This window comes from Pempheris klunzingeri, chromosome 15, assembly GCF_042242105.1.
Source record: "Pempheris klunzingeri isolate RE-2024b chromosome 15, fPemKlu1.hap1, whole genome shotgun sequence".
Classification (NCBI taxonomy): domain Eukaryota; kingdom Metazoa; phylum Chordata; class Actinopteri; order Acropomatiformes; family Pempheridae; genus Pempheris; species Pempheris klunzingeri.
This window is the reverse complement of record NC_092026.1, coordinates 14,164,142-14,308,320: the sequence shown is the minus strand read 5'-3', so window position 1 is coordinate 14,308,320 and position 144,179 is coordinate 14,164,142. Positions and strand designations below refer to the sequence as shown.

General features: G+C 41.8%; 3 protein-coding genes across 3 annotated transcripts; 1 reads left to right on the top strand and 2 right to left on the bottom strand.

The window, feature by feature from the left end:
• Positions 1–3,784: 3,784 nt before the first annotated feature.
• On the bottom strand, positions 3,785–14,432 carry klhl20 (kelch-like family member 20). Its single transcript, XM_070844466.1, has 14 exons — positions 14,353–14,432; positions 12,705–12,768; positions 10,143–10,400; positions 9,927–10,035; positions 8,952–9,158; positions 6,466–6,624; positions 6,226–6,320; positions 5,908–6,023; positions 5,575–5,758; positions 5,320–5,463; positions 5,066–5,199; positions 4,674–4,882; positions 4,410–4,516; positions 3,785–3,985 (listed from the first exon to the last, which is right to left on the bottom strand). The coding sequence occupies exons 2-14, from the start codon at positions 12,725–12,727 to the stop codon at positions 3,901–3,903; spliced, it is 1,830 nt and encodes a 609-aa protein (XP_070700567.1). The 5' UTR covers positions 12,728–12,768; positions 14,353–14,432; the 3' UTR covers positions 3,785–3,900.
• A 2,948-nt stretch (positions 14,433–17,380) lies between these two features.
• LOC139213814 (LIM/homeobox protein Lhx8-like) lies at positions 17,381–22,345 on the bottom strand. Its single transcript, XM_070844467.1, has 8 exons — positions 22,274–22,345; positions 21,857–22,018; positions 21,201–21,322; positions 19,805–20,025; positions 18,714–18,817; positions 18,169–18,264; positions 17,631–17,811; positions 17,381–17,457 (listed from the first exon to the last, which is right to left on the bottom strand). Exons 1-8 carry the CDS (start codon positions 22,343–22,345, stop codon positions 17,381–17,383), a joined length of 1,035 nt encoding a protein of 344 aa, XP_070700568.1.
• Positions 22,346–72,147: 49,802 nt separating this feature from the next.
• On the top strand, positions 72,148–141,537 carry LOC139214723 (microtubule-associated protein 4-like). Its single transcript, XM_070845637.1, has 18 exons — positions 72,148–72,361; positions 87,876–87,962; positions 88,726–88,803; positions 89,764–89,766; positions 90,153–90,383; positions 95,236–95,649; positions 95,710–96,591; positions 121,022–121,389; positions 122,087–122,284; positions 125,772–125,886; positions 127,212–127,268; positions 127,642–127,898; positions 132,203–132,262; positions 137,582–137,674; positions 139,581–139,662; positions 139,761–139,870; positions 140,071–140,263; positions 141,449–141,537. Exons 1-18 carry the CDS (start codon positions 72,148–72,150, stop codon positions 141,451–141,453), a joined length of 3,447 nt encoding a protein of 1,148 aa, XP_070701738.1. The 3' UTR covers positions 141,454–141,537.
• The last annotated feature ends 2,642 nt before the right edge of the window (positions 141,538–144,179 follow it).

Below are 144,179 nucleotides of genomic sequence, written 5' to 3'. Positions count from 1 at the left end.
TTTGATTTTTCGGTTGTTTTAAAAGGCGTTTTGCAGCAGTATTTTACATTTATTTACATTTTCCCAAATTCACACTCAAAGAATCACACGTTTGCTTTTTTTTTTTTTTCCCCAGGGAAAAAGTTTAATCGTTGTCATAGTGAATATGGTGAGTCTGGAGCTGCTGCGGTGACTGCAGCCGACAGACGGCTGCATGATACATGAAAACAACCAGAGTTCACAACCATGTTTGGGTCACATGTTGGACACACAGCACAGAGGCTACTCACTCAAAACAACATGTGTGAATATTAGGCTACTGACTGAAGGTGGACGTCCGTTCGTCACTATCACAATGCATCGTTTGCAGCTTACATGATTAAAAGGGAAATTCCACTTAGTTTGGGAAACCATATACAGTATTACTGGTCTAGGATATACCCAATCTATAGGTTAACTCAAATATCACCTGTGTCAGTGTACAGATAATTATCATAATATATAATTCTCAGGCCAGGTGAAGTGGGCTTTTAAGAAAAAGCAGTTCTCACAGGACAGTAAAAGGGTTGTCCTGTACCGATGCAATGACATGTATGGATTCTTAAACTGGGTGGAAGTTCCATGTAATTTCGTGGCAGTGAAAAATAGCGATATCCTTGGGAGTTTTCAAGAAGCAGGCACACACAGTTGGCATCACTGCATCGTGTTTTGTTCAAAAGGGTAAAAATGTTCCTGTTCGATGAAAACTGAGCATTTACGAGTCGAGCGCGGAAGGTGCGGGCGGCCTTTCTTCCGCTGGCAACATTTCAGTAAAACTGCATGAAATGGTCACATTCAAGCGTTTCAAGTGAGCATCGGTATGTGTGACCGCAAAACATCCCAAAACAGAAACATTCATTTTCAACGTACAAAAACTACGTGATCTGACAGAAAGTGACTTGAAATCCCCCGCTAGCATAGAAAATTAAACCCAACTAAAGTCTTGAATTGCCATGTTACTGAACATGAACGCCGACGTTTAGGTTCGGAGCTGCTCGCTCATGAGGGTGTGACTAAAATAATGCATAATGGCCTCGCATCGTCTTGCTGCTGCCGCCGTTCGCCTTCATTACAGCAGAGCGTTTGTTCCGCTCACAGTTTAAAGTGCAGAACTGTGACAAACGGTGTGTGACACGAAGCAGGGAAATGAAAATCCCTCATTGCGAGGCCTGAAATGTCTGATTTGCAAGTAGACCTATTATGATTTTACATTTTTTCCCCCCATGTCTGGAAAGTCAAACGCCCATTTAAAATATAATTAAGAAAAAAAAAAAAAAAAAAAGAAAAAAATCTAAAATACATTTCCAATCACAGTGCAATAAATTCTGAGAGGATTCATCCGAACCAGTTTCACCTTGTAGCCCACTCTGTGTCCGTCTCCACTTGGAGCTGGGATCAGTTAAACATGAGGGACCACTTAGACAAATGCAGAGTATCCCATCATCCTGATCAGTGCTGCAGTGCAGCCGTCCTCCAGCAGGCGGTGCTACCGTGCTGCACACTCTGACACACCTAAACCAAAATGTGGGAGCTGTAAGTACAGAACTAAAAAGGAACGGCGCCTCGAAAACTCCACGACTGTGGGAGCAAAAACAACCACCGTCCGCTCGGGAGGGAGCCGTTGCTTCGTCATTGCATGTACGGTTGAGAGTTATACTAATTTGGTCCGTTCTTCTTGTAACAAACTGGGACACGTATCCTTTAGTCCACTGCCATGAAAACTAGTTGAAGTTTGTTGCAGGAAAAGAGGTCAGACTTTGATACTAGAAGTTTAAATAATGTCACAGAAATCCAGTTAAAGGAAGCAGGTTCAGTTCTCCTCCATTTAAATGACATAAAACAGCTCCCCGATGTTGTCAGGGATGATATGGAACTTAATAAAAAACAGAAATCTTTTATAAACTTCCAAAATTGTGAAACATCCTTTGGCTATAGGACAGAATGCCGTCCTATCCAACGTATTAATAAATTACTGTCCAACAGTTTCTATTTACATTTGTGACGTGAACGAGGGGCCTGTGTGAATCCATCATCCAGTGGTGATCTGCACTTAGAATGGGCGGCTGATCATTTTCTCCAGTTCTGACATGAAATATGTACAATGTCCGTGGGGTTTGAGCCCCACTGCAGCCCCTCCTTTCCCACAGCAGGCCGGGCCTCTGAACAGCTAAGCTCGACTTTGGTAAAGGACGTTCGTTTGCTCTTCTGTAATTACACGCACACACTAAAACGATCCAGTGTCCACAGTGGATCACTGGCTCCAGTGTTCAGAGCCCACAGAGAGGATTTTAGGAGGCCATCGACACACTATTTCCCACGTTTTATGGAAATCAATCTAGTATTTTAAAGCAGCGTGTTTGCATTATGTTTCTCTTTCCGAATTCCAGAACAATGCTGACAGTATTTCTATTTACTTTACAATAACCACATGAAGCTTTAATAGTTGAGATAATCTATTTTTTTCTATTCTATTTACAAGCCTATGTGCAAACCCAAACCGTCAATGAATGTATATACTAATCAAAGCCTGATTTTTCTTATTCCAAATGCTGTGCCAAAGAGCCTCCGTGTTTTTTTAAATGATCATTCTGACTCAGTCCCTCATACACCGCCCTGCTTTCTGAAATACTCACTGCAGCATCACATGTGAATTAACCCACAGCTGAAAATAGTCCCCACCAAATGCATCATCAGCTCCTATTTAAAGAACTTTTTTTTTTTTTTTTTTTTAACCATTTTCAGCTGCAGATTGGACGCGATAGAGTTGGCCGAGATACAGTCCAAAAGCAAGAAAACGTAATCAGTGTTATTGTTCCCATGATGGAATTTTAGCCGCTGATTACGTCAGTTAGTTTGAAGCGTGCTGACGCCTCGAGGATTCAACACTGGAGCCAACAATAAATCAGTGACACGGCGAGATGATTTTGGTGTCCAAGTTCTTTCCGCTGAGGAGTCAAGCCGACGTACAGGACATTTAGTATATACCTTTAACCACACCGGCCGCATCTGACCTCAAATCTTTATCAAACAGCCCAGGTAACAGGAGCCTCCAGTAAAGTGCAGCCCCATTCAACGACAGAACGTCTGGGAGAAAAGGCTGAGCAACACCGACTTCCTCATACACATCCTTCCACTGCCGCTGCCCGTTAGGGAAAACAAATGGTGCGTGTCCTCTCTGGGTATCTAGCACAAATGTATGAAGCTGTACGCTCTGGTGCTTTAAGCAAAGTAGAGAAAGACTGAGTTTACTTCTGACAGCCTGTTTTGTTTGCAGGGAATAATCAATCTTACACAATGAACAGAAGGATTGCTGGTCAGCTGGTGGGGTTTGTTTTTTGACTCATTGAGGGCGGTGGTCAGTAGCCAGAATTTGGGGTCTGGCAAGAAAAGAGAAAATGATGAAAGCTTTGACAGTTGGAAAGACAGAAAAGAAAAAAAAAAACCCTCTTCCAGCGACCTGATGCCTTTTGAAATCTCCCGAGCAGCGTTCTTGGTCAAGTTGAGCTCCTGCCGTTACACACGCCAAATCAAACGTCCCAGATGGAGGCTTGCAGAATGAAAACTTGGAGGGGTCACAGGAGGAGGACTGTCCTCTCCAAACTGGAAGCTTAATGGTTCTTGGTATACTTCTGCTCTCAGTGCACTTCATGGTGACCGTAGTCGACGACCAGGGCATTCCAAAGTTAATGACCTCAGAGTGGGGCTGGGGATGAACCGGAGCTCAAAGTTTTTTGCGCCCCCCCACTCCCACCCCCCGGCCCCCCTTTTTCCTCATCCTTGCATGAATCACAGCGTCTCTTTTGGAGGCACGAGAGTCGGTGAAAAGAGGCATCCATTGCAACGTGATGAGAAGTGTGAGAGTGTGTGTGGGGGGGGCTGGTGTTACCATATGTGGGATTCACAGTGAGTCATTTTAATGACGCCAACCCCTCCACCTAGCCGGCGGTAGTTCATCCCTCCGTACAACCTGGAAAGAGGTCAGAGTCAAATTATTATTATGGCCGTTTGGTAATGATGGGTGACATGCCAAGTGTTCCACAACAGCCTTTTCTCTATTGCCGCTGTTGGGAACATTTCACAGGAACGGTAAAAGCAGTATTAGATGAAGTGGATGTTGCTTTTTGAAAGCTGATATCACCGTAATATTTAGACAAAACTTTGCTGATTTCCCGTTGCATCTCTGGATATGATAACAACGGAAAATGTAGGCAGCTACAGCAACCAGTCCAAAATGATTCAATGTGAAGCTAATAACCTCGCTGATCATAAACCGTTCATGCGTATATACTTAATAAGTACTATTACTGCTGTATTGTTTTGGTTTCTTTGTTTCACAACTGTACTTAGTAACTGTATTTTGTAATCTTGTCTTTTTCCAGAGTGGCATTTACCTCCACGTGTTGGCATCAGGGTCGTAGACCTCTATAGTTTTGAGATACGTCGTCCCATCAAAGCCCCCCACTGCCATCAGCTGACCATTCACCACAGCCAGGCCCACCTACGGACATGTGCAATCACACTTCAGTCAGGTCCACAGATTATGATAAAAAAAAACACAAATAAATGCAGTCTGTGTACGTATAACATGACCGTGAAGCTGTATCTAAAACGATACAGAAATGAACCTCATATTTCAACCACACAGACACACACACCCCACTCCGTCTGGAAGTCATGGCCACGACAGGAGACCACTGGTTGGTCCTGGGGTTGTATCGCTCTGCGCTGCTCAGCTCTGTGGTGTCATCTCTGCCTCCAACCGAGTAAATCATGTCCTGGTAGACCGCACAGCCAAGGTGCTTCCTCCTGGTTCCCATGGGAGACACCGTGTGCCAGCGGTTCTCTTGGGGGTTGTAACGTTCCACTGAGAAGAAAAGCAGAAAAGAAAAAAAGAGGAGGAAAATGATTATGATGATTACAATGAACCGTCTGAAAACAGACTAACCACATAGTGGACAGTCAGCTAAGACAGGCCTATGATTACTTACATCCTGTAAAAAAAAACAAAAAAAAAACAGTGTATCTAGTAGTGACCTTATACCAATACCTGTATTTAATGGCGACGTCCCATCAGACCCTCCTACAGCATACAGGAACCCCCCCAACACGGCGACAGCTACACCCAGCCGCCTGGTGCTCATGGAGGCGACACGAGTCCATTTGTTCTCCTTTGGATCATACCTGAGCCAGAAGAAGGATGCCATTCAGTCAGATACAGCTATAACGTAACCAATGACAGGATCAATGCAGTCAGTTATACATCATGAAGTCATCTGTGTGTACAGGACACACATCTGATACCTTTCTACGATGTTGAGACAGGAAACCCCATCCTGTCCGCCTACAGCATACAGATAACCCCCAAGGACAGCCACTCCCACGCTGGTACGACAAGTGCTAGTGGGGGCGACATCACTGCTCCACTGATTGGTCTTAGGATCGTATCTGGACAGGGAAGATGGAACAAAGATAGATTCACAGTATGAATTTACTGACTTTTTCCTTGTTGTAAACTGGAAGGGAGCTTGAAAAGGGAGAGAAGGATGAGTGCCACACCTCTCCACGGAGTTGAGGTACGATGAACCGTCGTGGCCTCCAACCGCATACAGCAAGTCATCCAGGACGCTGACGCCGACTCCGCATCGCCGTTTGCTCATCGACGCCACCATCCGCCACTCGTTGGTCTGGGGGTCATAGCGCTCCACGCTGGAGATGGCGTCGCCGCTGCACCAACCACCAACTGTGAGAAGAGACGACGAGTGGGGGGGGGAGGCAGGTGATTCAGCGAGATACATTTCATACAAATCTCCACGCTGACAGTGGTGTCGACATACTGCTGCATACTTGATAAAAGTTTGAATTCACTGCCTGAAAAAAAAAAGTACTGACCTGCGAAGAGCACCTCTCCGCAGCGGATTGGTTTCCTTGGCCGGGTTCTGGGGCCCTGCATCAGCGGCCTCTCCTGCGGCAGCAGCAGGTAATTCTTGGCCTCATCGACCAGGTCTCTGAAACAGAAAAACAAGTAAATGTTGCATAAAATGTCAGTCAAAGAAGGTCACATAGTCATATAAAATGAAGCTAGATGTTTCACCAGTCTGTATTTTTTAACCTTGACTATTTTGCTGAGTTTAAAATTCAGAAAATAATTAAAATGTTCATAAATTTTAAGACTTCCACCAAGTTTCCAGCCAAAGGAGCAGCCCTCACCTGCACTCCTCATCACTCTTAATGAGAGGATCTGACCCAACTGTGCCCACCAGGAACTTGGGGCTGAGCAACGGCAGGCGGACATGCTGCAGGACCTACAGAACGCAGGAAACCCACATCAGTCCCAAAGTGTTCTTCAGCTACAACAGAAGTCTGAAGTAATGATGAGTGATGTGATTGTAACCACGCAGGCATTAGAACCAGTAACTGCTGCGGTAGGGCGTTTCTTTAGCCACAAACCTGGGGGAGCTGCGGCCTGCGCTCCTGGATGCTGTACTTCACCCAGGCCATCACGGCGTTGAAAACCTGCTCCTCGCTCCGCACATTGAGCTCGTCGCTGGAAATGATGTCGATCAACTGGTTGGCAGGCAGCAGCATGAACTCTTCACTTTCCATTACCTAAGACATAACAGAGCGGGGGGCAGTCAGTCAGCAACGACAGAACGGTACATTCAAATGTGAATCCACCCATCACACTCCAGCGACAGCATTAGCACTACAGTGTTATCAGTGTAATGCTAGCTGCCTTCCTCTTAGTTTGGAAAAGTCTAGTCGCGACACTGCATACAAAAAAAACCTGTACAAATCCTGTCTGTTGTTAAGTGAAAGACAGACATCCTTACACGTGTCAGTGAGACAGGCACAAGCGTAATTAACGGCATTAGCCATACTGACTGCATCCTATTTACTTTCCCTACTGCAGACCTCTGGTATTATGCTGGATGGCTCACTTGTCGGACTGACTGATACACTTGAGTAGAACATAGACACTGGTAGTGTTGATTACTGTGATATTCTGGCACTGACAAGTCAGAGCATCTGCCTGGACAAAATAATCATTATCATATTTAATCTCTGTTATTTACACTGTGCTCCTCTCTTTCAGAAGCGCATGTTAACATGAAATGCGTAGCGTCGTAACCTGTTGAGATTCTCTGTAAGCAGGTGGCATCAGACTAACCCTAACGCTTCTCTGATTCGACAGGCATCATGGGGTGTTTAGGGTTGCAACTACAGATTATCTATATCAATGACTCTGCAATTGTTTCTAGATGACTTATTTTGTAAAAACATGCAACAAAAAAAAAGTGAGACTTGTCCATTTTAGTTTCTCACAGCATCAGAGCGTGATTTCCATTTGTGTTTTAAAAATGACAAACAATTCTTCAATTATGAAAAGCCTGTAACAAATTATCATCAATTAATCAACAGCCCTGGACCCATTTTCATATTATTATTATTATAATTATTATTATTATTATTATTATTATTATCATCATCATCATCATCCGGCCGGTAGCGCAGTGGATAATTGCGCATGCCATCGGCATGGGGAACCCGGGTTCGACTCCCTCCCAGTCCCGGCTACCAAAAATGGGCGAGGGTTGCATCAGGAAGGGCATCCGGTGTAAAAAACTAACGCCAAAATCTACAAGCGGATCATCCACTGTGGCGACCCCGGAAGGGAGCAGCCAGAAAAAGGACAACAACATTATCATCATCATTCTTTACAATTACAATAGCTACAATTCAATTAAAACTACCTGCCTATGTTGTATATTACCTAAGGTGATGTATTTTTAAATATTTTAAGTGCTGTATAGATGTCACAACAGACTCAACACTTATTTAATATGACGTGTTTGTGAATACTCCGATTCTGCAAATACCAAGAAACCCTCACTTTCCAGCAAATATCCAAAAAATGACAGGAAGAGTTATTCCGCGCGTCTGTCTCTTTGTCCATCAGTCAGTGAACTTGATTGTCATATAAACTGTGGTTTGTCAGAAATGTCAAGAACTTTCTCAGTTGTCACCGAAAGGCAGGAAGAACGGGAGTGAGACACGGGACAAGAAGACAGCCTGTGTGTCAGCTGCTGTGCAGCCCACACAGCAGAGCAGCCCGAAGCCTGTTTCCCTCTCTATTGTCTCACAAGCTGCAAACCAGCATTCTGCCTGCCTAAATGAATGCCACTGGATGGGGGACGAGTTTATCTTCATGCTTATTATTTTTACTAACTAATAGAATGGGGCTGTGTGATCACTTTATATTTTTTCAAAATCTGCTTTAGTCTTTGACTGCAAACATTTGTTCTGAAAAGCGATGTGCTGTGAAGCTACAAAACTTTTCCAAATGTGATCCTGTGACAGCTTCCCTCCTCCTCTGTGCTGCGTTAGCACAGCACTCTCACATCACATGTCTCCAACTGATCAAATCATCATGAGTCAATAGACTGCCGTGGCTTTTTCCATGTTTACAATCCACGAGAGGCTCAATCACACCAACTCTATAAATTAGTGAGTGCACAAAAAAAAAAAAAAAAGGGAAAGAGAAGGTAAACAGGAGAAGAACGCATACAACAGACCGACTGAATGATGAGCGTGTGACATGATTTCCTGCTGATGACGTTACACAGACACATGCTCGACTCCAAATGCTTACATTCTGTAGGAGGCACTTATTTGTTTACATGATAAGGCTGCATGCTATTGCTGGTGTTCCTGCACTATATTCCACAGTTTTTAACTCACACACACACACACACAGACGGGAAGTGCAGCTGTCTTTATACCCAAAATAACAAAGTCTGACTAAAAGTAAATATGCAAGTCTAAAGGAATTTGCTTGCACAGCTTAAAAAGGAAATCAAGTGTAAAATACAGACACGTGAGTGGTAAGAAAAAAGGGGCCATGGACAGTTGCTGTTATGGATCCATATCTGTACCTCCTGGAAATTGTGCTGGGTGAACTTGTCTGCAATGCGGAGCAGCTCGCGGCAGGAGTGTGTGTCTGCAAAAGCCCTGATGCCCAGACAGTTGGAGGGATCCAGCTGCCTCTTGAGGAACTCACAGCAGGCCTCCTGGATCTCCGCCAGCTGGAGAAGGCAGGCTGCAGGGAGCAGCGTCTGAACGTTTCCCTCCTCTACAGTCACCTAGGAGCGGGGAGGGCAGGACATCAGAGACTTCACATATAGTTCTGTCACGACGCCGTGACAGGGGAGGCATTTGAGCAAAAGTCATTGTCTGCAGAGATAGATCTCAGATGTGATTCTCTGCAGAGCTTTCTTAAGTCTCCTGATTGGAACGTTTGCTGTGGATTTGTGGATTTGATCACTCAAAGCCTGTGATTACACACAGACAATCTCAGTTTAAAATATGCATCTTAAAGGAACACTCCCCGGTGGAGTCAATCAGATCATTTTGTACAGATTTGTTTTCACATTCTTTCTGTCGGTCCCTGTTAAGCATTCCTAATTGCATCCACTGTAGTTCAACTTTGTAACACCGATTCAAGTCAAAAACGAGGTGATTTTTGGGGGGGAAATCCATTAACCCCGCCTGAAGCCCTGGGTCAGAAATGCAGATTTGATTGAACAGATTTTAAACTTGATTCTGTTGACCACAGATGATTTGAAAAGCTCCTTCTTTTGTAGATACTTGAGCCGATCAACATTGTTCAGCGGGTTCTGTAGGAGCGCTGGTTTCACGTCCACTCATCTGGTTGCTAGTGCCGCTCGTTTTGTTCTGCCTTCCACATTTTAGCTCTGATGGCTATGTGCACGCTTATGGCCACCAGGTTCCACATTCTCTTTAAGAGTGACAGGTGGTATTTTTAGACCATACATGTTACTACAAGCAGCATATCACCAGCCCTTAACGCCAAATGTCAATAAAACACTTTTCACTGCTGCTGCCGTTACCTGTGAGGTGTAGGCGAAGTCGATGAGCAGCTCCATGGCTCTCTCATCAATGTCGCGGATGACCACTTCAGTCTGCCTGCTCTCTGCCAGCTCTCCAGTGAACATCGCCCTGAAGAGAACATGGATATCAAGAGATATTGTTGTTACAGGCAGCAGTTAAAGCACGTCTGATGTTACTTCACTGGCCTGTGGATTCATTCGTTTGTCTCGCCGTACCTGAAGTAGGGGCTGCAGGCGGACAGGATAACGCGATGGGCGTAGATCTTCTTGGCACCCACCACCAGCACCACATCACAGAGCTCACGGTGCTTTCTCAGCAGGTTGATCACCTCCAGGGTCTGCCGTGGGTGTTTGTCTGAGACATAGGGCATGCGTGCAGGCTGGGGGACCCCTTCAGGGAGCTTGTTGGGGTCCCCCAGTGTACAGCGGCTGGTGATGTCCATTCCAGTGGCGTCTTGGCGTGCGCTGGTGGCCCTAAAAAAATTTTAAAAAAATCAACCAGATGGGCAAGAATTAAGTGAGTCAATATATAACCCCCCCATCATCATCACCTGATCTACTGTCTCAGTGTGTGGGTATCAGCTGAACCAAATATAGTTTGGTCACTGGCCACTAGATAGCCGCTGTAATCTGATGCTCCCCAGTCAGTCAGGTCACTGAGTGTACCCCCACCCTACATGTTGAGAGCCGTAGGCACAGGATCATTTTGGTTTTGGCCTCATGGGTTCACTTCAGATCATGTTCCCAGTACCAGCCAAGAATCACAGCCATCAGGACACATGTGGCCAAATAGTTATGGACGGGACAAATTTAATGTTCACTCTGAAACCAGGGTACCCATGATGCTGAAAGTTCAACCAACTCAGTCCCACAAAGTATTACATGCTGTTTTTATTTTTTGTGCATTTTTACTACTTATCATTGCATGTTGGAGATAGTTCAGTTTTCATAGTTCTGAGTAGTTTTAAGCTTTAAGCACTTAAATCTAGTGATTAAATATTTATTCAATGAGTAAATAATTAGAAACCACTACACAATGTAACACAATCCAATACAACAGACCTTTAACTACTTCAAACCTGCAACTCTGGGATGATATCAAAGGGGCACTCAACGCATTTTAACATGAAGAGCAGCTGCAACAGCACGGCAGGCTGTAAACTTTACAAACAAAGTCCAGTTACAAAATGACCTCACCACAAAACTAACTGTAATGGAAGTAGAAAGGAGTAATGGAAACGGGGAGCAGCATGACGCCAGACAGTGTAACTCCGGTCTGTTGGCTGCTCAGAAGCTCTCAGCCCCAACGCTGACGGTCAGTGAATTTAAATGACTTCTGAAGCAGACGCTGGTACGACCTCCTCCTCTGCCGTCTGGTGTGGCTGAGTGCTGGACTGTGAGCAGCCCAGCGGGAGAGACGCTCCGCGGTGCACTGGGTTTTTATGACTAACCTTTACATACGCCGACTGAGTGGAAATGTGATATTTTGACATCACAGATAGTGAACAAAGACATCAGAACGTGGGTCTTAAAGGTGAACCGTGTACATCACTAATGTAACCTGATGATGAGGACTTTAATATGGGCGGCTGCTCTGCAGAAGTGCTGCATTAACAATAACCAATAATACATTTCTAGATTTGTATGTAAGGTGTATTGAAGAAAGGACATCAGTGATAATAAAATAGTATATATAGATAAAGAAAAAGCATGAAGCAGTGAACCACAAGCATATAACAAGTTAATACATTAAAGGCAAAGAGTTGGAGGTCGTCCTACTTTAGATAATGTTACTGTCCCGTAATGTTATTTTGCATATGCAGCAGTGCTGTCTGTATTCTCACTTCAGTCTTCAACCATGGACAAAGTGTCCTGATGATATCACATCATAGTTAACTTCTGACACCTTATTATACGCTACTTTGCAGCCTTTTTCATTTTGTGTTGTTTCTAAGCACAAAGCCAGAATTTTACATATTCATTTCACGGCAAGGAGTCGGACTATTTCCTGCCAACATCAAGTAAAGGCTACGCTGCGTTAATTTATACAAGATAGACTGAGTCTCATCTCCTGGGGTTACTTTATATAATACTGTGACAGGAAGTACTGCGAGTTATACTAACTGAGCACAATATTTCCCCAACAAATCACAGTGTGCATCTCTTTCCCCTGGTATCCTGCCTGTGTAGCTTTGAGGACATCAAAGCCTGTGTGTGCAAGTTAATCCACTAAGTGCAATTTTTAGTTTTGAGTTGAGTTGTAGGCCTGGATTTGGTGGTTTCCCTTATTGTGAAGGTGCTAGCTTATTTTTAGTGTGTGTGTGTTTCTCTGACAAAGAAAAGAACAATTTAGAACTCCTGCTCAACATCATCCCTCCACCTAACACCTAACCGGGCCATTAACCTGTCAAAGGACAGATGCCAGCCACAGGCTTAAATTAAGGGTTGGGGTCAGACCCACCCGGTCCTGTGGGGGAATTCTGGGTAGAGCCCCCAATGACTAGGCTTTGATCAAGGGCAAACCGTGTAGCAGGGATTTGTCTGCTTTGTGGTGTCATTACAGGGAGGGTGCCAAAGAGTCATGGGGGTATGCACAAGATCTCTAAATAAGACTCATTCTGAAGCATTTGAGCCTACACTGACATTCAACCCGCCATGGCGGTGACATAAAATCTAAGCTGAACCCTTGTTTGACAGTCTAGGACCAACAGCCACGGACACATTCATCCTGCACACGGATCACACGCGCATTCCTTCAAACTTTAATAACACACCTACCTGCGCATTGGCTTCGCGTCCATGCACTGAAGAACTACGTCTGATCCCACACTTTGAGTTTAACCTACAAAGACAACAAAACACATCAGACTCTCCTGTCCTGTAGAATAGTTTTAGGAACTGCATGTGAATGTAGCATCGTTTGCCGGAGAGCCCGTTCTCCACGTCCCTGTCACGCATTTATAGCTTCTGGTATCTACTTTTACGTTTCCTTTAGGAAAGCATGCTCGCTTTGCTGACAAAAACAGTTACGACGTTGTCATTTGGAGGCACACAAATTGCTTTCTTCGGGGGAGTTTTTTTTTGCCAAACCCCTGTCCACAATTGGATCCGTAGCCTTTTCTCTAAAGCAAGAAAAGAAATCAGATTGATGCATTTGTGTTCAATCATCAGTTTATTAGACACACCTGCACCGTTTAATGGAATGAATACAGCCATCCTGAATCAACCCTAACATTTATGATGCACCGCTTCGTTTTGACACCGTGTCAAACAAGTGTTTAGTTTCATTAACTCTGAATTAATCATGCGGTGGTGTTTCTACTTTTCTGTAAAGCAAACACACAAGGAAACGCTGTTGGATCTATTGGCAGACAGGTAATTATTATTATTATTATGCATTACAATAGGCCACATTTTACAGATGTGAATACTGCACCGGTGACTTAGCATGTTTGTTAGTTACACTCAGCTACATATTTGAACGCAGTATTCCTATTCAACCTTCACAGCTGAGGTTATCAGTGGAATACATAGTTTAGCTGCTTGGGATAATCAGTGTCCTCCTTTCCTGTTGCATTCATTAGTTGTTGCCATCATTTGGGATCTAACAGTGGATTTGGAGATGAGCTGCCACAGAATGGAGCAGCTGGGTGGAGCACAGTGTGCACATAACACCACAATAACGTTATTAACCTCATCACAGATCAGGGAAGGCCAAACGGATACTGTTGCTCGGCTCAGATGTTCACTTAGTTTTTAAACATCAGCTCCGTCAGAACCTCCCTCGTGTCAGTCCCATCAACTCATGCTACGGTAACACACGGTCACCCTCTGGGACCCGACCGTTTCTTCGCATGACTGACAAATAGTTAAGGCAAGGCTAACTGTGTGTTTCGGCAGATAGACAGATCCGGGTGGGGGGGAAATCAGCTAGCTGGTTAGCTAATTGCAACTTCCGATGGTGTGGTAAGAATGAGGTTCCTGAGAGGTTTATCGATAGCTGGGGCTGAACCGAGTGACTTCGATGGAGCGCGTGCCTCCTGATCACATTTTGGTGAGCGCAGAGATCAATGAGCAAGCTAACGAGTTGGATCATTTCCCGTGGATGTGTGGGAACGCTATGTGCTACCGCTAGCTGCTGTGGAGGGGAAGCCACAGGCGACTCTTAACTCAGGACTCAGACGCAGGACGGTAGAGTGGTCGATATAACCAGACAACGGAACTTAACAAGAACACAAAGACTAGTTTAACGACTAGTCATGTTTAAGGTGGTTATCTGTGGCTGTCTGAGCACCAAGTCACAAACCACGGACTGGGTGTTATGAACTGTAATGCTAATGTTAACTAAGTTCACGGCAACGCTTCCGAAAGGTCATGTGCGGACGGTGTTGACGAGTGAGTAGAGGAGCTTACGGCGGGTTTTTACCTTATATTTCCATCCCAACGCCGCGGAGAAGTCGCCCAGGTTGCTAATGTTTACAATGTAACGCCGTCGGTTAAACACTGGTGCCTTTCTTCCTCGGTAGAATTATGCGCATGCCAAATGCCAGGCCACTTCCGGAGAGTGCCTTATCTATTTTTTCAAAATAAAAGTATGAGATGATGTCATTGCGTTACATTTCGAGTCGACACCGTTCAAGTTTAGTTTATGAAATGATCAGGGAAGGAAACTGGAAGGTTCATAACAAATCTGACCCTTGACTCGTTGACGTTCATTTAATCAAATGAATGAAATTTTTATAGTTTAAGCACGAAAAAAGGAATTTCAGTATAAGAGTAGATACATTCTTGTGACCTGATTAAGGGTGTCATCTAAATGTGCTCACCTTGGCCCTTTGGTTTTCTTTAATGCTCAGTTTGCACAATTTGTGAAATAATTATGGGAGGAAATTTGCACCGTACATAGTGAGATCAAGGATGCACTCCAGTGTGCTTCAAGTGTCCCTGCTCTTTGAGATCCCAGTTAAATTCCTTAAGTTACACTTGAAATCCACCAGAGAGCGCTGCAAGCCTTCAGTTGTTAAAACGATGCCACAGATCAGGGGTCAGTGACTGAAGGGGCCATCTGAAGAAATAAAAATGTATTCGCAGGTAAGCAAGAACCAGAACTTACCTGCCTGCACATCTATTCTGGCATTAATCTGCAACAAGCTGTTTTGTAGGTAGAGTAAACACACCGTGTCTGTGGGCATGTTCTCCCCAAAATGTCGTTTTTGAAAATAACCATTTAATTGTTCATGTCTAGGTGTTTAACAGGAGTCAGAGGTGTAGTCAGTCAGGTGGGTGGGGAGGAGCTGAGGGGAAGTCAGACCAGTTTGATGGAACAATCTTAAACCAATCGAGTCCCCTTACAGACACTTTTGCATCTGAGAAAAAGACCAATAGTGACCGTTGCCGTGTTGCAGACGCATGCCTCATCTTTAAGGTCTCACATGGACTTCCCCCACTGAGTCAGTTCATAAAGCCCAACTATAGCAGCAGTCGTGAGACATGGGCACCTACCAGAGTGGACTGTGTTTTACCAGACAGACTAAACAGTCTTCTCAGTCAGGGGTCACCCACTACTGGAACTGTCATGCAGTCATGAGTTATCATAGCACCATAACTCTGCCTTCACATGTCCTCAGTTTTTGTATGTATGAAACACAATGCTTGCAGAAGCAGATGGAAATTAACTCATTAGCTTTCTGACACATTTACATTGATGCGTCATGTGTGCATTTCCTGTTGAATCTACCACCTTCCTGTTATTTAATACTTCTACGTAGTACAGAAATATTGAAACGGTTCATAACCACGTTGACATTTTAGGTCTTGCTGCAGCATTTTGAATTAAGAGTAACAGCAAATTACGGTTAAGCACGAAACAAAAAGCTAAAAAGGTAGCTCTTAGAAGAGAAAGTAGTGTTTCCACACTCGTACCACCACATCTTTTGATAAGTGGAAACCTGGTGCTGTTTAATAGGCTCATACAGACACAATAACACTTAAACTGTCCAGCCACAACCACTGAAGCAGCTCCAGAGTCTCCACTGTCACATTTATTAGCTCATAGCAGGTAGCCTATGAAGACAGCCTCTTTTCTATGATAGTAACAGAGAATATTCAATATTCTTTTTATGAGACGCTGCAGCACAGTGGTGCAGAGGTTAAGCCTCGTTGCCTCACAGCAAAAAGGTTCCAGTTTCAACCCTGCTGGCCAGCTTTGCGTGGAGTTTGCACGTTCTCCTCGTGCTGGTGTGGGTTTTCTCCGTGTACTCCAGCTTCCTCCTCCACAGTCCAAAGACACGCAGGCTAACTGGTGACTCAAAAATCGGCCAAAAAGGTGTTTGTGACCCCGAATGGTTTTCTGTGTGTCATCTGTGTTACTGGCCGACGACCAGCCCAAGGTGTTACCCTGTCTCTTGCCCGTTGTCGGGTGGGATTGGCTCCGGTCCCTACACAGCCCTCAAGGATAAACAATACTTGCATATTAAGCTTATTTATGCAAAAAGTGTATCTGCATCTGGAGCTTGTAAAATACACCAATTTTAACAACTTACACTGTTGGGCAGTTTATGCTGTAACAATGAATCATAATTTATTGACTGATCATAAGTCAAAAGTTCCACTTAAGTATATACTGGAGTACAAATACTAGTAACATTTCACCACGCACACCATTTCTAAAGAACAATTCCAGGAAACAAAGTAAATTCTATCAAAAAAAAAAAAAAGCTTTGAGGTGCAGCCATGAACTTTAATTTCCAGTATCTCAAACATGTGAAAGTCCATTTATTCCCAGTGTGCACTTCATATAGCGTCTTTAGTGGCATCTAGTACTCACAATCTAAGAAAACATTTACACATTGTGTTACTTTGTGCTGTGCTGAAAAGCATCTTAGGAAACGTTTATCCAAAATTAGACATGTGGATGTTTTGAGAATGACAGACTTGGGCACTGCAAATGGAGAACGGTCCCAATCGACTGTTAGGCACGTTAGTTTCTCAGAAACCATTCACATCTCTACTGTAAGTGCCCAAACTGACACTTTTATTGTTCTCGAAAGACAACCTTAAATAAGCTTCTCACTGAGGACCAAATTCATATTCAGTTGTATGTCGTTTTCCAACAAAGTGCCTTATCTCATCACATCCTCCAAATAAATTAAATACAAATAAAAATGAACAACACATACATATCAAAAGGCTTCATCTTACATATACCCATATGCTACTTAACATTCTCACCTGTGAATCCCTGTATGACTGGACAAAATAAATTATTGCTTTAATAAGTTGATTTAAAGGGCTGCTAATATATTAGGCAGTGAAAATTAAATTGCTGGTATTGTTGCTGGTATTTTCTCAACATTTTATGAGTTAATGTCACTTAATACTCAGGATCTTTTTATCCCCCCCCCCCCCCCAATCAGCCCGACGTCGTCTTCAGTTTTCAGGAGGCAGGCTGTAGCTCAGGCATGGCTGACTGACAGTTGTGTCAATGAATGGGATATGAGTGGCTGAAGCAAAAGGGGGTCTGGAGTTTGGACTATAGAAGTTAAGAAAGACAAATCATGAAGAAGCCATTAATTTAGTTCAGAAAGTTCTGCATCACTGCAACAGTAACTACACATTTACTTTAATAATGTTAGCTGTGTATGGCGTATTGTCTGTGTGGTAAAAATCTTGGTCAGCATAGAGACGTGTACACATGTTTCTTACCATCCATGTAAGTCAGTGTAGTAAGGAGGGGGGTGTCTGGGGAAATATAGGTTGTGTATTGCAGATCCTCCATCAAAGGTGGTGTCAGCTGACCAGGAGCAAGTGATGTCATCATGGTTGAGGAGGCAGAATGTGGGGCGATGTATTTCTTCTGACGAGCTCGACAGTTCTGAAACCAAACCTGAATGGAGGGAGAACAGATTGATAACCGGTCAGAAAAATGCATTTCTCCACTTTTTAGGTGCTGAGATGGAACCTGCTAGTTCCACGGCGCTCCACTTCCCTTTGTCAGACACACAAATGTAAAACTAAGCGTTATTGTGCACGTAGCATTGCCAAAATACTCTACCAACAAAACAACATGAGGGGAATGTTATTCTAAAGCTATAGATTACAGACTCAGGACAGTGAAGCGTTTACTCCTCTGAAAGGATCCAAAGGCACAGCTCAGTTGGCTGAGCTTTAGTGCTCTGAAAAAAAAGATGAGCCAAACTTTACTTTCGTATTGTGAGAATTTAACCCAACCCAGTTGCTTTACCTGAATGACCCTGCGGCTGAGACCAGTCCTCTCTGCCAGTTTCTGTAGAGTCTGTGCATCTGGGTTGTTATCTTTAGCAAACTGAGTCTGCATTACCTACACATGTAGAGATGACAGAGGGGGGGGGATGTTTATATGGTTGAAATTGTAGTGGAGTTTGAAATTATAACCGATTGCAAGTGTGTGTTCAAACCAGTGTATTAACCACCACTGCCACTAGAGGGCAGAAAACACCAAGACAAGCAACCAGACAGCAGCTTTGATCACGCTAAGGCCACCACTGCCTGTTCACACATTCAGCAGACAGACATTAGCATTAAGAAGAAATCACAGTAACCTTTTAGTTGTGCTGAGATTTTACTCAGGGAAGAGTTTTCATTTGCCATTAGAAATGTCAACAGGACGTCTTATCCCGTTGTTTAATTCCAACTCTCCAACGTCGCACTTCTGAGGAAGCCAATCACGCTGATTACAGTCAAAGATGGGCCCAGTGATCACAGCAGCAGTAAAACAGACATGCCAACACTCAGGGTGGGTAACAGTACCTGTAACTGGTCAACGGTGAAGCTGGTCCTGGCCCTCTTCGCAGGTCTGGTCATGGTACTTGAGTCGTCTTTGTCTGCCACCTCTTCCTCTACTTTTGGTTGCTCTTTAAAAGAGCAGACACACGGCTAGTTACAATGATTTGACATTTTGAAATAAAGGCCTTGTGGCATCCTCTCCAGGCATCCTCCAAGTGACAACTTTACTGGCATTAATGATGCATACCTACAGGCACTTTTTGTTTTGCATAAGATCAGGTTGTATTGTTGTCCAATACATGTGTACTGGCCTTTTTAAGGGAGACTTCTCACTACTGAACGGGACTGCTGCCATTCAGAGAACACGGGCTGACTACAGTTCATTTCTGTCGCCACCATTAACTCGACATGTACTGTAGTTGCATTAGTACAGCTGCTACTTGCATGGGCAGGCTAACACTTGTGTATAATTCTAATTCATTTCACAAACAAATATTTTGTCACACCCACTGATTGAAGTAGTAGGTGTGCATGTCTTTATTATCCTGATTAGTTTATTCAAAGGCAGCACTGCTAATCCACTTCAGTTAAATGACTCGTACCTTGGTACGTGCTGTAAGTATTTGGTGTTTAGCAGAAATCCAAACTGCCAGTATCGTACAGAGGGCTAATAACAGGCCTGAATTATTCTGATTAATTGGGGCATAGTTTCTGAAAAGACTGGCTGCACCCCCCCAGTAGTGAAGTGGCAGCAGAAACCAGGCAAATATCTATAAAATCAGATAAAACCTGTTTTATCTTCATAGTACATTAAACAATGCATTTCAGCTGACTTATTCTTTAGTACCAACTCCATGACCTCTTGTACTGAGCATGGCTCACCACTGCAGTCTTCAACTGGACCAGACTTCCATTACAAAGCAACAAAACAAACCTCCTGTGTAGATGAAGATTACTCCGTTTAAACAGGAAAGTGGTTCTCTAAATGAATTGGGTGACCTGATCCTTTATTTCTACACCAGAAACGCCCAAGAATGCTGAGACTTCATGTTATTATTTTCAAAATGACTGATTTTCTACCATGTAGAAATTCCATCCATGTTCAATCTACTCACCGTTTTCCTTTGCACGTTTCATATTCTCCATCATGATGTCATAATGTGGCCGGCAGAAGACCCTGTTCTCCAGCAGGCCACATTCCTCCCCCGTGGACAGCTGGCGCTTACAGGAGGTGCAGGAGAAACAGGCCAGGTGGAAGGTGCTGCCTCGGGCCCGACGCACCCAGTCGCTAGAATGGATGTTACGGCCACAGCGAGCGCAGCGGGTCCCGTACCTCCTGAAGACGGGTGGAAAACAGGAGCAGAGCCGGAATAGTCACATACGTTTAAGCGGAGGTGATTCATCGGTAATAGTTAAGTGATGGGCCAGATCCTTTGCATTCATAATGGTGCGACGTTAATGATGATAAACAAAATTATTAAGCAAAATCCAATCATGTCAGAGTTTACTCTCCATATCAAACATTTATTCTATATCCAATTGTACAAACAAGAAAGCTGTTAAAACGTATAACCATTTTAAGTTTTACAAGACTTTGTGTTTTCTGTCTTAGTCCCACGGCTGTGTCTATAAGTATAGGCTTAAGTTGCCCATTACCATTTATAGTATTTCCAGCCCTTGCAGTCTTTCCCAGTTGGCTGTGAAGGTTTGGGGCCAATGCCTCACAGAGGAGTTTGGGATTGGGCCTATTAAGAGATGCTCTGACCAAGTCACACTCGACGGGTCACTTCATTTTGCCGCCGATTACTGACCTCCAGTCCGTGCTGGTGTGTTATCCGTTCAAACCCGCTCTTCTTCATGCCTACATGCGTCATTGTATGCTATGTTGCATTAGAATTATCCCCTACTCAGACGGGCTTTTCTACATCACCCCAAAAGCTGTTCAACCCTCACTTTCCCATGCATTTAGGGTTAGGGTGAGTGAGACTGATCATGCTGACAATGATATTTTCCTCTTCTGACATGGCGTGCTGTCATTGAATTCCCAGGCCCTGACTTTTTTTCCTTCTTCTTTGAATGGGACAGGTTCATTGTACATTAAATGACGTTTGAAACCTGCCGCGCAGTGATCGTGCACCTCAGACTGGAAGCACACATGCAAGCAGGACGTAGACCTCATGTTCAGCTTAAAACACAAAACACGTGTAGTACATTTTCCTTTTTGTGATTTGAGTTTCTCATGCCAAGAAATTTCACTTCCCCCCCCCCCTTTTTCAAACACAAAGCATATGAAATGCTTGAACCACATAAAAATTGTTCACCATTATTCTCCTCGAGCACACGATCAGACGTTTAAAAGAAGCAACATAAATAAAAATTGATGCGCAACAAGAAACCCTGCATCTTCCTTTCATTCTATAATCCAAACGGTTGATTTTATGTATAAAAAAAAAAAAAAAAAAAAAGAAAAAAGGGGTCTCTGAAGATAAAGTTGCTTTAGTTGTGATGTACCTGAAGTAGTCCAGTTTACAGAACACCTGTTTATCCTTGATGTAGCAGCTCACGTGTCGCCCCAGAGAGGTCATACACACACTGCACGAGAGGCAGCGCACGTGCCAGCACATGTTGTTCACCTGAGGGGAGGAAAAAGACGACATTTTAACTCAACACGACCGATAAGTATCATCTTACGCATCTTTAATAACAAATCTAATTTCTTAAATGAAGGCAGCAGAGGTTGCTCAAAGTCTTGACACTGCATTTATTTGACTGAAATGACTTAGTAGTTTGAAGTTAAGATTATCCCACAGCACACACTCCCACTAGAGCCGACACAGACACAGGTGGTTATGTTTGTCCCAAATGTTACTGGATTTGCAGCCAGAGATAAAAACACATTTACAAATAAAAAAAAAAAAAGGAAATTAAGTTCTATCCAGCAATAAGCAAAACTTATTTGCCTGCAGGTTTTGGGCTCTGGAGCATTAATGTGCAGAGTGAAATTCAGGATCTCCACATCTCTCAATTAGAGACTTTAACTTAATCATTTAAAGACATAACTGAAATTCAAATTTATTAAAAATTAATTTGAAAACTTAATTTATCATCAATTGTTCACCAGCATTCATCTGCATCACTTTGGTTTAAAGAGCTCCTGGAGGGATTACCTTGAGGAGGTACCGGTCCACTATCTCCAGGCCGCAGGAGGAGCACAGGATCTTCTCCTGGGGTGAGGCCGAGGTGGGGACGGAGGAGGAGGGTGAGGGGGAGGAGGAGGAGGAGGGAGAGTAGCAGTCGTCCTCGAAAATGTCTTCAGGCCCGGAGGAACCCTGCCGGGAGCACCAGTGTCACGACAGCTTACATGACTTTTACGGCCATTAACTCTCGTGTCATGAAATAAAAGCACAACAAGGGTCTGTATTTTCAAAATGTCGGAAAACTATGTTGTTAGACTGGTGAGACACCTGTTCGTTTTCCCACGAGAGCAAGAAGGATAAAAGTTTTCATTAGAAGGTTTATTTTAAGTTGCGTGAGTTCACACACACTTCCCCACGCTCCTGTGGGCTGGCAGTGAGAACACCTACTGTGTCTCCAAACATGTCTCCATGTAGCTGAGTGAACTCGGCCTCCGTCTGTCGCCCTTCTCCCTCCGACATGGTGCCGGCGACACGTCCGCTGTGACGCAGGAGCCACAATGACGACCTGACGGGCTCATGTCCCCTTCATATTTCCATGGCAACCACCGTCATTACGCCGCGCGCTAATGAAGATCACCCCGAAACGAAAATGCCATTTTGTGCCTTATTTTATTGACAGGCGGGCGCGGGCCCAGTCCTGGACCGTCTGCAGATGTTCACCTTGGAGCGGGGGCATGTGGCTGGGACAGGGGCTATTAGCACTGAAGGATAAAAAAAAAAAAAAAAAGCCCCCCATGTGTAGTGTGTACAGCCATCATAGGCTCTTGGAGGGGGGGGCAGAGGAGGACCGACCTCACACCTGAACCTCATTCCGACTAATTACGGTCAGCTGCGCACGTGCACATAATTAGGAGCCGCAGGTGACTTCTTCTGGTGACGTCAGCGGAGTAAAGATGGCAGACATGTGCACGTGTCTGTCTACAGTACCAGTACCAACACGGAGGTGTTCAAAGAAACAGTCCTGTCAGTACAGCCAACTGAAATGAAATCATCATCGACGTTTAGGCCTGAAAGAACAGAACTTCCTCCTTCGCTCCCACCGATCTTGTTATATTATGGGCTGCAGAGACTGATTATTACAATGTTCAGAGACAGACATGCATGAACATATTGAATGCGGGTACAGTGAGTGAGGTCATGACGGAGGCCCACACTGTTGCACTACTCTTCCTGAACTCGTGCAGACAGAATGGAAGCTTAGACCAAATGATATATAGGATAACACATCTGGTAGTATTGACCCTATTTTCCTGGTATGTATTTTGTTCTGGCCCCTATAATATGACTTCTAAATAAATGTCAGATGCTGCCTGCTGAATACAATAATAGCCTGTAGCCTGTCACATTGTTAATATTTCTTTCATGGCTCAGGCCTTAACGTGGGAATGGAAACAGTTTAAACCACTTAGATTTAAATCTCTTTACCAGCACAAAATAAAAATAACGGGCTCAAACTGCCGCTTATAGGCCACATTTTACAAACAACTCTCCTGAATGTATATATTAAAAAAATGCTTTTCTAAGAGTAAATGTTTTGTTTTGTTTGGTGGATCTAAACCTTATCATAATGATGTGAAAGTTAATGGTGCAGCACATCATCCGTGACGTGACAAACAGCCTTCCAATCTGCCCAAACTGTGACAGGAATCACGTTAGGTAAAGCATGCTGGGAGCCATGTTGATTCACCAGATTCTGGTCAAAATGGTTTTAAGTTGCGCCTTATTAAAGTATAGCTATGTATCTGCTAGTTTGTCGTTACTCACCACGCTGTTGGAGAGAGTTTTAAACATCTTCACAGAGCATCTCCGGTACATCCCAGATGTGTGGGTTCAGTAGTCCTCTGTGCTCCAGCGTGTCCCCCCCGCTGCTGTCCTGCCGCTCAGAGCCTTAATTCAGCCACCACAGAGCCACAACCCTGCTCTGTGAATTTAAGCAGCCCAGTGCACCTCCCACTCCGAGGGCCCGGGCCCGCCTGCTGCAGCATCTCTGAACAGTTAGGATCAGATGAGCCTCTTCTTTCTTTCTTTTGTATTTGTAAAGCGTGTAGAAAACATTCTGATGACTTAAAGCAGTGAACTATTTTCATTGCCATCAAGGTGAAAACTTCAATTCAGGCTCATAAATTACAGAACCAGTCAGCAAATAAGAAACTACTCAACAGTATATAGTTATCATTATTATTATTATTATTATATCCTCCAAAGCTCCCTAAAAATGCAGTGCTTTAGAAAACAAGTAAACCTTTCCTTTGCAAAGCATTTAGAGTCAGTTAGGCTGACATTATCAGTACTCCTCATCTTTTCCTTTCTTGCCATCAGCGACAGCTCAGGTTGAGTTTGGGGACTGAATTCTATTTATTTAGACATCCACACCCTCACCAGCACGGCAGAACCTGGCTGATTTCATTCCTCGGCCCAGCTCTCAGTGAATTTCTTCAACATGTCTCGTGGATTAAATTACCTGCGGTTGAAATTCTGTTTTTAAGTACCACTAAATCTATACCTTAAATTATTGTAAATAAACAGGATCATTCATTCATTTGTACATTTATTTGCTTTTTTTTTTTTTTTTTTATCCCTCTCAGCTCTAAGGAGGTGTTTCACAGTCACTAGCAGCGGCATGCAGGCTGGGTTTGGCAGTGGTCAGGAAAGAGAGAGTGCTCTTGATTCTACAGGGCACATCATCGTGTCAGACTAAGTGATGATGATGGCTAACCAAAGACTGGGGTCAGACAGCCACGAATGAAAACACTCCCAGAGGGCACTTTATGAATAAAGAGGCAGGAGACTGGGTCAAGAACCCCTTTGGGTCGCGCCCGTGCTGCAATCTGATACCTGAGTCCCGCAGCCTTCTAGACTGGATGAAACTTTATGATGAAATTTAGCGGCGTGGATGTGAGGCAAGGAGAGTGTTTAACCTCTAACGGAAATTTGTAAACGCGGGTTTTTAAAACTGGAAGAATCAGGACCACAAAAGTATTCTAATTTATCAACTGATCCCAGAAATAAATCCTGATTAGAATACTTGTAATATAAACTTATCGCATAGAACATCAGATTTCTAAATTGTCAACATTTCTAGCCAGGTTTTGTTAAGCTGTTTCTATTGGATGCATTAAAGAAGAGAAACCAGACATTCTTCGGTCTGCCGTGACTGACATCCAGGATCAAGTAAAACTTTTTCTTCCTGCGCTTGAGATGCAAATCTGGAATTTAGACAATATTGATTTTACGTTTTTGCGCCATTAAATGATTACAACAAATTATTATTTTTTTCCATCAAACGGTAAAAACCAACAAGTTTTTTATTAATTCAGCAAACTCTCTAGTGTGAGCCGTAACTTTGATGAAACTAAACAGTGTTAGAATAGAACCCTGTAAATGAAATTGACATTGTCGAGCTGGTACCTTACATTTATTTATATCTTGGTGAAAAGTCACATGTTAAATATTGAAAAGAAAGAGAAAGTTGTTTCCTTGCTCCAAAAAGAAAACCAGCTGTTTTAATTTAGACTTGAAATTAAATCCTTCCCCATTGTGGCAGACTCCAGTGCTCTTCACAGGGTTGGAGGATTTAGGACAACACTCCTGCAGACAGCATCTGCTGATTTATGAAAAGAGAGGGGGGGTGGTTGTTTAGGGTGGGGGCTTTAGCTCTCTGGGTGTTTAACATCATGCCACTAAGATGACAGTTGAGAGGATTACTGGCCTTTTGTTTGGACTACTTCGTTGTCCCTCAGGTAATTGCCACAATATGCCACAGATGCCACAAACCTGTGGTTTATAAACGTGTCAGTGGCTCTATAGAGACTTTGACAGGTTACCAACCACCAATCAAAAATAAAAACAGCTCAAATTATGAGTCTTTCTGCCTGTCTGATCAGTAAATAAGAAGGCTTCACTTTAACTGGCACAATTACACAAGATTAAGGATATTACATGGCCGCTTTAATCACCGTTTGCTCAAAAAAAACGCCTGTGAGTTAAGAATGTCTGAGAGACTGCAGACACCTGCTCCTTCATGAGAGGTGGGGGAGGGGGTGTGTGGAGGAGGGGTGTGTGTGCGTACTACATCTGCACAGGGTTAAGACATTTTTCTAATGATGGCTGTCTTGATGCATCCATTGATCTTAAGAGCAGATCCATTGTAAAATCAAATGACATCTAATAACAAAAGGTCAGTGCCCTGCTCTAGCCATGATTTCTCATCATGACGTCAGCGTTCGTGCAGCAGCAGCGGTGTTTGTCAGTGGGCTTGGTTTCCCTCCTCAGCCAAAAACATCCCAGCATCCCACAAACACGCACTTGTTTTTGGTTTAAAGCAGCAGTTGCTTTTGGTTTGGCCATGACATGCCAAGCTTATCTTGCTGCTTGGAAGCGTCACGATATGGGTGTGTCACCATACATGAATCTGTGTGTGTGTGTGTGTGTGTGTGTGTGTGTGTGTGTGTGTCTGTGTGCGAGTGCATCTGAGATTGCTTAGCTTAATGTCAAGGAGAGTCACTGGTGAAAGACTGGATGTGATGTGTGTGTACAGTGTCTGTGCAGAGTGTGTGTGTGTGTGTGGATGGGTGAGAGAGAGAGAGAGAGAGAGAGAGAGAGAGAGAGAGAGAGAGAGACAGTAGAAAAGTTTTGTCAGAACTGGGCCCTAGCAAGCAATATGAGAAAGCTAATGTGATATATATATATTTTTTAATTGAATTGAATTGAATTGAACTGAACTGAGGGGGGGGGCATTTTCTTCCTTGCCAGTTGCCATGTCTCCACTGGTTACCTGACCCTGACAGGAAGTGTTTAATTGTGACAGGTATAGATGGAAGGACTTGACTAGGAGATGGTGGTCCTTTCAGTCAGTCCACTGCAAACTGTACAGACGGTTACAATTAGCAAGGTCAGTGTGTGTGTGTGTATGTGTGTGTGTGTGTATGTGTGTGTGTCCAGCTGTGAAGCACGGCTGAGAAAAAGGGACCTAAAAGACTAATATTATGCATGTAGATATAGTATGCCTCTAAAATAAATTACCATAATCTCTGTGGCACTAGGTACTACAACTACTCTGCATATTATAAAATAGATAAATACACAGTATTACATCGATAAAGAATACTTTTTCTTTCCACACCTGCCCTGTATCAGCCTCACTCGCCCTGCCTTGTTCCCAGTGCTTCCCATTCCCTCATTAGTCAGGTTACGTTTTTTAAGTTCAGCTTCATTGGATCCTTTGTTCAGTTTTGTTCTGCTTTCTCTGCAAAGGTCTTTGAGTTCGATGGAACTGTGGCTAAAGTAATTCTGAATCAGCAAGAGGCTGCTGTAAATAAAGGACACATACACATGGACAAACCTCTTCAGCTAAGTCTTAGTTAGACTGCTCATGCCGTCTATATCCAAGCCAGGCTGGCTCGACCATTATTACACAGCAAAGTATCAGAAGGTGACCTCCTATAAAACTGTTACTGCTGCTGAAAATTACGTTTTATATTGATTCCATGAATTTTAAAAATGTTATGTACATATATTACACATTGTATTTATTTCTGTCATTATTACTTTTAATATGGGACACTTGGGGCTCCATAGGATACAGTATAAATGAATGAAAATCTATTTAGGGACACTTTGAACAACAGGCAAGACCAACAACGGTAATCTCACAAACCAGTGCTGGCGATTGAAGCATCCATGAAGCATACACACACACACACACACACACACACACACACACACACTCATAAAAGAATACTAAAGAACATATCAAATATCATGTTGGCACTATTGTTGCCAACTAATTGCCAGATTGTCTCCTTAATGAGTATACTAGCAGGATATCTTTTCACAACCATAGATTTTCACACAGATATCTGTTGAGTCACTATATTGCCCAATGACACAATGGTACTACAAATACTTTTGTAGTATTCTTTGGTTTTACAAAATGGATGTCAGTGGAAGCATTCCCAGGAACATTCACAAGCGGCATCCATCACCCAGCAGTGGTTGGTCCACCACAGAGAGGAGGCGCAAATGGCATATAGTTTTCTCCGGTCTCTGCTACCATTGTAGGGTGAACGGTCACTATGGCCAAACAAACATTGATGACTCACAGTTGATGAAACTTCAGAAACATATAGATATAAGATCAATTCAATGTTGAGATGAAGACAAAAAGTGTGTCATCAAGAGATCTATATGGATGTCTGTAAGGGTGAGGTCCAGTTATCGCCATGACTGCTGCCAAAGAGAGTGAAACACAGCTCTTGGAGATTGTTACTATAAGTTTATACAGCATTGCACGCTACTGTCTGTACCCTTTATCCTTGCCATTCCATGCACCCCCACCCCATTTGCTGATTATTTCACAATGCGCTGAAAGAAACAAGGATATAAACAATTGCTTCCTGAATGAGAGGCCAACCCCACCTCCGTCTCAAAGAATATTCAAACAAGATGCAAAGTGAACGTGCCTCAACCCCCTCTTCAATGAAACGGATGGAAAGTGACCATAAGTCCCATTTCACACGAATAACAAATCAGAACAAGTTACTTTTAATCACACAGACTTGATATGCAGTCACACTTGGCTGTGACTGATCGCCACCAACCAGCCAATAAGGTCATTTGTGTGTTCATGTCCACGAACAAGTGAGTTTGTCCATCTCATTTGTCCGAATCATCCCCAGTTCCTCTTTCATCTCAGCTACGGTACCCGATCACCGGAACAACTTAAATAAACAGTGGAATGCTGGGTACTGTGTTGCCGTGACAACAAAAGGATAAGCGTGGTGGAACCAGAGGAGCGCCACATCTGGGCTTCATTAGCATCACCAGGCCAGTGACAGATGACTTGTATTCTGCATGGCGACACAGCGTTAGGCTGGATGGTGGTCTACTCTGGCAGAGAGGGAAATGACATCATTGGGGGGGGGGGGCTGGGCCTCAGGGAGCCATCTCCGGACATAGAGGGATTTCATTTAGCTGACTTTTAATAGGATTGCCAATAACTGATACAGTAGTGACAGTAGATGGGGGCGTGGTTTGATGTTGGGGCGGCCATTTTGTTGAAACTTGTAAATAAATATGATGACACGTCAACATTCAAAATGGTTCTGCCGCCTCAAAACGAGCCAAGGAGGCAGCCATCTCTACACCAGCAGCCGCCCCAACATCAAAACAAGCCCCAGGAAGTGCTCAAGGATTTGGTGCCAATTGTACATAGTAGCCAGAGATGTCTGTAAATCAGTCTATAAATGTTTTTGAGCGTCGCAAACCTACTCCGCAGCTCTGTGCTCTCTTTTTTCTCTCGTGCTGGCAGTCCTTTACATCTTTTTGCTCCGCTCATATTTTTTTATTTGTTCTCTGGCTTCATGAATCACTGCTGCGGATCGTCGTCATCATCATGAATTGGCGCTATATAAATAAAGATTGATTGATTGATTGATTGATTGATGTTTTCTGTTTCTCAGGTGTCGCTCATCTTAATTACGAGGCTCTGGCTAAAGCAAAATCAACTATACAACGCATGCACAAAACTAAATACGTGCATAGGCAAAAGAAAACAATCATAATCGCATACGGAGAAAACAAAGACGCAGCACAAAGAGGCCACAGCCTCACACATGGAAAGAGTGGTGACGGGAGAGGAGGGTGCGGGAGGCAGTTGATCTTTGACCCTGCTTTGTGGAGTCATCAGGACGTAGTTAAGTGCTCCAACAGTAGGTTGAGGAAGATGATGAGGGGGCACGATGTCTAAAGTTTAAAGGCCAAAGCAAGGGTAGCTAAGTTAAGCTAGGCAACCAGTGTCCTCTGCTCTGTTGCGTATCTGTATGTTTGTGATCATCTCCCACGCATGAAAATCTATATAGCTGAGATGTTATCACGCTCTGTTGAGGTTTTTTTTTTAAAAAAAAACCTTACTTCATTTTTTTACCAGAACTCTCTAGATCTCTATTTCAGTCAGTGGATTTTCCGAACCCCCCTCACTGCTCCAAAGGATACAGTGTTTTCTCCTCAGAGGCTAGCTAGCGTGCTAGCACTCTACTGAGATTACTTTGGTCAGTTGAAGCCTGTGGCTTTTAGTGGTTTTATTGCAGCACAAATGGCCTCTACAGACTCTTTGATGTAGGCACTCAAATACCCACATCATGAATTATGGATCGAGCTGTCATTTGTCTGGTTAAAAGACTGAAATTTCATTGTTTTTACAATATCTATATAAGACATCGGATCTGCAAGCTGAAGGTTTTGCACTTAGAACATCCTCAGGGTAATATACATTTCACACTGAAAACGAGACAGAGGCAACACAGTCACATGAACTGAGGAAATGCTTCTAAACGGCAACTCACACTAGCAGATGATGTGTGTCAAAGCACCCAGCACCCAGTGTTTTTGACTACTGATACACTATGACTACTTTTCCTATCTGTACAGGCCACCAAGCAGCCAGGATCCAGAACTTAAGAGTGTTTGTAGCTGAAAACAACCTGCTTTTACACATCACTCCATTATTCATATATCCTGTGTTGAAACAGTTTTACCTCAGGTTTTGTGTTTTCCATGTTAATCACTAATTCACATCAATACAGGTGCTGATAACACAATGTCCCAAGACATTGTATTAAAGAAACAGTCTTTTGTTCAAGGAAAACTCCAAGTAAGGAGTTTTTCCTCAAATCTCTTTCCAAAGAAAAACTGAGACCTTGCTGAGGTGCTGAGTGCTAAAGCCACAGCTTCAAAGCTCTGTCTGTCATTCTGTTGGCTAACACAGCTAAAAAAAAACTCACTGAAAGCCTGTTGTTGGTGTTGACAGACCACTTTCATCCCATTTCTGTATTCCTCTTCTGGCGTATGCAGATATGTTACAATAAATCTGAAAGCTAAGGGCAAAAAAATTCCACTAAATGTCTGTTTGTATTGGCCAACATGTTTGATATCCATCAAGATACTTCCTACCTCTGTCACCCCTGTTTTACAAAGCATGGAGTGCACTTCAAACGAGCCATAGAATATACTGGACCTTCATGAAATGCTGGGTGTCTGGAGACATATCATTTGCCAAATACACCTTAAAGGCCCTGTTATAGTAACTGAAGAACATTCCCTTTTACCTTTAGGTTACTTTGGTGGTCACATTCTCTTGTATGCTACTTCCTTCTGTGAGTCTGAAATGTCTGTGTGCCCTGTAAAACGCATTTGTATTTGCACGCCCTGCAGATAGAGCCGCCTACCTAGAAAATATGGAAAAACTCTCTGAAAATGTTGTTTTTTTTCTCTCTTCTCTTTTATTATATTTAATATATTTATCTATTTATACATGGGCTTTCAGATCAGTGGTTCCCAACCTGTTAAAACACAATGTCTACCTGCAACACCGTATCACAGGTTACACTTCTATGAATGACCACCACCATATCAACTTTTCATTATCACCTTAAAAACTGAAAAAGTGACCATGTTTTAGTCATCCAGCAAGCACAGTCTAATATTTACTCTCTTTTAGCTCTTTTTTGGTCTCTACTAACTCCTGAGATATCTGAAATATCTGGCTCTTGCTGTTAAATGCTCCACTTGTTCACCAGCTAGTCAGCTACTGTCTGCTTGCTATTTGGTGCTAAGTAGGCATTTAGAACTTTTTCATGGACAGCTGACGACAAGGTTAATGGGACTGAACCAAAACAGTAAAGCTGTGGACCATAAAAACCAAACGAATTAGCCGAAAGACACTAAAACTCCTTGTAAGGCTGAGGGGGACAATTTTAAGACACATCTCATAAATTACATGTAGTCTTTTTATTCCATTGATAGTATAAAACTACAGATTAATGTAGCTTTAATTATCTCTCTGATTTATCCTGCAACCGTTTTTGGGGAGTCCAGACCTCTTGGTATGGAACTACAGCAATATATTACCATAAAATACAGTGTCACGTATTCTGAAATATCACATCCATGATGTAGATGTTGGCTATGAATTGTTGAATTGGCAGCTATAAAGCAGTTTTTCATTCTGGTCAGTTTATGGATTATTATTTCTTACCTCTAACTTATCTTGATATACACATCTGTACTTTATATAACTTCTTGTTCTTTATTTTGATACTTTAAAACTACAATTATGTGGGTTACATGATTATTGACTTCCATTTTTTCTTCTCAAATAATGAGATGAATGCTATATACTTCAGTTTATCCTCAGAATCAAAGTTAGGGATCAAAGCTGCGTCTGTCAGTCTGCTGCCTAACGCTGTTAAAAACCCAAAGCTTTGTCTCACTTCTGTTATTAGAAAACTTTCATCACTTTGCCTGCCATAGCACTCACAGCAAGCCACCGCTGCTTATCAAATTATATCATTCTCACAACAAACATCTAAAAGATCTAAAAGTGGACTTCAAAGCTAAAGTGGGAATATTGTTGGCTGTTCATTTTCTTTCTTTCTTCAATACACCATCTGTACTTTCTTCCTTTGTTAATCTTAGTCTGTCCTTCCAGTTTCCTTCCTACTTTCTTTCTTTGTCTGTTTCATTCACTTCTCTCTTTAAGCCCATTTACCACTTCACTTTACTTACCCTCCCGCCATCTCTCCACCCTCTATCTCTACCTCCATCTCTCCCTCCTGTTCTCTTTGACATGTCTCTGTGTTTCCTGCCCTTTGTGAAACCCTCCTCTCTGTCACATCTTGTTTTCCTCATTCTATCCTGTTTTATCCAGTTCCCGCCTCCTCGTACAGCGGAGTCACGCTATTGGAGGAAATGGGTGAATGGTGACTGCTGAGTGACAGGTTATTCTGGGCCGACTGTGAAGGTAAACATAGCGAGGTAATGGAGGTAAACGTCCGGTCAGTTGGCTGGGTGGTACACAAACAATAGACCAGCAGGTTCTGGCTGGGCAGCGACACAGTCAGGATGAATTTGGTGCTGCCTTCCATTTGCCTTTTTGTGCATTATGCTGTTCTGATGATTTAAGTATTTACACATTAAATATCTATGTTTTTTTGCCTGGTGGAGTATTTGGCACCCATTTCCTTGTCACCCTACCCTGTCTTGTAGTTCTTGTGTTTTAATGGACACATAATGCTGAACACAATATGTTTTTTAGTAACATAATGGAGAATGCTGTTGATTGACATATCTGACAAGTCACAAAATGATGATACTAAACAAAACTTTTACATCTTGGTGTGCCACGAATGCACCCAAAAATACAGTGGTGTCGCTATGCGCACTCACTTTTAACTTTGGGTTTGCTTGTTGTGTATGTCAATTGAAAATAATTAATTTGTGTCCAATATTGATAATGACATGATATTAAATTCAGTAACTATCAGTCTGCCACCCTTGTTGAGAACATTGTCAACATTAGAGGCCTGAACAATGTTTTTTCCATTAAAAACATACCTTTTTCTTGCCCGTATACAAATTAAGACATGATTGATCAAGCCACTGTGTGATTCTTTCCATAGAAGTTGTCTACTTGCTTACTGGTGTATGTACAACATTGTCATCAGGATATATTTGCAAGTCTATCCTGTCAAACTGATCATTAATACTGTATAGACCAAATAATAGAGGACCCATTAACAACCCTTGAGTTACACCTATTGAACACTTCAAGTTGGCAGTTGTCAGTTGTTCAATCACAGATCTGAAATGTTTATACTTCTATGGCATTCAATGTAATCTGAATGTAATGTCATGTTCAAAAATAGGGAAACTATAAAATAATTGAGTTAACTTAACTTGAGTAGTCAAGTTAAGTTAAAAGGTTAAGGTTACTGAAAGATCATTCCTTGTAAAAAAAAAAAGCCACCATTAAAGCTGGGGTGCAATTCTAGTGGTCTAGGCTTTAGAAAATCTAGCCCGTGATGGGAGACTTTGACCAGTCACAGGTTCTCTCAGTCAGAGAGAAAGCGTTCCTTTTGGCTGTTCTACAAATGTGGAGACGCATGCACGCCTCCTCAGATGCCGGTTAAAACCTTATTCACTTGCAAAGAGTCCTGCAGAAAAAGATACAGCACTGAAACAACTGCACTGCAAAGCAACTTTAAAACAGGAGGACTGACTTTAAAAGAGAGGCTGGCAATAAATGCAATGAAACACAAGTCAATATTGGCTAAGTGTGCCACAGATGAAGAGAACTTCAAAACAAAGCTGCTAAACTTTATTTTGCTGCACGTATGAAGCACATACAAATGCAGTATTTTTCCAGCTTTAATTGTCTAATTAATGAACTGTTATCAGAGTGTGTATTTGCACCTTGGTGTACATAGTAAGACAGCTGCTATTCAACTATTTACACCTGGTCCAGTGATGTAATATCACAAGTGACAAAGTCTATGAAGGGAGAGGGACATGTTGGCTGAATGGGTCAAATGCAGGACAGGACTCAAATGCAAGTACTGTGAGACCAAATGTCAGTGTAGCTTTAACTTCTTTTAACTGAGAATTGTTTTCTTCTTTATTTATCATTATTATTTTCAGTGTACAGTCGCAGTTTGGTTAGTTTTAGGCACCAAAAATACTTGTTTAGGTTCAGGAAAAAATCATGTTTTGAGTTCAGATAAAAAGTCAAATACAAAGTGTTCACGGTAAGGTACCTAGAACACAAAATAAACTCTTTCCAACATACACCTGGGTGTAAATAGCCACAGTGGCTGTTCCACTGCAGGTCTAAATGTAATGTAATAGCAAGGGAGTCTGGGTGCCTGTGGAGGTTTCCAAGGTATGTCTAGCTTTTCATGGACTGGCAACGGCACTCACTGCACTGAAAAAGCACCGAAACAGAGTTTTGTTGAATGGAAGAAAGGCAGTAACATTATGACAATGAGTTATACTGTACATATCTGTTCACTTAAACCTGTTTTTTTGACATGTTTAATCTTGGAGCTTTTGCTACGTTTGCTGACTTACTTTGACAAAAAAATTAATGTAGAATCTGCTAATGTCATTTTAAAGTTCATTTTGAGTTATTGTCTGCAATGTATCCACAATTCCAGAAGGAATGCTCGCATTGTCTTAGTTGGTTAATTGAGTGAAGTCAACTTTTACTTTCCACAGTTCATTATAAACTGTCACAACATAGACACAGATTCAATAATGTGAATCAATCTGTTTTGAAAAATTGACAACAATATCCTGTCTCTGTCTGGAGATGTTAGACCAAGTGGGACACACACACACACACACACGGAGGAAGCTTGTGAGGCCCTGTTCGTCTGGAGGAGTGGAAGACAATTCTCTGGAAGGAACGGTACCTTTCAGTAATGGCCAACTCCTAAAATTGCACAGACCAGATCCAGACATGCAACACAAACACACTTTTTTTTTTTTTAAAGATATTCAAAGCGCTGATGATTCAGGATTTGAATTGTGCTGGGATCTGTAAAGAGTATGTTGCATTCACTGCCAAGATTACATTCCTACCACCAAAAAACAACTGTGAATGAAACAATATGGATTCCGGATTGATTTGTTCCAAATTCTCCACCCTAAGACAAAACACAGCATCCCTTCAATCAGATGGTGCAGAGTTACACCAAAGAGCAACTAGGCAGCAGCAGCAGGCTCAAAAGCAGTGCTTCCTCAACCCTTTTTTTTTTTTTTTATCTTTACCACTGAGTTAAAAAGCACTTTAATGTAAAATTCACCAACCCGCCTGGTTGTGTTCCCTCGAGGGCCGGTTGTTCTGGTGCATCCACTGTGCACTGAGATGGACAAACCTCCGTTGGCGTAGATGCTCAGGGGGGTGCATTCCCCCCCACTGTGTCCTGGACTACACCTGTGCGTCACTGGAGCAACGTGAGAAATGAAACCACTGGAGGTCAGCAAAGTCCAGGGGCATGTTGGAGGTGCAGTGTGCAGGATTTAGGCAGATGTATTTGCAGAAATGTAATAAATCATTCATTATTATATTTTCAGTAGTGTGTAATCACCTGAAACTAAAAATCATTGTTTTTCGATGGCTTATAATGAGTCATTTCTATCTATGTAGGGAGCAGATCCTCATGTCATCAGCACCTCAGCGTAGCACCCTCCATTTCTTTAACGCAGTGATGTTATGGTGAATGAAGCAATACTTTGAAGAAAAATCTCTTCCCTTATCTAATAAATATTTCAACAGTAAGCGAGACAGTGCGAGGGAGGACTGTCACCTTGGCTGCTTTCTGGTATTTCATGTGTCAAAGCTGCTTTGCCATGTCATCACACGGTTCTTCAGCACACTTCTACACTCATTCAAGGTCAGAGAGGCAACATGTCCAGGTTTGATGAAAAAGAACCTGCAGGGTTGTCGGACAAATAAATGACAGCCGCCGATGCTGTCGTGTTTTAAACCGCCAACCTGGACTCCAGAGGGTGGAGCGGACGAGGGGAGACTGAATGGAGGAGAAATGGGGATATGGGGAAGGAAGTAAGGAGAGACCTGTGGGCCCTCTCTGAGTGTTTATGTAGTGGTGGTAGGATATCCTGCTACATGATGAAATCATTAGAGACCTGTGTTGTCTTGGTTTCTCTGTGTGTGTGTGTGTGTGTGTGTGTGTGTGTGTGTGTGTGTGTGTGTGTGTGTGTGTGTGTGCTGAGTGATCATGCCAAGGGTCAGAGCCCTTTCTTGAAGTTTCAAACTGAAGTGAATGAGCTAAGTTGCAGTCTGCGCTGTGCAGATCCAGTTTTTTTTTTGGCCACAAACACTGAACCAACATTTCAGATGTTAGCAACACGCACACATTTGTGTTACAAATGTTCATACCTCCTTCAGGGTCGTTTTTATTCAGCCTTAACTCACCTAGAGGTCCTACAAATAGCTTTATCATTGCAGTACTAAGTTAAACGCCTGCCTAACTAGCTACCTCAGAAACTAAACAGGGGCAGATAGTGAAGTTTTCATTGTTACTTGATACCTGAGGAAAAGTCTGTTTGGTTAAGAATAGTTCAACTGGATGAGGAAAATAGAAATAGAGTGAAAAAATGAGCTAACAACAGCTAAATATGATACAGGCATTATTGTCACTACATAGTGACAGCTTATTAGGACATGACAGTTTTTCCATCATTTTTCAGTGTGAACACTGACTTTGTTTCTGGAACAATCTTAGAAAATTGAAATTACAAAGTGTATACAGATTAGACGATCAGCCCTGTTACTCTCCTCAGCAGCAGGATACATTACATTAAGAGTTTCCATCATCTACTGCTGACACATGGAGGAAATTAGTGTGTCTCACCACTTTCAACAAAGCTGACCAGCAGGAAAATCTCCAAATCCTTGATGTGTTCCTTTAATCTTCCCCGTTGAACCATTCCCATTGTAATAAATAAATACAGTCAGATGGAAAACACAGGAAATAGCATAAGTTCCTGTGGCTGCACTATACTAATAGATTTTAAACGTGCATACACACACGCACACAATGTGGTGATCCAGCTCAGATCACCTTTCTGCAGCACCGAGCTAGCGTGTGTGTGTGTGTGTGTGTGTGTGTACCATGTGTCTCTATCCGGGGGTTAGGGTCAGAATACTAACCTATCCTGACCTGAACCCCGATCTTACTCATCACCAAACAAATAATTTGACACTTCTTGTTTCATCAGTATTAACAACATAGTTCAGGAAAGTGCCGCTCTCCCAATGGGGCCCAGCAAAATGTCCCCAAAGCTGTAAGTGAGCTCTCATTCTTCTGGGCACCACCTTGTACACAATACAAGAACACACACACGGCTCAGTTTCACCACACACACACATGCCCACATACATAAATACATATAGATGAAGCAATACACACCCTCCACACATAGAGATAGCCACGCACATACCTACACACACACACACACAGTGGTCTTGTCCTGCTCCCCGCTTCAGTCCTTTCCAATTAAGTGTTTTGTGTGTGTGCACACGTGCTTATTCACATATTAAAATCAGAGTGCTGCAGAATCTTTTGGGAAGAGAGATGAGGTGTATACACAAACAGAGGGGAAAGGGAGAACAATGGGGGATTAGATGGCGAGAGAGAGGACCACCATGAGGATAAGTCAAAGACAGAGGAACATCAGGGCATGTATAGATGAGTGAAGAGTGACCAGCCACTCCTGATTACCGACTGATGACGAGACTGGGCTAGCTTCCAAGTCTAGTATTAACGCTAAGCTAAGATAACCAGCTGCTATGGGTAGCTTTAAATGTACTTTACAGACATGACAGTGCTATCAATTCTCTCATCTGACTCTTGACAAAAAAGTAGATTTCTCAAAATGTACAACTATTACTGAAATCTTATGAGCCTGTTAGCTAATAACATTGTTGTACTTGTGAAATATTGATCTTAAAAATTTTGTGTTTCATGTGTCCCATGCTCATGTGTCTATGTGTGATCTGACTCCGGTGCAGGCTTGTAAAAAGTGAATGTTTTTTCTGATTGAAAGTGAAAATTTAGGAGATTGTTGCTTCTGCCTCTCTGAGTACATTCTAGAATATGTATAAAGATTATTTTTGATCAAGACATTAACTTGTACAAATGTTCTATAAGGGGAAATTAGAAATAGAAGTCCTGTTCATGTATTATTTTCTACAGTACAGACTGTTAATAAAAGCTTATATGAACAGATTATTTATATTGAGAGTGTAATGAGGAACAGTGGTGTATTACATAGCAGCCTGTGCTTTGTACTATGTATGTTTATTTAATAAATAGTGTAACAGCCCACAGCTACGGGCAATTTAGAGTCACTAGTTAACATTAACCCTAACCTGCATGCCTTTAGTACCCGGAGAGAACCCACAGAAGCACAGAGAGAGGCCACAGTGCACCACCGTTCTGCCTGTGGAATAGCCAGCACAACTATGTTAGACGTACATGGATCTATATTTTTGTCTAAAGATGCTTGTCAAGTGACTTTTTTTCATAGCATGTCTCATGAACGTAGTGTTTGCCTCACACACACACACACACACACACACACACACACACGTACAAACACAATTCAAAACAGTTGTATTCAGCGACTGAACTTTGGAGCTAACAGTAATGTTTTCCTTCCTCTGAAGTGTGAATGTAGCGTACTGCTGCTCAGACAATGACAGCCACACTCATACTCATTTCCCCCCATCCAGGAGGAAATTTTACATTTGTAACACTTGGGTGTGTGTGTGTGTGTCTTTTGGCTACCATTTGCTCTCCCTTTCCATAAAGTAATGCAGAGGAGGAAGGTGCTGAAAAGCAGAGAGCTACAACTATTTCAATGAAGCATGCATCACTCAGAAGCTTAGTCATACAGACACGGAGGCGAAAGAGGAAACCAGAATGAATGGAATGATGAAAGAAAGAAAGAGAGAGCGAGGGAAGGAACGTGCGAGGTAGAGAGAGACTTACTGAGCCCAGTGTGTTCGCAGGACGGCTAACAGCCTCTGAAGGCTCATTTTAGAGCCCAGCCGATGTCTGAATGGGCAGCCATATATGAATTATTAAGAGTAACCTTTTGACCCCAGGCAGCGGTGGAGAGTAACTAAGTACATTTACTCAAGTTTGTTCTTCTGAGATATATCATTTTCTCCTGTCTGCTACTTTATAGCTTTACTTTACTGTCATTCAGGAGAAAATATTGAAGTTTTTAACCCACTACACTGTTAAATCCTCATCTATTTTACCTAAAACAACATGTGGTGAGCATGTTATGTTATATATTATTATTAGTAGTAGTGGTATTATTTGTATTATTATTATTATTATATAATACAGCTCCTCACTCTGAGTGTACATGTTGTTATATATTATTATTAGTAGTAGTGGTATTATTTGTATCATTATTATTATTATATAATACAGCTCCTCACTCTGAGTGTACATATTGTTATATATTATTATTAGTAGTAGTGGTATTATTTGTATCATTCTCATTATTATTATTATATTCTTATTCTTTTGGAGCTGTGTGTAACAAAGGCAATTTCCCCCTGGGGATTATTAAAGGAATTCTGATTCTGATTCTGATGTAAAGACAATACATTGCCCCCACATTTTTGGCTTATAACCCCTGACAAAAAAGCAGTGCATATTTTGGGCCTTTGCCCACTTTCAGATGTCTATGAGCAATGAGCAGTTCCACTCTGCCACAATAAGGAGAGAGGTACACTGATCCAGTGCTTCACAAATAACAGCAGGCTGAATTTAGTTTTTTCTTCTTTCCTATCGCTTTAATTATCTAACATAATATTATTGCATTATAATCACTTGTAGATTGCTGTTTATATCACTTACATGTTGTAGCTGGTAAAGGTGGGGCCAGTTTTTATTACCATACTGCTGGTCAGCTTCATCTTTAATGACATCACGTTTTATTTGTATTTTGCACCTGCAGACTGTAAGAACTACGCTTGTCAAATAAATATAGTGCAGTAAAAAGTACAGCTGTAGCGGACTGAAGTACTTAAAGTACAGTACGCGAGTAAATGTAGTATTTTGATTCTTTCGTTGGAAAAGGAGTTTTTAAAGGAGTGCAATTGTTTTTGTACGCTCCATGTAATCACACAGCTACACACGGTGCTCACACTAACATTTTGTGCTGTACCCTGTAAAAGTGGAGAGGACAAATACATCCTCTGTTCCACCTTTGTGCCAGGAAAAGCCCAAAAGTAATCACATTACATTAGGCAACGTTATTATGGGACATGCTAAATGCCCGCTGCAGTGACATACAGCTTTATTCTCATTAGTCCACTGGGTGGTGCTGTATGTCCATGCTATATTTGCCCTTTAATGATCCACGCTGCACTCATATTGGTTTTCAACAGTGAAAAAAATAAAATCCACTTTTTCTACAAAATGGAGAAATGAGATTTGAAATCGATAAAATAAATCTCTTCCTTAGGAGCAGAAATACTTATCTCAAAGCTCTTATGTTCCAAGCAGTGATTTGTATCAACTTGTATTGAAGATATGCAGAAAAAATAGCAACTTGGATTGGGCTTGTAAAAAGTGAATGTTTTTTCTGATTGAAAGTGAAAATTTAGAAGATTGTTGCTTCTGCCTCTCTGAGTACATTCTAGAATATGTATAAAGATTATTTTTGATCAGAAATAGAAGTCCTGTTCATGTATTATTTTTTACAGTACAGACTGTTAATAAAAGCTTATATGAACAGATTATTTATATTGAGAGTGTAATGAGGAACAGTGGTGTATTACATAGCAGCCTGTGCTTTGTACTATGTATGTTTATTTAACCCTTGTGATGTCTTAACATTCTGTATATTCCCCTCCCCTGTTGCCCTAAGGGTCAAAAAGGACCCCCTTCACTAAACCCCTAAAATAAAGCAGCTTAATTGAACTTTAAATCCCAAATCTAGTTTGCATGATGAAACAACCTGTTATTCATCAATTCAAGTCAATTCAATTCAATTCAATGTTATTTGTATAGCGCTGCTCACAACACAAGTCACCTCGGAGCGTTTAGGGGGTTTTCTCTGCTGCCACACAGTGGCGGGTCATTTTTGACCCTTAGGACAACAGGAGGGTTAATAAATAGTGTAACAGCCCACAGCTACGGGCAATTTAGAGTCACTAGTTAACATTAACCCTAACCTGCATGCCTTTAGTACCCGGAGAGAACCCACAGAAGCACAGAGAGAGGCCACAGTGCACCACCGTTCTGCCTGTGGAATAGCCAGCACAACTATGTTAGACGTACATGGATCTATATTTTTGTCTAAAGATGCTTGTCAAGTGACTTTTTTTTATAGCATGTCTCATGAACGTAGTGCAGAAAAAATAGCAACTTGGATAATTCAAAATATGTTAAACCAGCTACTGCGTTACTGGTTACCTGCACTGGAAAATACAGCTAAACAGGTCTGAGTGGACACTGCTGCTACTGGTAAAACTACAGTATAGGAGTCAGATATAGTCCTCCTCTCATTCCTCTGTTATTCTTCTTTTCTCCCTGCTCCCTCGTCACACTCTCAGCTCCTCTCCTCTCCTTTCCTCCTCTCTCATATCTTCATCTACTCCTGTAAAAAAAACCCAACTAAATTGCCACACAGTTGTGATTGTGATGAATGGTGGTTTCAAAATAACTGGCAGAAAACATCCACGGTCATGAAAAGCAGCACGAACCCCGCGAAATGATCTCAAGTCACTGAGGATTAGTTCTAGTGAATCACACAATATCAATTATATTAGCTGGTGAGGAAATATTCTAGTCTTTTTCTAGGGAGGAATTGTAAAAAGACCAGCAGCCTTCAGGGCATCCAGAGCTGACATGGCCTTTTCTTTTTCTACCAGATAAACAAACTCAGAGGCTCCATGCATGTATCGGATGCTGCCCCGAACGGTTCCAGACACCAGAATGTCAGACAGCAGCGACACTAATGTCAGGGGTCAGAGGCAGAGCAAAGTGTCTCTGTACGAGAGGCACCGTTTGGTTTTAACACCACCTCCCCGCTGCCTGCCTCACCCATTCCTCACCCACGCCGTATATATCTTCATTTCCCCTCTCGCCCACTTCCTACCCCTCTAACCCAGACACCCCCCGTGCAGCCTCGCCCCAAATCCCCCAGCAACCTTAAAACTCTCTCGTCCAAATCTCCTCACTCTCAGCCCTCTCCCTCCCCACCCCCAAACTCTTCCAGGCTGGCAATCATTAAAAAAAAACAAAAAAAAAAACAACTCTCTCCACCGTTACTAGACATTTGAATTTGATGAAAGCTGCAGAGAGCGTTCATAGTATTCTCATATGCTCAATGGAGACATGTTATTGTGTGTGGTTGCTGCTGCTTGCTTACATATACCCTTAGTGAGTGAGTGTCAGCGCATGTGTCATAGTGTTTTAATGTGTGTGTGTGTGTGTGTGTGTGTGTGTGTGTGTGTGTGTGTGTGTGTGTGTGTGTACATTGTGAACCAGTGTTAACATGGTATATCCAGTGTATCAGTGTGTCAATCCCCCAGCTTAGGCTGTGCTCTGCAGGGGTTCACTCCTTATTTAGGTCATCAGATGGTTAAAGAGTTAAACTCCTCTGGATTGGTGCAGACTAAAAAAGAACTCCAATGACTGGTCTGCGTGGCCTAAATCCTGCACGACACTCACTTACTGTCCAGAGCTGGTGCCCAGCACAGCCCAACACAACTCTTTGTAAGGGGGGGGGCGTCTGCAAACGTTGACAGCACCATATCGATAAAGAATTATTAATCATAATGACTTTATAATAACTACTATACATTGCTAATGTGGCTAAAGATGGGGCAATAGCACAGCGAGACTCAGTATTGCATCAGTATTATCATGATATCCTGCATTATAGATACAGACAATTAAACCAGCAAGGGCCGGCCCAAGCCTTTATGGGGCCCAAAGTCAGAATTTGATTATGGTTTTTTATTGCTCTCGGTGTACGTTACACAGAACAGACACACAGATGAAATGAAGAACATGAACATTCAACCACTGTGTGCGGATATATCTATATACATCATACATACATCCATCTATCCATCCATTATCTATACTGCTTATCCAGCTGGGTCGCGGGGGAGCTGGAGCCAATCCGGCGGGGTACACCCTGAACTGGTCGCCAGCCAATCACAGGGCCACATACAGAGACAGACAAACACTCACACTCACACTCACACCTACGGACAATCTAGAGTCACCTAGTTTGCATGTCTTTTGGATTGTGGGAGGAAGCCGGAGTACCCGGAGAGAACCCACGCTAGCATGGGGAGAACATGCAAACTCCACACAGAAAGACCCCGGGTTCAAACCGGGATTCGAACCTGGAACCAACTGTATATATATCAATGGTTTTTCTCTATTTTTATTATTTTCTTCATAGTAGATTAATATTGAAGACATCAGAGCTACGAAGGAACACATATGGAATCATGTAGGAAACAAAAAAAGTGAATATACCATATATAACAAACCAGAATGTGTTTTATATGATTCTTCAAAGTAGCCACCTTTTGCTTTGATGACAGCTTTGCACACTCTTGGCATCCTCTGATAAAAGTGGCCCTCACAAAGACCACCCAAGGAAAGAAAACCCAAGAGTCACCTCTGCTGCAGAAGATACGTTCATTAAAGTTACCAGCCACAGAGAACAACAGAGAACAACTATTTGACCAAGAAGGAGAGTGATGGAGTGGATGGCCTGGCCTCCACAATCACCCGACCCAAACCCAGCTTAGATGGTTTGGGAAGCGATGGACCGCAGAGTGAAGATAAAGCAGCCAACAAGCCCTCAACACCTCTGGGAACTCCTTCAAGACTGTTGGAATTCCACTCCAAGTGACAGCCTCATGAAGCTGACTGAGAGGATGCCAAGAGTGTGCAAAGCTGTCATCAAAGCAAAAGGTGGCTACTTTGAAGAATCTAAAATATAAAACACATTCTGGTTTGTTTAACACTTGTTTTCTTACTACATCATTCCTTATGTGTTTCTTCATAGGTTTGTCTTCAGTGTTCGTCTACAATGTAGGAAATAAAGAAAAACCATTGAATGAGAATGTGTGTAACAACTACAAGTATATATATGTATATACTGCTCAAACAAATTAAGGGAATACTTAATCATCGCAGTATAATACCAAGTCAAATAAACTTCAGGCAGGGATATCAGTCTGTCCAGTTAGGAAGCATAAGCGATTGTGAATCAATTTCACCTGTAATGGTGCAAATGAAAGTGACAACAGGTCCACTGGAGAGGCAACAGCAAGACGACCCCCCAAAAGGGAATGGTTTAGCAGTTGTTAGCCACAGACACTTGCTCTCTCCTCATCCTTCCTGAGTGATTCTGCTGTAGTTTTGTGTTTTGCTGGTGTCCTTGTCACTACTGGTAGCATGAGGCGGTACCTGCAGCCCATTCAGGTTGCACAGGTAGTCCAGCTCCTCCAGGATGGTACATCAAGCTGTCGCAAGAAGGTTTGCTGTGTCTCCCAGCACAGTCTCAAGAGCATGCAGGAGATACCAGGAGACGGGCTGTTACACGAGGAAAGCTGGACGGGGTTGCAGAAGAGCATCAACCCAGCATCAGGACCAGTATCTGCTCCTTTGCGCGAGGAGGAACAGGAGGAACACTAGCAGAGACCTACAGAATGACCTCCTGCAGGCTACTGATGTGGATGTTTCTAACCAAATTGTCACCCTCCATCTCTAGTGGGACCTGTGCTCACAGACCAGGACCGTGCAGCTCGATTGGCATTCTCCAGAGAACACCAGAACTGGCAGGTCCACCATTTGTTGCCCCGTTCTTTTCACAGATGAAAGCAGGTTCACACTGAGCACATGTGACAGACATGAAAGAGTCTGGAGACACTGTGGTGAACGTTATGCTGCCTGAACCATCATCCAGCATGACTGGTTCAGTGGAGGGTCAGAGATGGGTCACACAGACCTCCACGTGCCTGCCAACGGTACCCTGACTGCTGTTTGGTACTAGGGTGAAATCCTCAGTGCCGTGTCAGACCTTATGCTGGTGCAGTGGGCCCCGGGTTTCCATTGACCAATGTTATGTCATTTTGTTCTCAACGAATCACACAATGTACAGTAAAGACTTTGAACTTGAATATTTAGTTTTTGGATGGTATTGAAGAGAGGGAAGATGAAAAGAGGGAAGATGAACTACCAGAAGGCAGCATTCCAAATGTTCGGGACAGCTAAAAATACCATAAGATTCCGCAGGCCAATGGGAACCATGAGGAGTTCAAAGATGTTGGAGTGGAAATACTGAAGTATTAATGTAACAGATTACTATATATATATATATATATATATATACACACATATATATATATATATATATATATATATGTATATATGTATGTGTGTGTGTGTGTGTGTGTGTGTGTGTGTGTATATATATAAGGAAGATGGGTTACATTATCTAATAGTTAAAGCATGTATACAATATACAAGGCTAACAATACAATGCAATTGTCAATGCTTGATCATTTGCCCACCTACTGTAAAACCCAGTTGTATCTGTGTTAACTTGCTCACATCACACTAGTGTCAGTCTTGCATGTTTTTACCCTTCTATGGTTTAAGAGTGGCCTGGTGTTAATGTGCGCCTAAATATTCAAAGGGATACAGAGGGCTACTAAGTGGCGCGTTAAGTATAGTGAACCAAATAACAAGATGATAAAAATATGATTTTAGATTAAAGTTAACCAGCTTAAAAACAAACAGTAAAAAAGCAAACAAACAGTGAAAAAGCAAAGGTGCATTTACTCAAAGAATAACATGGATTACAATAATCATTTGAACTTCAACAACATGATGTGAACAGAATGACTGATAGAGAATAGCTCTGGTTGTAAAGTCTTGTAAAATCATTTATTATTGAGGTATTATTGAGCAAAGTGCATGTAGCCAGACTGTCTGCAGCTGCCATTCTTCTTCCTCTAACTGTGATGACATTGTGATTTCTGGTCTTCTGAGTAACCATGACCTTCAAATATCTCTGCAACAATTGCATTATATACTATATATATATTATATAACTCTACACTTTATAACTGCAGCATTGCACGTCTATTAAATTGCCAGACTCAGGTTCGACAGTCGTGAAAAGCAAATGAAATCAATGCAGCAGATATCATCTTTTTCATTTGATTAGATCAAGAGATTTACAAACAATAAAATAGACAAATAAAAGATAATAAAAGTCAGGGAGACAGTAGCATCAGTCAGCGAGCTGAAGTACTATGCATGCTATGCAATCACTATGCAATATGGACTCCTCTTCTTAGTAAAACCCTACGTTAGCCTACGTTACCAACAATACAACTGTTTTCACAAATGCAGTAGAACTCACCAGCACCTGTAAACTTTTGATGTGTAAAACAAGGGGATTTTCATTAACCTGCTGTACAGCGTGTCTGATTTATGAGCAACTAATGACAGCCCCATCAGCTCCAGCTCTAGTTCATGTTTAGTGCTGATTTGCAAATGTTAACATGTGAACATGTTAATCTAAATTGGCGAATATGGTGGAGATTACACCTTATGGATGCTGATTAGCATAGCATCAGCATGTTAGGGTTGTAACTCCGAGCATCGTAGCCCGCTGGTGTTAGTGTTTAGCCCAAAGCACTTACAGTACAGTGTGTCAGTGTAAATGGGTTTTGGTGTAAAACCCTGCACGCAACATGTTTATATGTGTTTGTCAAGGTGGATCAATGTAGTGACAGGCAATATGTACATAGCAAGGTTAGTTTAATGATGATTAAGGCATTAGGAATACAGCATATGTGGGAAATGTATGTGCTTTGTATATGCTATATTACCTTTATTATTATCATAAAGGTTATTACCTTGTTGTATTATAGTATTGGTAAAATATAACCAGTGTGCGTAGAAACCAAAAGTATCTAATAGTGTCTGTCACCTGCAGGGACATCTGCAGAAAAATAATTTTTTCTACTTTCTACCTTGAATATATTTGAATTAGTTATCACGGTGTTAATTAATAAGATAATTACTGGCTGCACAGTGTCATACACAGTGTAAAAGATCTAGAAGTGGGAAGGATACAGCACAAGGGAAGAGAGGGTAGATGGTGCAACAGACTGAGTCTGGGTAAGGCAGGAACAAAGATGCTGATGATAGAAGGGGGTGGGGGGGGTGGGTGCAGGCAGGATATTGCATAACAGTATGTCAGACCAAGAGAGAGGAGGGGGGGGTTGATGGCAGGATAAATGGTGGAGAGGACTGGCAGTGACGCAGTCTATGAATGAAGAGAAAGCACAGCTGACTCCTCCTCTGCATGAACCTGATGAAGATGACAGACTTGCAGCCACGCCCTCTGGTTTAAGTCATGGAGAGCTGCTGCTGCTGAAACCTCATAAAGACCTTCATCTTTAAATCTTATTGATCTTTAATCAATATATTAACTCTCTGTCTCTGTCTCTGTCTTTTGCTTCTTAATTCAGCACTTGTAGCAGTTTTGATGCATGATGAGCGTATTTGATGAATTTGATGTGCCAGATGGGTGATGATTCACCAGACCTATAAACCAGCTGATCAGTCCAAATAGGGAAAATTATTGCATTGCAATATTAAAGTTGCATTAATCAATATCTATATTTGACAATATCTTAATGTGGTTAGCACAGTTGCCTCACAGCAAGGAGATTTTGGTTCAAATCCGCTGGCCGGCAGCTTTGTGGTTTGAGGCTTGAACCTTTCTGTGTGGAGTTTGAATCTTCTCCCCGTGCCTGAGTAGGTTCTCTGCGGGTACTCCAGCTTCCTCCCACCGTCCAAAGACATGCAGGTTAGGTTAATAGGTTACTCTAAGTGTGAATGTAAGTCTGTGTCTGTGTGTCAGCCCTGCGATTGACTGGCGACTCACCCAATGTCAGCTGGGATTGTCTCTAGACCCCCGTGACCCTTAAGGATAAGCGGTATAGACAATGGATGGATGGAATATCTCAACGTAATTAATCTACACCCACGTCCATTATTCACATTCATCATGTGCAATCTATTTATCTTCTCTGTATATCTTTATATATGGAGCTTGTATATAGTGTATTCAGGCCCTTTATATTTTCCAGTCTGTTGTGTTTCATCAAGTTTGTTACGTTTAGTTCTTGTATTTTATTCTGTTACTTCCTGTTTTATTGTGCCGTGGTATATTGCCTCTCTTTTCAGGTCCCTTGACTTCCTGCGTTGTGTGTTCTCCTCTCCTGTGATTACCTGCGTCACCCTGTTTGTTCCCACCTGTGCTCCCTTTCCTGGTGTATAAATTATCTGCCTTGTCCCCTACACTGAGCCAGATTGTCTTGTACCCTCGTACTGAGTGCTCCAGCATCTATAGTCAGTGACAGTGAGAGTTTCTTGTAGCATTTTTGACTCTAGATTAGTATCTATTGGAAGTATTTCTGATGCCTTGTCCTGGTTGTACCAACATTAAAATGCACCTTTTTCAATCTGTTTTGCCCCTTTTGAGTCCCTCCTCCTGTGTGTGCTTCCAGTCGTAACAACAAAGTCTCTTTTCTTGTACTCTTTGCCTGCTGTGAGACGCGAATGTCCTCAATGCAGGATTAAATACGTTTATTTTATATTTTTAACGATTAAATGACCTAACAACTTACTGCCTGAATTTATTTACAATTGTATAAAAAAATTAATTATTTGTGTTTTTGCATTCAACCAGATGCTAGATGAAGTGGAGATTGTTAATTTGAATATAGCATAGCATAGACCAGTACAATATAATAATAGTATAATAAAATATTTATGTATATACGCATAGAATATATATATATTTATTTATGTATGTATGCATCTATGTATATATAATGTATATATAGAATATGCATCAACCAGCATTAGTGGGATACAGAGGCCACCTCAGCTGCATCAAGACCAGAAGAGGTTTGAGGCGAATTCGCGACAACAGGCAACTTAAGGGTTCACTCCAAATAACTGAAGCACAGAGAATATCACCAACTCCAGATCACCTCAGCTCTACGAAGCATATTAGCCTGTTTCAGTTCATCATTCTAAGGCTCACAGCTTTACTGTTTTGCTTCGCTCTCATCAACCTGGTCTTCAGCAGCAGCACGCGGCTGTTTACAGCAACAGAAGTTCTCATAAATCCACCGCACACCACCTGCTCGGCAACAAATGACAAAATTAGTGACTAGGTGGTGAACATAACAGAGTCATGGACATGAGGAGGTGTGACGCCACCCATTGGGGTGTAGGTGACCCCTATATCCACCTTCAACCAACCTCAGTGAAAGAACCAGTGGATAACTAGTATCCACTGGTTGAGGTGGGTGGCAGCTGTTAAACAATGAATGTATACTAGTTAGCAAACTAGCTAACAGGACAATAAGTTCACTACAGTTCTTATCTGTACACCTAACCCGTGTCCATGGAGGCAACTGCACGGAAATTAGTTTATTTTTCCCACAAAATGTCAACATTTATATTCTGCTGCGACCTCGTCTTAATGCTTTAAATGAAATAAAGGTTCTATATTTCCATCTTTTTGCAAGTTTTCTGTGTCACGTTGCTCATTGAAGATTAAATGAATCATGCACTCCACCTGCAGCACGCCTGCCCCTCTGTCTATCAGCTGCCTCAGCAGATTATCTGTTACACTTGTGCCATCATTCAGCCATCTTTGTTCATCTTGTCTGCCTCCCTGTTGCAACCATTTGCCTGACTTTTGTGTTTCTGTTGCTCGTCTGCCTGACACTCTTGCTTTGCAAACTTTATTTTGCCCTTTGAACACTTTAAACTTTGTTTAAACTCAACCCTGTCCTGCCGTGGAACAGAATTTGAACAGGAATAAGCATTGTGGACAGGTCAGTTGAAGCTGAAATTTGATAAAAGTCATTTTCAAATCATCCTTAGGGAAAATGGGGGAAGACTGCAGATCCGATAGAGATGAGACATGTCAGGGCAAGGTGGCGCCACTGTGATGGATAGATTCATGAGACATCTGGGAGACAGTGCTGACAAATCCAAACAACTGATGTAAGAATGGGGTTAGTGATTACTGTAGGGATTGATTGACTGAAATGCTATCAGCTATTGCATGGAGGAGATAAGAAAAAATGGCGATTTTGATGTGTGGTTTTGCGCCTGTGCACTGCAGACAGTATGTGATGTTTGAAAGATTACAAACAAACCCACTAAATCAAATGGGAGCCATAATCCCAGATAATCCTATAGAAACCTCTGCCTCTCCAACAGCCAGTCAGTCATCTGGCTAGCTAGCTTCATCGGCCTGCACCTCAGACAACCATACAGTCAGTCAGCTGACCGGCAACCATCACTTTGTCCGTTTGAACTATGAATCAATTAACGGAAACACCTAAACCTTCTATAACTATATCTTTTAATATCTGAGAAAATACATCTACATCATTTCCAGTATTAAGCTACTTTCTCCTGTCAAACGCTATTATTCTAAAAGCAGACAAGGCAGGCGAGTTGAAAGGGACTTAATGGCACAAAAAAGTCATTAAGGGCTCTTCAGGGCAGAATTTATAGTGCCTTTATTGTATCATTGTGCCTTGTGCTATTGTGTACGTGTTGATTAGTTGAGCTTTGTGTTTCTGTGTATTTTATTGTTCAGTTTTATGTATTTTAAAGGCCCGTTCAGGGACGGGCATTGCAAATGATTTTGGCTTTAAATGGTGGCATGTGCCGTTGGTTCATTCTATATACTCCAAATAAACATTACATAAGAAAAAAGTATTCAGTGGGCATCATATATTAATGTACCACCATTAAGAGGATTTTAGTGGTGTGTTTTTTCTTTAAATCCTTACTGGCTTTTGATTATTTTTGTGTTCTCTGTAACCCAAAGACACAGGGTTTTAAACAGCAGTCAAGCTTTGCCATACACGTGCATTCATTATATGAAGGCCATTGCATGCAGACTCATTTTTGGTCTTCATCCCATGTAGCATATGGTGAACTTGAATATTGTTTCACTCTTCATTTTGAGCCTGTTGTTCAGTCTGTACATTCATCCATCCCTTACTGTACCTACTGTATATGCATCTTGCTACTGTTTGCACAGTAGAGTCAGATGCTCCACTGCATTTCATCGCACTGATTCTTGCTGTGTGCAATGGTAATAAAAGTAATTGAATCTAATCTATTCATATTAGCCCACTGAGAACACATTAGTTTCATTACTAAACATTGTAAACTACACTATAACCATGCTGTCAATACTTATATACATATGCTCACAGACAACCATTGTTCATACTCAGCCTGGTCAATACACTGTAGCCAAACTGCATTCAAATACTGCTCCTCCAGCAAAAAAAATTTAGCTCCCTCTCTCTTTTACACTGGTACCTTATCATGAAACATTAAACATTAAGATGCCAAAGGACTGTTGCCCAGGTACTGACTTACCTATAGTGACAGGTGGCAGATTACTTTAATATCAATGACATTTTCATCACACTGTGTCATACATTTGTCTTAGTATTTGAACCCTTGGATCCTAGCTGGAAATCCAAAAACAAGTCAAACTTCCACATTTCCGACAGCACGTGAAGGCAGCAGCAGCAGCTCTGCAGATTCAGGAGAAAAAGGCTTTTTTTTTTTCTCTCTCTCTCTCTCCTCCCCTCTCCTGGCTCCTGATTGGCTGAACCGCCTGGAGAGGGGCGGGGCCTGAGCCTGAGTCCTGGCACCAGTCTGCTCTGCCAGCAGTGAAAGGTGGAGAGATTTTCACCATCACACACGTTTACTGTCTCTCACACACACACACATATATATATATATATATATAAACACACACACACACACACACACACACACACACACACTCAGCGAGAGAAACGGGAAGCATCTATCCGGTGAGTGGAGTGTTTTACACTTTCTGTCTGATTTCTCCTGTGTCACCGTTCATCATCACCGTTGTTTACTGTATCCCTGCGCTGCGCCATCCTCCTCCCGTGCCTCCCCTTGAATGAATGATGAAATTCATGTTATATTCATAGCGTTATTGAGGTCTGCAGCGGATACACAGATATGGGGGCCTGTATTCAGCTCGTTCTATGGCTGTGACTGGCAATCTGAGTGTGTGGAGCGCGTAGAGTCTCCCCATCACAATGGCAGAGAGGAGAGTGGGCGTGTGAGGGTGGGTGGGGGGGATCTCTGCCTCTCATGCAGAGGTCCGTGGATTCGTGTCTCTTTGTTATGGTGGTGCCGCAGTCGGGATGGTGCACCCCTTCCTGCTGGAAAAACCACTAGGCTGTAGTACTCCCAACAGATCCCTGTAAAAAAAAAAAAAAAAAGAGCACCCAGAGCTCCTCGGTGATCATCAGTGACAGAGGACTGGCCTCAGTGCAAATTCTGTTTCACACTTTCTCTCTTTTCACCTTAATTAATATCCCTGTGTGGGACTACAGTCACCTACAGGCTGTGATGTTGCCTCTGTGTCTCTTCTACAGGAGGGTTATTTTTCTCCGAGGCGTTCAGGTGCAGCTCCAGAGCTGCCAAGGCCTTGTTATATAAAGGGTTTTTTTTTTTTTCCCCCTCATGTTACAGAGCGTATACACCAGTTTTAGGAAGAGTCTGTGATGTTCTATAGGGACTAAGCCTCTCATTATACAATAATACTCCCCACCCCCCTTACTCACTCACTCACTCACACACACACACACACAGCTACAGACACACACTGCATCCTCTGTATCTGTGTGGATTAGTACACATTGTTCTATCTATGCTTACATCTCTCTCTCTCTGACTCTTTCTGTTCTCAGCCTTCAGTCTGTTTCACCGGCGAAATTGAATGTGGGCTGTTTTCGGGGTAACAAACACATTGTGGGCTCGTTAGTGAATGGGAGGCCGCGGCGCAGGGACGCCGTCGTAGTAGGGACGTCTTCATTCTCCCCCTCAAACTTGAGTAAACACCACAGCCTGTGTCTGTATCTGCCTGTTGCAACGCTTTACCAGCTATTGCATGAAATATTCAGGGGCCTCGTGCAGTAATTCGGCCTTCGAAGAGTTCAGGATCTAGATGAGGATTTGAAAATCGTTTTCTGTGGGGGGTTCGGACGGCGCTCAGCGTGGACGGAGCTGCCAGCTGCTGGCGGCTCCTGCAGGTTGAGGCGGCCAGGCAGTTCCCTGACACTCTTTGTGTGTTTATTTGGGGTTGTTGGACACTTTGCGCCTCTCCAGCTCTGCCTCCACCAGTCGCCTTGTTCCAGTCCGTCTCTGCCTCTGTCACTCACATGCCACACTGTATTTCATCAAAAAGACCCTTTTGAGTTTTGATTCTTTATTTTTTTTTGCTATAAGTACCAGGCACAGACCAGGCACGATCAGTAACAGACAGTTTGAAATCAAGCTTTCTTATAACGCGTTACATATCTGCTGTGTAAGTATTATTATTAAGTAGAATAATTGGGTCAGGTTTTTGGTTCCAATCCCCAGCCACTCCAAGCTACGTCCAAGTTTCCTCGAGCAAAACACTGAACTCACCACTTTCTCTCCCAGTGTGTGTGTATGGGAAAGAATGCAAGTCACATTGGACAGAAGCAGGACTACGACCAGCTCGATGATTGGTCTCAAATCTTCAACTATGTCCTGATTTTTTCAAATAATCATGTCGTCTATAAAACGTCAAGAAATTGGGAAAATAGACAATTGCCTAGACATTTCTTATTATCACCGATAGTTATTTGATCAAATAAAGTATATTATGTGTTTTGATCTTTTTTGAGGCCCAGTCATCTCTACCTGTTAATCTATCTGTCTAATCTGTCTAAATCGGTGTTTGGGGCCCAGCCGTCAGACATGACAGGCGTGGACCACGTACAGTCTGATGGTTGGGCCAGAAAAAGCCTGTTAGACCATTTGCAAACTCAGCTTTAAGTTTAAGTTAATATCATATACTCACGGGTTTTCTTAGCATCTTAATTCTTAATTCCATGGGCCAAGCTAAGGCCTGAATAATTTAGCATAGTTACTTTTAAAAATCTAGCATTTAAGAAACCATGTACTTCATGCAGCAAAAGTCCAAGTAGATCAGACCTAATACACATCAGAGCAGAGAGTTTGCCAGTGTTGGGATGTGAGATGTGTCCGTAGACTCCAGCTACAGCGGAAATTTGAGTTTTTCTTTCACTTTATTCAGTTCATTTGGCCTCGGATAAAACGTTTCATGGGATTCAGGGGACGGTGACATGACAGAAATGTTAAAGACACAGATTTAGACGGTCGTCATGACTCAGGACCTTTTGGTTGAATAAAGAATGTGTGACTGTGCTGGCAGACAGGAGGCCCATTCTTGTTGCTGGACATTTCACTTTCAATCAAATGATTGTGTGGATCACAGGCCAGCGAACAAAGCATTTTTTTGTAAGAATAAGCGTGGCAAACACTTAGTTGATGATCTTTGGTATTGAAATGCCAGATTGTTTTTTTTAATGTGTAATAATCACTGTATAATGAACAGATTAGGGGTGGACCTCCCTTCCTTGTCGAGGCTTTGAAAGCAGTCCTTCTTAATAAGCGTACATTTTATGGGTGATGTCCGACAGATCAGTGATGGGCAATCAGAAAATAATACATAGAGACAAGAAAGAAAGAAAATGGAGAGGAAGATGGAGCCACATCAGCTAGAGGCTGATGAATGAATAAATGGATGGAGAAGAACTTGGAAATAAAAAATGTACATAAATATGCCAAAGGACTGTATGCAAAATTAGAAAGCTTCATTTCCTTTATTACCAACACAATGTTAAGACCAGGCAAGACGGGAAAAAAAGAAATGCTAGTTAGATTGTAGTAAACAGACTAAGTTCAGCTTTATTTATTTATTTGCGTGCTATGCTTTCTATTCTTTGCTCTGTCAGACTTCTGCAGGTATAGATTTCGTGCGGGCCTGGACTGATGCTGCTCCTCTTGTAATGTCAGCAGTGAAGTACTGGGAGGGAGACTGTAGATAGAATGGGTGAAGACCTCATGCCTGGATGCCTCAGATCTTGAGTGTATTGCTCACAGCCTGCACGGTTTTTGCGGTGCAGCTCCTCTGGCATTCTTGAGTGTTCAAACCATAGATAGCACGATGGAATATAGAAAAAAAAAGACTGGCTGATGATGCCTTAGAACACACGCAGGAAGCTCAATGGATTATTGGAGATGTTCTAATGCATGGCTGTTGTGATGCTGATGCCATAATTTCTGCTCTAGGGATTGGTGGGATTACATGCAATCCCTCCTAGCTTTACAGCCAAGCAAACAAGAAGTCAGCCTAGCAGTCATCCAGCCAGGTATACTCAACATTTTCAGTCCATTTGCAAGGCAGTCAGCCAGCCAGCCATCCAGCTGGCCAGCCATTCATTTTTTTAGGCAATTTCACATTCTAACAATGTTGTAATCAGATACTTTTACAGGAAATGTGTAAGTTAGTCAACAACAAGTCAGTAGATATATGATATGATGTAAAACACAAGATTGTGAAACGATATCCTGTAATGGTGAAAAAACTTTTATTACAGCTCACAGTGTAGACCAGGGGTGCCCAATACGTCAATCGCAATCTACCGGTCGATCGCGGAGGTAGTGCGGGTAGATCGCGTGACATCAAAAAAAAAAAAAAAAGTCGAGTTTGCGACTTGATTGACGCCAGTCTGAGATCTCCTCTCTGCTACGGGTTGCAGGCAGGGACCTGCACGCTGTCAAACGCGCTAGCTACCGCAAAACTCTGTGATCAGAGTAAGGTAGTGACCATAAATGTATTGAATGTTCCAATTACTCTTGTTACTTGTGTGCAATACTGATGGTTCCATCACTGTTTGGCACCCATGTGCATTACTGCTGTGTAATACCACCAAGGGTTACATTAGTTGCAGTGTATGCCAACATATATTGTATATTTAAAGTATACTCAGTATATATAGAAATGAATTTAGCATTTTTAATGTAGGTAGATCATTTTGACCTGGTCATTTTAAAAGTAGCTCACGAGCGGGAAAAGTGTGGGCACCCCTGGTGTAGACAATGAAAAAGACAATGATCTGTAACCAAGGACCGAAGGATGTAAATCTTAACTGCAAAGGCTGTAAGTGAGTCTGAGTGCATTAGTATGATTGGCACAGTTTGAACTAAGGCAGTGAATCAAGCTGTCATAACTAATAGCGGGCAGCTATTTTCACCGAAAGCGCTCTAATAAACCCACTGAACACAACAGACAGACACAGTTAGCAACTAACTACTACAGTGGAGCACGTAGCAGCTAAAGAGTCAGATATTCTGTTATATGTATACACGTTTGATATCTTACACAACAGGTGTCTGTGTAACGTTACTCACAAATGGACCTCAGGTGCCCTTTAACTTGGACAGCACTTAATTGTTCGGCTACTTAGTCGATTATCTTGAACCTTTTTATGTAAATGAATAATTTAAAGCCTAGATTCAGGTGACACTTGAGTGTTTGAGAGTAAAACTGTTGCTGTTACCGAACAGAGAAGACAACAAGTGGCATATTGCTGATAGCATCGGTGCCAAAGTCTCACCCTTGCCTGGTGACACAATAGTCTGTCTGTCTTCGAACACTGAGCCGTTGGCCTCACGCTGCGCCGTTGACAATATGGGCTCAATCTGTTGCACCAGTTATCCTTAAGAGGAGGAAAAAAGACTTTTAGTGCACCAAATATACAAAAGTAATTTACATTCATCTCTATCTGAGGCTATTTTTACTGGCACAGTGGGCTTTGCATGTCCGACATCCTTGCAAACATGTATGATGTGTGATAGGAGCATTCTAACGCTGCCAATATCATGTTATCAGCTTGAGTCTGTCCATAGTGTCTTCATTGCCTTCCTCCATTTATATGTAGACAGAGTGTGTGTGTTGAATAGCGGCTACGCTTGGTTGAGGGAGCTGGTTGGTGAGGAGGCGGGCGGGCATGTTATTTATACGGCTTGAACTTGAACCTGCTCCCGCTTCAGTTGTGGTTACTATGGTGATCTTTCCTGGTTAACACTGAGTCACCTTTGTGAAAATGAAAGGCCTGTGTTACACTCAAAGTTCACTCGCTGACACACCAACGTTGCTTTGTGAGGCAGAGCCTGGCATCAACAGGAGCCTCCCCACCGAGGGGGAATCCAAACGACGAGGCTGTTTGTGGGGCAGCAGGGTTTCAGCGAGGGCTTTCAGGCTTTAACTGTCGGACTGCAGGGAAACAGCAATTAATATGTGGCACCACAACTGGCTAAAAATAGGTTAGAAGATGATTTGAACCTTTTGTGACAATTTACTTCACCTCGAGGACAGAATGAGTTGGCTCAAAGATACACGCACTTCAGTTTTCAGTTCTTTTAACAACACCACGCGATCTTCATCGGCAAATCATCAAATCATCAGCTTACTTAGTTTATAAAAAGCAGTGAACAGGCTTGTAAGTTAACCTTTGAGTTACCACCGTTGGGTCAAAAACCTACAGCTGCAATAATATCCTTGTCCGTAATATCCACCAACGTTAGCTGATGTCATATTTCCACATTTTTAGCTGTGACCTTTTCTGTCTAAGAAGTATTTTACTGCCCTAATCCGGCCTTTGTTGAAGCCACGTCTGGACCAGCCACGGCCACCCTTCCCTTTCTGTCCAGCTGGTGACATTCAGGGGTGGCTGTGGTCGATCCCCGGCTCCTCTGTCCAAGTGTCCTTGAACAAGACAGACTGAACCTCGACTTGCTCCTGAAGCACAGCTTCGATGTGTGTGTGTAAGAGAATGGTCTCCTCCAATTTAGATTCCTGATGTGTGAATGGGTGAATGAGGTTGAAATGTAAAAGCACTTAAGTAATCGAAATGACTAGAATGGCGCTTTACAAAAACCATTTAACCTACAAAGGTCTGGGGCCACTAAACCAGGAACATCACAGAGTAGATAGAATGAAATAATGGCAGGACTATTTTGTTTTTTGAAATATACAGTGAATGTCTAGTGAACTGTGTGATGTCCGGCTTGTAGCAGGTGATACTAGGTTTTTTAGGCCAATGCCAATATAGATATTTGGCAGTGTAACAAGTCCCATAATAATGCACACAGACGTAAAACCAAGTTCTTTGATTTGTATTTGTTTTTGATTGTGATGAAAATGGATACTAAGAGGGACATTTCATCGGCTTGACAGCGCTCTGTGGTGGATAATCTATGTAGATCTAATCTGGACACCGTTTCTAAATTACTGTTTCTAGATCATTTGGATTGAAACTAATGTAAATATGAATGAATGAGGAATGAATTTGCATTCTTACTAATATAGAGGTTTTCTTAGTCTGGAGCAGCAGGCTTTCTATACCCCTTGCATGATTGGGAAGAGAAATATGTAACATTTCTTACATTTACTGATATACTTATATCATATGCTCATTGTATGCCTGTTGTTTTCAGAAGCAGTCAGAAGTCAGAAGCTACAAATGCCAAGCAAATGCAGTGCATTACCATAATGGCTTTGAAAGTAGCCCTCTGACCTGAATGTATGTTAGAGATGGACTGAATGGATCAAACGGAGAGTTCAGAGGAAACAACAAAGGTCATCCTGCTGAGGAAAGAGCACAGATTCAGATCAGACCTGACATCATACGGCACAGCAGAGCCAGGGAGGATGGGACGGCCGCGTGTCTTTCTCATTTTTGTCATCCTCCTCCACTGAGCGTCCATCAGCGTGTGTTTTGGGATGTGAAACAAGCAAAGGTCTTTCTGTCCTGCTGATCACACAGGCTGACATTCAGATGAGACCTGACATCAGGCAGCAGAATGAGGGACAAAATGTCTCCATCGACTGTCTTTAACGGATTAAAACAGGGCGGGAGACAACAAGCGCAAGAGTGCATAATTTGAGCTCGCACTAGAAATAACATCAGTTCACCCTGCTAATATTCTTCCAAAAGTCAATGTGAATGATGAATGCTATTTCCAGTGTTACAATATTTATATACATTTGGAAAGTAGCAACCGAAAAATAATGGAATTTCTCACAACATGGTTTTCAAATGATAGATCTCTCATATTGATACTCAGTTATTAGTACAGTAACCTTACTTAAAATCACATTTGGTTTTTGTTGATGAGAGAATCATAGATGAAAAAGTTCTCTTTTATGTGAAAAATGAACGGAGGAATTTGCATTACTTTTTCAGCAGTAATGTTTGCAGTCCTCCTCTAAAAGGAGGTGGGGAGTAGACCGAAAGGCAAAAGCTGGAAGCTTTTAGCCGTACATCAAAACTGTTTTTTTTTTTCTCTCATCTAGATCTTTACACCAGGACATTGATATTGTCATGAAAGATTTTAGTGACCAATCTAACTTACTCTTGGAGTTGTCAGTGCATGCAGTTCACCTTCCAGTACACCTTTCACATGTAGGAACTGTTGAAAAACTGGGTACATTACAAATAAACCCAGTCCGTGAGATTTTATTAAAACCAGTATGCCAGTCCGAAGGACGTTTGCGAAACAGTCATGAAATTTTTATCTATGAATTCGTGTCTGAGGACATAAAGCAGAGCAAAGCTGAGCACAAATTTCAAAATCATGTATTTCTATGAGATTGTCTATTTTCCTGGACCTGGGAGCACAGAAGCTGTTGCTGTTAATTCTCATTTTATAGTCATTTTTAAAATAGAACCGCTACATTACACAACATTTATTTTACCCTTGTTTTCCTCTTTTTATTTCATCAGTCCACATCAGTCTGACGGTCCGCTGCCGGTCAAAACGTGTTTGATGAGTCAACAATTCGAGCGGTTAATGCTACTGTATGACCATCCAGTTTAGTTCATTTCTCCTTCCATCTTGAATAATCATGTTTTTTTGTCAGTTTTTAATATGTTTCCTATTTCTCAACATAAAAAAATGACAGTGTCCTTGACAGTTTAACAATATGGCAGAACATCAATAAGGCCATCAGTTTGAATTATTTCCTCCTTGATTCAAAAACCATTCAGCTTTTCAGCTACATCTGCTTTGCATTACGTTACAAAACTTTTTTTTATTACTATTGTTACAACCCTGGCTCACAGGTTGCAACAAGTGAGAGAGTTCACACAAAAGTTCCAAAAAGATATTTATTGCCACCAAGTAATTTAACAGAAATAGGACCGTTCTAAACAACAAAGGGTTCTGGCCATGTGGCCAACCAGCAACTCAGCTCCAGACAGAGAGAGAGAGAGAGAGAACAGACGGCCTTTTATATGCCTGGACCACACCTACAGGTGAGTTGATGCCCACTTCTCCAGAGTCCGGCTGGAGAACAGGCAAGGAGACACATCACAAGGCTGTCACACTATACTATTATATTGCTTACATTGCTGAATTAAATCATAGATCATTGAGATGCAGTGTTATTACTAATTCAGCTGTACTAGATATTTGATGTGTTTGATAGATATATCTTTTTACAACCCTACTTTGTAAACTGGAAGAACCGCCATCCCAAATCCTCATTTTCTAGAATAGTAGCTTAAATATCTGACATGAACCAACATATTTAATTTTTTTTTAACATTGACCATCTAGATGCAGTGTAGTTACTAGTTTGGGTATACTACATATGTGATATATTCAGTATATATATCTTTTTATGACCTTATCTGCAACCCTAAACTGACAACTACCACTGTGATGCTGATTTGTGTCAAATTGCATGGTGCAGCTCTAGGGAATTGAAGTTTTTGATGAGAACTCTCTATAACAGTTGGTCCCATGTGTGTAATCCCTCATGATGTTGAATTATAAGCCTTCAAACATGCACTAAGGTCCAGGTTCTTTGCTTAGTATTACACAGCAGGAGCTACAGTATATAGAATCTTCATACTGATCTATGTTACTCTCCAGGCCAACACTTTTCTAATGATGTATTTGGTTTAGCTCCATGACAAAGTAAAACTCAAGGTCCTCCAGATCTAGTTTCAAAGAGCACTTTGAAGGCACACTTTATGGACTGAAATAAATAAAGCAGTGAAATGTGAAAAAGAGAGTGAAATGAAAAGGTAAGCAAATGTATTTGCAGAGTGGAATAACAATAGTTATGAAATGAAAACATTGAAATAAAATGTAGACCATACGAACGAAATATGGACTGCACTATGGATAAACGAATGAGGTGTAGGTCTATGAAATATATGAAGGTGACGTGGATAAATAATTAAATTATGAAACTGTGCATTTTCGATGCAGTTCATTTAAAGTCCAATTTGATGAAATCTATGAAAGGGAAAAGTGCATGGATTAAATGAGGGTTATGAAGTGTAAAATCCAATTTGATAACCCCATCTTCATCCCGTTTATATGGCAACACAGAAACATACACACACACACCGGCAGCAATTCTAAATGGAATGAAGCCGACTGACGGTGAAGAGGCCAAAACAATAGTTAAACAACTATCAACATATACTATCGAATATATCAAATATCTGGTACAGCCGAATTAGTAATAACACTGCATCTAGATGATCTACGTTAAGAACAACTAAATATGTTGGTTCCTGTCAGATATTTAAGATAGTAGTCTAGAAAATGAGGTTTTCTTACAGTTTACAAAGTAGGGTTGTAAAATGATAAATGTATCTAATATATCAAATATCTAGTAAAGAGTATTACTGAATTATTAATAACACTGCATATAGATGATCTATGAGTTAATTCAGTATGTAAACCATTTAATAGTACCACAGTACCGGTGACAGTGAGGAATAGCGGTAAGTCCTCACATCCATAGAAACAGTCAAACCACTTTCAATATTAAAAACTAATTATAACTAATAACTAAAATGGATGGTCATAGCATTAACTGCTGGTATTGTTGACTTATAAAACATAAGTTTTTGATCGGCAGTGGACCCTATGGACCGTCACGGACTGTTGTGGACTGATAAAATAAAGAGAGGAAAACAAGGATAAAATCTAACAGCACAGCTTCTGCGCTCCCAGGTCCTACAGAAGTCCTCCTGACAGGATAAAAGACGTGATGTAGACAAGAAAAAAATTATCTTATAGAAAAACATTGATTTGAAAGTCATGGACACACAAAAATAATGAGAAAATCATAGATTGAAATATAATGACTATACTATTGTGTTGAAGTACTTGGCAGAGCAAAGGGAAACCCCCAGTGAGCTCTGGCCCCATCTGTGTGTTGCCGTCAGGCCCTCATGGTGTACATTTCTGTCTACTAGTTTTTTAAAATAAATTGTCAGTTGGGGTCGACACTAAATATTTTACTGCTTGTTGATATAGAAAAGTAATTTTGAAAGAGTGGTTTGAAATATTTCTATAGTCAGTCAATAATGTCATGCCATGCCATTTGCCAGTTATAAATGGGGATACGTTATTGGAAGGTTTGGTGAAAATTGCAAAGGAATGACAAAAACAAATATTTAAAGAAGTCCAGTATGACAGGTTCAGTTGAAGAAACAGTGCCACACATTACAAACACAGACATTATAGAACGCTACTGTATGTATGGCAGAATGTGATGTGACGTTGTAAGGTATGTTATATAGATAAATGCACTGAGGACAGGGCTGTAGTATATTTATAGTATACAGTTGTATAGTAAGTTCATAGCATAAGTAAACTTGATGGCATTACATTGCAAATGTGTGATGTGAGTCACCGTCAGCTTCCTCCAAAAGAATAAATATATGAGAAATCTGTGGCCCCGCTGAGTCACTTCATTCAGCGTGTCTTAAGCTACAGTAAGTTACAGTAAGACACCTGTTTTTAGATTGTCGTTGTTGCTCTATGAACCGCTGAGCAAAGGATGCTGACTTATCTCCAAAAGACACATATAACCTTCAGCTGCTTCCATCTGCTTCTTTTTGCCTTGTTTTTTTTTTTGCCTTTCTTCATATTGTCTGTCCTGAACTCAGAAATAAACAAGTGCATTTTCTTTTAGACTGCTGCTGTGTGGATGACAGAGAGGATGGTCTTTGTTTTTTTGGAGGGGGGGTGAATATATATCATACATGTGGATATACTGTATATGTACAGTTTATGGAAAAAGTACTCAGATCGGTTTAAGTACCATACAAGAAGGGAAGTGATGGCAAAAGTGGCTCAATTAGTTATTTCATCTATAAAATGTCAGAATATTACAAATAAATGTCCATCATGGTTTCCCAGGAGTCCAAAGTGACATCTTTAAATGCCAGTAATCAAAAATACTCAATTCATAATTATAGACACAGAGAAAAGAGGGAAACTCTCAGAGGCTGTAAGCAGCAAATGTTTGAGTAACAATTATTTGGGTTGATTATTTTAGCTTTATTTCAGAGCTTTTTTGAATGAATAGATTTGTGAACTTGTTGTCTCTCCTCCGGCTGATTGAGTCATTCCTAATCGTTTGCAGTGAAAATGGAAACGCATTTCTGACAACAAAAAGATACAGGGATTCTGACCGGATAGTTTGGGATGCACTTATCCCATTTATTACAATAGCTCATTTTTCTAGACGCTAACTCGATATTCATCCATCCATCCATTCATCGTCTATGACGCTTATCCTTAAGGGGGCTGGAGCCAATCCCAGCTCACTTTGGGGCGAGAGGCGGGGCACACTCGACCACAGGGCCGACACATGACCATTCACACTCACACTCACACCTACGGGCAATTTAGCTAACTGTATTTTTCCTAAAAGGATGCTTGGTTCTTGAAACACTGCGCAGAGGAAATAGATGTTATTACGAGCTTGTGGAAGGCGAGCTACTCAGTGAACAGACGGTCTGACCAGAGGGTATGGCATTGGGCATTTGTAGTTTACAGCTGTTGGGGTCTCCATGTGGCATGCCCATCGCAGATTATTATATTTCCGAGGAGGAGCATGCCAGCTGCAGTCACAGCTACAGCGTAACCTCCGAGCATATGCACCTACCCAGGTCACTGTAGGTCCGGTGTAACCCCTAAACAGAAGTGGAAGTCCGGTTTAAGGGAGGCGTAGAGAGTTTACATTTGTCACATATGGATTGATGCTCAAATCTCTAAATACCTTGAGTTTCGGTGCTGCAATCGCCATGGGGACAAAGTCCGATCGCTGGTGCGCCCCTGGTTTGGACTACGGTCACATGACTACATACTGAGTGTGTATCAGATGCTGCCGTGCAAACACAGTCAGAGGAAGAGAGATGAAAAGATACAGCACAGATTTTACAGCAAATCCTGCACTCCTCTCATTTCACCTCCCTCGCTTGGGCTCATTCCCTGGTTTTTCCATCTCGTGTCCCCTGTGCAGTCTGGATTTTTTTGATCATCACTCACTTTGAAAACACACAAAAAACAGCACAAAACCACATTAGACAGATTTGCACTGTTTGTCATCGGGCCAGTTGAATAAGCTGACTGTCTGCACCTCTCTCTGATGCACTGACACTATTTCTAAGTGTGTGTGTGTGTGTGTGTGTGTGTGTGCGTGTGTGTGCATGCGTGTGTGTGAGTGTGTGCGTGTGTGTGCATGTGTGTGTGTGGATAGGTTGACACAGTGTGTTGTCAGCAGTAATCTAAACTGCTGCTCATCAGAGACATGCTGTGTGTGTGTGTGTGTGTGTGTGTGTGTCGGAGCTTGTGCCCATCAAGAAGGAGACAGCGAGGAGCTGCTGAGTCACCATGGCGACTGCCTGGGCAGCCATGACAGGATTTTGTTAACATGTTCGACGCCATGAGTCTGAAAAATGGGAAAGATGTCAAAGTCGATGATGCATTTCTTTTTATTCCCCCTTTGTGCATCGTGTTTGAACACACTCACATCACCATCCATGTCAACTCTTTACATCCTCTAATCATGCAGCATCCCTGCCATCACCATCATATCTCTGTTGTGGCAGGTTTTATTTACAACACTAAAAAAAGACAAGAGATGGAAGAGCAGCAACTCCCCAAGCCTGCAGCCATTATTAAAACAGATACCATGACGTGACCATAACTTTCGGAGTGGACGTTTCTGAGCCGGCTAATGGACTCCCAGACACATTTCAGCTGTCTAGATTGTAAGCTCCTCACCGAATTAGACTACTCATTCATCCTCGGCGTCTGCTGGCTTTGTCATCTTAGACGTCGAGTACACATTGAGAGGAGCGGTCCATCATTTCGTGGAAGTGCTCTTGTTTCCCATCCAACCAGATAAAATTAACCAATATTCACACAGAGTATGGACAAGTTTGCACATAGGCAGGAATTATAAGGACTTTAGCAATTATAATAAATGATGCCAATAAATAAAACGTTGCTCTTAATGTAAATTGTCTCCATAAGGAACAAATTATTAGTCTTAGCAACATCTTAGCAATCGCTCATTTAGTCCCTGGCCCCCTGACAAAAGGACGGGGCAGTTCGTGCTTGTTCAAAACTAGTTTGTCACACATGTTGCCCCTTGCGTTTATTGCTATTTGCCCACGGCCGAGCTCGAAGGTGGAGCGAAAAAGTCGACACAGAAGGAATAGACTTGATATTGTTTAACAGTGCACATTTTCAGCCTGTCTCTCTTGTGTGCGGTTGCATGAGCAGCGATAAAGAAAAGCTGCTTTCTGGCCATTGCAGAGCTGACCAACTGGTTCCTTGAATCAAATTGTTACCCAGATTTAGAAGAACTTGGGACGTAATGAGCCATAGCCTGACCAAGGTCCATGTGTGTTGTCTGGACCCTCTTCACAAATCGATATGGCAGCTCAGTAATCCTCCGGATCAAGTCATCGCACCACTTTGCAGATGCTCTTGTATTTGTAACCTTATTACAGTGTGCACACATTCTGCGCTTCATCTGCTGATGATTTCCAGCATCAGCAGTTTTACACAGAATAACTCAGCACATATTCTTTAAAGTTACAGCTGCTTTTAGAGGTGAATGGGTATTTTCTTTATACAGTAGTTTTACAGCCAAACTAGGACCATACTGCATAGTTCTACCCACCAAGGTAAGTTTTTGCTCTCATCTACATCAGAAATTAAAGGTAAATTACAAATCAAATGTGACACAGCTGAAATGTTTCTCAGGAATGGGAAGCTCCAGTGTTACTGCTCAGTAATGCATTTCCTCCTGCCTGAATTAATGCGATTCATCTGGCTATTCGGTGACCACTTCGCTTGAAATCGAACATTAACAGTGTTTTTAGACAAGACACGCCGACGTCAGCTCACTCTGAAACAAGCTTTTCATTGGACGAACAGAGCTCCTCTGGTATCTCTGGTTCTTCTTGATGACATGTATTTTTGGACAACAACAGCGCAAACGTACCCTGGCTTTCTCTCCCACCCGCCCACCCGCTGTCTCCCTCTGTTCTGCTGTCTCTCTATCTCTTCACCTGCGTGCGAACTCTCCAGTTTGCTGGGGGGGGAGGAAAGCTGCGGGGAATTCAGAGCTGCCGAGAACCTGAAAGTGCTCCTAAGGCAGTGATGTGCCTCGATTTCTGTCAGGCCACCAGCCTGCTTGCACATTAATTTATCATGATTATACTGAGCTGAAAAAAGTCTCAACCACTTTACGTAATCCAATCCTCATAAAATCTAGCAATAAACAAAGATTCCACGTTGGCTGGAACAGAATGTAAGAGATTGTGAATATGAACGATGAATGGACAGAGTCATCAGATATCTCACTCTATGTTGTGTTTATGGTTTTGAATGAGCTGAGATGATTCTTTATTGCTCTTTCAGCGACCAACAAGCCCGTGAATGCAGGAAAGCGCAGCTCCTCAGGGCCGCTAACCTCTCCATTCACTGTTATTACATCATTAGATATTGCACTGTGACTCATTACTAAGCTGGAGTAACCTGCAGCTCAGCTGGAGAGCTCCCTTGTTTCATACAGCTGTGCAGAAACAGCTGTTTTGTGTTTTGCGGCGGTATGATGATGATGATTTGGCAATTCAGTAATATCAGTCCGTCTTTAGACAGGGCGGTTGGTTGAGGTCCGTCTTGCTCAACAGCACCTTGACAGTAATTGACGGTGGTGTGGGTGACCCTCTGGCCGTGAGCCCTCTTCTCCAGACTGTCAGCATCCACTTCTTCTATTATTCACAAGTGTGTGGTGAGCAGACAGTAATCACAGCATCACATTTGGACTCATGCAAGAACCATTTGTTCTATTTGTTCTTAAGTGGCACACGTGCAGTAAGTGATTTAGGAAGGTTGTAGCGTCGACAGATACATATATAATAATAATATGTACAATAATATTCTGTTGACCATATCATCATCATGGCTTGGCAATTAATTGAGTGATATTTCTGATATTTATTGGCTCATTTTGCAGGGCTCCACTCCAGGACCGTCCAGTATGATGAGTTACATAAAGTTTTAGCAGTTAAGAGAGTTTGTAAATCTAAATCTAAATCATAGACTGTATAGAAGTGGGGGCGTGGCTTCTAGGTCTAAAAAGTGAAGCCGGTACAGCAGAGCCAGCAGGGGGGCGACTCCACTGGCCCAAGTAACACAGTGCAAACTTAACACCCATTTGTTCTGAGCATTTGTTTTCATCCCCTCACTCAAGCACACATGGGGAGAAGAGTCTTTTTTTTCCAAATATATTCTTTACTCCCCCTTTTTCTTTGCAATGGCCAGTTATGTCTGGCCCTCTTTAGCAGCTCTGCTGTTGGCTGCTGACTGGGGAGGAAATGAGGCAGTGAGACGCTCAAGTTGCTTGTATTTTTTTTTTTTTTTTGTGTGTGAAAACTAGCTCTTTGTCATTGTGCAGAGAATAGAAGTGAGAGGACTATCTCGCTTGATGTGAATGTGCAAGAGAAATGATTACATAGTGATGGGAAAAAGTCTATTTAGTTTGACATCAGTGCACATTGAGTGACAATGCCGGTGAAGTACTTCGTCTACACATGAGAGATATGAGTCTGAGTCTGTGCTGGTCTAAACATTTGGTTTATGAAGCTTAAGTGAAAATAAACCTGTCGGACCTGATTCAGGGCAAAACACGCTACAGGTGTTACTTTTAGTGCTCAGGATATTAAGCCATCTAATGAAGACTATAGTTGTGCTTCAGATGTTTACTGTTAAGTTGAAAATCCTGCATTTTGACAAAATAATCACAAAAAAATGAAGCTCCATTACGCTCCTGCATGTTGACATTGATCGCCGAACACACATCCACAAAAAAATATCGTCCACCAAAACTATCCTGTACTTTGATAGTACAGTAATGTGTTTCATTTCCTGCCAATCCCTGGCCTTTGTGTGTGTGTGTGTGTGTGTGCTTATGTGAGAACTGCCAGTGTTCTGGAGGATGAGATGATTATGTAGCAGACGGTCGGGTTCACAGAAGGAGAGGTGGTGGATGCTGGGAGCAAGGGATTGTGGGTACTGAGATAGTTTTTAATCCCTCAGAGTGCAACAGCTGTCTCGCCCAACAACCCCTCATCATCATCATTATCATCATATCTTTCTCTCTCTCTCTCTCACACACACACACACACACACAGACATACACACGCAGCTTTTTACTTGCCACCAGTTACATCATAATCATGTGTCTTTATCACAGTGATATTATACACTTCATGCCAAAGTTGACCAAAGTCCTGTGTGAAGCACTGCACTGATTTAGAAACCCTCTGATGGCAGTGGCTCCTTTGAAATGAATTGATTTCTAAACCTAAGCTGTTATATGTTTGGTTTGACATTAGTGTTGACACGTTATATAAAGCTGAAGTCTTAGTCGTACTGTACCAGCGATAAGTAGTAAAATATGATCATTCATTTCAGGGCTGCAGCTTATCTTCATTATTAGTTCAGTTTTTCTACATTAATCGATGAGACAGATGAAAAATGTGTAGCTTCTGTCACGGCTGGCTCCTCGGCCACAACAAAGCAGGAGGTGCAAGAGAAGCTTTACTGTCAGTAAAGACCATTTTATTGGAACACAACAAGCACGGGTGGCTGGATGCGAAGAGGGTTCCACAGGCCGGCCGATATATCCTGGTGCACTGGCCAGGTGTGCCAGGTTAGGTAATTACAGGCTCCGCCCAGCCGGGGACCTGCAACAGAAAAGAAAGAGAGACGACCAAGGCTCTAGGGCCGTGACACTTCCACATGCTCCACTGTGTTCACCAGCTAATCACCCACTGTGTGTGTCTGCTGTTTGCTGCTCAGCAGGTAGTTAAACTAGAGGATGGGAATGATCCTTGGTAATGGTCAGTCCTGAAGTCTTCCTGCTCCTTTCTTGTGGTTTTATCGTGTGGTGAGGACTTTGCAGGGGTGCATTCATTTCTTCATTTCTTTTCTGCGGGAGGAGGAGGTTATCAAACTGACTGTAAGAATCATCAAAAGTATCTCTAAATACAAGGTCATACAACGTGTCGGCATCAGTAAAAACAGCATGTTGTTGTCTCTTATACTGAACTTGCCCAGAATTTAGTCAAAATATGGAGTAATTATTGCTGCCATTGTAAGTAATGAGAGGCAGAATGGATGAGAGAAAACAAAGAACTCCAGCTTCAGGCCACTGAATATTCTGGCTTATGAAACCTCTCCAATGGAGCGATAAATATGGCCGAATAATACTCTAAGAGGGTAATAGAGGTTAGAAAGCCTCTATCTTGGATTGGTTTGTTTTTGTATCGGAGTGATGGAATTATTAAGGTCAGTGTGTGTGTGTGTGTGTGTGTGTGTGAATGAGAGAGAGAGAGAGAGAGTGTGTGTTATTATAAGCCAAAATGTTTATGGTAAAATATTTCAGAAACTGTGTGTATGAGAGAAACATAAGACTCAGGGGCAATAACAGGAAAATACACACAGTCATTCACACGTGCAACAGACTCCTAGAGAGAAATGCTGAAACTGTTAAAGAGGTAGACGCTCAGGGTGAAAGTGTGTGTGTGTGTGTGTGTGTGTGTGTGTGTGTGTGTGTGTGTCCACAGCGCTGTGTCCTTCCCCTCAAACAATGGTCTACAGTTCCACTCAAGGCCTGCTAACACTCTACTACTGTATGTTCCCATATTGGCTACTGTCCACAGTGTGTGTGTGTGTTTGTGTGTGTGTGTTTGGGGGGGGGGGGGTACAGTTGCAAGACAATGACAACAAGGACAGTTTGTTTGCTGGGAGGCTGGATGAAGGGATACACAGAGCAGAGGACAGAGAGAAAGAAGAGTTTGTTCAGGGGTCATGTCATGTCACCATTTATGTTTCATTATTTTTCATTATTTTGTTTGTGGCATTCATGAGAGTCCAAAGGCAGACTCGGTCTGGAAGGCTTGAGTTTTATTTAATTTTGAAATGTTCCGACACTACTGGAATAAGTTTAGGAGAGATGTTTGGACAGGTTTTCTAAGATAAGATAAGATGAACCTTTATTCGTCCCACGCTGGGGAAATTTGCAAATTTGCAGCAGCAAAGAACAACAGTGCAAAGATAGGTTAAACAACAGGTGCCTACATAAGTAGAATATAATATAAGATAGAATAAAAAAAGCAATGCAGTATATACAAATATAACAAATGCTTCAGTCTTTGCTTTGGATTTCTGTAGGTGAAACAAAAATGCACATAGTGGGTGTTCACAACAGAAAATATAATACATCCCATAACCAACTGCAGGTTTGTTCTCTATTGCAATGCAGAAGTAATACAGATAAAAAATATATTTCACTTTTAAATAGTTTACAGTGTGTTTCTTGTATCACAGTTAGATTAGTGGGTTAGTCAGCTATCTTTGAGCTTAACTGGGGAAAATCACCATGGTAACCTAAACTGCACAGCTAATTTATTTGAATATATTGGATCCAACCAGTCAAAATTTCAATTCAATTTCAATTTCGTTGTGCTTCTTTGCACAATGACAATAAAAGAATTCAGATTCTGAAAAAAACTCAAAAAACTCAACTACTGACCAATCAGGTTGCCGGAAAAACTAAGTCATCATCTAACGAGATCATGCCATTGACAAAAACACTGAATTTACAATGAAGTGAGGAGTAAGACACTAATTCAGTGTCTGAGACAGAAGAAACATTGTGAGCAATGGTGCAAACCTACTCCTGAGTGCTGATTATAACTGTGTACGCGCCATATGAGATCTATTTAATTACAGACACAATGCCTGGTTGGGTTTACTGAAGTATAGATAGGTCAGTTACCGTACTGTTTCCACAAGTTCACGCTCTAGAAAAGCAGCAGTTTTATCACATTCTCTCTGTAGCTTCTAGATAGATGGTGAACCCTCACCGCTAATGCACACTGTGTTTAACATTCATGAAATGACACTGTCATGGTCTATTAATTGTTTGATTATTTGGGAATAAGAAGTCATTTATTTCTCAGAAAATGGGTATTATCATAGAGAGAAAAGAGACGTATATAGAAATATAATAATATATAGAAATATATAGGTATAAACGTGTAGATCGCTCTCCTCCTCACATGTTCTTAAACACTTTGAGTTTTTCTTGGGTTTAAATTCAGTTTTAGTTGTGTTATTGGTTTTGTGCCGGGTCATAACAGTTTGAATTAATTAATCATATTATTCCACAGGAAAGCATGTCTCACTAATATGTATTCAGAAAGACGATAGAGAGTGAAACAGTGAAAACAGCGCAACATGTGCCAGTGTCTTTATCTGCTCTTGTACGGACGGCAGGCTTGTAAAAGGTGTGAAGTGCTCAGTCACATACAAATAATAAGTGTGATGGTCAACGGGAGGAAGAAATGACACTTTTAGGACACAGTGGCGATATGACTGTCAGACGAGCTGTGAAGAGGAGTGGAAAAAGGAGAAGACGTAGCAACAACCACAGAATAATGAAAGTAATCACACCCGCCTCTGCTTTCTCTCACCAGTAACAAGACTATGGACCTGAGCCTGCGAGACGCTCTGGGTGGAGGCGGAGGTGGGGTCCCAGGTGGGGTCCCAGGTGGGGTCCCGGGCGGGGCGCCTGCTGAGGCCTTGCTGAAAAGAGACTTTGTGGCCACGCTGGAGAAAGAGAGTTATGATGACAAGGTGGGAGAGACGGTGTCCAAGAGCGACTACCGACCCTTGCTGGATGGGAAGGACACCAAGAGTGGTAAGTCACCACGAGCGATGTGAAGAGGTAGAGAGGCTGTTCCCTAATGTGATGTTGTTCCCCTGTGAGGAATTCTCTCTCCAAGAGGAAAAATCTGCCGTGTGGATATTTTGACATCACTGGTCAGTCAGGTGAAACTGACCTCTGGTTTCAGGATGATAAAGTGGCTGAGAGAGATCATTTCTCTGCAGAGTTTGTTCACTGCACTCTTAAAGGACCAAACCGGGTGCTTTGTACATTTTAGCCAAATAACTACTCTTTGTCATTTCTCCAAGCATGAGCCCATCTTTTAGCTTAAAAATTCTAAATTCTAATTCACCTAAAATTCAGCGCTTCACCCACCAAAATCCCACATTCGCATTTACAACTCACGATAATTGTGATTTTATCTTTGTGGCAGAGATATACTGTCCCTGTTTGTAGTTCCATGGAGGATCAGCTAGCAGGATAGGTCATACACACACAAGTGGTTCTGCTTGGACAGACTGTGAAGCAAGAGAAAAAACAGGTGAAAAACAATTTTCACTTGTTTGAAATAAAAGATCTGACACACAAACGGCTTGTTTTTCCCAAATTTCATGCACAGGTGTGTTAAAATCCGTGTTAGTGAGCAGGTGTCCTTGGCTTAGATGATCCATCCACCTGACAGCTGTGGTAAACCAAGGTGCTGATCAGTCAGGGTGATTATTACACAGGGGCAGCCTGCCTGGTCACAATAAAAGAGCCCTCTAAAATGTGCACTTTCTCCTTGAAAACTGACATGTATTGGGCATCGAACTATGGATTTCACATGACTCGGGCTAAATTTCACCAAGAAAGATTTGTATCAGCAGCTGTAGGTACATATTTGTTTGTCTCGAGGTTGATGGATCTCACTGATGAACTGAGTTTGACTTAGCACAAAATGTCATTGGTCTTTGAGCTCAGAGTATTTTCTGTAATTCCTTCCTTGATACGATGAAGACAATTCCAGGACTTCCTGCCTTAAAGTGTGATCATTTTAAGTAGTTCATAGTAGTTTTAGAGAAACGTAGATGTAAACCTTTCGCACGGTGACATTGCAGAGATGTTTAAACATGCTTGCCTTGCAGGAATTACGATGGATGGATGACAGAAAGAAGGAAAAGAGAGAGTTGGGAGATTAAGAGGGAAGTAATATGAGGTTAGATAAGAGCAAACTAGAGGGTTTGAGGAAGAGGAGAGTGAAGGATGGAAAATAAGGGAGTCGTCCAGGCTGGAGAGTTAAATAGAGCAGACATAAAAGCCCTGTAGACACACAGGGACGTGGATTATTACATAGAAGGGGGTTTGTTCGAACTTCAAGGGGAGGGGGGGGGTCATTTGTGCAAGGCAGGGACTGCAATAGTTTCTGTCCCACTGATAGAACATCCACACGTAGCTGCTGTAGTTCCTCTGTACCGCTGAGCAAAGTCTTCTATGTTCATGGTATAGCCGACTTCAGGGGCCACGCATTCATTCATGCTAGTTCGAACGTTTGAAAAGACAAGAATTATTCTTCTCTACTACAAGAGAGAATTCCAATTCTCACTGTTGATCTTCTGTCAACAATAATTAAAACGCAGTGATAATTTATTGATGTCAACTGAACACATACTGTACTGTTCTAACGAGGCCTTTCCACTGGTTGTCACAGTCACGATGTGTTGAGAATGAATGTCGTCGTCAGCAGTGCAGGGTATGGGCATGATGTGTGGCCTTTGGATATAAATGGATGAAATTAAGAGATTTCGGGGATTATTTTAATTGAAAAAGAGTATAAACAATTATACAGACATTGACAAACGATGTAAAAGTAGCACTGCACGATCAAAAACTCAAACAAGCTTTTCAAGGAATATAGATAAGCAGTTACAGTTATGTGTAAGCATACAAATAACATATACAATGTGTGCAATATTGGGAAAATTGGGTTCTTATAGTAGTATAGTATATCTCTTATAGAAGTATCTTATAGTAAATATAGTAATGTGCAAAACTAACATTACAGAGTTGTCATTGTTCTGGACTTCTGCTTCGTGTTAGTGTCACTACCCTAAATACAGACATTTCCAGCTTCTCAGATTCTACTCTGTGTACCGGGGGCCATCAGGGATCCTCCTCCGAGTGACTCTCTGTGTGCTTTGAAGATTGAGTGTAATTGCTGCGACACTTGGGCCAGCCCTGTCTAGACTCATATTAGCTGCAGGACCGTCTTTGTTTGTCTTTATCTCAGGCTTGTTCTCTGTATTTTTCTGCCTCTTTTCTCGTCGTTTGGGCCTCATCGTCATTGTCTTTTATGCTTTTCTTTAAGTCTCCGTTCTACCCATCCGTCTTTCTCTCTCTTCCTGTCATTGTTACGCTGTGTCAGCCTGGAGACAGTGCTGTATTAGCATCATTTGCATTACCACGCACGCACGCACACACACACGCACACACACACACAATTAGAAACCAGCCAGTGGCACAGTCTGGCCCGATGAGTTGAATGTTAACCCGTCTAGCTGTCAGTGTTTGACATGCAACAGTCAGACCTACAGGCAAGAGTGGTCGCAATCAAAGCAGCAGAGGCCAAGACAGCCTGACTTCCAGCCGCTAGTATTGATACAGAACAAGAAACGCTAGCGATTCATATGTATATTTTGTTTGTAACTATGAGTAATTACATTTATGGACCAGGTTATTTCACGTGGCCACCTCACATAACCATCCAAATGTAGAATGTCCTCAGCTAATCATCGAACATTTGATGTACTGTGTTTATTTATACCGGTTCCGGAGTCATCGCGCCTATGAGATGTTACGGATGTTATGGATGGACAACAGATAGCGACGTAGATCCAGAGGTGGATTAGATTGTGTTGATTGGTTTTATATGAGTGATGCTTAACACATATGGCACATCAAGCAGTATTGCGTGCATTGTGTGTGTGTGTGTTTTTTTTTTTAATCCTTTATGATGAACCGTCAGCCTGTGATGATATCTCACATAGTCTCTGACATGCCCATGCACAGCTGGTGTGATAATAACCAAAAGCATGCACACATCCTCCGGCCTTGTGTGTGTGATTGTGTGTGTGTGTGAGAGACTATTTAAAACACTGGTGAGCCTGTAGGCTATATTCTGTGTGTTCCATATGACAGCAGATCACACATCCTCAATCAAACACAAATTACACCACAGGCTCACGTCTGATTGAACTACACTAAACACTTAACGACACAATGAGAAACATATAGAATGCCTGTGGTTGTGCTGCTCCTCTCTTTATCCTTTTCCCCCGTATCCACGGTGAGTCCTATATGATGTTAAAAGCAGAGTGATGCTAAATCTGCTCGTGTATTTCTTGTGACTGATGGTTCTGAGTGTTTCCTACCAAATGAAGGATACATTTCTTATTACTGTATATATCAGAGGAGAGTTTTAGCTGGGAAAACCAGTTCAAAGATGCACAGAGCTGCCTCACATAGATTATATTTATATCTATACATAGATCTTCATCCATCTTCAAATCGGTAAACTGAAGAATTCGTTACCCAAAGCCTAACTGGAGTAACTTAAATAAATAATAAATGCATGTGTTAAAAACTAGACTCTGATGTCTGTTGGCTGTGTCAGTTAAACAATGACGATTACTGTAATATGATGTGAAGAAATGTTGTGCATAAACGTGAAATATTTCTGACATAAAAGCTTGCCAGACTGACATATTGGCATATCTGGTTGGATGGTCGGCGTGCATGTCAGCATCACTTCCAGCCAATGGGATCAATTGTCCAAGACAAGGGACCGTCCCCCATCTCTCAGCCATAGCTCCGCTTTTCCTTTGCTTCTGTCCCTGACGTTCTTTTATTTTCCTCATTGTCTGTCTCCCTCTGTCGTTTTATTTGTTCTGTTCATCCCTGCCTAGTTTTTAAACCTTGTGTATTTTTTTTTTTTATGATGAAATGGGAAGCGTTGTGTTTTTCCTGCTAATAATGTGGAAGCTGTGAAGTAACTCGAGGCCTCAGCCTCGATGAAGGGCTGTAATAAAGCCGACTCCTGCTACGTGAACTGGATGGGAAACCAAAAGCTCATGTGTCCTCAATGTCACAAAGGGCAAACCTTTAGCTCTGCCTCACTGGGCCACTTTAAGTGTTGCTCTTTAAGAACTTTGCTTTTCTGTGTTTCTGAGTTTAAACTAATTCAGTAGAATTTGGAGCTAAAATGTAAGGATCTGTCAGTCTAAGGGATTTGTTAAGTACAAAAGTTCTTCCTCTGGTGTTCCTGACAGTTCCCATACAGCCTCAGGTTAATTACCACCCCTCCCTAGATTGGCTTTACATGTACAAATACACAAAGTGTACCTCAAATGCTTCACCACAAATACCAGCTGTTATCACACTGTGGTTGTATTAACACTTAATCACACAGACAAATGTGATGTGTTCTAGTGATGCCACAGATTTCCTTTCCGATCCGACACCAAGTAAAGTTCAGGCTGGTATCGACGATACTGATCCGATACTTTGTACAAAAACGTAATGTGTTTGGAAAATCAAAGTATAAAGTCATGTATTTCAAATTATAGCTTCATAACGAATGAAAGACATCACAGTACTCTGACATTTTAACACAAACATTCACTCATTTTCAACCTTTCCTCAAATGTTCCCCTCATTCAAAGGTTTTTGTTTAGGAACATCAGCACATTTGCAGTTTTCCCTTTAAATCTGCTCTCTTTTTCACTCACAACCTCTCCTGCCTTTGAAACGCAGCCGTATTTCGCATATGACTGTGACAGGCGGACGAAAAAGTAGTTCCTCCCAACTGGGCATCATTTAGACGAGATCCAACCACACGTTTACTACAAATTACTAAACTATCGATATTTTAATATGAGAATCGATTCTAGAACCTAAATATCTGGCATCGGAGGTATCGATATTTCAGTATCGATCCGCACACCACTAATGTGTTCCTATTGTTTTTCACCCAGTGATTTATTGATGTTGTTCACGCTTCATCATTTTTAAACCTCCACATACTTTGAGTTTAAGATCATCTAGGTTTAGATCAGGAGAGAGTCAAATTTAGTTGAAAGTGGTCAGCACAGTAAAGGTAAAGTTAGACTGTAGTCTGCCTTGCTGCCACGCCGGGAAGATCTCTGTTTGCTGAGGCATGATAACACATCCCTGCAGTGTGTGTACAATATGTGTGTACTGTGTGTTACAGTACAAGGCACTGCAGTCACATGTGACTGCAGTACAGTGGAACATCAATACCAGCAGTTTCACACACATGCAGCTCTAGTGAGGTCATCTAACACACACACACACACACACACACACACACACACACACACGCACACCTTGGCTGTCACTGCCAATAATAAGAACGTGTGTGAGAGTGTGCTGAGTCCAGCAGATATGCTGAAGTGAATATGATGTAAGTGAAGCTTCAACAGCACTTCTGGAGCACAGCGCTGACTGACTGACAGGCTGACTAACAGACAGATGAGGCCAGCTGACGTCCAGAACCAGTGGCATAGACGCACAGAGATCTTAGGTGTGTACAGTTTGAAATTCCGGCCATCGTTTTTTATCAGTTATGATAACACTGTACTCAAGTACCAAGTATAGGTACCAATGTAGTTGGTGACATCTGGCCACATGGCAACGTCACTTAACCCTAGAACACCAACGTCGGGTACGCCATCGTGGTCATGTGATTTTCATTGTATCTTTTTTTGTTTTTTCGATAGCGATTCCCTAATTTTTCACTAATTTTCGAGCCTTTTTATAGCCCCCCCCCATGATACCTTTCTTTGTTTTAGGAGGCGTACCTATACGTACGTTAGTGATGGTGTTACTAACTGTTAGGTTAGTGTTCTTGGGTGGTTAATGTAGGTGGGCTAATAATGCCTCTTGAGTACTTGAGTACAAGCTTACAGGAAGTCGTCCATGAACTGTGATGGTTTTGATAGCAAAGTGAATCATTTTTGCTTTTTTTTTTTCCAGTTCCAAATAAGTTTAACCTGTTTTTTTTTTTTACAAATCTGTTTGATTGACTGACTGCTTGTGTTGTGACTTCTTTTAGGTGATGTTGCCAAATTCTCATATTTTAGCAATTAACTTGTTGAGTAGAATGTCATGGTTGCTAATCACCATTTCCTTTATATGTTAACTATTATACCTCAAGTCATTTAGCCTTTAGTAAGGGGGGTGAATTGTTGAAAGGTAACTCCACATGATTATATTTTTATTTTTGCGCTGAACATATAATCAACTTGATTCTTGGCGACATACGATGACAGTACAGGTGATTTTTCCCATCAGAGTTCATATTCTGCATAAACTGCCTTCCCAGCAGAAATGAGCTTGTATCTGTCTGCTCTGATTTGAAAGTTTGGTTTCTGGGTCCTCGCTAACTGTGAGGAAGTAGGCAGCAGATGTTGTTAAACATGATGTGGAGAATTTGAGGGTGTGGTTACCCAGCACGGTACAGTCCTCCTGGAAAATAAGATCCAGGAAACACAGGCTGGAAGATTTCCTTAAAGGGATAGTTTGGGTTTTTTGGCATTAGTCTAATTGACTATGAGATTTCCAGTCACCAATGTTGCATGTAGTATATAATAGTTATATGTAATAAGACTCTGTATGCGTTCATTGCTGTATAAAAGCACTTTTTCTCCGCTGCCCATCTTCAGTCTCCCATCAGCCCTCACTGTATCTTTGAACTCAGGCCCAGAGGTTGGCTGATTGAAGATCATAGTAGTAAATATAAAGAGCGAGTGTGTGACAGTTTAGAGGGGAAGCAATACTCCCAGTGGCACTGCAGCCTGGCAGTCACAGTAACGGGTTTGGCATCATGTGTTTAATGGCCATGGGATTGCACCATTATTGCAGAGCATCTGGAGAGTGTTGCTATGCTGTTAATGTTTGTCAGGACCACAGCACCATCTACACCCAGGGGGAAAGGATACTTTACCTGAACATCTCAGTTGCATCATGAGTTTCTTTCCCCCAATTTACTCTTGCTCTGACGTCATACATCTCTGTTTCTCCCTGTTTTTTTTTTCTCTGTCATTTTATTTATAGCTACCCATGCTCACTTTCTGTGTATCCCATCATCCATCATCTAAACGTCATCTTACCTTCCACCCTCCTCTGCATCCCTCCCGTTTCTCTCCGTCTTGTCCCTTACATCCTTGTGTCTTATAAAAGCCACATTTATTTTCACCATCAAAGTAATATTAGCATGATACAGGTGGTGAAACATTGTAATGCAACAAGTAGGCATCCAAACGTATCTTTAAAACAGTTTGTCTCACCTGTCTCACGTCACTTCTGGCTTTGATGAAGTAGTAGTAGTACAGTAGGCTTCACTCACATGGTTAGATAGTAAACCACAGTAGCTGGTGAGATTTCAGCTAGCGCACAAGCTAGATGAGAATGCTGGGAAACATCAGTAAACATCATGGTCACAATAGCACTAACTGTCTTGCAAAAAGTAGATTTTTCTGTGAAATGCAGCCATTTCAAATGATGGCCTGACCAAGCTGTAAGATGCAATGCTATACATTTTTTCGTATGTTAACCAAGCCCATGAAAAGACCAAAACCAACAGTGAATTGACGCTCGGTAGAAAAAATAAGTTCATATTTGTATATGTATACTGTGTGTGTATGTATATATACGCTGTTGCCCATAAAGTTGGAATAATTGTTCAATACCCCCAATTTTGTTAAAGCCTGAATACACAGTTTGCAAAGGTTCATTGTGGTTTAAGTTTCACTGTGATATGTTTGGAAGAGTTTGATCAATAAAGTTGAGAAGATATAAACTTTATTTATCAAGAATAAATCACATTGTCACAATCATTTCATGAGAAGAGGTGAAAAACATTTTATTCCAACTTTATGGGCAACAGTGAATAAATATATATATATATATATATATATATATATATATACTGAAAAGGTAAAGCAAGCGATATTGTACATCTTTCCTCTCAACACACGTCTCAAGTGTCTTATTTTTCCATTGTTATCCAAAAACACCTGAATAAGCCTCACTGCTGCACAGGGTGACATGTACCTTTAATACCATGCACACACACACACACACACACTGTAGTCTATTCGGACTCAGTCCCACATACACCATCCTGCTGCCCCAGTTACTCACTTGAGCACCAAATATGGATTAATCTGCCACTGAAAGTTATCCTTAACTAATGCACTGTACTCCGGTTTGTTTAATGCTCTAAGACCACAGCGCCATACTGTTCAAGAAAGAGACTGAGCCTGTTTGAAACGTGAAACTGTTTATTTGTGGCCCATATAGAAAGCATTTAACGACAGATTAACGCATTGTTGTTTTTGTTCATGGCACAAGAAAAATATAGACTATAACTTTATAATCTTATCCTCTAAAGAACAAATGGGAGCATTGCCTTTGCAGCAGGAAATACTGAGGTTTTATTAACATTGCCACAGTATTGAGGCTACCAGTCACCTCCACTATGACTGTTTATTTACATACGTTACACCGTCATGAAACAAATAATGTGACTTAAGTTGTAAAAGAGTTCTCTTCAGTTCTTCATGCCCACAAATAGCTCAATATCTCTATTGCCTGCCCCCTTCTCTGTCTGTCCCTCTTCGGTCCTCTCCTCTTTTTCCTCCCTCTTTTCCATCCCTTTGCTATCCACTGCCTTCCTCATCTCTGCTTCACTTTTCACCCCTCCCCTCTATCCCTTTCTCTAAGTGCTTCCACTACCAGAGATAGTGACAGCCGTGACTGAGGATGGGATGCTATAGTTTGACACTAACCTCCCCCGTCCTTGTCTCGGAGAGAAAGAGAGAGAGAGTTCAGCAACAAATGCATTCCAGTATTAGCTGCATGCAACTAGCAGCAGGGTGCAGGGACAGGCCAAGGACAACGTGGTAGCATCAGGAGGTTATGATGGTGAAAGATGAGATTCAACCATGGTTTTACATGTTTGCTAACATTTTGGGACAAAATGTCTAAACAAAGAGAGAAAATGTAAGAAATGTAAGGTTTTGAAGTTACTTAAAATGACCTGTAACCACAACCCCTCTACTTACAGCTTACAGGGAGCAGTGAATAGATATATTGTTGATACTTAAAGGAGAGAGAGAGAATTGTTTCATTAGAATTAGTTTCAGCTGTGAAATTACACATTTTAGCCAAACGGCTGCTCGGAAATGACACGTAAAGGTCAATTCATGGGGAAAAAATAGTTTAACGTCACCTTGCACTAACTGGCAGAACTGTAACAGATAAAACAGAAAAAAACAAAAAGAATGATAGAGGTGAGGACCGAGATCCAAAAACAGAAAGCATGCACCTACCTAATATTTAAGGTAGTATTTAAAGTAAATAGAAGTGTTTCGTATTAACCTTGTACTGTACTGTACAGTAACTGACCCATAAGATGGTTATCTAAATATAGACGGAGCAGGTTTGCCCACAGGCTGACTGCCATCATCTGGAAGCTGCGCTCTTGCTGTGAGCTAAAGTGCAACAAGGTCCACTCTTGGTACCCTCCAGTATGTAGTCCATCATCGAAAAAATGCACTTCAGCAGGCCCCAAACCGCTCCAGAGGCACTGCACGACAGACAGCCCTGCACTCTGACCTCTAAGAAGAAATGTATGAGTTGAACTCTACATCAGCAGAAAAAAAACAATCTAGCCCATTTCCATGAAGTTAGAGGACGTGCAAGAGACAGAGTTGAAAAAAAAAAAAAACAGTGGTTAGAATTGATGAAGCACATGTGCATATATCCTGATGTTTAGCCTGCGGTGTGGTTGAAGCTCCAAGAACCCCAGAGCCTACATTTCCCATAATGCTAGAGGGTATGTTTTCATTACAACCACTCAGCCTGGTGATAGTCCCAAATAGCTGCCATAAAATGAAAACCCAAGAATATTTTATATTCCTGTTGTCGTCAGTGAAGCCCATTACAAGACCAAAACCAACAATGTCTTGTTTGTCTCTCTCTCTGTCTCTCAATACTTTGTGACTTCCTGGGCCTGTATGTGACGCTCTGCCCCGAGCTCCGTCGTTTCTCCTGAAGATGTTAAGTCTCTAAGAGAGGGCTCACAAATAAATAGTTTCATCTTTAAAGGTTCAGTCATTGTTCAGACAGAAGGAAGTGGGAGGTAGGAGGAAACATTCTATATGGGGACTATTTTCAGCAGTGGATGAATCCACATTTGGTGCTCTAGTGAGTATTTGGGGCAGCATGTGGAGTTAAGTCAAGATAATGGTAATGAAAGAACATGCCATCTAGTGCAACAGTGTGGCTCACTGATGTGTTTTTGATATTTTCTTCATCTATTGAATACTTGTTAGTACGATCAGTTAATTGTTGCTTTTGGTCTTTTCTGACACTAGGAAAGACGTCACACCAAAATACATCACAAACACACTGAATCAGTATCTACTGAGACACTAATCTGAGAGGCTTCAGCGAAGAGGTTTCTCTCAGATAGTGGCTTTACTGACAAATATGGTGTTAAGTGGGAAATGGCATCTATTCTAAAATGTTAGCATGTGAACTGCAACAGTACAGTAAGTGACACACCGACCGATGAGGACAAACCTCTCATTTGCGTTTGAGTGTTCCGTCACCCTTGAAAAGCACTCAGACAACTCACGTCTGAAGGGTCACAGTCCTCTTCATCCATCTTCATCCAAATGATTTAACAAAGCTCTTGAAAACATATGGTCATCTTTGCATCTTACCAAACACTGCAGTGTCACGAGTAATGATGTGAAAGTGCAACCGGTCCATTTCTGGCACAGCGGCAAGCCCATCAAACTGTATCTCTTCAAACTACGCAATGAAAGCTATTTTTGTGGTGGTTTCCCCACTTGTATAAATTGAGTTGTTTCTCCTGGCAGTGTGTTTTCAAAGAGCTTCCAGTCCAGTGATGCAGAAATGCCATAAAAATCATGTTTGAAAAAAAAGAAGGTGTTTGACCTTGAGGCTTGATACTGGCTGCTGTCCTCAGAGGACTGTCTGGGTTCAGACTGCTGCAGCGTGCACATAGGCTACTGTATGTCTGTGTGTGTGTGCGTGCGTGTGTGTGCTGTTTTTGTGGATGTCTGAGGGAGAGAAAGAGAAGAGCGAAAAGTAAGCAAGCAAAAAAAGGGAAACTTTTTACATGCAAAGCACCTCATACGTCTGAGAGTCTCTCTCATTCATTTACAGTGTGACTTTAGTGCTGATTGCTGGGAGTTATACTCAAGGCCTTTATTGGCTGTTGCAAAGTATTCAATAATAGACATTTGTACCAGGCATCATCAAACTCAGCTCAAATGACATATTTTACTTGTATTTGAGATATTACATAGTGTCCATGCTTCTTCTGGTCAATTAAATCAGAATCAGAATCAGAATTCCTTTAATAATCCCCAGGGGGAAATTGCTTTTTGTTACACACAGCTCCAAAAAGAATAAGAATAAGAATACACTTCAAACACAAAAGTAATAATAATGTGCAATAAATTTAACAATTAAAGTGTTGATAACATCACCTAGTGATTGAGTTGGCGGCTCGACACCACGGCTGCTTTAGATTAGATTAGATTAGATTAGTCTTTATTTATCCCACAGTGGGGAAATTCACGTCGGCAGCAGTTCACACACACACACATACTAGCTAACATCTAGCTACAGAGAAGGAGCCTGCTTGTATATGTCTATAAGTTCACCTAGAGAGTTTGAACGCTGTTCGCTATCTGCTGCCTGACAGTCACTCACCTGGATGATTAAGCGCTAAGCTGTGACTAAACAGTAAAAAGATTTACGATACTGACGGTTATGATACAGAGAGGTATTTTTTGTTGTGAGTGCTGATCACACAGAGGACATCACCCACACCCGAGCTAAGAGTTCTCATTTTAACTGGGTTGTGTATGTGAAATTCAATATAATAGAGTTTAGAGGCCTCTGATGTGCATTGTAAAGCTAATGAATCACACTTAATGATAGCGATGATGACCTAACGACATATCACAGCAGTATAGAGTGTTAAAACGGAGCACAGAGCACATTGGAACACGTGTGGTCAGACTGAAATCTTCTCTTAGTCTCTCTGAGACGCTTTAACGTCTCGCCCGCAGTAGAGGAAGCAAAACAACGAATCCAAAGAGAATACGAGGTGTGACAATGATGAGGGAAAACAGACATGACACAGGAGGGAGGCAGCTGAAGAGTGATCGACGACGAGGGAAGCTAGACAGAGAAAGAAAACAATCCTGTGGCGCTGTGTCTAGGATGACTCTGCAGTTTTGAGTGTGTGTGTGCATCTGTGCGTGTGTGTGTGTGTGTGTGTGTGTGTGGGAATAGAAAAGCTAAGACAAATGTCATACCTTTTTAAACCCAAAAATGTCCACAGCCATGAACCTCCTACAAACACACACCTCATCCCGCAACACCAAACTCACACTTAATGCACACTTGTTAATTATTCATTACATCCACCGTTACACTGATACCGGCGCTGCCCAAAAATATGTGTCCTCGTTTCCCCTGATAGAAAGCAACTTTTTCTAGCTCGAGTGGAGACCACCGCGCCTCTCTATAGCACACGTTTTTAAGGTGAACAGTCATGTTGCATGTGCCTTCAATGAAGTTAGTGATACATGATATGCTTCTGTCCAAATTCAGCTATAGACTAACGCTGGTTATGTTTCCCCGCTGGTGTTTCAGGACCACGGACAGATACACTTTTTATGACACTTGTTATGTAGCTAGCAGCAAGCTAATGCGTTGGTAAGAAACAGTGATCAATGATTCAAATGTCCATTTATCAGAGAGAATCATAAAGATGAAGATAGTCTAAGTGTTAAATGAGGGAATATTTGATTGTCAATGAATATCATTCAAAAAAGAAGTCAGAAGTCTGTGCAATACTGTTTTTCTGACTGGTGCAATAATTCATCACTTCATCCATTCTACTACAGTGCGGTCTCTTTGTTAGATTTGTACATACTGCATAGCTTTTTTATTCTATTTATATTATATTCTACTTCTATAGGCACCTGTTGTTTAACGTATCTTTGCACTCTTGTTCTTTGCTGAATAAAGGTTTATCTTATCTTATCTTATCTTATCACTGCTCACTGCTGCGGATCGTCGGCCACTCGTCATGTTTTTCAATAATATCATACTGCTAATCTTTTAGTCACATTCCTATTGTCAGTGCTATAGTCACTGCTAGTACGTTGGTTGCTGTTTGTGTTCTCTCTCTCTCTCCCTCGAGTTTGGTCTAGACCTGCTCTTTATGGAAAGAGTCTTGAGATAACGCTGTTGTGAATTGGCGCTCTATAAATAAAGATTGATTGATTGATTATCTTATCTTATCTTATCTTATCATTAGAGCTGTTGGAAAAGGGATGCTCTCACATTCTCAAATACTGAACTTGAAGGATAACTCCAGTATCTCTAAACCTACTTTTATATATATTTTGGGTTCGAAATGCCTGGTATGAATTTCAGAAATGTTCCAGCAGATCGCCACTGCCAGCATCCGAGGACAGGCGGCGAACAAGCTATGGTGGCTGTAATGTAATCCTTCAGGGCAATCAGATCAAAGTAGGTCCACTAAAAGTGTTTGGTGTTGCCGCTGACAGGCTGAGACTGTTGCTCAAAGCGTCTGACAACATTACAGTAAGGATCTCTACACAGATAGACCTTTGAGATCATTCAATATTCTGCTGTCACACATAGTGAAAATGTTTTTAATGGCAGCAAAAACACAGAGTCAGCATAGTAGTAACAAACCACTGTACTGTGGCCATTGTTGTACGGCTGTTTGCTCTGTGCTCACTGTTTTGTTATACTGGGCAAAAAAAAATATCATTCTTATTATTAGTTCTATCTGGCATGTCTTCATTTTCATAGTTACTGTCATCAAACCCACTAATATAAAAAGAAAGTGCTGCTCTGCAGTGACACTGGCCCACAGGTGCTGTGCCATCATGTTGCTGTGACAGGAAGCCAGCATTAACCCCTTACTGCCTGAATTTATTTCCAATTATATAAAAAAATTAATTATTTGTGTTTTTGCATATATATAGTATAATAAAATATATATGTACATACGGATAGAATATATATATATTTATTTATGTATGTATGCATCTATGTATATATAATGTATACATAGAATATGCATCAGTGGGATACAGAGGCCACCTCAGATGCATCAAGACCGGAAGAGGTTTGAGGCGAGTTCGCGACAATAGTCAACAAGGGGTTAACAACGTTGTGAATTGATCCATAGTTTGTGTGACACTAAATGAAGCTAAACAAGATGACAAAATATTACCAGCTATTTCATGCTACCTGCATATGGTTAAATATGGGTTTCACGTAACTCTAAAGAGGCTATCAATGATTTAAGACCAGTTTAAAAAAAACATAGTTTAAGAAGCCACTTTAGGGCTTAATCAATTAAAAAGAATTAGATGGGATGAAAGTCGTGCCCAGGTCTCTACAGGCCTGAGTCATGCTCTTAAGGGGTTAAGTAAAGGATGTCAGTCCTTTTTCTTGTTTTCTATTAAATTGCTCGTACTGTTTGTGTTTTGTTAAGAGGCATCCACTGACCAGATGTTTGAGATGGTAGATACAAAGTAGACCTGCAGTAAATACCTGTTATTATTATCTAGTGGATAGCATACTGTTATTGTCTTGATGATAGGATGAGATGATGTGCTTTATATCTTGGTTGCTGTTTGTTGGGATTGAATGGAGCCAGCGGTACAGACCTTCCCCTCATGTGGGTCAATGGATTATATCATCCTTTTAATTTCTCTTCTCATACAGCAGCGCTACAGCACTCACAGAACAAAGGAGCTCCTCTCCTCCTCCTGTTGCTTCCCCTACCGCTAATATTAAACATGTATTTTATTCATAGTATTTATCAGTAGTGTGTGTGTGTGCGTGCCTCAGTGGGTGCATCGATCCTTTTAAGACACGTCCACCAATGGCAAGTGTTGCCTAGGGAACCGCAGATGCTGTCGTCTTCTCCTTGCGTAACCATGGTGATAGTCCCTTCAGTGATGTGTTGTGTCTGCTTGCCTCACTGTCAAAAGCTGTACACAACACACGCACACACACACACACACACACACAGACTGGTTTTAAGAGGTGGGACCTGTTTGATGGTTAAACAGCTGACAGAGAGGAGTGACATACAGACAGATTCAGGCTGTGTCACTATGTAGAGAATTTTAAAAGAAAACTGCAGCATGCTGTATGTGTTTATCAGAAACATGTCGGCCATTCCTCCCAGCTCTAGGTTTCAATCTTTCATTTATTTCAGAGATGTCACGTCTGGAAATGTATGCAGTATGAACGGTATAGACAATAAAAAGCTTGCAGCACGATGTACGACATGAAAAAGGAAGCTCCTGTTGAGCTCGTCTATGATGATGTCTGTATGTCTGCCTTGTTGTTTGGTGATCGTGGTGATAATGCTGTTTATCTCCTTTAGGTCCAGGAATGATGTCATCAATGATGTCATCAGGAGGACGCCAAGACCCACCGGGGCAGTCTGCATTCAGCTCTGACTACCTGTCTGGTGAGGGTGGAAGGAGTGCCGTTATTTATCACACAGTTTTCCCACTTTAGTTTAGAGGATGCAGGGGGGCTGTAGTGCCCCCTGTAGGTCAATCCTAAACACTTGCCAGTGCGGGCACAGCGTCTCATGATGTACATCTGTACTCTGTTTTGTATTGATCCTGTTGACCACACAGCAGAAGGACAGTTCTGCATCCTGCATGTAGTCGCCATGAATACCAAAACTTTACTATTGGACTTTATTATCACAACTTTATTATTGTTACCAGGAACATTATTTATGGCTCAGTTCTATTCAAGTGTCCCAGTAAGCCAGGACAGTGTGACAGTGAGCCAGCAGGAACAATAGCAGGACCCTGACACTGAAGCAGCTGCACGGAATTCATTCATTATTCATTTTGTTATTTACACCTGTGCTTTTCCTACTGATGTGTCAAAATGACCAAAAATGGGACATTTCTGGTGTTTCCATTTACCTTTACACACTGCATGCACACATTTGAAATGAACACACAAACAGGTTGTTTCAGTATTTTGAATATTTCTAACATTAGCTTAGTCCATTTCATTTCATGTTCTAACCCGCTGCTTTCTTTCATTCTCCCGATCATTTTTTTTCACTCCTCCCATTCTCTATAGATCTCTTTGGTTCGCTCTCTGCCCCTATTGTCCTCTATAATTCTCAAACTGTTTTTCATTCTTCTCCTATTTCTTTCCTTCCTTCTGTCTGCCTGTGTGTGTCTGTCTGTCTGTCTGTCTCTCAGGTTCTATGATGGGCGGGAGGACGGATCAGTGGAGCCCGAACAAGACAAAGGACAGCAGCATGCCTGACTCATTTCTAGGTCTGCTTTACTTTTTTACCTCTAAAAACATGAGCTCATGTGGCTGAAATTGGTGGTTCAAATTGGATTCAAATATTATTTAAATCTGTATGCTGATGATTTGAATGTGGCCGGAGATGTATGAAATGGTTTTCCTCTTTTAGCTCTAGATGTTTTGTTGTTCGTGTGCTCACAAAACAATCTAGTGACATACTGTACAAGCTAATCTGCTGAGCAGAATTGTAATTGATGCAATAATCAACATGAGAGTACAAAATAGAACATACGTCTTAATGCAGGCTGCTGCTGCTTTGTAGTTGTATATATTGTATATGTATCTATTAGCTATATGTATTATATATATGTACTTTAGCTACTTTCACTGTCTTATCAGCACTTTAGTCATTTCTCATCTAAATACCTTTGTTTTACATTCTTTTATTGGCTCTCCTTTTTATTTTTATCGTCTTATTCTTGGCTGCTCAATAAAGAACGTTTTTCAGATATCAATATATATCACATTATGGCAAACGTATGCAAAAACACATAATGCTACACGACGGTGAAAAGAACAGGTCATTTTGTTCTTATCACACGGGTGTAGTGACATTTTAAACTTTAACAAACACAGAGTGAAGAATTAGCCGTCCGGTCAGTCATGGATTACGTTTGGTGCAAAGCTCTGGAAGGTGTTGTAGGAGGATGCGCTCGTTTCGAAGTAAAACAACCTGACGTGTGTTCATGGGTGTTAAATGAACCTGGAGTACCTTTTGTGAGGCTCTAGGATCAACGCAGTAGTGATCAGTCAGAGACTCTCAGACAGTCGGATGTCTGCATCGCGTCGTTGTACTAATTGTTTTGAGAAAAGCAATGAAATGAAGCAGTGACGTTTTGCCTGTTCAGTAATCTAATATGCGTTTTTGCACTGATGTGAGACATCTGGCAAATATCTAGTGTTTGGTATATTTTGATGGTAATCAGCAGGTATTTCATACAGTATAATGTTATGCTAACGCAACACTTTTTATAGTAATGTCTTACTTGTATAATGGGTGCTCCAGCACCTGGTCACTTATTGGGGGTTGCCTGTGCTTTCAACCCGTTATACTCTGAAATGACTCTGAAAACTGGCAGACAGACGATGATAGGAACTCCTCAAATTCTACAGTACATAGTAGCTTTAACATTGTTAGGTTTTGGTTAAATTTAGTTAACTAGTATAGTGAAACTCATTATAACACATTACGTTACCTGCTTTATATTTCTACTTAAAGCAGGCCAGTCTAGTTATGCTTAGTTGTTACCAAATAAAGCAATTACCTGGTCTCACCTGTATTATTATTTATCTGTATCTTCTGTCTCTCCATCAGGCTTCTCTCAGTCTGGGATTGGAGGGACCGTGGGGTCTAACCTGCCGCCGTTTCAGACCAGCATGAGCTCCACTCTCGGTCAGACCGGGATAGGGTCGGCCACGGATACCCAGAAGAGCTCAGGCCCATTTGGTGTGGAAAACAAAAGCACCAGTGGAAGCAGTCCATTTAAAACCAGTGATCTGTTGTCCTCCGGTGGCCCAGGAATCCACCCTATGGATCATTCTACAGGTATCAGAGAGGGTTGGCTGCATGTGATACTGTATGCGTGGTGGAGGTAGGAGAGTGGAGTGGAGGACATTATGGTACACGTAGTGTGGTTCGGGGAGTCATCACCTTTTCTACAAAACAACAGCTGAGTACATTTACCACTCAATGTGAATACTGAAACACTGAACAGGTGTTTTCATGTATGTCTGGGAGGAGAGTCTGGATTGTCGCACAGTTACAAAGAAGGATGACAATCTAAATCCTGTTCATAGCTTGAATTGAATTTAGAAGAACCTCAAATGTTATGCTAATCTCGTTTTTAGCCTTTACCAGCCTACTAGAAAGTTGGCACGAGTTTTCTTTAGAGGGGCAGCAGGCACGAGTGGTGACAGGAGAAGAGTAACAGCCTGATCACACGGGATGTGCTTTCATCAGCAGAGGGCAGCCTTTTCTACTTGTTTTTACTGTAGGTGGAACAGTTCCAGCTCTGCTTTTACATCGCTGGTTGCCCCATGACTTTATGCTTTGTGCACTTTGCTATTCTCTTTATTCACTGACAAACCGGATCAACAGACAGATGAGACCTACGCAGTGACCGTGTGTAGGCTGTCCTGTGTGCTTGCACAGGCTTTATTAGTTAGCGCAGTCTGATGAGAAGATAGACAGCTTACTGCTGCTCGTGCAATGTTATTATTTTTATTTCTATGATTTTAATTATTAATGCTTGTAATAATCAATAGCTGCTGAAGTCAATAACAGCTCAACATGAGCTGAATTTAAAAACAGAAACAAAAAGAAAGGGGCAACAACAAAAAAACGCTTTCATGACGAGACTCCAAATCCTTCAAGTGAACTTTTAAAACAACTTTCAGTCGTGTAGATCTTATGAAACATTTAGCCAGCTCTTATTCAGGGTTTTATTTTTCTCTCCTCTGCCTCCTGTGTTGATGGAGCGCTAAAGATAGCCCTGCTAGCTTGAAGCTAGCTAGCAGCACAGGCTGGTTGTTATGCAACAGTTACTATTTTAGTTCAGCGGTTATTGAAGCAGATATGATGCTGCGGTGACACAGGTGACAGCGCACTACAGGAAATTTCAGCAGCTTTCCTCTAGAAACCGCAGATTAATTGTGGAAAGACTGAATAATAGTGGCCATCAATGGATGCTGTCATGACCACCACACTTTTTTGTTCTTTTTACCACGTCTTCACAATGAAAACTGCAGCTCTGTTTGTTTGACCGTGAACATTATATTTGCAGTCACGGAACCTCATGCTGCTATTTTAAAATTCTGGATTTAGGTAACTAATACTGATGAGCAATCTCATGTAAAGTTTTTTTTTTTACCTCTACATGACCAATGGCAGCATTTAGTATAGAGGTGTGTCAAGAAACATCTATTCAAAATATCATAAAGAAACATTTATCACAGCAAGTACTGTCTCACATCACTGGTTAATCTAATGGAGCAAAATTAAAAAAGTTAAAAAAGTTTAATTGTTTCACAGAGGGAGTCTCCTGTCGTATCAGTCGATGCCCTTTCACATTTTTACAGCAATCATATTATTTTTGCTCTTAAATGGGAATATTTTATCTAAAACAAGTTTTCGGTTAAAGATACAATTCAAAGGTTTTTATTTCACAGCGGAAATATGACACAACGACCTGCTTTGTGAATCTAAATAAGAGCCATTAATAACCCCCCCCCCTCACCAATATTTGTGACTCATCCATTTAAATTGATTCGAGAGGTATAAGACTTCTACAGGACAGTGATGACACATTTACATTTAGCTTTACTTAACCAGCCCTCTTGAACTGCTCACACAGGACTGTCTGTCTTTGCTGGTGCCAGTGGGTTTCAGTCCCCTATTAAACAACATTTCAGACTCTCACATTCTGCACTTTTACATAGGCAAATGTATTTGAGGTAACCAGCGCTCCAACAAAAAAAATGTTCTCTTGGCGGTTTGCCAGACTCCAGATTAAGATGTACTCCAATTAAAAACCTTATCACTTTAAATATAGATGATAATGCCCCAGCCTCATCCCTTCTTCGAGCTGTTTATTGCTGGGGAAGCGTCGGAGGCCAAAGGGAGAAAATAGCAACTTCAATCAATTTAGAAAAACAGGGTCATTTGCCAAATTTAGCGGGAGTGCACCCTTTCTCTGGATTCACATGAACATCCAGTGATGTAAGACAGACTTAGGCAAGATGGGGGGGAGGAAAAGTGAGATAGAGGAATAATGATTTGAGAAAAGAGGGCAAGATGTGCACAGAGGTGTGTGCGTAGGTCAGGGTTTTATTTACACGGTCTCTCCCTCTATCTGTCTGTTTCTATCTGTCTGTTCATCTGTCTGTCTCTCACTCTTTCGGAGCTGATAAAGTGCTTGTCAAAAATAATTGCGCAATATGGCTACAGAGGAAAAAGCCGTACCCAACTGTGATGACTTCATTCCCCAAGTAAGAGGAGATAGTGGGAACAGACAAATGAAGGGATTATTTCAGCGCAAGATGAATTTTCTGTGTTGCTTGTTAAACCTTGCATGTTGCACAGTTTGTCAATGTTTTGTGATTCTGTGATACATTCCATACGTTTAATGTGTCATTTTAGATCACTTTAGTCTTTCTGCGTGCATGACGATGATCCATTTATTACCATTATCACATGCATGTACTTATATTTAACCATGCATGCTCTTTCCTTATGTGTAATGTCTCTGATTCATACGCCTTGTTAAGTTGCTTCAGAGCTTCATTGCTATCAGTTTGTTTTGCTCTGCTGTGTGTGCCTGCTCCCTACACGAGACCGTCACTGCTGGCTGGAAAATAATGATGACGATGACATTTATGATCTTTAGAATCAATGCTATTATATCAGAAAGAGGAATCACAGAGTGCATTCACTGTTTGACAGAAAAGTGCCATTTTAAACCACAGTCTGTCCCAGACATTCAGAATTTTACAAGATATATGACCAGAAAATTGATCTTTTCACTTTTATTTTCTCCCATTTTACTGTATTCATATACAGATTATTAAAAAAAAAAAAGAACCTGCAATGACAAAAAGCGAGGTTCTTAAAACAGTCCCACAAAGTTAGAACCGTAACAATCTGGCAAATTTGTGTAAAAATGCAGTTTTATATGAAATGTAAGCAGTAACAGTTAATTCAAACAAGTTTCACTATGAAAGAAATGGGACACACCCATGTCGCAACTGTGACACAACCAAGCAGGACAACCAGAGAAAATTCTTATCACCTGATGCCCAGTGTTGAACGATTGTGTTGCTGTTAAACAGCACCCCTCTGTCTTTATATATATTGATTATGTACATCTAATTGAATTTAACTTTTACTGATCCATACAAAGTCTGTAACAGGTGAGTAAAGTACAGGTTGAATGTATTTATAAAAGCAGGCACCATCACATACATCATATTTTATGAATCATTCAAAAGGTTGTGCCCAAAGGTTGCCCTAAAAGCAGTCAGACTATGGTTACTGTGGCTTCAAACATTAAGAGATGAAAAAACTTTCCTCGCATATTGTCTGTACAAGGAGCAAATGCAGCAGGGCAAGAGTCGTTGCTCACTTGTACGGCAAAATGTGTGAGTGCAGTGCTAACATGCAAATATAACCCTCCCTGGGTCACTACCTCCACACTAGTGACGTTGCTTCATCCTTGAGGAGCTCTGGATAGTCAGGTAATGGGCATGCATTGTGCCTTTATTAAGTTCAGAGTTTTCCTTTGCATTATTGTACTCATGACTTGAATCTGAAGCGATTTCCCAGTTGCGCAGAGTCGGACAAACTTGCGGAAGCCTTTTATCTCTATCTCTATCTCTTACCTTTGCTCAAACTAGCTCCCTTTAAAAGAGCACCACTTATCATTGCGCTCCAGTAGCATCGTCAGACTTGTAATGGACCGTTTTTTAAAGGGATTTAAATTGATACATCAGATTTTTATTCCAATGCATAGTTCAATCAATCAATCTCAATCAATCTTTATTTATATAGCGCCAATTCACAACAGTGTTATCTCATGACGCTTTACATAAAGAGCAGGTCTAGACCAAACTCTTTAATTAGAGAGAGACCCAACGATTCAGGAATTCAACATTAAGGATTCAAGAATTCCCACATGAGCAAGCATCAGTTCTTACTTATCAAAACCTGGCACCTATAGTCACGCATGTCGACAGATCCAGTTCAGATGGAGATTTGGGTATATTACGCTACAGTGGCTTATGTAGCCTTGAGCCACCAGCTTTGAGCAGAGATGTGGGTAAACTCACTTCTTTCAAACTCCACAACACCAGATTTTTTTTTCAATTTCAAACAAGTGGCATCACTCCAGGCAATTTAACAAACTTTGCAAACGACTTCATATTTATATGTGCAAACAATTTATGATTGCCTCTCGGCAAGCACCCCCTGATCCTTAACATATACTGATACATTCACCCGGAGTGGTTTTGTCCTAAATACTCGTAATACCTTTGTTCTAACCCTAACCCATTCAACATACCTTCAAACTACGTGCAAAAACGTAGGAAAAAAATGGCATCCATGACTTTGTCTACCTCTGTGTAAGAAGGAGCAACAAGTTCTACAGTAGCCTTTCCTTACAAAAAACTATGCATCACAAACAAATAATTGACTTTCAGGTATCACTGCAACTGGTTTGAACCTTACACCTGTGATCAAATCAGTCATTTCACTTATTTATTGTCATGAAACAGTAAATGTAAACGTTAAGCAATAAGAACCACCCATAGTAACCACAATCTGATGGCTTTTTGGCAGGTGATTCTCTAATACAGTATGTGATTGGTTCCTCCTCTTATAAAACCCTCCCCCCCCTCGGCAGCTCCCGTCCTCTCACCCAGCGGCTCAGTGGATGACAGCAGTTCCACTTCCTCTGAACCCCTCAGCCCTGAGAGAATGGGGCCGGGGGGCGAAGCTTGCAAGCAACAGCAGAGGCGGAAGAAGAAGAAGAGAAAGTGCCATGATGAGGTTCACGACTTCTTGTCCAACCAAGAGAATAACATCGGCCAAACAGACAAGCATGGGATGCAGGATGAGGGCGGACAGGAGGCGGAAGAGGATGAGGATGAGGAGAACTGGGAGTGGGAAATCAGGGAGAGTGGAGGAGGGGGTAGAGTGAAAGGCAAGAAGACTAAGAGTCGGGCAAGACTTCCAGAGGAGTGGGGAGCTCCCCAGCAGCCCATCTTTCCTGCCCAGGCTACGGCCTCTCCTACTTGGGCTACAACCACTGACTCTTGTCCTTCTGACCCCAAAGCTCCAAACTCCAGACCCGGCCCTGTTTTGCCCTCTGCCCCAGCAGAAATACTCATAAATTTCACCAACCATTCCCCTGCTAGCCTCGTAACAGATTCATCTCCACGGTCCTATGAGCCAATGTGTGTAGACGATTTCCCTCCATCTGCTCAAGATGGTCAAAAAGCAAATGAAGAGAAAGTTTCGACCGGCAAACCCGAACCTTACGTTAACTCAGTGACTAGTGCTGCCAACAGGAGTGGCTTAGCCGGGGATGTTAGCAGTAGTCTTGCATTGATGACGGGAGACAATCTGAGCCCAGTCTCCCAGACCTTCTCATTCCTGGATTCAGTCCTCCAGACTCCTCCAGGCTCCACTCCCGACTCACAGACTACCACCCCTATCACCAGCACCCCCTCCCTTGCTACTGCTCCCCTGAAGTCCACCCTGACAGAAACTGTCATCCCTGCTTCACACGCCATTTCTGTTTTCAGCTCCTCCAAGAGCACTCCAGACCCTCCCTCTGCTTCCGTGTTGTCCACCACCCCATCACCCTTAGCTGCTGCACGCACACACCCTCCACCCACTGCAGCTGGATCGGCCCTCAATGTAGACGCCAAGCCTTTCGTCCCCTCAGCCACACTCACATCCTCTGCCGCCCAACCCAATGTGACTGCAGCCACTTCTCTCGTTATCACAGCAGCAACAGCCTCCACAGGATCCACTTCTACCGTGCCCACTACCGCTTTAGCCATGCCCCTCAGTTGCTCAGCTTCTCCCTGTAAGGACGAATCACTATCAGGCACTCCCCGCAAAAGCGTAGCCACGCCCACTAGCTCAGCAGCAGCCACTCTCCCTCCCTCCATCTCCCCTGCAGCCCCTCCCACTCTCCCCGCACACTCAGAGCACCAGGAGTCCACGTCGCTACAGCTCCCCCCATTGGAAGGTTGGTGAACTACAGGGAAGATAATGAATAACATTGGGCTAATTTGAACAAAATGACTGTAGGTTAGGATAGCAGGAAGTAACCACTATTTGTCTTCCTGAATGCATGGCTCTCTGTCTGTCAATTGAGCACCAGGTCTGCTTGGTGCTTGATCCTTTCCTCTATATATCTGTAATAACCAGGGCCCGACAGATAAATTTAAAACATCTCGTGCTTTAATCAGATATTCATATCTACAGTAGATCTGCACATGAATCTGCCCCGTATTGCCATTAAAAACACCTCCGAAAAAATGGTTTTAACTCTAAATTTACTAGACGTTTTTGTCCATGATGTATCACATTTCCCAATTGTTGGCATGACTATTGGAGCCAAAAGTGTGGTCGGGCCCTATAACAACAAAACTGCAAGGGTAACATGAAAAGTTGTCTGATTTGATTTCCCTCTGCCTGCCTCTGTGTATCTGTTACCATGATCATAACAGTTTTATTACTTGACTTGCTGCTGATAGCTCCACTATCTATGCTTGCTTCACTGTCTACTGTTTCATCTGATTGTCAACTGCCTGTGTAACCTATCACTATCTCCTGTCTGCTTATTGAAACACAAAGATTACCTGGGTCCTTGCATCGCAAAGCCATTTTGTTAACGCCTTTTAGATTTACAGTCGGCAATATTGCAGTTATTGTAATTTGTCAATTGCATAGGCAAATTAATGTAGTAGTAGAAAAGTTACACAAGGACACATGACAGGAAAAGATGTTCAGAATTGATTCGTTAATGAAAAGCATGATTTAGGTTGGAAAGGCACAACCTGCAATTATCCAATTTTCTTGATCTTGTGGGTTCATTGTGTCTTATGTTTTATTTATTGCAACTGTTGATGTTTTTAACCACACATTTTTTCATCTGTAGAAGCAGAGAGATAGGACAGAGATTGTAGGACACTAAGTTTGGTTTGGTTCCCAGTGGGCAGCAAATCTGACACATGCTGCCCACTGAAGACCAATCTGGAGTAAGATAATATTGTCTAATTCAATGCCTAAAACCCCTTCAGTCAACTTTCATGTGGATTCTTAACCCCTTACTGCCTGAATTTATTTACAATTATAATAAAAAATTAATTATTTGTGTTTTTGCATTCAAGCAGATGCTAAATTAAGTGGAGATTGTTAATTTGAATATAGCATAGACCAGTACAATATAATAATAGTATAATAAAATATTTATGTATATACGCATAGAATATATATATATATATATATTTATTTATGTATGTATGCTTCTATGTATATATAATGTATACATAGAAGATGCATCAACCGGCATTAGTGGGGTACAGAGGCCACCTCAGCTGCATCAAGACCGGAAGAGGTTTGAGGCGAATTCGCGACAACAGGCAACAAGGGGTTAAGTATACAGTATTTGAACCCATTAGACAAGAGCTGGAGTTTTACAAAAGCTTCTCTTAACTCAAGGTTTCCCTGCCTAGCTATCTTTCCCAGCCATCATGTGACCGCTTGCCAGTGGCTATGGGTCGCTACTTGAGTCACGTGATGACAACTGAGCCAAGAAAAAGCAACTCATCACAATGATAAATGCCACAAGATGTGACTGAAAGCTCTAATAACTTGACATTGAGTTAAGATGTTTTTGTCAAACTTCTGCACTCAGTGGCCAACGCATCGGGTACAAATGTACAGTCCTGCAATTCAAAACAGTACCTCTGCCATCATTTGTACCTTTGTGAAGTTCATGATGTTTAGCTATCAGAAACACCTCTGAATATATTGCAGTCCAGTACAAAACCATCACTATGACCTGGCGAATTTTCAAAGTCAATATAAAACCATCAAACTCAGAGAGTTACAGTAGGAATTGGTCTTTAACCACTTGTGACCTTTGATCCTGCAATGCAAAGATCCAGTGAAGTTTATAGGTTTAAAAAAACCTTTTTTTTGTTCCTGTTCAAATCCTAATCCAGGTTAGAATCTGCCTGTCTAGTATGTTATCCAATATGAAATATAAAATCACATTCAAGTATCAGGGTTTCCTCCAGTTATTACGTCAGAAGAACAGAACTGCAGACTCTGGACAGTTATGTGTATGGCATACTTTTGACCATGTAGTAACCAGCAGTCTAATGTCCAGTGTCTACGCCAGCTGCCCCTTTGGCCTGTCTGACCTCATGTACACTGGAGAAAACCTTGAGATGACCTAACGCTTCTTCCTCCTGATAAAGCTTTGTTTCAATCATGAGGGCTCTGTCTTTGACTACATCTCACAGTCTGCTGAATGAAGCTTTATCATGTAGTGTGATTCCCTCTATGCTTCTCTTCAGCCCTTTCTCACTGCTAAAATCTTACCCAGTACTCGACACTGTTTGTGAAACACATGTTAACTGATCTTGAACAATTAATTGAATCTGACTCTGTAGCTCTAGTTTCCAAATTCTAACACTGTATGCCTTTATTCTCACATAGTAGCACTCACTAACACAGTGTCTGTCGCACTGATTCTAAGTGGAGTTTTTAAACAAATTTTTTAATCATTGTATCAGAAGTTCTAACCATGAGATACCGATGAGACATTAAGGTTGAGAGGAGAAGTGGAGTTGAATGCGGAAGCTGATTCTGAAGCGACTGAACATTATTTTTCTCTCCCCCTTCCCCTTTTTTTCTCTTTCATAATGCCACCAATGACATGACCTCGAACAACAGGTAAAACAAGTTTCTCTTTTCTCCGTTTTCATATTTCATTCTTACATGAAACGTATGAAACTGGACACGTTTGAGCTCACAGTGGTGTTACTGTGATTGTGTGATGAACAGTTGGTCTAATTTGAGATCTTGGAATTACACTTTGAGAGGGCACTAGATGGCAACATGTAGCCGTGGAGAAATGAGTAGTGCTGTCTGTGTTCAATTTCAAAAAGTGAGCAACGTAATTAGATTTTTTTCAAATTTGGAACGACAATACCTGGAGACACACTGCATGTGCACGCCAACACTGGTCTGATTTGTAGAATGAATTGGTGAGCTGGAGCTAAAATGCTATCATCAAATATTGCGACAATACTGGAGGATGGTGACTATTTGGGTATGCATTCCAAATTTGATGACATTTATAACAAATTTGGTAAAGTAGATCTGAAGAACATCCAGGGTTGGTGAAACCCTTCTTCACTGCAGACATTTTGACTTGTTAATGCGGGAAAAGTACAGGTTGAATTGATTCATGATGGTTCGGTTCTATTGAGGTGAGTCAGTTCCACGTTCCCCAATAGTGCATGTTCACTCACTGACATAGTGAACTGGGACACGCGCTCTTGTTATTATCTACACTTGTACTTTTCCTGCTTTGACGTGCTGTGAAAAGAGTCTATTTGGTGTAACTTGTGATACTGTGAAAGATGTTATAACCTTTAATTGGAAGAAGATAACTGTCGTATGGTTGCATTGTTATATTTCACTCCACATGAATGGTTGTTTGGTGACAAGGACATGCGATATGTGTATACTCGACAAATGAGCCCAACAATGGCAAATGTGCCTCCCACAAAAAGTATTCTCATCTGTCTCGATAAGTACAAATCACGTTGAATCTTTAGAGAAACTCTGTCGCTCTTCCTTCATCGCATAGCCTTAAGTCTGCGACCTTTTGTTTGTTTGTTGAAAGGCTGTCTCTGCTGCAGAGGACAGCACCATCCGGGCTTTTTCACTTTGCTTATTCAGTCAGCACTAAGTTGTTCCAGGATGAATATGTTGCTCTAAAGCTGGTTCTTCGTCAGTGCTGGACTCGGCAGAGATCTGGCACTGTTACGCCACGTCTGCACACATTTCATGCGATTTGTAAGTGCAGACGGTACAATGTCTTATTTTTTACTGGTCTAGTAGAAATTGGCCTTTTGTTTTCTTTAAGTTTGTGGTTCTTTCTAATACTAATAACCAGTTGGCAATATGAGGGGGGGGGGGGATGCCATTCCCCATGTTACCAAAACGACCAAACGCATCTCCAGAAGCTTAGATGTTGTGTCTTTTGTGTGGACATCATCATTGTCACCGGCGACAAGCACACTTAAAACCAAATGTGAAGCGGACAAGGTGCACTGCTACGCACCTGTTTTTTTTTTGGACACGTCCGTGGGTAATGCATCTGGAGTAAATAACAGAAGATGATATAAGTAATAGTTTCAGATTACCACGTGACCAGACATTGTACTTACAAAACATACAATGTGCAAAACAGAGTCTTTTGATATAAACTGTTTGATTGCAGCTGTATTTACAAGATACTTTAGATGACACAAACTCACATTATATTCTTTTTGAGAGGTAGATTAAGTGTCGGCTGAAAATGAAATCACATCACTTCTTCTTTTCTGAATCATTTAATCATCATATTTTGTCACTTCACAGTATACGTGTGAGTTCACGTGGAAGATTTTGTCCACACAGTGTAGGTAAGGTGTCTTAGCTGTCCGCCGAGGGGATCGGTGAATAGGTTAGGCATGTCCGCTCTATCACTGCATTATTCTGTCTGTGCCCATTTCTTTCTCTTGTCTTTATCTTGCCCGTCTGTCTCTATTTATAAGCCTGTGTTCTGCCGTCACATCTCCCAAATTTCTCCCAAATACAATATTGATGGCTGGGACTGTTTTACCCTTACTTGAGCCGAGGACACCCTCGCCCACACCATGCAGACGTGTGTGGCCCGTAAAATGGGGAAAAAGTGTGAAAAAGTCATCTCTGTGTATGTGTATGCTAGAGTGTGTGTGCGTGTGTGTGCGTGTGTGTGCGTGTGTGAGAGAGAGAGAGAGAGACCATCCTTGACCCTCTTTGACTTGATGCTGCTTACCCTAACCTTAACCAAGTCCAAGTAAGCACACACACGAGATGGAATGTGGTTTTGTCCTTGAGAATTAGTTTGGGAAAATAAATACTGCTGTGGTTGGCTGGCATTACATTTCACATTGATAATCATGTTGAGGCTTAACCCCCAGCTCACTGGCTCCATCAGGTGTCTGCTGGCAGGACTGCAGCTCTGACCAAACAAAGACACACTGAAGGAGCATGAGACAGAGCCAGAGTAGGATTGTTCCCAAATCAGAGTCCGATGTTATAATAATATATAATACCTTCTAAATATTTGTATTATTTACACTGAGATGATTTAGTCCATTTATTTGATCAGTTAAAACAAACTTAAATGACTCTGGGGGTACGAGTACCCCTGGGGGTACTTGAAGGCACTCCAGGGGGTACGTCAGATTTTTAAAAAATATTTTAAAAATTGCATCAACTAAAAAATCCTTTATAAAATATATTAATTCAATAAACATTCCAATAAAATATAAGTGTAAGTTCATAAACCGAATTTTATATCAAGTAGGCTATTCAATTTAATTACCCCAAACCCAGAGTCTCCCCCATACCAGGATGGTTTGACCCAACCTGGCACGTGCCACATGGCATCACCTGGCACCTGTCTTAAGAACGCCAACAATGGAGTCGTGGTTAAAGCGCAGCAGCAATGCTGCTGAAAACATGGAGGGACAAGTGGCAAAGAAGGCGAAACCAGAAGCGGCAACATTCAGACAGGATTCAGAAGAATATGTTTTAATGGGTGTTACGAGTTGCAGCCCACCCAAGGCCCTGTGTTTTTACTGCGGGGAGAAATTAGCCAACAGTGGCATGAAGCCGGAACATCTTCAGCAGAGCTGGTGGGTTCCTGAATCACCGGGTTAATGAGTCAGGATTCACGAGTCCGAGGTCTCCATTAACCCGGATCCTATGGGTGCTCTGGCTGGCTGCTGCTAAGTACACAAGGCGAGTTAGCGGACTCACCGGAAACACCGTGGACTCACCGGAAACACCGCGAACTCACCGGAAACACCGCGGACTCAGGTGATCCGGTTCACTGACTTCACTCCAGCCAGTGAATCTCAGTAATAAGTTAAATACAGGTGGTTAGACACACTGGATTTCGTTATGTGGCTGATCTATTTTATGCACATGCTATGAGGATTATTATTATTATAAGTAGTAGTAGTATTGTAAGCAAAACAACAACAAACTATAGTTTGCATATAGTTATACAGACATATACATGTTTTAATTTTAATAATTTTAATTTATTTTTTTTAATTTATAATTGATTTGCACATTTTTGTTCCATTTGTTATTATTTGTGTTTGAGTTGTGTTTGTTTTTTGGTGTAAACGTCTGTTACAGTGGTAGCCTAATAATGTGTATGTGGATCCTTACCATGGGTCAATCCACAGCGACAGTGTTTTGTTTTTGTTTTTTTGGGGGGAGGGGGGTGCAACAAGACTGACCCAAGTGACTCAAGTGAACCGGATCACTTTAGTGAGTGACTCAGAGTAACCCGAGTCCGTAAAATGAACCGAGTTCACCACCACTGATCGTGTAGTGACTTACTGAATTCAGGACATCTCAAAACACGATGCGGAAAGCCCAGTTACAAACTGTAATAAATCAGACACTGATGACACGGTGCTGTGTTTTACGTCCTTTTTTTTTTTTTTTTTTTTTTTCAACCAAAAATGCTTTGCCCGGTACTTGGATGAAAAATTATTTCACAGGGGGTACATCACTGAAAAAAGGTTAAGTCATTATTCAAGGAAAACAGTCAGCCGCTTTCTAGTTGCAGCTCCTCAAATGTGAGGATTTGCTGTTTTCAGCATAAATTGAAAACGATCTTTGGGTTTTTGGATTGTCTGTCAGACAAAACCAACAACCTGAAGACATGGAATTGTTATGGGCATTTTTTTTAATTGAAAAAGTTATCATTAATCAATAGAAAATATGATTTGTCGCTGTCCTGCTGTTGATTATTGTCCAAAGCACACAACCGTTTAACAGGCTCGAGAGTTAGAGTGATAAATCAACCAGGCCAATACATTAGCTGCAATTAGCTCATCGAGGATGCGTTGGCACAGCACATGTTGGCCCATAAAGACATTTCAGTACAGAAATGCTTGTCAAACTGAGAACAAAGACAAGTATGTCACAATTAAAAGAACAAACAAACTACAAAGTGATACTTTTATGATAGAATAAAATATATCATCATCTGATTTTTAAAATCAGATATCATCAGTATCCAGTGTTGGGAGTAACGTTACAGTAATATATCACTTTGAGCAGTAACAAAGTACTATAACGTGTTACCTGATAGGTTTTCAGTAACATTATCACATTTAGTAATTAAGTAATGTGATACCAAGCCACCTTTGAGTCTCCAGCACATATACTCCGTAGGTCACAGGGAAAATAAGACGTCGAGCTTTTTCTTTCCAAGTTGCGTTGTTGGTTCCATCACAGGTCTGTAAGCTTTTGTCATTTCCCCGTCATTCAGTCTTCTTCAGTCTTCTTCAGTCTCTCCTCTCAGCTGTTGTGAAGGTCACAGGTGACTGGACAAAATCAATAACAATTGAAACTCTCAGAACCAAACTGCCCACAAGCTCATTGGCAATCATCAAGTCATTTCCTGTATACCTGCACACATTAAATAGAAGACCGGCCTATTTTCATGCTTGCACAGCAGATCTCTGCGGTGCATGTGCAGCACTGCTCTCATGCATGATGTAGCTCAGGTTCATTGATGATATAGGAAGCATAGTGTTCGCAACAAGAATGATCCACGTGTGTCCCAACTTATATTGCCTGTTATCAGACGGAGTTTCCCACCTACCTTGCGCAGATATCCCAGACAACCAGTTTGCAAGAAAACCAGACCCTGGCATGACAGGAACAGCCCTTCGGTAAACCACATTTTCCACATCCTCCCACCAGACAGGGACTCAGTGCAGGACTCAGTTGGTGAAAGTAATGCAAAAAGAGTGTAACACATTATTCCAAACAGACAGAAATATTGTAAAGTGACTTTCATATGAAAGTAACTAGTTATATAAAATATTACATCATGAAAGTAACTTGCCCAACATTGTCAGTATCAGTCTCAAAGATTCAGTATCAGTCCGACTATATTGGACATTGATCTCCCTTCATTTCAGTTCATTTTGAAAATTAGAATCTTAGAAATTTACTTTCTTCACAGTGAATATGTCTAGTTTTAATGTTGTCAAAGCTACTCCGTCTTATCTTAATGTGAGGTTTGGGAATCTGAGATGTGACAGACAACTGCTGAGCAGCACTGGATTCTCAAGCTGTAATATCACAACATTAAACCCAGAAGAGACTCTTTTTTTTTAGCGGTCAACTTGATTTGAGAGTTTCAACTGACACAAGCTGAACAAATCATTTCAATGCTGGGCGATTATTTAAGGCGACAAAGCAAATGTTTTGCCAATCTCTTTTAAGGTGGCATGAATAAGCCCAACACGAGCACTGCAGACTGCAGGATCTCATTCCGGACACCTTCATGGTTTGACTGACATCTGTCCTATTTGTTTGTTTTTTTTCTTCATTCCATCATTTGCACTTTTCTGGTCATGTCTGTCTGTTTTCTCTGGTGCACATCGCTAGTGAATTTTGCCCTTTTGCTGTTTCCCCGTCTGCTGTTGCCAAAATGCCTGAATGTTCTTTCTTCCTCCTGCTTTCCTGCCAAATCTGACTCATTGACACGTAACAGAAACGGCAATCTAGAGGCTGCCAGTCTTCTCTTTTCGCTTGAAGTAATTATGTCGGTCTTAAAATTGATGTTTTCTTGACTTTAGCGGCGTTAAGTCAACACACTTTTCCCCTGATCTCTTTTCAACTCTAATTTCTATAATTAAATTCTGTCGTTGGGCCTTTTAAAACAAATTGAGACAACAGAGAAACAGCTAGACCAGATAAAAGTGGGCCAGTTCAGAGCTTTTGGAAAGAATTTCTTTTTTTCCTTGTCCTCCTTTTCTTGCTCCTTTCACCCCAATCTCTATCTTTATCTCTACCCCCAGTCTTCTGTCTGGTTGACATTTTTCCTCTCTGTTTTTACGTCATTTAATATCTCTTTACCTCCGCTTCCCTAATTCTGCCCTGTTTCTAGCTCTCTTTCCTTTCCTCCCTTCCTCCATCAATGCTACCTTCATCTGTTGCCCTTCATCATCTCTCATCTTCATCTATTCCTAGATTCCTCTGTCTCCCTCCCACTGTCTTCCTGAGTCCCTCTGTCTACCCTCCTCCATCTTCCTGCTTCTACACCTCTCTCTCTCTCTTTGCCCTTTCCTTTTCCCTCCTCCTTGTTTTCCTCTCTCTCCATCCTCCATCTCGCTGCCCTTTCTGTCTTCTCCATCCACGTCACGTCTTCTCTAGACTCCCTGTGTCGCTGCAGCACTGCAATAATCACTGCATTGGTGATTGTGTGTCTGGGGGGGGGGGGGGTGTAGTCATGGAGACATGGGAGGCGGTTGCTGTGGAAACAAAGAGACTCTGCGAGTGAGGGAAGACGGGATAGAGAAGGGGTGGACGGGGTGTGACAGTCAGTGAGGTCGAAGAGTAAAAATAGAAACGCTCTGACAAGATCCTCCTCCTGCCTTCTCTTCCTCCCCTTCCCTCCCCACACCTCCACCCCTCTATCCTCCCACCCTTCTCTCTGTCTCTCTCTCTCTCTCTCTCACTCTCTCTGCCCAGCGCCATGGGCAACCAGCTGTAGCATCCTCTCTCTCCCTGCGTTTCCTCCATCTCCAGCTGATGTTCAACAATCTGTGACCTTCAAAAGGAGGACTTACAGTGACCTGTGTGATTTTTGCTTGCCCAGAAAGACACAAGAGTATCACGTTTAATTTGAGCCATCAGCTGCTACTTCTAAATATATGACTTGTTATTTTGTTCTCCTGCTTTTGAACAACATTTGTCTGCCATGTATTCCACAGAGTGTCTCTAGCCGTCTAGTCAGGTTGCCAAGGCTTTAGTTTTAGAGATTTTTACAGTTTCACTTGGGGAACCACATTTAACAACCTCAAACTTTCAGACATGATTTGCGCTGGACTTAAATGTAACAGTGGTCCTTTCGTAGGCAGAACACAGCTACATATGTACCATCAGTATACTAATGGAAAGAAGCAACGACAGCAGGACAAAGAGAATCAAATATATGGCGTGTGCTACAGAAATCTCATCAGAATGAAATGGGCATGATCTGTTTTTCTGCATTCATTTGCTGGGCTGTTAGTGTAGCTGTGATTTAGTTAGAGAAACTGATGAATTAAGGAGTATGAAGAGTCCAGGGCTGTGTGTGTGAACCAGCAGGAAAACATATTAATGCATTTAAAGAATGTGACTGATGATATTACATTTTCTTGTTATCAACGAATCTTAAAAGACAAAAACCTGGCACCTGTACCCAAGACCTTTGGTTCCAACTAAAGATGTGAATCTTTACTTCCTAAGTAGCCCCATTTGACACTAGCTTTAAGAACTGATAGTCAAACAAGAGATAATAGCGCTTTCGTAGGGGACTATTTTCAGTGGTGGATTTATCCACATTTTTTTGCTCTAGAGGTAGGACTTGAATGTAGGATTAAGTTAGAAGCACATACACTGTAGTTAAACTACTATTTAGAGACCACTGGAGAAGTGAATTATGCTTCAGAGGTGATTTGAGGAAATTGTACAGGCACTCACAGTCAGAATCTGCTGTCACTAAGTGGTGGCTAGAGACTGAAAAGCATTGACAGATTTGGCCTGCTTATCAACATAGTCAACAGCTGGAGCTCAGCGGTGGCTGTGACACACAGTTCACGGGGGTTAATGGGGTACTTTAAAACCTTCAGTGCCCGATACTCACAAAATGTCAAAAAATGTCAAATGTTTTTCTGTGTCATAACTCACTTAAATACAGGACACATATTTTAAGACTGAGCATGACTGACACTTTGAGGGTATTATTGTTTTGGATGTCCATCTTGAATAAACATCCATAAATCCACATAGAAACCAGAGAAAAAGAAGCTCCATAACTTGCCTGAAAATCATCCAGTTTTTAAGTTTTCTTAAGTATCAAAGTAACCAAGTGATACATGTCTGTACGTCCATGGGTGCACTGCAAGCAGGAACTACTAATAGTTTGAAAACCCCTATTGTAAGCTGGCTTACATAAAAAGCAATTCTTAGATCTGCACATTTCTTAGACCAAACTGAAAACGTTAACCCTTCAATCAAGCGTCAGTGGTCCCCTACGCACGTCAGTGGTTCCATATTGATGTTGACAGAAAATGTCACAGGCAGGACAGAGCGTGGACACAATGTAAGACTGAAATGCTGAAATGCAACGAAATGACTGTCAGTTCTGGCCAAGACTTATTCCTCAGTCATTTTTAGTGTTAAAGCCCAAGTTAATCAGCAAGCAAAATGCAAAGCCTAAATCAAACAAGTTGAACATTGGCACGGTTTTCTGGGACGTCATGAGGAAACTTGTGCTAGCTTAGCAAACATTGCCCCGATGGTGTGAACCGGCAGCTGCAGTGAAACTGATGTCAGTAGGAGTACCAGCGAGTCGCTGATGCAATCTGTCAGACATGACAATATAACAAAGACCTAATCAGCATAGTGCAGCTTCACCAGCTAGTTTTGTTTCATCCGTTATCACATGAAAGTGAGAATCAAAGGAGAGAATCGGATGCAACGGATCACGGTCCATTGTCTTCCAAGGTTCAGACTTGCTCTTGTCTTGTGTTTGAAATGCCAGAACCTCCGTTGTCAAACCTACAAATTTTTCTGCTTTAACCTGACTACTGGCTTAAATGTTACAAGCCCCATCTGAGCATGACCCAAACTTTAGCAGAGGCATTGCCTGAATTTCTTGCGTAATGCCCAAACCTTTTCAAGTCTGTTGAAACTGAACAATGCTCTAATGTCTTCCTCTTCCTCTCTCTGGCTGCCTCTCCCACTGTGGTTACAGTAGACAAATTGTTTATGGAGGATTATGTAATAACACTCATTCATTTTCAGTCATGCTTGACAAGCTGTTCTTGTTGTTCTGGTGCAGGCCTTGGGTGTGTTGTGGGGTGAAGTGGGGCTGGTGGGAGACGGTCAAATATCATGTACGGTTTGTTTAAAATAGTGTTTCAAAGGCAGAGACCCTAAGCTTGGTACTAAATACAGAGTTAAGTGCAGGGCTGCAGTGGCTCTGTTTACCTACATCTTTAAATTCTAGAATATTGTTTAGGTAGCCCCCCCCCCCCCCCCCCCCCAGCGTTTATGCACATGGCACATTAGTTTTACATTAGTGTTGTTTTAGCCATACAGTTTATCTTTTTTTTTTTAAAATCTTTTTAGTTTTAAGAGTTAAGAATGCAAACTCCATAACACAAACCATCACAACCCGTATTCCCACTATATTAAGTTAGTGCGTAAGCTAACTGCCAAAAACAGGCTTTTTATATTATCTTTATTGTATATAGACTGAATGGTGAGATGAGACACAGGGGAGAGAGAAAATGGAAGAAAGTAAAAAAAAAAACTGATTAAGAAAGGAGGAAGAGAGAACCCGGACTAACATATTGTGAGAGCAGTATCCCCTTTTGAACATGACCTTGGTCCTTGAGAAAGGTTACTCAGTGCTTTAAGCAACCAGAAGAATTGTCAGTTCCAGTAGAGATTCTGTCAAGAGAGAATACTGAATTCCAGATGGTTGCACTCCTTGAAGTCAATTTATGTTCTCTGCATCACGCATGCACTTGAGTGCTGCACAGCATGTCATTAGGTCACTCTGGAAAACTGCATCAAATCAACTTTAAAGCCCTGGTATTTAGCGCTTAATTATATCTTGTATCACTCGAGCCGACAATTTTAGGTAGATGTAATGTGTATGTTCTGATAGATAGCTTACTTAGTCTAGTACAGAAAGTCAGTGCTAAGCAAAAACAGGGAGAACAGGATGAGACCTATGGCCACGGTTGTAATCGTACTTTGCTTCAGCACAAATCCTGCGAAGAGTGAACTGGGATATTTCACCACTCTTTCTTTCTTGTAGGATGGTGGAGGTTGAAATTTACATCACACTCATTTCGCCATGGCCTCCTAAAGTCATGTTCTATACGTTGAATGAAATGGCTTTGGAAAGCAGTTGGACTTTACCCTAGTTTGATTAATGGCACGTTATGGGAGCACCATAAGCGTCATTACTGACAATGGTGCTTTTTCAATTCTGTCCTTATTTTCATTAAAGCTGTAGCGCAGTGGAGTAAAATCAGTAGTAGGCAGTCTTTACTCAAAGAAAAGCCCAGGTGTTAATTAAGATTTGAATACTTATTGTGGCCCAGTTCCACTTAAATGTCTCGGGAGCCCTGCCGTTGAGCCTACACCCACAATGGTTGACCTCAAGAAGTAGCACACGCAACTGGAATGCAGCAATAAGCAGTAAGTAGTTATTCACTGCACCAAAATGACTGCTATGAAAAAGACACCAGATCTCTTACGGTTTGTCAGCATTTTGCTATATTTGTACCATTTTCAAAGCAATAATAATGAGTGGTTTTATAATAACAATGTGTCTAATGGCTGTAGAGATCAACAATGGAGATGAAAGATAGTGACTGTTGAACTTCTATTCATCATATGTAAATGAACAACTGTTTGCTATCAAGTTGGCCATATAAACTTGTTCACAGCCCCCAAGTAGCCAAGAAATCAGTTATTGTGGGGTTTATAACATTTATACTTAAATGTTTAATGGTATCATTTTAGCAACAAATGCCTACCATGTATCAACCAAATCATCTCTTTGTAGTCTTTTTGGCCCCCTGACAAGTTTACAGTGAATCTATTATTTTCTGGTTTGGCCCTTAAGTCTTGAGAAAATCTTGACTTTATTCCTGAGAGCCTCCTTTCCTTTGGCTCTTTACCATCGTGCACTAGGCATATAATGTAAAGTTAGCTTGTATTAGGTATCTTTGTGCTACATGTATACGGTTAATAGGCTCACAGTTCACAGTTGTTTTTACTGTTTAATTGGAGGGTTTTATTGAACTCATTAGATCTTTGTCTATTATCATTGAAGAAGTAAAGAATTAGCCCCTGTCCTGTCTGTGCTTGCAATTAAATATGCAAAATTAAATCAAATAAATCAGTGTAATCAACTAAATCAAGATGGTGAGCCTGTGGAAATAGGAACTTAACAAAATGAAAATGGGAAACACAAAATAATTTCAGTTCAAAATCATTTCAAGGCACAAATGAATCGAGAGCACAAAATTCACCTGATGACAGCAATGAGGTAAATTATAGCCTCAAAATATATTTGTGTTTTTTTTTTATTTACTTAGGCAGCCAGTCGCAGGCTAATATTAGTCCGATCAGAGTCTTGTCAGGATGATTATACTCTTTAGTGATGTCTCACTAATTTCTCCTTGTGTCTCTCACTATGCATCAACATGTGAGCGGTGGCTGTCATATGGCAGCGCTGAGTAATTGTGACAGTCATCGGTCTATTTTGCTTGTGTGTGCACATGTATGTTTTCCATTAATACATGTGTGCGATCAAGTGTCTTCATGTGTGTGTGTGTGCTTTGCAAGCTTGTCGCTAGGGGCTAGATGCTGAAATTTTGCACTAGCGAATGAGGGAATATTCCGGGCCGTCATGTGACCGTGTGATGTCAGAGAGAGAGACAGGGAGAAAGGAAACAGAGAGAGAGAGAGAGAGAGAGAGAGAGAGAGAGAGCAAGGTGCAATTTAGCCCCACAGCTGATCCGTGCAGTGCTCAGAGAGAAGCAGAGACGACCAGACACACACTCACTCTCACTCTCACACGCACTCCTTTTGCCTTTTCCTGTAAACACACAGATATACATATGCACTTATACACACATGCACTTCACACACAGCAGCACATTGATACATACACGCAACTCCCCTTCTTCTTCCTCTACTTTCCAAGCTCATAACACTTTGGATACTGGCTACATTTCTGCCTCCTGGACAAGAGTAAAACGGCACTTGGTGGAGACAGAAAAGATTTGGTCACAGGAGAAAAAAGCTGAAGAACAAAAACCACAACAAAAGACAAAGAAGGAGTAAATAAGGCAAAAAAAAAAGAAGAAGAGACTGACAGGAGACCAATCCAGAAAAAGGACAAGACGACCTGACAACAAAGCGGGAGAATGTCCTTCCTGTCTGGCTCTCCCTGGCAGCAGCCTGGCATCATTAGTGGTAGCAGCGGGTACGGACATCCTTCCACTGGGCATCAACAGCAGCATCAACAGCAACACAAACCTTCCAATACCCTCTCTGGCGCCAACATCCCTGAGGTCCTGGCCTCCTCTTCGCTGTCACCCTCCAGCCCAGCCTCTGACCAGCACAGTGAGTGGCGCAGTCAAGGCCAGACGGCACCAGGGGGGCAGGTTCCCACCGAGGTCAAATTGAGGCAAGACAGGACTGAGGGGATGTTGTCTGGGATGGTGGCCGAGGAGCCAGGAACAAGTCTAGTAATGCCAGTGCTGACGATCGAAGATGAGGGGTCCAGAGGGGCAAGGTCGAGGAACAACGGATATTGGGGAGGAGAGGCAGCAGGGTCATTAGGGAGTACAGGACAAAGCCCCAGCAGCCCTCTGTCTTCCCACTCCTCCCCTTCGTCCTCATTGCCTTCTCCATATATCTCACCCGGGAGATCCTTTCTGAATTCTGAGCTAGACCTTAAGCCCAGATCAAATCCTAACTTGGGACAAAATATTCTGCAACAAAACTATACAGGAAGCAAAGATGGATTTTACATGCAATTATCGCAAGAGTCTGCCCAAGGCCAGGGCTCGTCGCAAGCTCCTTCTGCAAAACAGGCCTCAGGGCTTGGGGATAGAAATACATTAAGCCCCTGCTTCACTGGTACCGAATCAAGTTCAGGAAATAAAGAGGATGAGAAGAAATTTGCTACATCCTCTGGAGGCCTACTCGGAAGTCAGAAAGAAATTTCAGTTGCAGTTCTAACTGGAAATCAGACTTTTGGAAATCAATCTTTAGGAAAGCAAAGTGTTGATACACAGCCGTCTGCCGCTCACCTAACAGGCAGTAAAGTTGGTGCCGCTGCAGGGCCAAGACCCGACCTACCTCCAGCCTCAGCTAAGATTAGTTTTGGGGTGGGCGGAGTAGGGGAGAGTGAGATGGATAGAGAAAACTTAAGCCATCCTGAAATGGGGGGAGTAGGGTCATGTACTCCATCTAGCAGAGGCATAAGAGGTGGGGTAGTAATTCATGGCTTGTCACAGGATTCACCTTGTGTTGAGGACGGCAGAGTGGGATCATGTACTACCTTAAACAGAGAGACGAAAACTAACCAAAGCAGTGAACTGCCACAGCGGACTGCAGTGAGACGCGCAATGTCCGACTGCTCACACCTGTCTGTTCCCATGGTAATGGCAACGTACTCCACTGGTATGGGAGGCTCGCCACTGATGATACCCAACCCGAATTTTGCCGTGACAGGAGCAACATGTCCGCCCAGGGCACCCTATCCGCACGTGGCCGTCCGACGCTCACTCACTGTCACAGATGGCACGGAAGCTGCAGCTGCAATGGTGACACTGATGTCATCCCCGTTAATGACAGCACCTGTACTGCCATCATCCCCACCTCCTAAGAGGCATCATGGGAGCTGTGAGACCAGTTTTCTACTTCCTGTGCCTCCCCCTGCGGGAACGGCCATTAACAACAGCCAAGATAGTAATCTTAACACAGCAGGTACGAGTTTCTTCTTGTGTGTGTGTGTCTGTTGGGATGGATATGAGAAAACATAAACAGTAGATTATCACATATACAAGGCAAAGTCCCTAACCAGTCCACCAATCAGAGTGGAGTAGGCGGGATTTAGAATGGAGACATCATCTTCCTACGTACTCAGCCTTCAATTTCGTAAGCAGTAGCGTAGCATGGGAGTGTCATCATTACAGATTGTACAGTTCTGCTGCTTCACTTCACCTGAGCACACATCGCAATCAATGGCAATCAGTTCAATTGCAATTGCTTAAGTATAGGTTGTTGTCTGTGCCTTCTTTTCCAATATTAGGCCTACCTACGTCTGAAAATAGGTGTCTTTTAGAACATCAATAGGAGGGTGCCACACTGCTGGTTGCCACTTTGGTAAAAAAAAACAAAAAAAACCACATGCAGTATGTTTGCAACATGCTCTGGCTGGGTATGGTTAGTGGCGGTAAATATTCTTTTTATGTGTCCTTTCAGTCTTGATAGAAGCCACATCCACGGCTGCCCATCACCATTATCCTGGTGTAGAAATCCATTCTGTTTCTTTGTGTTTCTGTTTGGTAGATTTGCATTTATTCTCGCTGATCTCAGTTTTACCAGCTTTGAATTTGGGAATCATGCAAATGCAACAGAGCCTTAGGTATATACATTTCATCTTTTCTATCACTGCGTAGCTTCTTAGGCACAGTGTAGTAGCAAAGCAAGTCATCAACAGCTTGACATGATTCTAATTTAAGATGGTCGTTAATATGATTAATTAGCTGCGTCGAAAGGGTTGTATGGGTGTTGCACATGTCAATACTTGGAGTATCGGTTGGAGTCATGGTATATGAGGTGCATCTGTTCTACACTTGGAGGTCACAGACAGCATCTGAAGGCCTTGTTTGATTTAAGCTCATTTGATTGCGGATGCGAATGAGCACAGGTTATAGCTGTTTACTATCATCATGCTCCAAGAACTTCGAATGAATGTCGAATGATCTTAAACTATGTCCCAAGATAAGCAATTTAAAAAACAAAAATGTAAGTCTTTACAGCACAAACTGTGTGCCTACAGCTGAATACATGCTTTCATGTAAGAGTTGTTGGCTTGAGTTTGGAACACAGTTTTATACATTTTTGTACCAGCAGCATACACACTAAATGTGCAAAATATTGGGGATATCTTCCTCGTATTCATTTGCTGTCACTTCCCAAGAAATTAATACTTTTTTTTTTTTTTTTAACATATTAGTCATTGAGAAAACAAATAATGCAAACACAAAAACATAACCAATAATCAGTAATAACACTTGAAACGTCAGTAAATATGGGTGAGGCTCCTTTTAACTGCACTGAGTGAGCTTTGCTGTATGGTAATATGGTATGAAGGTAATATCACCCTTTTGTTGGGATGTCACGAGGGCTGTGTGGCTGGTTGATCTTAAGGACATAAACGAATTTAGGAAAACAAGTCTTGATTTAGATTATCTCAAAGGTTAATGCTCTTTTGATTGCCATCTCCTCCTCTAATAGGAGCTTTAATAAGGTAAACCAAGATGGAGATGGTTTCATATCATAACTGTATTTCATTTAATTTCATGAATGTCACACAGATATTAGCACGTCCCCATGTGTTATTGCATTCTTTGAAATGACCATTTGATGAACTCAAAGGGCATTGGATTATGGGAGGACCAGTCCAGAAATTAGAATTATAAATGAAAACTGATTTGGATTATTGATGCATTTTACATGGCTCCATATAAAAAAGTTAATGAAACAGGTGCAATCCATGCATTTATTTAAGCCTGTCTCCCCCATTTCCCCTCAAATAGGTTCTCTGCTTTTATATTCACTACATACTGAATATTTCTCTGCCTATGTGATCATTTATCCATCCAGTCAGCCTTGCGCTCTGTCTTTTAGACTGCAGTCGAAAGAGAAAGGCTGGGACATTGATTAGACATTGACTCTGACTGTACTCATTCAAATATAGAGCAGCTATTTCTAGCATTGCGTGTGTGTGTGTGTGTGTTAGTGAGGAGCTTCAACTGATGTCAATCTTACAGATTTTAAAGGCGCACGCCCCCACAGACGCACAACTGCAAGTGACGTGTTTTTTTTTATTTAGCAGAGAAATAGATCACAGTTGCACAAGACACACATGCACAAAGAAGTACACAGCTGTTCGGAGGTGATGTGGTTCTTTATACTGGAATCATCACGGTCTGTCCTTTATTTATTTTCTATGGGCTTGCTGTACAGGGGTGAGGGAGCAGCTAAACCTGAGGAACAAATGACCAAACACAGAAAAACAGAAGTGAGCTGATAACATTAAAGCTTAGCTTGTTGCCCAAAGGCTGTTTTGCTTCGACAGGAGAGAGGACAAACAGATACATGTGGGCAGGCAGGAGGTTGACCCTGGTGTGGGAGCGTCTTTCAGTGTTTCAAACTATATGTTTTTTAAGCACAGGAATTCTGGACAAAAATCATGGCCTGCCCATGTAGAACATCTATTTGCAAATTTTGGCAAAATCCTAGTGTAATTTTTGATGTAGATCTTTGTGTTGATATGATGTGAAGTTGATGTGTTGTTGTGAAGAATGTTGTCTTGTCGTGTTTTTTTTTCAACTCAGGAAAATTAGGAAATTAGGTTTTGTTTCTTGGTATTTTACTTTAAATTGTTTAGTAGGTTTTTATCTTCTGGCTAGGACAACGGCCATACACTTCCCTGTGGTCACTCATCAGCTTTAACTAATGCTTCTGCCTGAAACATTTTGCGATAACCATAAGTGTGGATTAACACTGTAGCAATTATTATATTAGCAGCTGCTCTGTCTGAAATATGACTGAAGAACAACTGATATATCTGTATACAGTGCAGCCAAACAAACATGCAATGTTTTAATAAAGACACAGTGTCTCCCCAGTGTTCATTCAGTAGCAGTGCACCACTGCTGCAGAATTATGACTGTAGCTGCTAAAATCCTCCATCTCCTCATTCTTTAGAGGACATCTACTTAGCGGCAGAAAAGTGACGGTGGGTGCAAGCAGAAAAGAGGAAAAGGACAGCAAGAAGTTGTCAGTCTGGTAGTAGATGTACAGTATAGGTTACATTGTGTCAGTCAATAAATTCTGCAGCTTCTTAAGACCAAAAAGTCTCATCCCCATCCCAGTTTTCCCCACCGCTAAAGAAGTGAAGCAGGTTGCCCCTTATGGTGAGTACGAGCTTCTGTTTGGTCTGTTAGCTGAGCAGGTGCAGCCAGTGATTAAAGTGGAAGTGTAGTATCGCTGCAGCCAGAGCTGATCACAGCCACATAATGCTTCAAATTCCAGAACTGTGTTTCAGAAGTGTCCTAGAAGTGACTTGGCATTCTGCCGTTGGAAATATGCGCCTGATCTATTTTTGACGGAAAAGGCAAAGAGAATCTGTTAAATTTTCAAAATAAATCCCCCCATGCAGACTTTTGATCATATATTCGATCACCACAACAATATTATTTTATAATCTGTGGCACCAGGCCGTACGTCAACCAGTCAGAGGGTTTTTCTTTACCTCATGGATAACAAGATGTTCATCTTGGAAGTGGAAAAGCACTTTCATCTTAGCCTGGTGGTACGCCACAACAAACTAGTAAATACCTACATGATACACATTTAAAACAGGCAAAATAAGAAACGTAGCCTGTTCGCTCATGTGAGAAGCACAAAGATCAAGGAAAACTGACCAAATTAACGAAATCTGAGCAAGTCAACTAATCAGCCAGGCAAAATGCTTCGCCTCTGAAACTTTCCCAATGGGGTTTGAAGCTGTACAAAGGACAGAACAAAACAAAACAGGATGGGGCTCAAATATGCCAGGTGGGATTTTGGGGTAAGAGTGACATTCCTCCATATATTTTGGTTTGCAATATGTCAAAAACTATTTTATGAGCTGTTTGTTTGTCCAGTGCACAGCTCCCTCCTATTTCACACTTTATCACAGAAAAATACAAAAAAAAAAATTCAAGAAATTCACAAAAATGTAATTTTCACCATAATTCTAAAATTCCCTAAATGTCAGTTTAAAGGATGCGGTCGGGGATATTCTATATTTTTATTTTGGTTTTGTTTGTCTTGTTTCTTTAAAAAACAAATAAACACATTCATTCTCTGCTCAGGTTGCCATTGCTCCGCTGCATCTGTACACAGCAAAGACGTTAGATGCTATATTCATGTTTGGAGCTTTAAGAAAAGCTCCAAACAAAAACATTTTTATCGTTATTATAATTGCAAAGTGTCTGGACTGTTGTATAAAGGGACACGAGCAAATAGTGATTGAATAACCAGTAAAACTGTGCTATGCAGTAATAAAAGATTCATCATTATTATATAAGGAGGGTTTTACAAAAATCGGGAGACAAAATAAAATGTGTAAGACAAACATAGTTTGTATCACACACACTTATGTCACCGTTATGTCACTGTTAGTTATGTCACTGAGCAGAGTGTGTGTCTGTGTGTCTGTGTGTCTGTGTGTGTGTATGTGTGTGTGTGCAAAGTTATGTGTGGATTTATCACTGTGAATATCCGTCTGTCTATTGATTGTACAATCTGTCAGTCTGGTAGCAGGATGGCTATCATGCTAGTAAGTAGAAGTGTTAGCGGTCAATACTCAAACTGGGTTTTTGTGTGCATGCGAGACAGAAAGGGAGAGTGTGTGTGTGTGTGTGTGTGTGTGTGTGTGTGTGTGTGTGTTGAGGACGCAGCCTGCAGTATAATATCCTTGCACCACTTTCATGTCTGTGTATGTTAGTCATGGTCTGATTTACGTGGCAGTCAACTCTCTCTGTCACAAACACACACACACACACACACACAGCTGGTTGCCAGCAGCTGTGTATTGTAGCGTGGTATTAGACGGATCCTCTGTGTTCTCAGCCAGCAGTTTCATGTTGGATGAGTCATATTGCTGGTGTTGCTGGGTGGAATGATACAGTGATGAAAACTACTGTAGCATGAGCAACAAATCCACCCGTTTGTGCTGAAGCTAGTGTACGTTGAAGCCCCTACTTTGTGCGTAGATTTCAGTTATTAATGTTTTTTGTAGAAATACATTACAGCATTGGTGCATTGTACATGTTGATTTCAACCCTTGACTTTTAGTTTAGATAACATTGTACTGTAATTATTTTTTTTAGCTCGAACTGGCAATGATGTGACAACATGGCAATGGTAAATTGTAAATGGACTGCACTTATATAGTGCCTTTCTACCTCAGTCACACACACACACACACACACACACACACTCACACTTGACAAGTACAATGTGTTTCATGTTGCTTCTGTACATTGAAATGTTTCACCGGCTGAACACTCGCTACCTCACTATAGCAAAGTTTTATGGAGCAAGAAACATGAGCGAAACATCAGACAAACTGACACATTTTATTCAGATCATCTGAACCACTTTATTTAGGTGTTAAGCAACCATGAGCACATCTGACGTGTGCTAATAATACCTCAAAGTTGAAGCAGGACGTAGGGCTGTTGTTTACAAAGGATAGTTTGGGTAATAATTTTAACTATCACGCTGATGAAGACAATGAGATGTGGTTGAAAGCTCCAGAAAAAGTCATATGTGGAGCTTGTCTTGAGATATTTTTATCTATCTATATATCTGACAATATCAAAAAATAGCAACATTGCAACACATATGATGAATCAGGTTGACACAATTATAGATAAAAACAGAATTGCTTCGTTTTCTAGTGTTGCAATCAATATTACAGACCACAAACCTCCTTTTATTTCTCTCTTCGAAACGAAGAGGGTCGTATTGATGCACATTTTCTTTGTCAGGTACTAAAATCAGACAAAACCAAAACACAGTGACGAATCTTGGAATCAAGAACATTAAAATTCATGAAGCAAGTAGGTGCCACTGAGAGGCTTTGTGAAGCAGCTGCAGCAAGGGATGAGTTTGCATTAACATAAGCTTAACATTGCAAAGAAGGAGCAGACTTCATTATAGCTTGATAAAGACGGACAAAACCACTAGTGTTAGATGATTATTGAGAAGGGGAGTGCAGGAGGGTGACCAAACTCCAAATGGGAGCCTGAAAATACTTTTTCTGTTGCCTGCATGACCATACATGAGCCCTACATGTGAGAATTTTCCACGCTCATGATCATAGCCTGTGTCTGATTTGGGCTCCCGGCTGAGTCAGTCTGCTGCCTGACTTCTTTGATGGTAGTCAGAGGGACCCACTCCGTGTTGCCCCGATTGCTGGAGATAAAACGAGGGCAGCAAATGGGCAGCATCTCAAAGGGGATCAGCAGTTATCACACACCAAATGTCAGCGCACAGAGAAATGAGGGAACATGAGGGCACAACGTAGCCAGGCCTGTCCAGTGTCACTGTTATGTAAGATATGCCTTGGTGGCAACAAAGAGTCCCTGTCTTTCTGCTGGCCACCCCTCGGCCCCGCCTGCTGTCTGTCCTTAATCCCATCAACCCTCTGAACCCCCTCCGCCTCTCTCTCGCTCTGTTCTGCTCACGTTTCCCTGTCATACCGTTTCATTATTATACAGTACATACCATGGGGATACAGAGAGCATGCTTTACTCACCAAGAAGAGTACTGCTGTCTTCTGTGGCTTTGGACAAGCTTTATGTCATCAGGGTTATCCTGGATTCGGTTTGGAGTGTAAAAGTTACAAATCTGTTACATCAACCATTTTGTCTTTCACACACCAACTTTACAGAAGTGCAGTACCAAATCACCGGAGTGCCCCTTTTAGGAAGTATGAGAGTAAAGTTGATAAAACATTATAATCCCATTGATCAAACTCTTTGTCAGGGTCTACAAAAGTTACTCAAAGGCAAGTCATATAAACCTGGTTCCAGACCTGCACATTGTTGCCCATATCTTTTTTTTTAAAGCTATTTAAATAGGCGTCATGTTGGGCTCATCAGAATTTTGTAGGCAGGTTTAAGAGCAGGTTCGTCATCTAACTGCCACAGCAATAAAACAGTACACAGAAAACATTGTGCATGAACACAATGCAATGTGTGCTAAGGGGATGTTATGTGTTGAGAAATGCTTTACATTAGATATAAAAAGGTATTAAGAAAAAGCATGTACATATTGTATGCATTTCATTGCATAGTTCAAAGTCTGAATTTAGAGAGACAGAAAGGTGAAAGAGGGATCAGGTTTATAAAAGTGGAGACAAAGAAGCGTTGTCTTTAAGGCCAGGATATATTCTGGCACTTTACAAAACAGTCAGTCACTTTCTCTGTCAAGGTTGGATGTGACCACATTGACATGGATTTTACAGGTACGGGCTCACCATTTGCATACCGCAGAGCAGTGGGCTCACTGGGCTTGACCTGTTTACTAACTAGACCCAGAATCATCTGCTGGGGTGACCTACATCAAATCACCCACATATCTATAGATAACTGAAGTGTTGTTGCAATTAGCAAATTATTTGATGTGATAGATTTTGGTGGAGGTATTACCGCAGACAATGTGTAATAAGTCTGTGCTTTGATTTGTCAGGTAATCAAATGTTGTGTTGTATGTCACTTTATGTGCTGTATGTGCTGTAAGAATTGTGCATGCATCCGTTATTTGTCATTGCACAATAATCTCAAGTCCCTTCCAAAGAGTTGTGAACAGTGTAGCATATGTATTGCAGAATGGTGTGCATATGGGGACAACTTTGATAACATTTATTTGAATTAAGTTTTTTCACAAACTTTTGGTCCGTTTTGATGCTGACAGTGACATTCTTTCTCTCGCAGCCAAATCTGACAACAAAGACAAGCAGGAGAAGATAGACATCATGTCCAGCAAGACAGACAAGATTGACACTCTTGACAAGAAAGAGAAAGACGAGCAGCAGAAGAAGGACAATGGCTCAGACAAGAACCAGAAGTCTGAGAAGATTGTCAAAGACGAGGAAAAGATTGAGAAGATGAACATGGAGAAAAACAAGGCCAATGAGAAGGCGGAGAAGGTGGACAAGCCGGAGAAAACCAACAAAGACGAGAAGAAGGAGGAGGAGAAGAAGCCAGCTGAGAAGAAGGAGGAGAAGGGAGGGAAAGGAACAGCCAAGTCTCCAACAGGCAACGGCGGCAAGACCCTGCCAAGCCCTGACAGCAAGAGCAAGGTGCGTCACACACACGCACGCACACGCACGCACGCACACACACATGCACATTTCTTGCCTACAGATTCACACATTCAAAGTGACAGAGTGTCCAGCGGTTCTAGAAACAGCCCCATCACCCACAGGTCACAGCACTGAAATCTGCCAGAGCCGATGTGTCCAACAGCAGTCTACTAAAGTGTCTTTGAGCAAGACACACAAACCCTGACCTGTTTGCACACAGACACACACACACACACACACACACACACACACACACACGGATATTCAGGCTGATAGCAGAAATTGCATTCTCCATCCAGTCAATGCACTGCTTTTTTTTTTCTACTGGTCTCTTGATTAGTTCGCCAACTATCCCTCCAAACTTTCAGCACCGTCTGTTGCTGTGAGTGAAGGTGCACAGATCTGAGACCTGATTTTCGTATTATATTGTTACTTTTGCGCTGCTGCTCATTTCACCAGATTTGAGACTTATGATTTTATGATTTGCTGCTCACGAGCTGTCTTAAGTGGCTATAAATTGCTTATAAAATAGATTTTTTATTTATTTTATGATTCTGCTGCCATATCATGCTGATGTTGCTATCAGTGATTTCATCTCTGCTTTTTTTCTCTATCTGTCCTCTTTTTCCTTTCGTTCTGTCCTCACTTTTTTATATACTGTTATTGTGGCCTGTTTTAACTCCATTATCACCAGCCTGACCTGGGTTCAGCTAAACCAAACTCAGCCAAATCTCGCCCATCTACCCTCTCCACCAATGGCGAGGCCACCTCAGCCAAACGCCCCTCCCCCACCACAGCCTCAGCCAATAAAAAAAGCCCCGTGTCCAAGGTGACCACCCCCACTGCTGCCAAGCGGGTGCCAACAGCAACTGGCTCCGCCAAGGCTGCCAAGGTGAGCATAATACACATGGGGAGAAATATTTCTTCAGCACAAATTCGATGAATGCACAATATCTTATTTAGTGAAGATAGGACTTTTCCCAGTCTGTGTTCCTGTTTGTACTGATGAGTGCGCTAAGTGATAAAGGTTTTCATTTTCATCCAGTCAGCTGTTATTCTGTAATATGTTGTCATTTTATTAAAATAATGCAGACTTACATTTTGAATTTGTTTGAATTTGCGTTTTTAAGATAATTGTAGGTCACGGAGTCTAAATCATTTTTTCATACAAAATGAATTGTCAGAGGACAGTGGTATGGTTTAATTTTTGAACAGTTGACATAATAAAATAATGTTATATTATTATTTGGCTCAATATATTAACATATTAGATATCATGTAGAACACAGTATACTGCATGTTATTACATTTTGTGTATTTTATACATTACAGTGAGGATAACAGCCTTTGAGCTGAGATTAGGCCCGTTTGAGATGAACTGGAAAGCGGATGGCTGTGGGCAGTGGCAGCATGAGGTGGTGACAAAAGGTTGCACTCAAGATGGATTGTTTCTAACAGCTTTCACAGTCTGTCGAGGAAGTTGAAGAAATATTTGCATCCTGTTAGATCTAATCTAAGTCCAGATAACAATCGCCACCTTATTATGCTGTGGGGTTGAGCGTCCCTTTGAAACTGAGAGCTGTGTTGTCGTGGGCTATACCCCCTAGTAGGGCCCCCCAAGGCAAAGTGGTTCCAGGAGAGAGACCAGACAAAGAGCAATTAAAAAAAAAACCCTTATGAAGCGGAGCCAGAAGTTCAGTGTTCCCGCCCCTGGGTTAGGGAAACTGGGCCCCCTCCTGGAGGGGAGCGTCTGGTGGCCTGAAAACTATGGGGCCCAGCCAGGCCAGACATGGAATGTCACCTCTCTGGCGGGGATTCAGAGCTGGTGTGGGAGGCTGAGCAGTACCAACTAGGGCTCGCCTCTAAGCACAGTGTCAGCTCTGGAACCAAGCTCCTGAAGAAGCACTGGACTCTCCTTTTCCAGAGTTGCCCAGGGTGAGAGCCGCCAGGTGGGTGAGGGGACACCACAGCTGAGCACCGCAGTGTTGAAGTTCTGCCTGGTGAGCGGACTTCTGTGCCAGGCATGGATTGGCCATAATGAACACCAAGTTCGAGCATAGGGTGGTTCATATGTACATGGTACCAAAGATCTATAATCGACTTTGTGGTCGTGTCATCGGATCTGTGGCCGTGTATCTTGGACACTCGGGGGAAGAGAGGAGCATAACTGTCAACTGATCACCACCTGGTGAGTTGGATCAGATGACAGGAGAGGCTGCCGGACAGATCTGATAAATCCGAACGTGTAGTGAGGGTGGGCTGGGAGCGTCTGGTGGAGGCCCCTGTCCAGGAGGTCTTCAACTCAACTTCAACTCGGGAAGAATTTCTAGTACAACTCGGGAGGTTGGGGACATGGAATCCAAGTGGGTCATGTTCAAAGCCTCCATTGCAGAGGGGGCTGCTAGGAGCTATGGCCAAAAGATCATCGGTGCTGGTCGGGGCAGCGACCTAAGATTACGCTGGTCGACATCAATGGTGAGGGAGGTTGTTAAGCTAAAAAAGGTCTCAGAGGTAGTTAAGAACCTCCTCTGTGGCAAGTCACCAGGGTTGGTTGAGATTTGCCCTGAAATGCTGAAGGGTCTGGACATTGTTTGGCTGTGGTGGTTGACATGCCTCTTCAGTGTCATGTGGAGGTTGAGACAGAACCTGTGGTTTGGCAGACCCGGGTGGTGGTCCCCTTTTTCAGAAAAGGGGACCAGAGGGTGTGCTCCAATTACACCCGATGAGGAGAGCGTCCAGTTTGGAGACCTCAGAATTGTATCTCTGCTTTTTGCAGACGATGTGGTTCTGTTGGCTTCCTCAGATTGTGACCTTCAGCATGCGCTGGGGCAGTTTGCAGCTGACTGTGAAGCGGTCATGAAGCAGTCTGATGAGAGTCAGCACTTCAAGTCTGAGGCCATGGTTCTCTGCTGGAAAACGGTGGATTGCCTCCTCCAGGTTGAGAGCAACTTGCTGCCCCAAGTGGGGGAGTTTAAGTATTTCGGGGTCTTGTTCACAAGTGAGGATAAAATGGAGCTCGAGATGGTGGTGCAGCATCAGCAGTAATACGGGCTGTACCAGCCCATTGTGGTGAAGAAGGAGCTGAGCAGGAATGCGAAGCTCTCGGTTTACCAGTCGATCTATCGTCCAACCCTCACCTATGGTTATAAGCTCTGGGTAATGACTGATCTGTAGGGTGTCTGGGTTCAGCCTCAGAGATAGGGTGAGGAGCGTGGCGACAACCATTTGAGGTGGTAAGGATGCCTCCTGGGCACCTCCCTTGGGAGGTTTACCGGGAATGTCCCACCGGCAGACCCAGAACTCGTTGGAGGGATTACATATCTCATCTGGCCTGGGAACACCTCAGGATCACCCAAGAGGAGCTGGAAAGCTTTGCTCGGGTGCTGTGGTGCTGTCCCTTTCAAACTAAAGAAATTCAAACTACAAATCAATCACACAGGGAGAAAACAGCATAAATACAAGTCAATATTTTCCATTATTGCTTTGTCAGATATCCTGACCGTCAAGGTTTAGCATCTGTACAGATGGAATTTTAAGAATCCTCACATGTATCGCTTTCAAGAATGAAATCAGTACTATTCATAGTGTAGACTGTAAGTGTCATAGATTCAGTCCAGTCTGTGAGAACTCTCTGTAATATTATTCAAATGTATTCAGCCTCTCTGGCTGTCACCACTGACCACACAGCATTAATTCTGTTAACAAAGCAAACCAACAGCACAAAAATCTGATTCCCTACAAGACTCAAAATCCCACAAATTAAACAAAAACTGAAAATTCACATTTCCCATCAGGCAGCACCTGGCCCCAAAAACTACAGTTGTCTTGATCTCTTAGGGTTGTTGTTGATGAGCTTTGCATGACGTCAGAGCAAGTCTGGATCAAGTCAGACGGAAATGTAACATCACCACTGCAGAATCAATCGCCTGTGATAGATTCTGCACAGGCCTAGCTCATCTCGAGTGACCCAGTTATTTACAGTTGCGTTGATCACCACAGCCTGGCTGTCCTTGAACCTTCAAGGACATGAATTGCACCATGGCACACTGAGAAAGGCCTTTTTGATCTCACTGATTTAGACTTTTCAGATTCACATTTAAAGATTCATCTTTTGAGCACTGCGGTTTTAAAAGCTTTACAATAAAACCTTAGTCCTCCTTCCTTCCTCCCTTCCTTTTCATCATAAGCCCGTCATCACCTCCTTTCGTCTCTTTGCTTTCATGTGCTGCTTACGTGGAAAACAGGATAGCATAGCCTTTATGCACACAGCTGCAACAGTACACACAAACCCATTGTACGTGCAGAAAAAAAACTCTCATTCTAACAAACTGTCAAAAAACATACACCCACAGCTTATCTCTCTATGTTGTGAATGCCAGACTCCAGAAAATGGTGCAGGTGAGAAACGCCCAACAGTGCCAAAGGCCACCCCCACCCCCCGTGCAGCAGCCAATAAGAATGGTTCCTCTTCAACTGCTGCAACTAAAACTGCAGGTACGTGTACATGCACACACGCACACACTTAACACAGCTTGTACCTACAGTATTATGTCTGCCCTCTGTGCCTGATTGTGTGATATGTACACTGTTGTCACAGACAGTAACTTTTCTTTGGCTAGTTCATAGTGTTACCAGTGCAACATGACCTCTATAACAGGAACTGAACCCACTACAATAGCTGGAAAAATGAGTCACAGTGTAGACTGGCACTGCTCCAGGCAACGGGCTGAACTGAATTGCAACCATATGTTTCACTTTATCAGTTTTAAGAGCTTAGAAGACAACAGACTGGTATTTTTTATTTGCACATCACAAGCAGTATCTCACCTCTCTAAGCTAGGGAGCTATGACTCAGTCTGAACCATGTTAGTCAAACAGGTTTTCTGCTTTTTGTGCACTTCAGCTCAGTACCCTCAGAGAATATGATTCATTCACCCAGTCCACTGTGATGGGTGTTGCAAGGTGCACATTTCATTCATTTTAGTTGCATGAGTGAACTCCATTACTTCTGTGGCTATTGCCCCAATGGCAGCAGCAGCAATAGTCAGATTCCTAAATGCTTCTGCCACATGATGGCAGCATTACATACACTACAGTTTTATTGGCATGATGGACAAGCTGTCACACCTCCATGAAGTGTGAAATGACTCATTGATAGCCCTTAAATCTTCTGTACAGTTTATCAGTAAAGAACACTTAGCTCATATGTGAGCAGCCAACTACAGAATTTTGTTGGACAGGAAATCTTGACTATGGCCACTAACTGCCAATTACCTAATTCTTTTCCTTTTCATGTGGCTTTTGCAATAGAAAAATAGATTCCAGCTGTTCAAAGCTTTCTTTTTTTCTGCAGTGTTCATTAGAAAAGTTACATGAAACATCTTAAAGATTGCTTAATATTTGCATACGTTGCTTGATTACACGTGAGCACAAGAAGTCTAAAACACGCTGACAGTCATAATGTATTATCACCTTATAAATTTTTTATGGCTCACGTGCTTGTTGTATGTCACTGTTTTGGTCTCCTCCAACTCCTAAGAAAAAAGATCTGGTTCTTTAGCTGCAAAATGTCAGTTTCTTTAGAACATTTTAGGGCTTGGAGCTACAACATGTTCTGTTTAAGTTCTGTTTAAGAGTAATGCCAAAGCAATAAAATACAAATTACCTAGATTTGTCAGAGTAGAGCAACCCATCAACTACTTTGTTTATAGTCTAAACATATGGCAACATGGTATGCTTACACTGTTATTTATATAGCCTCTAATGTCTAATGTGTCACCCTAGTGTTTTTAAGCTAGTGTTTTGTCTCCTGCTTTCAGCGAACAAGAATGACAAGACTGAGAGCAAAGGAGAGGCCAAGAAACCCAAAACTACAGGTAACAAAGTTCAGTGAATAAATATAAAATATATGTGAATAAATATATAAATTTTATATATGTTTCAATAAATATGGTTTTCGAAGCAGCTTAACACACACAAGATTTGCATAGACACATCAATTGACCAACCAGGACAACTATATAAGCATAACACTCGGGCTGGATTTTGTCAATTTCAATAAAGTTTTATCAAACAAGACGGCTGTTTCCTTAACCATGCTGCCAAAAAACAAGTTACTTTCATAGTGACAATTTTCCAATGAAATGTCTGCATCTCCTCGATGTTAAAATTCGCGTTGCTCTTCAAACAGTTGCTTTGACTGACAGCTCTCAGATTTCTTTAAAATGTCTTTGATCAATTCCTCTGTAGCCCGTCCTCGCCCAGCCTCCACCACCACTCCTGCTACTCCAGCTGCCTCCACTAACGGTGATGCCGCCTCCAGTCACCGCCGCCGGGTCATCACCAAACCTCCTGTGCCCAAGCAGACCCCAATGGAGAAAAAGCCAGCCGTGCCCCGTGCTCCTAGAACCCCCCGGCCCATCAATGCTCCGACACCTGACCTGAAGAACGTGCGCTCCAAGATTGGATCCATTGACAACATCAAGTACCAGCCTGGCGGAGGAAAGGTAGGGCGAACCAGATACTATCAATAAAGTCAACTCAGGGTTCCTGAAATACTGCAGAAGGATTTTCTTGTATCAGCAAATAATTGGTTGGTCTATAATATATGTTACATGTTACATACAACTCAGAGGGGTCCTTCTACACTGGGACCAGACTGACTGTCAAATGAATGTGTCCTTGAAAAGTTAACACTGTATTGAATCTCAACTCGTTAAAGGAGTGTGATTATAGTGTGTTTTAACCCTTGTGCTGCTACACTGTGAATTTAATCAAATCCTTATTTTATAATCAGAACATTATCCAACAGAATTATCATCAATTCAGGTTAATGGCAGCAGCTGTACTGCATGACTGGCTATAATGACATATAAATGAGTGATCACAGAGAGGGGTAGGGGTGACAGAAAGAGCTCACACTAGCCGCAACCCCATCAGAGCAGGTTTATTGTGGACGATTTAAAATGTCTAAATTAAAACGAATCAAAGGCAAAAGGTGAAATACAACACACATTGTTTGCTCTTCAGCGATGACACACTTTGTTTTCCGTGTTATGACTTTAATATCGAATGGAAAAGTTAGGCCACAATAAAAAAACACATGCATTTTTCATCTTATTATAATTCAATATATACATACAGAAAGGAAATACATATTATGTGTATCATATTTCCAAATCACCATTTACACTAACTCAGATATAGTGACTCTTGTTTTAGACAAGAAGACAAGACGAAGAGAAAATGTGTATTTTCAGATTTCGCCAGCTAATTGTGGATCTTCCAGCAGACAATCCTACTAATCTAATGACATGGTTTTCATTTCGCCACGGTTTCAAAATTAATGGACATGGATGGAGTGGGTGTATGACAAAACATTACCAACATTCAAATAATTAACAGGCACATCCTCAGAAAATCCCACACTATAAAAAAAATCACATATGAATCATAAATACCTTTTTTAGAGGACATTACCATTACATGCTAATTGAAGAGACTGCAATCCGCCACTCCCTCGACTTTCCGAACTCTCATCTGTCTTCCATTTTCTTTTCCCTCTGTCTGTCGATTCGGTTCGACATGCAGCATTGTCATTGTTTATCGTCGCTTAATACTGCCGTGCAAACTTTGTCTCTTGCACTTTCTCGCCATCCTGAAATGTACAGCTGTTTTCTCAGAGGCCTCCGTCACCTGCTGTAAAATTCACACTGTGACACAAAATGGTGAAAATTGTTCCTGTGCGTACATGCTATTTTTATTCAGCTGTGATGACATTGGATAGCATGTAACGGACTGGCATGAGTCAGACACCTGGATCTGTATGTGTCCCTGCCATGTCTGTGTCCGTCTGTCTTGGGAAAAGGTTTGTTCTGTCACTTTGAATCACAAACATCATCTGCTCTCCTTCTGCCCTGTAATTTGATACACTGTCTTTATCTCTGCTGTATTCTCTTTCATCAAACCATAGTTGCTTAATCTATTTTTAGAATTAGATTGCTGCTTTCATGCTAGCTCAGTGTATATAACATAATAACTCTTCTCCCCACCTGCCTTGGTGGACTGGACGGCGGCATGAAACCAACGCAGGGTCTCATTAAGACTATTAGTGGTATTTTATGCAAGGAAGTCTCTCAGTGTATTTTACCCATTTCGCTTTTTGTGTTGATCTCATCGTTGTCATCTTCTATTTGATTTAATTTTCCTGGTGTTAATTCCTTGAATCGTTTCTCGCTTTTTCAATTTCTCTTTCTTCGCCGCATTCCAGTCATCAAAGTTGGCATATTCATTACATGCTGATACTATGCAGCCAACACGTTAGTCAACCACTACTGAGCCCCACTGGGGGGAACTCTGCCCTCCCTCGCTGCGCTTACAGAGCGCTCATCGAGCAGCATGCCAGTGGGTTGTTATCAGCAAAGCAGAAAGAAAGCAGACTTAGGGATGAGTCTCTATCGGGCCCGCTGGGAGTGCACCAATTTTACAAGTTTACATTTACCATTTGGCCCAAAAATATTTTTTTCCATGGTCTTACATTGGATTTGCAGGGCTGACACATGGAGACAGACAACCATTCACACTCACACTCACTATGGGCAATTTAGAGTCACCGCTAAAATGTCCAGGTTTTCCACATTTACTACCAAATTGTCCCAGTTTTCGACCCAGTCACGATAACAATTATTGTATTATACTTGTTTTCAGCTCATGTTCTGTCCCACTGTCCCGCGCTCCATAAATAATGCACTGCTCGCCTGAATTCCACACTGATTGGTCTGCACGTGTGTCACTCAGTCAGTGTGTTGCTGTCACGGCTGTTGCTAGCCTATGACGCATGCAGCTATCTCTGATATAATCTGTCAATTAGAGCAGTTAGCTGTCACAGTGAAGAGAAAGTCAGTCTTTGCTGAAGAGCTCCAGGACGCGGCCTCTCCTTTACGTCAGAAAGTACGAAATTAAACTGCTGCGTTCGTGGAACCCCATAGTGTTAAAAGGTGGTTTCGGTGGAGCGCTATGTGCTCAAATAATTGTAGACCATCCTGATCAAAATGGTGTGATCAATCGTCTCGGTTTGGGGGTTTGGGATGCCTACCAAAACGTCTACCAAGTGTTGGTAGATGTATTTTTGAATGTTAGGGGGAGGTAGGGTAGCTGTTTCCTCCTGCCTCAGCCCTTCTTCTTGGCTAAGCTAATCACCTCCCATCAGCTTCATAGTTAGTGTATAAGTATAAGAGTGATATCGATCATCTTTTCTACGAGTCATACCAAGAACAACAACAAGATACAATATGTTGGTGTGCTTCAGAGATGCTGGCACACTTGTTTATATTTGAACATTGGAGCTGTGTGACCTTGTGTTTCCAGTCTTAATGCTAAACTAAACTGACCATTTTCATATTTAGCATTCAGACGTGAAACTCTGTGTTTTTTACCGAAATGTTGAATCAATTTTCTATATTTTAATACAACTAACCATTACATTTACTTAATTTATTCTATTGGCCACTACTTTCACCTTTTTCTATTCTTGGGTGCATTGCCTTTTTTGCCATGTCGGTATGTTTTCATGTTTCCTTGTTTCATGGTGTGTTGTTTTGCGTTAGTCATATAAGTCTGCAACTGCCTAATTTCAGTCTATTTTGCTTTTATATGTTGATGTAAACATTTGATAGAAGTGCAGATGTGAAATATTCTTTTCTGGGCTCTGAAATAGATGTATTTTCGTCTCCTTTACTTTAACATCTGCTGTCTATCCTTATTCCATGAACTTTATAGCTGTATCTGGCTGGGTAGACAGGGTTTGCAAACCATTTAGCACAGATGCCATCTCCCCAGGGAAACAGCAAGCATTTTCCTTGTTTAGCGACACCATCTTTCATTTTCATAGTGATTCCTCGCTCCCTCAATCTGGATCATTTAGACATTATCACATGGCCAATTAAAGTTAGCTCAGCGGTGCCTTCAAATAGTTTTGTGAAATTGGCCCATGCTCATATTTTCCTGTAGCAGTCAGTAAGGAAATGTTGCAGAGGCTCATTTACACTGACACTGTTCACTCTTTCAGACAGATGTACTGTGTTTTGCAGCAGCGGGCTGTTCCTGCTGTGTCATCTTCCTGCCTTTTCAAAGACATGCTCCTACCCTTTTTGTTAGTCTGTCAGAGTGAAGCCACTTTACACATGGAAACACATCCTCGCCTTGCATCACAATGAGTGCCACTGAGTCATTCAGCCTCCAGTGGAATATTGTTCTGTCTATTATTTACATTCTTCCGTGCAGCAGGAGTTTACTAACCTTTCCATCCAAAGTATATAGGAATTGGAAGGGTGTTGTTTGTCTGAACAATAATGCATTCTCCAGTAATGTTACATTTGATCTTGTTCGTATGCGCTTTATTTTTTTGTGCTGATGTTTGAGTGGCTCTAAAACAGGACAAACTGTATGTTATTGGTGCTAATCTATTTAAATTGAATTTCATATTTTGAAAACTGCTCGAGTATGTTGTATGTCCAGTATGTACAGTTTTACAAACATATGTACTCACATCTTTATCATCCTCACATTCGATTGGCCCATAATGTCATGCAACTGCTGCTTCTGCTATGAATTATTTAAAATGCTTCATGCACCCACATGTTTGTCCAGTGAATTTGATTATACCGGCCCATACATTCATGTGATTGGTCCGATCGACTCGTTTAACCCTCACTCGCATTTGCCTACCCCTCCACCTGTTCTTCCACCCTGCTGTGTTGTGGCATGTGGTTGGTTGGAGGTTGTATTGATCAGGGGGTGCTTGTCTCTCCAGGTCTCCTCCACCCCGAACAACAAGACATCAGACCCCTCCACCCCTGCCGCCAAGGCCAGAGTGAGTCCCTACCACCTACACCCTCATACACAAATATATCCTCCCATCGTCTATCTACATTCACCACATGCACCACCCATTCTACATCCACCCAGAACAATGTCTACTGCGTCAGTTAGCAGCTATTAGCTAACATTAAACATTACTTGGCTCCTTTGTTTCATTTAATGAAGTAAGAAATCAGAAAATAGTCTTAGTATTTTATTTGAATATTAAAGTTATCTTTTTGTAAGGCCAAGCTATATTTAAATGTGAGAGTGTCTATCTGTGTACACGTGTCTTTCTTGAACATTGAAACATATATACAGTACTGTGCAAAGGTCTGACTCAGGTGTGAAGAAATGCTGTAATGTAAAAATGCTTTCAAAAACATAAAATGTTATTTATTTATTTACATAAAGGAAAAGTGAGTGAACAGAAGAAAGATCTAACTCAAATCAATATTTGGTGTGACCACCCTTTGCCTTCAAAGCACCATCAGTTCTTCTAGGTACACCTCCACCTCCAAGACAGGGATTTTGTAGGATCATAGCCAGGTGTATGATTGACCAGTTATACTATTAACAGGTGCTGGTGATCATCAGTTTCATATGTAGGTTGAAACAGTCATCAACTGACACAGAAACAGCTGTAGGAGGATTAAAACTGGGGGAGGAACAGCCAAACTCTGCTGCCAAGGTGAGGTTGTGGACAGTTTGATGTCACAGGTCATCATGTTCAGACTGAGCACAGCAACAAGACACCAGGTAGTTCTACTGCAGCAGCAAAGATTTCAGAGCAGACTGGGGTTTCAGGATGTGCTGTTCAAGCTCTTTGGAAGAAGCACAAAGAAACGGGCAACGTTGAGGACCGTAGTGGTCGGCCAAGTAAACTTAGTGCAGCAGATGATAGACCATTAAGCTGACTTCTCTTAGAAATCACAAGATGTCATCAGCTCAGAACTAGCAGAAAGCACTGGGACTTTGGTACACCATCTACTGTCCGGAGAAGTCTGGCTAGAAGTGGTCTTCATGGAAGAACTGCCAAGTGACTCAACTGTGCAACAAAACATAGGAACTGGGGAAAAATGGTGTAAAATGGCAACAGGTGCTCTGATGTTCTGATGCTCTGATGAGTCAAAAATTTAAATATTTCGTTGTAGCAGATGGCAGTTTGTTCGCCGAAAGGCTGGAGAGAGCGGTACAATGATGAGTGTCTGAGGGCATCAGTGAAGCATGGTGGACGTTCCTTGCATTGCATTCAATCCTGACCGATCCTGACAGTGTGTCTGCTGGAGATTTAAATAATCAATAAAGTTATGCTGCTGTGTATTTAAATGCGCACAGCATCTCTCATACTGGGGAGGGGCACTTATTGTATCTGCGGTGGGTGCCTAAATGAACAAATTTACAGTAGATCAGACCAGTGATGTCACTGGTGGCAGAGGCAGAGAAGATTATTACTTAAGCACATCTAAGTAAATAAGTTAGTAAGTAGTATGTAGTCCATGCTGTTTTAGTAGGTAGTCATTAATATGTTGGTATGCGATTCCAAACAAAACCACCAGTGATACCAGTCCGGTCTACTCTGGTCTTGCACGCACCACTATAAGCCCCCACAATTAAGTCATGACATTGGCCTTACTTACTGTCTTACTGGCTGTGTGTGGCTCTATGGCTTGTTGGTTTTTGCTTCCATGAAGCTAAGCCCTTCAAACAACACAAATGAAAAAAGAAAGCTGGCATGCTAGGTGGCATCTGAAAAATTTGGAAGTAAGTACAAGAAACAAATAATACACATTATTGAACATTTGAACAAATAAACAGTAAAAGAGGTAGTTCTATCCTCAGTACATTTCTAGGATGGTTCTTCATTCTTTCTGTCTTTCCGTCCTGCAGGTGGCGACTCCACTGGTTGCAAAAATAAGTGTGATTGTACATAATCTTATGAGAAAATGACCCCTACCTCTCACTGGATTTACAAGAGTGGCTGCAGGGCGCCCATTAAAATGTGATACAGGACACCTAATGAGTAGATCCAGTGAAACTGTCTGTTCAACATTCTAAATAGATGTGCTGGCTACATGACATTATTACAAAGTATTGCAACAAGCTAACATTTCCTTCCACATGTGAGTGTAGTCCCTCATTGTCTCATCCTCTGAACACCACATGATGGCGACTGTAACATACACGCCGTAAGAAGTGCGCTGCCCCACATGAGGGATCATCTTACACCTCATTCGCTGTTTGCATTGTTACATCAGACTGTGTCTATCAGTGCACGTGGCCTGCCATTTGTTCATGGAAATCCTGTTATTGATTTGCAGACAATGACATGTTTGGACAGGACTAAGCTAGCTAGCACAGTCTGAAACTAGGTCGGAAGCTTGGTCTTGTTGTTAAGCATGCTGTCAAATTTATATTTGCTGTTTGTCCACCGTAGACAATGGTGTTAACTTTGAGTCTCGCTAGCATAGCACAAGGCACATAGGCACAAAAGGCATCCTGAGAATGAACAACCCAGTTTTTTTAGCATTCTGCAGTGTTCTTTAGCTCGCTAGCATTAGAACCATTCTTCCCAGAAATGAAGAAGACATGATGATCCACAACCTTACAGCCACTACAGGTGTGCTGAAATCAGTAAGGTTGTTTACGATGTTCCTTTAGAAAGAGAAAGTAGAGAGAGACAGACTTATTCTGTGTATATGCTACTGCTACTGGTCTGCCTCTGCCTCTGTGTGTGTGTGTGTGTGTGTGCGTGTGTGTGTGTGTGCTCACACGTTAAGTGTATGTGTGCGCTAACTGCTCAGTGAGTCATCCTTTGCTGGTGCCACCTGCGTCATCATGCCATTTTCATCCAGGGGAGAGAGAGCAAGACAGCTAAGACAGAGACAAGGCGTCCTCTGTCTGCTGCAGGGCTTTTTACTACACCTCAGAGACAATGAAACTGATATCACAACACAATAGGAATGAATTGTGTCGTGGGAGATGAATAACAGCTGACCAGTGCATAGCAAATATGAGCCTATTTAAAGGAATACAGCAAGTTCCTTAACGGATGAGCAGCTAAAGCAGCGATTAGAATCACCTTGGTAGGTCCATGGTGATACATGTTTATTTTTCATTCTGCATTTTTGTTGAGTGGCTGTAAGCAACTAGCATTATGTATAAAATGAGATAATCGTAGTTACTGATTACAGTGACAAGACAAAAAGGAGTGTTTGGGCTATTTTCCCTTTGGAAGTAAAACTTAAGACTGTTGGGGTTTTTTGTAAACTTCAGGTAGAGACTAGCTATTTTCCTTTGTTCCCAGTCTAAAACGTATCTAAGCTTGCATAATTTGCTCTGGGCTCTAGCTCCATATGTAATGACCAGACTGTAGGATGTCACAGAGTTGCCACTCTGGTTTAACCACAGCCAGTGCTCCGTGGATTTCAAATAGAGAAAATGGTTGGGCTCCTTTGCTGGGACTGAATCCAGTCAAGCAGCATAGCTGAAACGTCCTCCAAAGTGGGGTTCGCCAAAGTCAAATCCTCTTTCAGGGTCTTATTGTTTAATATCCTCAAATGACTAGTTCTGGCTGAAAACGTCATTGCGACAAACAAATTAAAAAGGAGAGGAATAGGGGAAAGAAGGTGCTAGTGTCCAGTGTCTGCAATAAAACTGATGAACAAGCTTGCACCTTTTAACATCATGACTTCAGAGACACTTGCCTCTTTTGATGTGACTAAGAGGTGGACTTCAGTATGGACACAGATACTCAGCTTTCTGGTTCATGCCTCAGATCTCCTATTGTGAAAACCAGTGCAATGGCACGGCTGAACTGCAAGTCCTTTTCATCCCACTGGTCACTTAATTTGCACTTTTTGTATATATTGTATTCATGGTGCCCCTTTACTTTTTTATTTATGGATTTATTCACATTCATTTTGTTGTGTTGTCTTTAACATTTTCCTCATTTTCCTTGGCTGGTTTTGGTGTCTTTGTGATAAATCCCTTGGTGTGAAGTCATTTACCCCGCCTGTGGACAAAGCTGAAGGTCAAAATATTAAGGAGATGGCATCCACCATATGTCACATGAATGGTTTTGATCATCAATTGATATCTAGGTTGACCAATGGGCCAAACTCGGATGTCTGACTATTGCTTTAAAGGGTTATTCTGGTATTTTTAAACCTGGGCAGTACTCTTACGTATTTTGATGATTAAGAGATACAAAAAAGGTTTTGGAAATGGTCCAGTAGATTGCCGTGGTCCAGTAGCTATAATGTAATCCATGAGGGAAACTGTGCCCATCAAAGTAGGTCCACTAAAAAGTTCTTGTTTTTGACACCAACAGGCTCAGATTGTTATTTTAAGCGAGTGACATGATGTAAAGGATCCTCACTGAGATAGACCTGGGTTTGTTCAAATCCAAGCTAACTCTGTAAAACATCGAAATCAAACAAAGTCTCATGCTCAGCAAGGTAAAATTTCTGTCAGCGGAGCCTGGTGGATTTCACCAGAGCCGTATAGCAGCTTCTTCTGCTTAAACAAAAAAAATCTTACTCCTTAACACAAAGGTCTGTCTCTGTGGGATACCATCCTAACAATCCGAGCTTGTCAGTGGCAAGAACAAGCACTTGTAGTGGACATACTTTGATGGGCACAGTTGTCCATCAAAGACTTAACTATTAGTCATTTAGACACCAGAACATGTTAAAAAAATATATATATATAAAAAAAAAAGTAGGTTTATAGGTTTATAAAATACCAGGATTACCCTTTAAGAAAATGCAGGCGTCCTGGTCGACCCAGACATGCAACATGAAAGCAGAGTTTATCATTTCTGTTAAACTGGCTTTCTTAGACTGGCTGCAGGCAGAACAATAGTCCACTTAAACGATCTAAAAGGTACATGTTTTGTCTTCCATACTCCTATATTAGTCACTTTCAGTTGCTCCTCTGCTTAGAACGGCATGTGTTAACACAAAATCACTGACTGTCCTGTGTGAGATTCTGTTGCATGTGCTCTGTCTCCTCCTCCAGTATTTGTCTTGTGCTTGATCAGTGTGACTTAACGCTGTTTATGGAAGCGCTCTGTTAAGTTATCACACAGTTCAGACAATCACTGAACTCGTGTAGGAGGAATCATTTGATTTAAATGACAGAATCTCTTCCATACTTACAGACCAGTGCAAGTCTGTTTCCTGTTAACTTAAGCTGCCAGCTGATCTGCTGTTCTCTGCTTATCTTGTCTGTCTGCCTGTCATACTTTTCTTTTTTTCTTTCTTCTTTCTTTTCCCTCTCTATCTCCTCACTTCCTTGCTTGTCTGTGTGTCTGCCTGCCTGTCTTTAGGTTCAGATAGTGCACAAAAAGCTGGACTTCAGCCATGTCACATCTCGCTGTGGCTCCAAGGACAATATCAAACATGTCCCTGGAGGTGGCAATGTAAGTACTGCTAGAGCTGGAGGCAGACTCTGGATAGAGTGGATGCATATCAGATTTTATGCTAATTTAGCTTCATTGTTTAAAATTGTGATCAGTTGGAAACATCCTTTTTTTTTATCCCAGCCAAAAAACACCTGATTTATTGCACAGGGAAAAAAGCAGAATTTGGATATGTATTATATCTCTTACACATGAGTGTTTATGCAGAAACGGACATAAACTTCCATCCGAGTGATAAAGTATGACCATTACTTACTGTCAAAACAGGGTAAATCACTCAGCTATTCTACACACTTCCCCTTGTTAAAGCAATCATGAGAAGATCTGATACTTATTGGGAAGACATTAAATCAGTTTGATCTGAATCTTGTGTTATCCCTGATCCATCCACAGATTTAGAAAATCTAATTGAGTGTTTTCTTTAGTAAGAATCAATCAGGTTTAGAAGCAACCGCAGGGCTAGTTCAACTAGCCTTTTTTTTTTAAAAAAAAAAGTATGAGACATCTCTGCATGTAAGAGTTATCATTAGTGAGCACTGTGATTACATTAAAGTGCAACCACCACAGGTCCTTCTGCACACCCTTCCAGATGTCGTTCCCATCTGCTCCAAACACCTGCTGCACTATCATATTCCATATCTGGGCTGCTCTCAAAATCACCACTGTGCTGTCGCAGATCAATGAAACAAAATGATGGAATGTGGCTCACAGAAATCAATGATTTCACATCACAAATATTCATTTAATACAATATTTGTACGGCACGATGTTATGGAGGCCATTCCTCTGTAAATCAGGTTCAATCATGTAATTGAATTTTATTATGATGCAGTATAAAATGCCCCCTTCCAGATGATTGGTCCCACCATACCTAACTGCTGAATGGTTATTGAGCAGACGTTTAATTCTTTGTCTTGTCTATTTTTTGGCTGCAGTAGTTGCATTAGGTGTCCTGTACTTATATATTATATTTTGTTGTAATAACTCACGTTTAAGTGTTTCAAAATATGTTTTATATAAAATAAAATATGTAACAAGCAAGTAACAAACCAATGTGGTCCTATAAGGTATCAATACTGCAGTGCAAAGGTACTACACAACTCTCATGGGAATGTACTGTAGTGGGATTAAGACATCAAGTTGGATCAGTATTCAAATTTTCTGTACTTACTAGAGTGTTTTCTCATTCTAAACTTTTTTAATAATTCAAATATTTGTATTTTGTATGTGTATAACACACACACACACACACACACAGCACCACCAATACTTTGACTTGTCAAGTTACCTCTAATGAGGCAGAGATCTGATGGCACCAAGCAAATTATCACAACTAGCCACAACTAGTCATGGTTGTTTGCTAATAGAATTTTAGCAGCGTTGTCCCCAGTCTATCCGTCCGTCATCACATATGTAAATATGATTGATCTCATCACACACTGTCAGGCAGGTCACTGTGTATTAATTCCCATCAGTGCCAGCCAGATGCTGTCAGACTAATCAGGATTATTCCGTGTGAACACTCACTCTTTTGAAGTGACAAAGGTCTGATCACTGACATCCTCCATTTATAGCCTGTCCTGATTTATCTGCATAAATGGAGCATCATTTATCAGCCATCAAAGCTAAAAGGCACCTTCGGTAACAGTACCACAGGTCAAAGCAGGGACTGAAGCGTGGGAAGGTAGTCGAGCATTTGCTGTGCTGGATCAATTCTCCTACCTACTCCTTTGTATTGTACAACATTCCATCCTCTCTGTAAATGCTCCAGGTGCATGATAATGGATGAAGGGTTTTTTTCTGAAGTGGCCAGAGTGGACACTAGAGTATAGCTGCATTGTATTGGATGTGCCACTGGAAAGAGTTAGTAACAAGAAGCTACATTATGATCTCTCCTCCTCCCCAGGTGCAGATCTTGAATAAAAAGGTTGATTTGAGCAAGGTGACATCCAAATGTGGCTCCAAGGATAACATCAAACATAAGCCAGGTCAGTTTTAAAGCTTCTGTTCTCCTGCATTTCCCCTCCCTTTAAATTCTATTTTGCTCTGTGCCGGCCTTGTACTAACCTTCTTCTTTTTATGCGAGGTGGGGGTGATGTGAAGATTGAGTCCCATAAGCTAAACATTAAAGCTAAGTCTAAGGTTGGATCCCTGGACAACGTGGGGACAGGCAATGGACAGACCAATGGACACAAGGTCAAACATGATAATCACTGATATTATCAGTTTATCACACTGAGCTTCTCAGGTTCTGCTGAATCATTGTGTGCTTACCGACTGACACCACCAGATGGTGTGGTAGCCTGAGGTAGTTCACTGTAATAACACAGTGTTCTTTGTGCGTGTGTGTGTGTGTGTGTGCGCGCTTGCACTTGCTTGTCTATATTTGGCTACAGGAGGAGAAAACAGAGGAGAAGACATCCTCACCTCCAAGTAGCGCTCCAACAACAGGGCCGACAGGTGTTGCTAAGGCAGCAGCACCAGGAGGTGTTGCTAAGGAGAACGGGGTAAAGGAGGCAGCACCTACTCCTTTTGGAGGAGACGGATTGAGGGAGCCCCTTAGCATAGACAAACGTATCGCTGAGACAAGTGGGTGTTAACACAACACAAATCGAGACAAACATCTGATTTAAAAGCGCTGAAGTGCTCATCTGTGATTGCAACCAACTGTCCATTTGTCAAGCCCCATTTCCATTCTTGCACGGCTCAGAATGATGACAGTGAAAGATTTACCACTTGAAATTCATAGTAATTTGTGAAACGATTGCTGTCAAACAGAATTTCCTACAGTATCATGAATACAGTATTGTAAATAAATGGTGAAAAGCAACGCAGAGATTAGATTATTCCTTATTGCTTGTATTTTCACTTTTACATGAGAAAAGGATGAAAGGATGAGGAATAAGCTGCCAGTTTGGCATATTAGGCATAACGCTATCTAATGCAAGCTTGGCTAGAGCTGCTAGAGCCTAAACGTCCTCAAACTGAAGCTGTGATGTTTCTGTAAACTCCAACATGCTTTACCCTTGGCTCCTTAGTAGTGGATGTTCCAGTCCTGCACTGATCTTTTTCTAATTTAACCTGTAACCCTGTATGAGGGCAGCTTATGTTTGCAATGTATTATATGATGGAGCAGATAAACACACTGTTTTATTCTCTAGTCTATTCTCACTACCCAGCTGCTTTTGCAACACTTTGTTGCTAAGCTATGATTGGACAATCACTGTTCAGGACTTTAGCAAGCGGTTAATTACAGAGACGATTGACAGTTAGTAAGTAGAGAGTGTGTGCGTGCATGCCTTTCTGTGTATACCTGTTCTCTGCTACGTGATAGAGTGGGGAGGTAAAAATAGCCGACATGTTGCTACTAAATGATATTATGAAGAGATCTACAGAGTAAAGATTAGCCAATCTTTGTGGATAAATTCATCTCTGCCACTCCAGCTGGCCTCCAGACTCCCTGAGTTCAGAGGACAAACAGACTTCTGCCACCCAGTGGGGTTGGCAAATTCGGTCTAATTGATGGATGGCTGTAGTGCTAATACAATAAAAACAGGAATGCTTTATGATTTGGCCCATAATCCATATGAACCTGCCTCAGACAGTATCAGTCTATTAGCTAGATACCATCTGGTTGAATTGAAATCAAATTCAATTTAAATTTAAACTCTGGAAATTTCCATCCCTGTCTCAGCATCACTTTTCTCACCGTCTTTTCTCTTTTTCTGTTGGTTACTTTTGCTTTTTCTTAATCCAGTTTCTGCTCCTCCGCAGACTGAGTCCCAGTGACCTGTAGATGTTGGTGGGAAACATGCGGCACGTTGCCAACCTGCCAATAAACCGACCAACCAAGCTACCACGGCGCAGTCACTTCCCTCTGGCCTCACCCTTCATCTCGCCCACGCAGCACCGAACTGACCAATCACCTCTCAGTGTTTCTTTGGGATCTGCCTGCCAGCTTCCCGCTACAAACCCTGACCTTTGACCTCTCAACGCCCTTGGGTCGACCTTTGGCCCTGCCTAGCAGAGAAGAGCACTTGCTGTTTGTCTGTGTTACTCTGTTTGGGGTTCCACCAGCTTCTTAACTGATGAAATTCCCTCTTCATCCTCAAGCCCTAAATTCAACAACCCACTATAATAGTCAGTTACGTATGGAATCACACTGAGCATAACCAGTTTTTTTATAGAATATTTCCACGTTTGAGTCTAATTAAAGTTTTAACACGTGTTCTTATAGGGTAAACTTTGATCCAAGGCTAATCTATGGTCCATCTTACAGGCCTTCACAATTCAAAACCACTTCAATCTTCCAGTCTTGTTAGCAGACTTGTGCTAACACTACTATTCGCTCCACCACCATTAACCATGCCATGTCCACTTAGCCGCAGACCACACTAACCAGCCGAGGGCCTGCTACTGGTCAGCAGAAGGACAAATACTGTCAAGTCTGCTTTAAATCTACACATTCCAGCCTCCCAGCCAGCCAGCCAGCGATTATTTTCAAACCTACATTATCTACAGCACCACACGTTATCCCATGTAGTAACTCCCCAGCTCACTCATCAAACAGTATCCCTCATTACGTCTCTAGGGATCATGGCACCAGCTCGTCTTCCTCAAATGTATTACAATAATGCCTCTTTATCTCTGGACTATTAACGTCATGATGCTTATAATTAGCAGTGAACAGTGCAGAGGACGGGGGCTTACGTAGAGTAGATTGGATGAAATTGGAGAAGTTTGGAAATAGATCTTGATAATGGAAATAGATCCAAAGATAGAGTTCAATATCAGCGCAGAGTCAGTAGGACGTCAGACAATGTCTGTCTCAAGAGAAGATGCATTCATTGGCAGTGCTTACTAGGATGTGGATGACTTTTACTGCAATTAGAGACTTCATTTAATGATGTGGTTAGTGCATGATAATCATCAAGAAAGGTAGGCGTAACATGATGGGGAGAGCTCTGTTGCTTCTCTGATCAGCCTTGGCTCAAAAAAGCATTTGGCACTGAACGCGGGCGTTTGATCCCGAGGCCAAGTATTTTTTAAGTTAAAATCACAGTATTTGATCTTGAAGAAGTGAATACAAATTCAAGCTGAGGGAGTGACCTTGAACAGGAGTGTTTAGCCCCTTCTGATAACTGTGAAACCTTGAAGTTAAACTGTTCAAGTAACATGAAAGCATCGATACACAGTATAACTTACTGTATGTAGCACTTTTCTTTTTCTTACACAGCGTCTGCCACCATGTCCCAGGCTGCTGTGTAAAGACCTGGTCACACCAACACTTAAAATGGCATGATTTTATGGCAGAATCAATTTATTACAGTGGAGTTGTCATAAAGAGTGGTTCGGCCCACAGGGGCAAAAGTAAAACCGTCCACATTTTTAGCATCAAGTTTTATTAGCTTGGCAAGATCTTTTCCCCTCTTAAATGAAATAATGTCGTGCCAGGAGAGAGTAAACAGCACAGTACGGAGAAAAGAGAAAAAAGCTCAGAGTTGTTGTTGTGACTGACTAACAAAAGCGTATTCTCTGCTTGTTAAGGTCTTAGCGGTTATGGCTACAGCAGTTTAATAACTAGCCCTGCGACTATGCCACCAAGTGACAGCAGTCACACAGATGAATTTCAGCATGCTACTTAATTCACCACAACACAATATTCTTTATTCACGATTTGGATCCCCATTAGCTTCCACAATGTGGTCGCTAGTCTTCCTGCAACACAATATCTTGATTTATTAGTCAATACATGAGGTTGTGAGCGCAGGACTGTAGGGTAGATTACCCAGCTCTGGTGATGTTGAGTATGATAGCAATACATAATGCTTACTATAGGCTAACTGTTCACATTGTGCTCATGCAGCTGAACCTTTAACACCTCGATTTAGATCACTCCTGGTCACGTGGTCTTAGCACAAGTCCATGAACTACTGTGGATGCTTCAGCACCACAGCGTTGTTGATTTTGGTATTTAAAAAAATGATCCAAAAAAGCACCTTAAGCAAAGTACCACATTTCAGTGTAATACTTACAATCCCTTAACGATGATCTAAAAATAAGCTCACGTGCTCAAATGTGAGCCCTTCTGCATGGCACAAAGTTTTGGGGAACAAACCTTTTAGTCTTAACCTTCTCAATAAGAATATTTCTGTCTCTTTCCGCCAGCACCACAACTTTTTTGGTTCCCTCACTGTCTAACTGATTGATCCCAAACCCCCCCCCCACCCTCCCCCTCCATGTATCCTACAGCCCCGCTCCTGTAGAGTCACCCTGCCACCCTGAGCTGAGCTTAGCATTTACAGTGCACATGTGGCTATTACAGACAGACAGACTGACTGACCGACAGACAGACAGACAGACAGACAGCACCCTCCTCCTCTTGCACATATGGTACTCCCTGGTCATGTGGTTCACCCCCAGTGGAGAGAGGGTGGGGGCCACACAGCCACGCCCTCTTGAAGTCCTCCCGCTAGCCGGTGCGTCTTAGAATCCTCTCTGTGAG

What these genes read in the sequence shown, in the direction of transcription:
- klhl20 (XM_070844466.1), bottom strand. Translation starts at nt 12,727, where the DNA reads ATGGACGCGAAGCCAATGCGCAG. An exon ending in GCCTGCAGCCCCTACTTCAG is followed by an intron (nt 10,036 to 10,142) that starts GTACGGCGAGAC and finishes TGTTCTCTTCAG; the next exon opens with GGCGATGTTCACTGGAGAGC. An exon ending in GACGTCGCCATTAAATACAG is followed by an intron (nt 4,883 to 5,065) that starts GTATTGGTATAA and finishes TTTTCTTCTCAG; the next exon opens with TGGAACGTTACAACCCCCAA.
- LOC139214723 (XM_070845637.1), top strand. Translation starts at nt 72,148, where the DNA reads ATGGACCTGAGCCTGCGAGACGCTCTGGGTGGAGGCGGAGGTGGGGTC. An exon ending in ACAGCTCCCCCCATTGGAAG is followed by an intron (nt 96,592 to 121,021) that starts GTTGGTGAACTA and finishes TTTCTCTCGCAG; the next exon opens with CCAAATCTGACAACAAAGAC. An exon ending in GCTCCGCCAAGGCTGCCAAG is followed by an intron (nt 122,285 to 125,771) that starts GTGAGCATAATA and finishes TGTGAATGCCAG; the next exon opens with ACTCCAGAAAATGGTGCAGG.
- LOC139213814 (XM_070844467.1), bottom strand. Translation starts at nt 22,345, where the DNA reads ATGTCGGAGGGAGAAGGGCGACAGACGGAGGCCGAGTTCACTCAGCTA. An exon ending in GAGACATGTTTGGAGACACA is followed by an intron (nt 22,019 to 22,273) that starts GTAGGTGTTCTC and finishes TGCTCCCGGCAG; the next exon opens with GGTTCCTCCGGGCCTGAAGA. An exon ending in TCAGCCGCAGGGTCATTCAG is followed by an intron (nt 17,812 to 18,168) that starts GTAAAGCAACTG and finishes CCCTCCATTCAG; the next exon opens with GTTTGGTTTCAGAACTGTCG.